Genomic DNA, 133,493 nt, shown 5'->3' on the forward strand with positions numbered 1-133,493 from the left:
CCTGGAATCAAATGTCACTTTGTTTTTTATATAAGGGGCAGGTGTGCCAATACTGAGGAAAATGGGTTAACATTTATCCTAGATGTGCATTTGCATGTAATACAGGGGTGATTCGTGCAACGTTGCAGTTTATTTTAGCTAATGTGTGACCAGACTGCATCACAACAGTCTGAGGTAATTCTTATTATTGGAGGTCTTTCTAATAAAGGAATACAATGCGTGAGCGCGTTTTACCGCTCTTCTTTAGAAGAGGGCGGGTCCTTGACCACATGATTCGACTGAACGTGTCCCCCGCTGCGCAAGGAGGTGATCAAGTCATTGCGTAGTGGCGGCAGGACCGTGTTCATGTGAATCAAGAGATCATGTCCACCACACTTGCTTGTTGGACTCTCCCCTCCAGGACCATTCAGAAACTAGGTGTGGATGAAATTGCGTTACTGCAATTCCATAAATAAAAAAAAAATATCAGCTGTTTAGCAGAACCAAGAACAACGATGGGCAACACTGCCTTCTTGGAGGGCTTCCAAAGAGATGCAACTGACGAAGGAAGGAGAACAGACTAAACTCCTTCCTCCATCACGAGGTCACATGACAGGGAAGTCAGCAGCCCCCCTGGTCTGCCTTATCTGTTATAGCAAAGAATAAGATTGGGCATAGCCAGCTGAGGGGGCCGTAAGGGAAGGCTCGGTGGGACGTCTGCTGCCCACCACTGACCGAGAATATATTTATGCACATAGCAGTCGCTATGTGGGCCTGTCCCTGTGTTGGGAAACTACGCTAATTGAAAGTCCTCACTTTAGCGGAATGTTAAAAGCACGTTCATTAACGGGTCTCAAAGCTCGCCTGCAGCGTAGTGTACTATCTACTACGCAAGCCTTCCCATAGAACTCCATTTACTTAAGAGTCTTAACATTAACTCGGCAGGCAAGATCAAGACAGATGTAAAGTGAAGAGAACTCTGGCCAGAAGCGATTGTACAGGTCTATTCGCTTTCATTATTTATTGGAATGTCCGTCTCAAAGAACGTTTAAGAAGTTGTAAGAACACGCATTAAGTGCTTAAAACGCAACGCCTGTGTGTAGGAGGCCCTAAAATGTCCTAATCTCTTAAATTTGTGAGGTCATAGGCACAGTGCAATGTTTCATATACACAAGTGCCTGAAGGGGAGGGCAAACTTTTTTTTTTTTTTTTTTTTTTTTAAGAACAATCATTGTTCTGCTGGATTTCCATTCCTACTGACAATGGTGCGATTGTGCCACTCTAAATATAACATGAAGGGTTAGTTGTATATACAGTAGTCCCTAGTTTTTGGTTTTTGTTCTTTTATGGTCACTTATCTTCAAACACAAAATAAGACCATTTACTTCTTTAAAACCTTGAAATGATAATCAAATGTCCTCCAAAATAACGTATAGCAGGGGCGACTTTATGTTTCCCCATCGTCAGCATTAAAAATGCTCATCTTTGGAGCTGCCAGTATAAAATGGTGCAAAAATAATAAATAAATAAAAGTGGCCGGGGCTTAACGTCAACACAAAGTAGCATGAAAAGTGCTGTAAACACTATGCCATGTAGATGGCTTATCAGAGCAAGTATGGGCAAACAACATAAAAGGCTTCAGAAAGAGAAAACCGCTTCTGGGGGTAAATGTATCAAGCTGCGGGTTTGAAGAGTGCAGATGTTGCCTATAGCAACCAATCAGATTCTAGCTATCATTTATTTAGTACATTCTACAATATTACAGCTAGAATCTGATTGGTTGCTATAGGCAACATCTCCACTTCTCAAACCCGCCAGAAACTCGCAGCTTGATACATTTACCCCTTGGTATTCCATGTCATATTGATAATGCACACCTTTCAGACACTACCCCTCCCCTTCCCTGGGGGACTGGTATGTATTTAAGTGCTTACTGTGTAATGCTAGTGCCTAAATTGCATTTGGAAAATATTTTATATTAATATATATAAAAAAAAACCAAACAAACTAGCCCCACCTCCCCTAATGAAAAGTGCTTTAAATTTTTATTTATTTTTTTGTTTTCTTTTTTCTTAACTAGCCCAATACTTCAGTTTACACTGTTTTTTTCCTAACATTTCGGGAGGCTTAAAAAAATAAATAAAAAATACAGGTTTAAAGTTTGATTACTTACAATAAGAAAAAGGTCATTAACAATCTAATAATCCATGTACGACAAAAAGTGCATACCGCTATTCATTGGTAAGTAAAAGATGTAGTGTTGCTTCAAAAGCTTTTATTATTTTTAAACTAAAAATAGAAATAAAAAATAATTGCATTATTCTAAATGAGACTAATCAGCACGACCTTACCTTGTGTATTACATCTCTATTTAAATCACTGTGAGTGGTTTAAGTTTTACATGTTTAACTATAGGCTTTATTTTGTCTTTGCTTGAAAATACCAGCCAGAGTGTGCAGCATTCACGATGATGCCTGCTAGATCTAAGAGCAGATTCGCAAGCAAAAAACACAAATGTTCAAGCATGCTATAACAGTAAACAATATAGGTGTTCAATTTTCACTGTACTAAAACCAAGTAACCTGATATGTATTGTCTTTCTGCAGCAAGATAAGAACTCTTGTTTGACGATTGACCTCACTGAGGCTATAATGCTGGTCCGATTGTTGGTCTCTCATTTTAAAAGATCACATCACTGTTATTAAAAAAAAATAAAAATAATTAAGCACTCAAAACAGGTCCACTTTCATATTATTGCACTATTCGCTAAACCTTCTATAATTTTCTAACTACATCCAATTGCCCACACTTTGAATATTTAAAACCTAGGAAATAAGTTATTTAAAAAAAAAAAAAAGTTGTTGATGGTTACAGGGTGACCAAGGGAAGCGAGAAGAGTAACTTTATTGTTTTGTTTTATTTTTGATTCCTTATTCACGGTATGCTCATTCCTCCTTTTGTTCTGTTGACAGCTCGTGAGCACATTCTCAAAACATCGGCTGTGGCATTGTCCAACATAACGTATATGAATGTATGTATGTATATATATAAAAAAAATAAAAAATACATACATAAAAACAATTTAATGGATGGATTGGATTGTTTTTTTTTTTTCTTTGCAAGTGTGAAATGAGAACTGGTTTTACATACAGACTTTTCACCCCCTCCCCCCAGACATTCGTCAACTCCTTTGCGGTCATACAAACAGTTCATAATTCATAGGCTATAGAAAGTCCTGTACAAAGTCTGATGAACTAAGTGCCCAAATATGAAGTCTGTGTGTTGCAATGAAAAAAGAAAAAAAAAAAAAAAAAGTTGAGACATCTAAGCGTTGCCGCTCGCGGAGTAAGAAAACTGGGGAAAGTGCGGCCTTCTTTCATTGTCAACAAATTCCAGATTTTCATCTGCAAAGGAAAATACAAAAATATGATCAAAATTTGACTGCAAACAATATAACAATATACATTTAAACATTTTATCCCACAGACTACAGTAAAAAACCAAGTTTCGTTCAACTGTAATCTTGACTCTCTTTTTGTAGCTGCAGCTCGTATAAAGTAAAAATTGCAGACACTTTTTATGGGAGTGTAGTACCACTTCCATCCTGATTTTAGGGAGGCGATGTTACAGCTTGTGAGATATTTCATCTGAAATATTAAAGCAGATTAACATTGATGAATACTAACAAGATCACATCATTGGATACGGTCTATGGCTTATTCCGTAAAATATTCAGGATACTCAGCCTCTCACTGCCGTGGATTCTCCCAGTATTTCTACTACTTTTTGAGATTTTCTAGCTGTAGGATACCAGGTTTATAGCGCACACATTTATTCCACAACAGCTATGTGGGTAAGCAAATCTTTTAACTATGGGTAAAACTTGTTCATTGTAAGTAAAATAAACAAACAAAAACAGTAAATGGGAACTCTACACAATTTATGTACTTATTTGGCTTTAATTCTGCTCAATAAGAGGATGATTTCTAAATAAAAAAAAATTGCTGCTTTTATGTGTGAATATTTTTTTTTATAATATCTACTTATCTGCTGGAGAAAGCAATCAATCTGTATCAAGTGAAGAGATGCTAGTCTAAGATTACACAATAATTTGCTATAGAGACAACAGAATTTGTTCAGCAGGGGTGACAGTTTATGGTTTGTAAAACGTATCTCTCTATTTTTAAATTTACAGGAGCAAAAACAAAATTTGGGTGGCGTTCCACTTTAAAAACTATGCAACTTAGAGGGACTTGTAACTACAAAACTCTTATTTAAAACACAACAATTATTCTTCGCACGATATTTGATCAGCAGAAATAGTGGCTCGTTAGATAGGCTGCAGTAGAAGACAGATGGATTTTGACCTATTCCTGAAGCTCTCTGTCTCCACATAAGAAAAGTTTAGGTTCTTTAAAAACGCCTTCAAACCCCCATACAAGTTTCTCAGCTTTCTTTTCAAGAACTTGTAGCTCTGAAGTTACACTGGGGGAGGCAGCTAAACATGTGTCCCGACAGGCTCGATCTGTTCTTTGGAGTGGGTGGCAGACGTAGGCAACATCTAACAAGTGGGTTTATCCTGTGAAACATTACGCCGCCTCTTGAAGTTTTGTATCTGGCATTTGGTCTTAAAGACTTTTGATCAGGGGCTGAATTTCCTGGATGCCTGAAGTATGTAAGAAGCAGGGCACGCGAGTCTTGGTGGCAAGATTTTAAAATAAGGCATTTGCCACCTACATAGATTGATTCATAAAAAGTCCGGACCAACTACTGCACAGCTCTCATACGGATTCTTGATTTTGAGTTGTAATGGAGCACAGATGAAAGCTCAAGTGCCTTTCAACACCTATGACTTTTCCACTTGTCCTGTGCACATGGACTAATGGGATTTTCAACTCCTGTTAGCCATGTAATGGAAAAGAGAGGCAGCTGTTGACTTGATCTGCAGAGTCCGACAGCTTTTTCACTACACTTAACAATTTGGTAATCTCCCAGAGACTAACTTTTGGAGTTTCCATTAAAAGGATAACAATCTTTAACAAAAATAAATATATACTGTACATGAAAAAAAAATGAGCATTGTGATTTACTTCATTAGCAGAAAAAAAAGTTGATTGGCCAGCTCCTACACCATCCAAATCAGAGAGCGTGGAGAAGTGTCGAGAGCACTGAAACTGAACATTGTTCTTCCACTTGTCGTAGGAGAATATACCCATTAACAAATATAGACCCTGGGACCTCACGGTTATGCTAGTTTGGGTAGGGAAGGTTATACAAATTTTTGTATGGCTAGAATTTGTGCTTTAACTTTTAACACATTTACTCCTCCTGTTTCAGCTGTGACCTCTCCCACTTAGAATGTAAGCTCTCTAATGATCAGGGTCCTTCATACCCTTTTCATGTCTGCATTTGTTTTATCTGCCTTGTATGTCCCCGTTTTATGTATGTACTGTTTTCTCTACTATACAGCGGAGCGCTGTTGCGCCTTACAAATCTACGATAACAATAACTTCTGGTTTAATAAATGTAGTTACCCATCAAACATATACATGCCAAAATCCGAGATCTCGTAAAATGTGGTCCCACTGGTGCACGGCATGAATACTGTGCATACAGGTACTGTACACCGAAAAACAGAGACCAAGCGGAAATGAGGGATCACAAGCATATTGAATGCAAGGACTTCCAGAAGCATTACTCATGCTTTAGTTACGCAAGTGACATCCCAGCATGATTGGAGTCATGTATAAAAACCCTGGATTACGCCGATTGCCTGCGATTTTGGCTAGCATGGCTGCAAGAGGAGACCCCACTAACTTTTAAAGAATTGTTATGGCACATTTGGCTGGAGCTGTAGTGACCAGAAAAAGTGCAGTTTTAGGAGTTTTACAATTTCTAAGGTGATATCAGCAACGAGCATACTTCCAAATCGTCATACCCGTGCATTAATTCTAAGTGCAAGGCAAAACAGATCAGTGACTGCATATTTCGAAAAAGTGGTCTAACAGCCACTTTAATCAAAAACTGAAGAGAACTCCGCAAAGCAGGATAGAGTCAGGTTAACATACACCGATAATCACATCGGGTGATCTCAGAGTTCAGTTCCTGCAAAGAGGACAGGCAATGCACTACCGAGCAGTGGAGAAAGGCAATATGGTCAGATTAATCATCCTTCACCATGTCATTAAAAACTGCTGTGTGCACACTTCGGACTGAGTTCTAGAGGTCACTTGTTTCCAACAGTGAAAGGCTCTGTGGTTCCGTAAGTTGGGCCCCATTTTCCTGCAAAGTTTTGGGTGCAGTCATTCCCTTCAAAGACAAGGTCAATGGTAAAACAGTACTTAATGGTACCGAGTGCTCATCGGAAGGGGTGTCTTTCAGGATGACAATGCCACCATCCAAAGTGGACATGGTGTTGCTCAATGGTTTGAGGAGGATGATCTTTCAGATCTGAAACCAACTGAGCATTTATAGAATATTCTGAAACACTTGAGCTAGTCTTCTCCACCACCACCAACCAGGCATCAGAAAAATGACTCTTGTAGAAGAATGGTACAGCATCGTTTCTGCATAATTCCAGACACTGGTAGACTCAATGCTACGGGCACGCGGGCCACCAACACCTTGTTAAGGGACTGTATATTGGTGTTATGAGTAGTAAGTATTACAAGTTATTTTGATGTTTGCTTTGGGGGTAAAGGTAGAGTCCTCGCATGTTTTAAATTTGTTACAGTTATTAGTTCTAGGGATGCACAAAATCCAGGGAAAAAAGTGTTTTTAGCAACAACTGGGTTTGGCCAAAATCATTAGGATCAGTCTAACCAGTTCCCTAACCGGATTTCCCTGTGGCTTCAGAAACTAAAATAATAAAATTACACATTTTAAAACTTGCGTTGCTCATGCTTAATTAGAATATACAGAAATGTAGATTTAGCTTGGAATCGTGAGTAATTTATTTTGTTTTTCTAACATTTGGTATTTAATGGGATTGCTAAGTTATTGATTCAACACATCCCTGCGTTTTTATTTTTAAGATTAGTTATACTGTAACTATACTTTTAACGTTTGTATCGATGCGGCAGGTTAGCGTTGCAGGTCGTGAATTTGTTGCATTCTGGATACTGCTCCTGTATCTGCTAGGAATCAATTATACAAATCACTGCTGAGTTTTAGTCCCACTCTATGCCAACATCCCCTCAGTGCCAGAGAGATGCAGTTCAATTGGGGTAAATTTCTCCATCTGCTGCATCAAAAATAGATTAAAAAAAAAAAGCAAAAACCTACACATTCTGTATATTGAAAAGAAATTGCAAAGCTATTTTACACAACAAATTAATTGTTTCTTGTAGATACTAATTATTGTGTCGCCATAAAAGAAAGCAAGCACACTCCAACAAAACAGAATATTTTTCTATTGTTCAATAAACAATAGATGGCCATTCTCCTGTGAAGAGAACGCCTATTAAAAGCTAATATATTGATATTTGTTTTCACATGTGAATCGCTACAGAATAGACCTTTCCATGTTGAGAATTACATGCTCAGAATCTGCTGGTGTCACTGTTGCTATATTTGAAGTGGTTCAGTCTTTTCATTAAATGTCTTCATTGCCTAATCAACACCAGCAGGTCATAAAAGGTTACTAAACAAAGCCAAATACCAAAGGCATCCTAAAAAGCAACAAATGTAACTGAAACCGCATTTCTCTTACCAGGGAAACAGAAATGTTCCTTGTGATACTTCAACTTGCAACCTAAGTTCTCATTAAAAAGCAGAGGCCTAGTCACACACAATATCCGTAGGTGTGCTTATTATGTAGACATGTACAGTATAATGGTACAAGTGATACCCATATAAGAGGACAATCCTGTATATTATTGCTATGCTGGTGTTTGAGTCACAATATGTATACAGTGCTCACCATTTTCACACCCTAAAACTGGATTATTCATTTAACGGTCAAGCCACCATTAAGACGGTTTCTGCTCCTTGTACAGCCGCATAATGGCGCGACTCATATTGGTGAGCGCCTGTACATCTGTGGAGGCACCAGATTGCATGCAGGCTTGTCTACTTCATGAATAAAACAACAGTGCAGGTGAAGCAGCATCCTGCCTCTTCTATGACATGAGGATCAATGATATGCATTTTACAAAGCCCATTTTAATTTTTGGGGATTTTTTTTATTTTTTTTGTTAAACACAAGTGATTAAAACATACCTTGGTCGGGTGGTGTTATAGTGATCATTTGCGCTGTAAATTCCTCATCAAAATATCTTGTGTCCGTCTCTGAAGTAACTTGTGGCTTAAAAGGGGGTACAAGCTGAAAACAGAAACCAAGTTATTTTAAATATAGCAACGAATAATAGAAAACTGGACACTTAGGGGCCGATTCAACTAGCGGCATAATCAGCGCATGATTATATATGTGAGGTTTTTATGTAACCTTGCGGCTAATTTAATCTCCCCCTTGACAGACAATGCACTGGGCATCAAGTCATAAGGATCGGGGTGGCAGCCATTTTGTATCATCACAAAATCTTAAGCAAAATGGCTACACAACAGAAATGTATTATACTTTTGTAAATGCTCATTCTAAATGTAAGTTAAACACATTCCAAATACTAATTGTTTTATTTGATACAGATGTAATATATCCAACCTAGATTATGGTACAGAGACTGCATCTGTGCTTCAGACTGTGGAAATCTACAATGCAGTCCCATAAGCTGGAAGACCAGGCCTAAGAGACAGGAAGTTATTAAGCAAATAAAATATTAATGGAAGGTCCTTAGGATTTTAAAAGGCATTTATTGTTGTACTACAGATATGATAGGAACAGCACAGCTATTTAGAAAGCAGTTATTTATAGTAGCGACAGCTTGTCCCACACTCTGGCAAAACCCAGGACTCTCCATGCTCACTGGCAGAACTGTGGTTTGTATTGTATGATAAATCAGAGACCTTCTGCACCATCTTGGTTTCTGGAACCCAGTGTGCACAAGCTGAGTGGTCTCTATAGATTGTGCCAGGAGACCCCGCCCCTTGCCAAGCAATTGTGTGCCAGCACAGCTGTCATCGGCAACAGCTGTGCTTTTCTTTACTCTGGAGTGGGGCAGCAATGGGGGAGGGGGATGGTTTTATTGCAGTAAGGTTGCTATGCATACTATCCCTGCTCCTACAGAATTTGTACTGAAACACCATACATATTGTGGCATTATGCCTACTATAAAGGACCATTTTATGGCTGAACGTGTATAAATGACATTTCCCGGCTTTACTTATTTGCATGCCATGTAAAAGACGTACAGGGCACATCGTGTGGACGATTAAAAGCAGTCATTACCTTTTTCTCATACACGTCTTGCCATACAATTCCAGAAAAAAATTTGTGTTGCATGATCTCTTTTGCATCGTCTGGTCCGCCACCTAACCTGTGTGCGTGAAGAGATCCGGGGAATCAGATGCACAAAAAATGCTATAAATTAGCTACATGACTAACGGAAACACATATCTGCAGTTCTGTCAAAATACCACAACTTTCTGAAAAAAAATAAATAATTGTACTTAAACTTGTATCTTAAGTTTAGAGGACCTTTATAATGTGCATGTATAGGGGTGTGTTACGGGCACCACTAGGAGTCAGCTTGACCTTTTCTTGATACTATACCTACCCTCTATCTCACCTCAAAGGTTAATGAATTCACACCATAACGTCATGAAGGCTGGGAGCACCTGCATTGGAGACGTTTTATAGCATAGGGGAACTGCAATCACACCATGCCAGTCTATTATTACTCTTATTGATTTGACGTTTTGCTGCCTTTATGCATACTAAGCATTGATTCACTAGACCTGCAAGGTTATATGCTGTGCGCGGCGTTAACCGTTTCAAAACTCATCCATTTGCTCCCACTGTTTTCAAATATCTCCATCTAGGCTGGTTACCCACTGATGTTACTTTGCAAAATGCAAGTGCAAACAAACCTGTGAAAATGCATATAAGCGTAAATCACTAAGTCGCTGCTAAGCGTTTACATGCAATCTACCCCAGGTTGATATGCGCTGGATGCATGCATTTGTGAATGCTTTCGGAACACAAGCAGCAGGGAGTTTTCCTGCATTCATCTTAATGAGGTCTCTACATATAGAAACTGCATTGGAATGAAAGGAGCCATTGAGATGAATAAATAAGTTATTGTATCAAAATATTTTTATTTATTTTTTCCAAAAAACAAAACCTTGTTCACTAATGTATCAAACAATAATTCTACCTTATTCGTATCCCAATGTAATCTGCGGGAAACAAAAAACAAAAACAAAACAAACAAACAACTCACAAAAGGACAGCACAAACTGCTCCACTTGAGTCACACCGCAAAACAACTGAACTAAGCCCCAGCCAATCACAAGCAAGCAGTTTCCCACACTAGCCGCGATGTGATTGGCTGGCAGTATGAATTGTTCTGGGGAAACCCTGCTTTGATTACACATCAATAAGCATTTTCTGAATCTCTATTGATGCAGGGAAACAAATTAACAACGCTCAGGAGCTCCATTTACGTCAGTGCCCATTCATTTAAATGGTCTATTCATTTTAATGGAGTTTCTACATTTAGTGCACATTTGAAATAAATTTTCGATTGTAATAAATGGGAAAAAGGACAGCACAATGCTGGTTAGGCTGCTCGCATTAACCTCAAGTGGGCATGTGCAGAAATGTACCGAAATGGAACTAGGTAGCGTTAAAAAACAAAAAACAAAACCCTGCGTCATAACGCAAATGCACGTACAACCAAATATAAAAGGTATGGACACATAGAACCGAGTGGTTAAAAACGTAAGTCAGATGCAGCGTTTAAACGCCAGTGGGTAGCCAGCCTTAGCAGAAGGTCAGAGGAGAACAATTTTTTAACTAAAAGTTGGGTCTTCAATCATATTAACCCAGCCACCGTCTCTCCTTAATTCTCCATTCAAGTCTAGCTGCCATGTGAACCTCTGCACCGTACAGATGGTATTGATGCTCCCCCCATCCTTACTTCATCGAGATTGGCTGTGCCCAGCACTTGTGCAGGAAGTACAAGCTGCCAATCAACATGCAGGAATGGGGCACCATCTGTACCATGCTCAATGCCAGGCCTGGCATTGTAGAAAGGATAGCTGTTGTATCGGCTGCTGTATCTTTAGCAGGGCATTTATTTAACAATGAATTTCAGTTAGAAAACGGTTTTCTCTTTTTCTTATCTAAAATATATCCACCTCTATTTCTATCTATATTTTGGATGGAGCATCTATTTTCAGGTTAGATTACACAGCTAGGTGAAATGCTGTATTAAATAAATAGAATATATTATAATAAAAAGGGTGTGGGTATTTATTTTTGTTCCATAAAAGTAAAATTACACAAAAATGATCCAGACACCCAAAAGGCACCTAGAAAGAAGAATCGGATCTTCAAAAGAACTGTCCTTCAGTTTCTTACCTTTGTTTTGGGTCTTTCTTTAGCAAACCTGAGAGCAGAGATTTTGCCTCAGGTAATAAGGTGCGAGGGAATCGAATTTCCTCCATAAGGATAAGTTCAAAGAGTTTCTCGTGGTCCTGGTTGTAAAAAGGGAGCCGGCCACACATCATCTCATACATGACTACACCCAGACCCCACCAGTCCACTGCCCGGCCGTAGTCATTATCTTCTAGTACCTAGGAAAGAGGGCACATGGCGTTAATATGGTGTACCATGTACTGATAGTACCAAGAAGAATAACTAGATGCTAGATTAACAACCAATCAGATTCTAGCCATCATTTATCTAGTGCATTCTACAAAATGACAGCTAGAATCTGATTGGTTGCTATAGGCAACATCTCCGCTTTTTCAAACCCGCAGTTTAGTAAATCTAGCTCTAAGTGTACAGGACAACAATCATTGTCCGCCAGGGGTACAACACGTCAAAACAACCGTAGGTCACCAGGGACCCAACATGACCGGACCACTGCAGGCAACCCGTTCTATAATACAACAAGCAGTGGTCAGCAGGTATTCAATAAAATAGAACTCCTAATAGCCAGAGATAAAATCATTTTATGTCTACAGTATGTGATGTTCCTATACCTGCTCCTCGAGTACAAGACCGTGGAGATGAAAGAGAAAGACAAGGTTCAGACAACTGAGAGATTTGCTTCATCCCACTGACTGGTTCCAGCCCCTCCTTCATAGCTGTAAATGTGTTTCATTTTCCTTTAACCCATATATGTGACTTCTGTGTAGAAAAGTGAAGTGTTTTTATGTAGATGGGCAAAGATTGTTTTATCAAAGTTATCGTGGCAAAAAAAAACCTCCAGCTCTTTATACCCCTCTCTGTCCATCCCCTTGGCAGTGTTTTCCTTGTTCATTTGAGAACTTTATATAATGCATATGGCTCTCGATATCTGCCCACATGTTCGTAGTGTACTGCCAGTCTCTACTGATAAGCCCTTAAAAAGCATTATGGCCCATTAATTCTATTACAAGATTGTTAATGGCTTCTAAATTCACATTACTGTACTAAATGCTGCTAATGATCACCAGTTCTGTTTCAGATTGTGCTTCCCAGTCACCAATATATCTCTTCAATGGATCCCTTGATAGAGTTAAACAGGAGCGAAATAAAAAAAAAAAAAAAAAAAAAAAAGAAAAATCTGGCTAAATTAGGGGAAAGTGATAAAAGGAAAAGGAAGAAATAAGTATTATTTTATGAGCTGAATTTAATTTTTGCCGTTTTTGTTTAGAGGGCAAATTGTATTAAATTAAACTGTTGGTGAAGGGGGGGGGGGGGGGAGGTGTAGAGAAGTGATCTAAAGTCCCGCTGTAAAGATGCAAAAGCTGGCAGGTATTAGATTACTCCAGTAAGGTCTATTTACAGCAGCTATCGCCGTATGATTCACAGCGAACGACAGCTGGCTCTGCAGCTGCCCCTTATATGTACAAGGCTAGCACAGCTGCCGGTCTGCCAGGAGCCAGCCTCATCCTTTACCAGAAAGCTCAGGAGTTCATGCTCTTCGGGAAACATTATTTCACCACGTTGGTTTACACTTCTGGTTTCTCCTTACTGATACAAAGTAACCTTTTCTTGTAAAAGGACGCCAGCGGAATCTTGCTGCATCCCAGCAGCCAGCTAACACCAGGGCAGGCAGCCAACAGCAGCATAGCTGGACATAAAGCAGCGATACAGAAAGCACACTTCCTCGCCTTTCATATAGGGTCGCTTGTGAAAACACTGTATAGTGATCCCTCCATGAAGAATTACTCAAGGTGTGTTCTGGGTTTTGTTAGGCAGTGAGCCATACAAGTTTAATCATTGTGGTGTATAATGACCTTAAAGAACCACAAAAACGAAAATAAAAGTTCTATAAAAAGAGCTAATAAACATTCTACAAGTATATATTATGCAAATGCTCCTACACATGGACAGAACCTGAGATGTTTGGCTTTTACTGAGCAGCACAACAATTGTAAATCGGATGCCAAAGTTCTATCTCACTCATTTCACTCCAGCTGTCGTTCGGCAGCACTCTGCAAAAAATAGCCCCACACAGGGGTCCGGTGTGATCACTGAACAACTGGGCCACGCACGCAATCATTCAGTGGGCAGGCCCGGTGAAAGGATCCTATGTTATCTGCATGTGTCTAGGTTAGCGTTCCTGTCCAATGTTAATCTATCCCACTAGTTGTGGAACCACATATGTCCATTTATATCCCATTTGGTCAAAACCGAAAAAGACAGACTCAGCACAAGTATAAATAGTGTAAGATACTTGAAACTTGCTGTGCATAGAATAAAATCTTCCCCTGTGATCATAAAACCTGCCAAGCGTTCCACTGGCAGGTGTGTATGGTGTGTGTGTGTGTGTGTGTGTGTGTGTGTATGGTGTGTGAGTGTGTGTGTGTGTATGGTGTGTGTGTGTGTGTGTGTGTGTGTTTTCGACCGTGCGCCACTGCGTTGACTGCCCCGATCGAAAAAAAATAAAGGTATATTTACTGTATTGTGTTTTTTTTTTTTGTTTTTTTTTTAATATCATAAACGTTACAGAATAATCAGCTACATCACAATGCTTCTCCTATTTAGATGAACTGACCCATATTGTATGTAGGACTTGCTTCTTACAACAACTGTGCACACAATACTCCAAGGTCCTGAGAAGTGACTTTTTTGTCCATTGCTACAATGCCAATAAAACGGTAATTTAAAAAAAGTCAGAATATCACGCCCCTTGGTGCTTTCCCAGGGAGAAAGAAGGGTGATATGCTGGAGGGCCCGTGTTTTACGTTCTGCCTTAGAAGAGGCAGAACAAAGAGGGTCTCAATTTCTGTTCATGTGCCTTGGTCAACTAAATTAACAACAGTATAGCAGCCTTCCCATACCGCCCAGCTGTTCCTGACCCTTTTCTGATTCGCTTACTTAGAGACATAACTTCACTGCTTCCAAAAGGTGTTTGTGTGCCCCCAAACCTCAGCATATACTGATCACTCTTTATATTGTTACAGTAAATGCTTTGTGGAACGTAGTTGGGCATTAAAAAAGTGTGTCACCCTACACCCCAAGATCTGTATATCGGACAGCCAGGCCACAAGCTAACGTCTGCTGCCTTTCAGGTCACTTACAACACTTATGTTCTATAGTCTATCTTCTTCTTGTTGTGGGGGAAGAGGGTCATGTATGACAACTGAAGCCCAGGAAAAAAAACAAAAAAAACAAACAAATCAAGTTTGACCGGTCATTTATAGCAGTTTAGACTGCGATTGTATGTACCCAATTGGTTTATATAAAAGTTTCAATGCCTATTCCTGCGCAACAGGTTTCATAAGTGTCCAAAGCTGTGTTCTACAAACTAGATAGCAGTTGAAAAACCTTTGCGGAACATCCAATGGGGTTTCTGGAATTATTGATACAGAGTTGACTGTGATAACTCACCTACTGTCCATTATGTATATTAATCTAGAAACCTGAGACGTTAAACCGGAGCCGCCTTAACACATGGGCATGCTGGGCAGTTGCCTGGGGGCCCCACGATCATAGGGGCCTCATAGGCTTGCCAACTTTTCAGTATATTATTCCGGGAGATTTATTCAGAACCGTCAAACCCTTTATATTAAAATGTTTAGGTGGACCAAATCACCTCGGTATTAGCCGTTATGTATTTGCAACAGCAAGATCGCATGTACACATACCTCGAAAGAAAACAACGTACACGTACTAATTATACATAAGCAAGACAAAAACAACACGCGTGGTTTTTTTGAAGCCGTAAAGCTATAATAAATGTCTTCTGAAATTTTAACATGTCAGCTTCCTCCCCCTGCTAGTAGTAAGACTATATTTATTGGTACCTCCAACAAAATCAAAGTTTAATTTTATTGAGAATTTACATTTTTATTCCTGTGAGTGGTTGTGTAGCTAGGGCCCAGCGCACTATAATGTTAAGACAGCCCTGCACTAAATTTAAGCCTTCAATGCGGAACAGTTAATGTGCTGGGGCCGTCCTGGAGTAGAGTGTTGACCGGAGCAGGAGACAAAGGCCTTTCTTGAGGGCTACTTGCAAATCCATTTCGTTTATGGAACCCAACTTTGCAGAGGTAAGAGCGAGGTGGGGGGAGGGGCGTAATTTTTTTTATTTTTTTTTACAAAATTGATGACTGAAGTAGTTAGGATTAGCTGGCTGAGCACACAGAATGTTTTAATTGAATAGCCAAAGTGCCACATGTTGCATAAACGGTCATTAAATAGATGCAAGACAATTAGAGTGTTGAAGTCTCTCTTACAAACCATACACAAGAAAATGCCATGTATATGTGCACCACTACAAATTGCATCAAAATACAGACCATGCCTTGTTAAACATATGTAAAGCAATAAGCAACACATCATTCTAATGTGTCAAGGCTGCAAAAACCTTTAGCATTGGAAACAAATGGCACAAGCAGTGCAGAACAGCATTATAATATAATACAATTGATGTGGAACTAGTATAACCTACAAGTCATATGATTTGATAACTGTGCTAAACCAGAATGGGATTTTAGAGGCTCTAGGACAGCAATCTTTATTATGTATCTAAGTATTAAAGTGCCACAGAAATATAAGTGTATTTAAAGCCCTCAATTAACCCCACTATATATATTGAGACAAAGCAGCATTCATCTAGCAGACATAGAATAAATCTGTGAGGTCCATCTTGTTACAATACTTCTCTATTAACAGCAGACAGTTTAATGCACCAAAGTCATATGCTAAACACGGCCGGCCATCAATCCACAAGGAACAGCTCCCGACAGCTGTACCAGGGAATTTACAAGAGACAGCACCAGCAGCTGTACCCACCATAATCACGGATATATCAAAGAGGACAGATCGCCAGCACTGCTGCTCATGCAACAGATTCCAAACAGAACAAACAAACATCCAGACAGCAACTGCATAAACAGGAGTGCAAGATTCTCAGTGCAAAAGCAGGGAACAAACAAACAAAACATAGATTCAACCAGCAAGAAAATAACATCACAATCGTACCTGGTCTCATCTTGCAGCAATAAATAGGCCACAATAGCCACTTCTGTATGGAAAAAGTTGTTTTTTAAATTTATTTTTGTTGCCAATAAAATGTTACAAATTTACTGAAAGTAGAATATTGGTATTAAAGGAGATTTCACCACTTTGTTTAATGTACACTCCCCACATTATAACTCTAGGATTCACAGAGTGTAAACCCTCAATGTTGCAGAGTAAAGCGGCTATGTTCAAGTTTTTCATCCTAAGGCAACAGGAATATGAATAAGGTTTTCAGATCAATGCATAATGAACTGATTGACATCATTAGAAATGAGTGGATAGCTCTCATTTCCAAAAGATAAATAAATATTATAACAATGGATAGTACATCTGCCAATGTATGTAGAGATTTATTCCATTTGCTAGGAATATTCACCTAAAATACCGAGCCAAATACTGGTCGGCTCTAGTAGCTCTTTGGTTATGGGGATGCCATAGAATTACGTCACATCTCTAGGACCAACCCCAATACCTTATCACATAGCTGCCAACTTTCTACTGGTAGGGGGGGGGTAGTGGGAGGATGGAAGGGGCGGGCACTGAAAATTGTGCAATTTTGGCCCCGACCCCGCAACAAAGTAGACATTCTGACGTGGTGGCCAAAATGACAATTCACCACAAATCGTTCCATTAAGGCTCCCTACGGGCAGGTTGCAAGAGAATTGCCTGCTCTCCCAAGAGTTTGAGAGACTTCCAAAATTCAGGTAGTTCTCCCAGACATTCCGGGAGCGCGGGCAAGTATACCTTAATCAGCATTCGGGAGCCCCACTTTATAGACAGAACATGGATTTTTTTGTTTTAATTTCACAAGGTAAAGAAGCCTTGTGGAAATTGTAGTGTGACCTTATGATACAATAATACTCGAAAAAGGGAAATTTTTATTTGAATATTTTGTATGTTTAAAAAAAAAAAAAAAAAAAGTACAAGTTATTAAACACAAAACAGACAGACAAAAACAAACATATAGACGTACTTCAGGAGCGAGGTATTCTGGGGTACCACAGAACGTCTTCATAGTCGCCCCGTCCTTTATTCCTTCTTTGCAGAGGCCAAAATCTGTTATTTTTATATGTCCATCTTTATCCAGCATAAGATTTTCCAACTAAAATTAAAATAATAAATAAAAAGAATTGTAACTGTGCTCTATTTAATGTTGAGCTGAAAATTGCCTGGTTCATTTGAAGTTTGAACACACAAATTACTACACACAGATGTTTCGCTCTCCCACCCTGTACCTCACATCTGTCCGGTTTGTTACCTCAGACGACCGGACCCCTCAGTGCAGGTGTTTCCAATGCACAACAAAAAAAAAACACTAATTCACTTCAAAGAGCTTCCAATCAGAGAGAGAGAAAAGAAGCAGCGTTTATTTATAGTACCAGACAGGTAAATGGAGCTTCCACCAAGTCTTTCATTCCAGACACACTTACTTCACACTGTTTTGTCAACATACAGGCAGCACGAGGACAGAAACATTGGCTTAATATTCTGCAGAGGATGCCAAATAAACATTGAATAGAGGTCAGACCAAAACACAGGGATTTACTGTAACAAGGTCTCCTGATTCCATTACTACCCAATGCAATCGTTGCATCTTGTTTAAGTGCAGTGTGGTGGTATATGAAAGTGTAATCAGGCAGGGTTACCTGGAACCGCTGAGCTGAGCGCTATTCCAGCCAATGAGACCCTGCATTCCAATATGGTGGCTCAGTGGTTAGCACTTCTACCTCATTGCTTTGGGGTTAAGAGTTCGATTCCCAATCTTGGCTTTATATGTGAGGAGTTTGTATGTTCTCCCCGTGTTTGCGTGGGTTTCCTCCGGGTGCTCTGGTTCCCTCCCACACTCCAAAAACATACTAGTAGGTTAATTGTCTGCTATCAAATTGATCCTAGTCTCTCTCTGTATGTTAGGGAATTTAGACTAAGCTCCAATGGGGCAGGGACTGATGTGAGCGAGTTCTCTGTATAGCGCTGCGGAATTAGTGGCGCTATATAAATAGGTGATGATGAAGATTCCTCTACAAAACAGTAGTCAACGTGAAACGCTTTAATTTTGGTTATACTGTCAGCGACAATGGCAAAACTACCATAGGAACAGTGGGGGCAGAAAGATGAGGGGGGGGGGGGAGGTGTTTTTCTATCTACAATATAGAGGAGAAAAGCTTCTGAAGCGTCTCCAAATACCACATCACAATGGTCAGCAAAAAGTGGCAGTAAAAAAAAAAATGCTTCTGTGACACCATACTATTAGAAGCATTACCCAGCACCCTAGACAAACTTCTACTGGTATGCTGGAAGACACAACCACTCAGCCCAAACTCCAATTGGCTGTATCCATGCCCAATTTGGCTATTAACAGGTGTCCCAAATCCAAGTGATTTGGCGATACGGCCAGCTGGTGGCTGTCTAAAAGCAAAAAAACACCAGCACACAACTTCTCACCGCCATAAAGACAATACAATTACCATACAACATAAATACGTTGCATTAGGTTATAATTTTGCCCCCATACCCCCAATGAGTTTCACAATTTCCTACATGTTGCTCCTTCACCCCTCTAGATTGAAGCAATTTGAATTTAACACTACTCCACTGATTAAAGAGGTACAGCTGCCAAAAGCGAAGCTCACTTAAACACATTGAAACATAATTTTATGAAATACTGACAGATTCATTTTATTCCTGTTGTAAATTTACTAGTGAAGGTTATATAATAAAGGCAATACTTGTCTACCCCCTCCTTTACTCGCTCTAGGATATAACACAACTATTGTTTATTGGAGAGATAGATAACAATTCAGACTATTTTTATTTTTAACCGTCTTCCAATAGTGTATCGGCTTGTATTTAAATCATTCTCAGTTCAATGATGTTTGAGTGTCCCCCACTTGTGAATTGCACAGGGATGGGTGTTCTTCATTCATTCAGCAGGATTCCATTTGTTTCAAAGATAGATTTTCATATGTATTCAAATGCAGTACGCAACATTTAGGAGGATTTTCTCACAGTGTACGGAACACTGTGTGCATTGGAAACCATCAGTAACACAGGAGAATGGTTTAAAGGTGTTTATTTTATGCGGTTTAAGATTTATTTTTTTATTTTGCTGGAGAGGTCAAGTTTACATTATACTTTATAGGATACGTGGATAACAATATCTTTCAAACTTATGCAAAAAATACACCCATTAAATTTAGATTAAATGCGATTTGTATTTAGACTAAGCAACTCATTTTAATTACATCTATACCTAGACTTACAGGAGAAACTTTTGTCAGCTTGTTTTCTTTCTTTGTTTAGTTGTTCAATTTGCATTGCAACTTAACACTTGCATGTGCCATCCTGAAATACGCTCTGAAAACACAGAAACACACAAAAGCAAGTGCCGCACACGCTCTGAGGACACACACATATGCAGGCACACACAAGCTGGTGCCCCACACACTCCCGACGTATACGCACACACACGCAAGCATGCATACTCTAGTCACACAGTGTTGCCCTGGGCGCACACACATGCATGTGTTACACGTAACCCAGGCACGCACGCACAGTCATCAAAAGACTGGAACATGTTTGATCTGTGAATTTTAAACATATGCTACAGTGTGTCAGAACGGTGGGTCACACACTAAGGCTCTTCCATCATAAGAGGGGGCATTGTTCACTTAACCAAGTTCCTATTTCACTATAAAATTAGTCCAAATCCTTGTGTACCCAATATAAGAGGAAAAAATAGAAGAAAAAAAAGTGCAAAACCAGCTATTAAATGAAGGAAATACCTTTAAATCTCTGTAAACTACATTTTTCTCAGAGTGAAGATAATCTAACGCAGAGACAATCTCGGCGCCATAAAACCGGGCTCGGTCTTCCGAAAATATACGTTCTCTTGATAGATGGAAAAATAACTGGAAGTAAAATAGATTTCATTGGCAATGAATGAGTTAATGAACTGAGTTAACCTTGCTATTAAGAGACTTGTTTGTCCCTAAAGGCAAGGGCAATATTGAACTTTGACAGTCCATACACTGAGAGAAATATATTTCAAGCACAGGCAAAAAAGTACACATATTGGGCCTAATTGATTAAGGAAAGTAAAGCAAAAAAAAAAAAAGTAACTTTGCACCTTGACAAAACCATGTTGCATTAGAGGGGGAGCTAAATTTAAAATGTAGGGACAGATTTTTTAGCTGGGATAGGGCATGTACTAGATCAATTTTAAATTTCATTATAAAAATAAAGCTATCAAGTATTTGTGCACTACATGAAAATACAGACAGTATTTATCTTATGTGCAAAATAATAAACTAATTTGCAACCCTTGCATTGTAACATGGTTTTGTTCGGGAGAAAAAAAAAACAAAAAACAACTTTTTTTTGCCTTCCTTTCCTTAATGACTCAGGCCCGATAACTTTAGAGTAAATGCAGTAATTTGTTTCTAGAATGAGTAACTGATGTTAAATGCATTTATATCTGTGCTGATTAAACCGTTCAAACTTTTTCAGTTTGTTTTCTTTGCATTTGTCTAGTTCTTCAGTTTGTGAAAATGCCAACGTTTCACTCATTCAATCAATTTTTTTTGTCTAAAGCTAAACGTTAAGAGATACAAGCATACTACTATATTTTGCAGGACTTGGGAGCGGCAAGGTGGCACTTCTGCATGACAACGCCGGGGTCATGAGTTCTATTCCCAACCAATCTGTGTGGAGTTTGTATGTTATCCCCATGTGTGCGTGGGTTTCCTCCGGGAACTCCGCATTCCCCCCACACTCCAAAATCATACTGATAAGGTTCAATTTTGTCAGCAGGCAATTAACCTGTGAGTGTCTGTTTCTGTGTTTGGTAATTTAGACTGTAAGATCCAGTGGGGCAGGGACTGATATGAATGACAATTATTCTCTATACAGCGCTGCAGAATTAGTGGCGCTATATAAATAAATGGTTACAATGACGAAATGTTCTTTCGGATAGAGTGTTAAAAAGACCATTAGCAGAGTGAACCATAACAAATGGTGTGTTTCACCTCCTTTTCCTTTCCTCATAGATTGTAAGCTTGCGAGCAGGGCCCTCTCACCTTTCTCTTTGTCTCTATTACCCACTATTGTTTTATTACTGTATTTGATTCCAATTGTAAAGCGCTACGGAATGTGCTGGCGCTATATAACTAAACGTTTATGATCTTAGAACACTTTCAAACAGTGCAGATTTTTGAAGGACGGTGTAGATTCCTGATCTCGTTCAAAATGGGAGTGGCATAGCAAAATTCGTTTGACCAAGTCTGTTCAGAGTTTGTTTAGATATGTCGGCAGGTAGGTTATTTCAAAAGTATCATCTCTTTGCTATATTTAAATTAAAATGACTAACATTGGTTGTAACATTAAACTGCTCTATCAGCAGCTTACACTATATACTACAGCTAACGGGATAGGCTTAAAGCATTAGAGTGGTCATGAACATTTTCTCTTCTTCACTGTTCTGAGAGGGGATAGATAGAGATAGATAGATAGATAGCAGTTCCTGGCAAATGTAGAACTAATCTGTTCTGGGGCCTGATTCATTAAGGATCTTAACTTAAGAAACTTCTTATTTCAGTCTCCTGAACAAAACCATGTTACAATGCAAGGGGTGCAAATTAGTATTTATGTTTTGCACATAAGTTAAATACTGACTGTTTTTTCATGTAGCACACAAATAGCCACTTTAAATTTCAGTGTACAAATAAGCGATCAAGTATTTGTGTGCTACATGAAAAAACAGTCAGTATTTAACTTATGTGCAAAACAGAATACTAATTTGCACCCCTTGCATTGTAACATGGTTTTGTTCAGGAGACTGAAATAAGAAGTTTCTTAAGTTAAGATCCTTAATGAATCAGGCCCCTAGTTTGTAAACAATATTAGCTACCACCAGCATGGAGTTTAATATACATTTTCTAGGTTTAGTTGTGAAGTTAGCTTTTAAGATTATACTAAAGATTTCAGTATTTACCTCTCCACCATTTGCATATTCCATAACAAAACATAAGCGATCATGGGTCTGAAAGGAATATTTTAATGCCTAAAAGAAAGAAAAAAGAACAGGTTTCAGCAACATGAAACAAGATGTATAAGTTGGATGTTTACTGTGTGTATGAGACTAAAAGATACAAAGCCTTACAGAGTACAGAAAATATAAAATACCAGGAATACTTGGGACCTGGAGTTTTTACCCGCTTCCTTTCTCACACCCCTCCTACCATTTACCTCCTTATTAGACTGTTATTTAGATCTTCTCATAGTAACTGGCATCATCACAAAGTGTATTTTCCTACAAAGTGTAGGACACAAATTGCCAAACAGCAGCATTAATTTCCTTTTAGTAAATAAACTACAAATAAAACTGTTACTGTAGTAACACTGACAGAAAGTGCTTACATTCTATTAAAAGTTTGCTTTGTATCCAAGTACAAGGTATTGGCAGTTACTTTACACACAAAGACTACCTACAGATTATTTCCTTGCAGTCAAGAAGTAATCTGTGCATAGGTTAAAAATATTTCCCCGCAGTCAACTTTGCCTAAAATATTTGCAAAAACTAATAATATTATATTTATTTTTAGGTCTAGAGGTCTTTAAAATGCAAGCTGATATATGAAGAGTCATCTTTAAACACACTTAAACGTAAAACATTTATAATCATTTTATTAAGGCTTATTTATATGGAACCACAAAAACCAGCATTGTCTTACAGTGGGGAAGTAGAGTATATTACACATGCGTAGAAGACAAACAGCAGACAAAAATAAAGGAGGAGGAGAGGGACAAGAGGGGCTTGTGTTAGAGGGGAGATAAATTGGGATAATGTGGGCAGATGTAGGCTGAACAGTGAAAGTGGAGTTGGGTGGGAGACTGGTAGGCTTTGTTGACAAGGCGGGCCTTTTAAAAGGAGCATTTAAAACTTTGGAAGCTAGTGGAGAGTCTGATTGGGTGTGGAGGTGCATTCCAGAGATGGGGAGCAGCACGGGAGAAGTCTTGTAGGCGTCAGTGGGATTTTGTTATTAGTGGGGACTTGAGGCAGCGCTTATTGGCCAAGCAAAGAAAGAGGGACTGTGGAGTGAGATGAGGTCGGAGATGTAGAGGGGGAGGAGGAGTGACTGAATGCTTATAGGTGAGAAAGGGCCGTATTCTGACAAAGTTCTTGAAGGTGGAATCGGAGAGGAGAGGAGAGGGACAAATGTGGGCAGATTTGGAGTCTCTTGGGAGAAGGAAGATGTTGCACTTTAGGCAGTGGTGGGAAATCCATGAGAAGGAGGCAGACAGACAGCTGGAAACATGAGAGAGAAGGGGAGAGGTCAGGAGAATTGAGGTAGATTTGGGTGTCAGTGTGTAGGAGGTGCTGGAGACTGAAAGAGTTTATGACTTCACCAAGAACTGTACAGAGTGAGCAGAGCCAAGGGCTGAAAACGGAGCCTTGTGGGACCCAATGGAGAGAATAAGGAAGGAAAAGCCGCAGGTAAAAAAACAGAGACGGAGCAGGTGGAGAGAACGTACATGAACCAGTAGAGAACAGTGTTATATGCACCATTATTTATCTTGAAAGTTAAAAAGGAGCTAGATGGGGTGGGGGTCTATTAGACTTGTCCAGATTGGTTTAGTGGAATACTGCAGTAGAAGGAACAATGTTTTGAAGTTAATAAAACGGTTTATTATAAACCTCAAACATGTACAGTACTTCATTTGTAGGACAACAATTATCCAAGATTCACTCTCAAAGTTTCAGTGGTTTATACGTTTATGGATAGCCCTCGAACCCCTTTCTCTTTAAGCGTCAATTACTGCAACAGTTTAGCTGAGGAAAAAGCTTTGTGGTGTCATATTTGTATAAAACATGAGTAAGCACTTACCGTTAGGAAAGGATGCCTAGAATTCTGTAAGACACGGTTTTCAGTCAGTGTGTGCGCTACTTCATCCTGTAGTTAAGAATATAATAAAAAATAAAGTTACACATAATAAAATTGCACAAAAATTGCAGAAAGTAAGCTGAACTATAATTGTGTTGCCTGTAGCAAAAGAGCGAATTACAAATTGTATAAAACGACATTATTTGATAACTTAACGCATGGATTTTCAACTATAACCAGACTTGACCATATAAAGCACAATACCACTTAAAAGGCCCAGAAACACCTACAAATTGACTCTCTTTTAGAAAGTCTAGTGCACTCATCAGCAGATCCGAGCACAACAGAGCCAAGTGTTGGCCCCCCCACGTGGTAGGTTACCCAATGGTGGCCCATTAAAGATGTCATTATCTACTAACTTTCCTTTAATAAGCTGTGGTGGATTAGAGTCAAAAGAAAAAGGGGAAATTATTACAGCAATAGGTATCCCTCGTAATGTAGTCCTGATCAAGCCCTGAAGTACAAAAGGGGCTAATCCTTATAACGCAGCGGCCAAAAACAGTGTTGGTAATATTAAGTTATGAACCGATGACAATCACAACTTTACAATTATAACTGATGACAATTACTAAGCAATTCTAATATAGTATTGCCGTGTTACATTTCTGGAATACAACAATAAAATTCAGTATACACATTAGAAGACCGTATTGCTATAGGACAAATATTCATACAAATCATAGAAGTGAATTTACAGAAGTGACCGGTTCACTTTTAATGCACACTAGGTGTTAAAGTTTTGCAAGGCCCACGGCCTTGGAGGTGTAGCCAACAAGACATAGAGAAGAATAATTAGCACATCTGGTCTGAGAAGGGGGAGGAAGTCTAGAAACTTCAAGAATATGTGAAATAGTTCATCCGCAGCACATCCAATAGACTATTGTATGCTTATGACGTAGGATTCACATATGTTCAGAATGCTATAGAAACTTGTAACTTTGAGATATTAAACAAGAGAATATTACTTGCATACAGAACCTTGGTCTGTGCCTATTCTCTCCAGCTGTTACTAAAGCGCTTCCAGATATACTTGACACCACTAGGCAAACTCTGAACAGATTTTAGATCTGACACTTGGAGGTTGACACTGAGATTCGCTGTCTAGCAGACTACAAGACAGACAACGGAGGTTTCCCTGGACATTGAACCCCAACAAATCCGCAGTGAGTAGAGATTTCTACTCGTTGGTCTTCCTATTCTGGGTCACCTCATGTCTGTCTGAGGGACCCGACATGCGAATTTGTGAGTCTCAAGTATCATCTGATTAATATAATACAATACTAACCCAATCTGTTTACTGTAATTGTATTGTTAATTAGATTTTTGAAAGATGAGTGGATTTTGAGTGCATGTGTTTGTGCCTATTGTATGATATATAAAGGATAAAAAGTCACTTAAGACGTTGATCAAAGACCACATTTCGTGACCGCAACAGAGGCTTGTCCTTCGAACTGTGATCACTGGGTTACGTCTTAAGACTTCCTAGCTCATACAAGGCTGAATTAAGTGACGGCTAATAAAACACAGTAGAAGTGTTGAGAAAGTCGCCCATTGTGTCTGATCAGGGTCCTTCACGGTTTCTCGTTGACACTCGTGAAACGGGCGCCAGAGGTCAAAGGGTTGTCTTTGTTTGAACAACAACTTGTTGACAATTAGTTCCCCCGATACTAACAAAGCAGATGGACATAGAATCTCTATTTTATGTAATAGTAATGGTTTTGGTTATTTTGGGTATAATATACATCTTTTGGAAAACATGTAATGGAATAGAGGGAATTAGAGAGTTACTGTTTTGAACATTGGGTGAAAACTTTAGATACTATCCCCAGAAAAACATATCAAAGGAGGGAGATTCTGTAATCTGCCCAAAGTTTAGAAAAATTCCAAAGAACTTCATCCCAGATACTGTCAAAGAAGCTATTTTGCACGGACACCCACTATAAGGAGTACACAGAACGGGACATCCATTACAAGGACAACCCATAGAAACTAGATAAGAGTCCCTATTTGGACTCAACAGAATACTATCAATATGGGAAATATAGATAGTAACAGGTAAATGACAGCATCTCCCCGATAGACAAAGAATTTAGGAAATGGGAGAGTAGAAGGTCTGCCGGAATTTTTCAAGAAAGTGGGGATAGCCAAAGAAGAATTGATATGTGTGGATGGAGGAACAAGGGCGTTGCAATGTGACAAGAACAATGGGGTATTGAGATCATACCCCATGAGATAGTTTGAGGTGGCACAGGAAAAGTTAAGAGAATTGGAAATATATGTGGATATGCTAAATGCATCAGAAGCTGAATGATGAATCAACTGTTCAAAAACTGATCCAAATGATATATGTGAGATGTAGAGAATTTGTGTAAAAGACTTTATTGTAAAAGAAATCTTGAAGGACTCTTTATTATGCTGATTGGTATTTAGTTCAACAGCAGTAGACTGGAAGATATTAGTTAATTTTTCTTCCTCTATAAGTGAGTTTTTGTCTCCGTCTTAGAGCGCGTGAAGGAGATCTGTGATAAGTTGGAAAAAAAAAATTACGCAGTTTTTTCTGTCTCAGCGCTCTGTAAGGGAGAGGTGTGATTTGGTTTAAATCACATTGTTTGTTTGTCTGTCTTGTCTGTATTACGAGAGTCATGTTTTAAGGTCGAAAAAGTTGTACATTTGTAAATGTAATGCTTGCATTGCTTAATTGTAAGCTTTTGAAGAAAAAAAAGTTTTAAAATCTTTGGTCCGTCGCTGCCTGAATTTGTGGACTGACAAAACCGTAAATAATGTACAGATAGTGTCAGGAGAAAACACTGACTTCCAGCTGGCTGGAGTCCAACAGGCACAACTCGAGGTGACTAACGAGAGTACTCTGATTTATGAGAGGAGCAATGTTGGTTTCAAAAATGGCTGAATGCCTGGAACCTTTTGAGAGCTGTGTGATGAAATGATTGAAAAACAGAAAGACACATCAGAGTCATTCAAGGGAACTGTACTAGGTAATGATGAGAAAGGAGTGGCTTTGAATACTCGCCCAGGTCGTGTCACTTTGATATTCCCTGTTTGTGAGATTAGGGACTGCCCCTTTGAGGTATTTATATTTTCATAGCATGGAACGCATTGTCACAGTTAAGCTACACAGAGAAACACATAAACAAGTTTCTTATTAGCAGCTGTTCACTGCACAAAAATGTTCACTGGTTACCTGATAATGGAGTACTGATACCGACAAGCATGTTACATACAGCAACACACACTGATTGGGAAATGTGAATTAATGACAGTTACTGTAATCCTTAATAAATAAATATTAATCTCTATGCAAAAGTTTTTTTTCTCTCCACAGAAGGTCTCCAGCTACAGAGAAAGACCCTTTAGGTAATCCAGATTGAATTTATCCAACTCCCAATGAATAGTAGTTTGCAATATGTTTTGGTGGTCCACAGCCACAACAAACGTAAGCAGACATAAATGAAGAATTTAAATAATGTAGACCTAGCTGTGTAATGACTACTGTGTTTTGGAAAGAGATAGACTTTATTGACTATTAGCATAGTAAATGCATGCACTAGGTGTTTTTTTTGTATGTCTTAGAAGGTATATTTTTGAAGAGAGAAGTAGAAATGGTCTAACATAGTTGAATATGAAATGGTGTTTTGGTTTTATTTTTTTTTTAACCAAATTTTATATTAGATGATTTGAAAGAAAGTAAAAGAATGTAATGTTAAATTATGGTAGATAGAACTAGTATAAGGGTTAGAAATAAAAACTTTTTGAGTCAATCAGTGTTATAAACACATTCACTGCCCTTAGTTACTGTACTGTAATCATCATATATTGTAAATACTTCTTTGTATCTTGGGTATAGTAATGTATTGTTGGGAATTCAATGTCTGTACATAAATGAAAGAGACTTAAGACTTTATGAGCTAATTTCTGTGCTCCTGCATTAGCACTTCTGGACGATTGCAAGCCGTTCACACTCTCCTCCGAGTTGAACCAAAATGTTTAACCAATTTTAAGTTGAAGTAACTTCAGCGCCAGCATTGGCTTTGCCAGATTAGGACAAGCCTTTCACATTATTTTATCATGACAACAGCGCACATGCACAAGGGGTACGGACACAGATACATGGTCACAAACAGAGGCCACTTACATACTACTTTGTACAATTAGACCCAATCATACGAGCGGCACCCACCTATGTAAAAGCAGTAGATGCAGCTGCTCTAGTGCTTGAAAAAGAGTATAGATATTGTACTAAGACACCCAGTTACCTTATTGGTACCATATGCAGTAACAGAAATTCTCAACCAAGTACAGTCAAAACATTTGTCACCAGCCAGACTTACTAAATATGAAGTAGCACTACTAACTCCCAGTAATGTTACACTTAAATGGTGCACAATGTTGAATCAACATACATTATTTTGCATGTTTAAAAAAAAAGGGAGGACATATCAGGGTTCCCCTAGGGATCTGGGGGAATCCCAGTTTGAACAAGAAGAAAAAATACACACACAAAATTATTCTGAACATTTTCCGAACATGATTGTGTACAACTAATGAGATGAGAATCTCTAGTTTTGTCTGACATTAAAGATACACCATTACCAGATGCAGACATCACCCTTTTTGTAGATGGTTGACGCTATTACATGGATGGTGTTACTCATACAGGATGTGCTATAGCCACATATACAAAAATAGTAATTCTCTACAGAGTCACATGCAGGGCCGGATTAAGGGAATGGAGGCCCCTAGGCTAAGGAAGCCTCCATTCCCCCGTTAGGGCCTCCCCCCCCGTGATCTGAGCTGCCCCCAAGGCACTTACCTCCTTCCCCGGCGCGCTGTATGCTCTTTACTGAGGAGATCTCGTGAGAGCGAGACTCACGAGATCTCCTCAGTAAGGAGACTACAGCGCGTCGGGGAAGGACGGCACTGAAAGTGCTCAGCAGCACTGATCGGGCCGGGGGCGCCTCCGCCCCATCAATAATGCTGCTGAGCACTTTCAAGGGCCCCCTGGATGCCCAAGGCCCCTGGGCTGTAGCCCAGTTAGCCCTATGGTTAATCCGGCCCTGGTCACATGTCAGCACAAGAAGCTGAACATATCAGGGCACTGTTCATCGCATTCCAGCTGCCCTCCAAACTGTCAGTGATGAAGGTGAAGGCCCACACAAGAGGCACTAGACACGAAGATAAGGGAAGTGGACTGGTAGACCAGGCCGTACGAGAATCCGCCACAGCACCAGTACCCCAAGCGGAGTCTATTTGCATCGTGACCCCTGACCCAAAGTCTGACCGTACCACACACCAAATTATCCAGAAACAAGCAACAGACAATGAGAAAAAGGCTTGGGCAAAACATGGAGCACTGGAAGTGCAAGGAGAGTGATGTAAAGGAATGCGTTTGTGTCTGCCAAAAGCACTTTATCCCAATATAGCACACGGGAAAGTGCATCTGGGGAAAGATGCTATGGTTGTACTCACTAACAGGTTATGGATAGCACTAGGGTTTGCCCAAGCAGCACAGGCATTAGTGGCAGGATGCCTAATCTGTGCACAGAATAAACTGGGCAAGTCTGTCCAAACTCCATTGAAAAGCACACCCCAGACACAGTATCCTTGTCAGAGGATTCAGATAGATTTTATACAACTTCCAAATGCTCAGGCTTTGAGAATGTGCTCGTCTATGTGGACCTTTATAGTCACTGGCTGGAGGCGTGGTCGTGTAGGTAAGCAAATGCGAAAGTAGTAGCCAAGAAAATTTATGAGCGAGGTAATCTGCAGATATGGGGTACCAGAAGTCATTGAAAATCACAAAGGGACACACTTTATAGGGAAAAGGATTGCAGGAACCGTTAAAAGACATGGGAATTATATCTGCGCTTCCCAGCACCTACAAACCCCAAAGTTCAGGATGTGTGGAGCGCCTTAATGGTACTCTGAAATTGAAAATGCAGAAAATAATGGCTGAAACAGGCCTGCCATGGATCTCATGTCTGCCTATGGCCCTGCACTCAGTAAGAAACACTCATAGGAAAGACACAGGTTTAACACCATATGAGATTCTGCTTGGCACAGCAAACAGAACAGGCTGTTATTTTCCACAGCAACTACAGCCTGTATATGGTGATTTGTTGAACTATGTTGCCTTATTACAGAAACAACTAACTGAAATACATGGTCAAGTGTTCTCTTAAATGCTAGACCTTAATTTTGATACAGGTACCCACAGACTGCAAACCAGGGGACTGGGATGTCGTGAGAAAGCACGTCAAGAGAAGTCTTGAACCCAGATACGAGGATCCTTGTCATGTTCTGTTGACGACTCCCATGGCAGTGAAAGTACAGGGAAAAGACATCTGGATTCACACATCACACTGAAAAATCTTCAAAATCAGGGGAGTCTTGTTCTGACAAATAGATATGTACTGTCTTATGGTATTGATATGTCTTGTCAGAATAGCTGTGACTGAAGTAGGAATCAATGCCTCCCTAACCCAGTGTGAAACAGACAATGAAGTGACAAACTGCTTATGCCACTGTGAGAATCGAATCAGAAGGGGAAGGAGTGCTCAACAATTTGCACTCATAGGGGAGTAAACTCTGAAAATGCCTTTGTGCAGATGCATAACCTCATTGCCAAAGTGGCCAGTAATGATTCATGTTGGATACCAGGAATATTGGCATTAGTAGCAAGGGGTTTGGCACTCCTGTTGATTGTATATGTTATAATAAAACTAATGATATGGCTGATTAAGAACTTATTGACACTTGACTGTTGTCTCTCCAAAAAGGGAACCACTGAACCTCTGATGATCACAGAAATTACCGCCGAATCCAGACCAGACGATGAGCGTCATGAATCATTCCCACTAGCAAATCCAAAGAACAATTTGCGACCAGAAAAGACTGAACGAATAACATGCAAAGCTTGCAGAACTACCATAAAGTTATTGACTACATATTAAGAGACTTTCCTAGATAAATGTTCACTGAAACTGCAGCGCCCCGCAACTCAAGTTAGGACAAGGAGGATCACAGGCTTATTACAAGTGGGGGAATGGGTTGACAACTCCCTAAGAGGAACAATCCTACACATGTGGCCTGCAGCAGGATACATGTGTATAAGCACCTGCAGGATAGACAATAAGAATGTGGTTCTGGAGATAGGCAGGATAGATAGGAGGAGATAGGGCAGAAAAGTGAATAAAAGATGGGAAATGTTAAATTTGTTTTTTTTGTTAAGGCCTCATAAAGCCTTTGTTCAGCAATTTTTGTAACTCGCATAGATATTTTAGTAGCTTTAAAGAGGTTATTCATTTTCTGCTGAAATACAGTTTTGCAAAATGTGAGCCCACGGCCTTGAGGTGTCGCTAACAAGACATAGGTAAGAATAATTGGCACATCTGGCCTGAGAAGGGGGAGGAAGCTAGAAACTTCAAGAATACGTGAGATAGTTAATCCACAGCGCATCCTATAGACTATTGTATGCTTATGACGTAGGATTCACATATACTCAGAATGCTATAAAAACTTGTAACTTTGAGATATTAAACAAGAGAATATTCCTTGCATACAGAACCTTGGACTGTGCCTATTCTCTCCAGCTGTCAATGAAGCGCTTCCAGATATACTTGACACCACTAAGCAAACTCTGAACAGATTTTAGATCTGACACTAGTCATCACAAAAGGATTGATTTCATTACTATAGTACTCAAAATAAGGCTCTCAAAAAATTAAATGAGTGGACAAAAGGTGCTTCTGGAAAAAGGCCTTTTCGTGGCAGCCAGCGACTCAATGCCCTACCCACTGGGTATTTACAGAATAACACAGGCTGCTGCAGTAGCAGAATAGTCACATTAAGACCAAATACAGATCTGTCCGCAGGTGAGTGTTACCATGCTCGAAAAAAGGATCTAGGGTCTGACTCACAGGCTAAATAAAGTAACAATAATTATTGAAAAGAATGTAAAATGTCACCTGTAGCTCAGATATTGAAAACCAATTTTACATTTGAAAAGTTAAGAGTTAAATTTAATTAATTATACTTTTCATTTACTTCAAAGAAAAATTATTCTTTTAAATATCATGGTAAAATTCTTTTTCAGGACATAAAAGAAAGTATAGTGTTAAATAGGTAATATCTCAGTGCCGATCTGCTCAACTCACCTTCGCAACAATTACTTCTTTTTTTAAAATTTTCATAGCATAATATCTTCCTGTTGCTTTCTCTTTGACTAAAATGACTTTTCCAAAGGTACCTTTCCCCAAAAGCTTCAGATATTCAAATTCATTCATTGTCTGCGGATATCAAAAAAAACAAACCACACAATTAGGTCCCTTGAGTTGGCATTTTTGTACAAACTCGCCAACGAACACGTCCGCCACCGAGGATTAAACAGTTCAAACACCACAAGAACAAAGTGAAGAAGAAGTATTTTCAAAAGACCCAGAGGCATCTTAGAAGCCAATCTGACTTTGTGGATAAACTTTAAACTAAAAGAAAAAAAAAAAAACTCAAATACTTATATTTTTATATATGAAGCATAAAAGAAAAAAATTGACTGTTTCAGACAATGTGCAAACATAAATAAAAAATATATATCTCTATCTATCTCGGAATATTTAGGAATTTAGGATACTGTCCTTCGTGAATCTGCTACAGGACAAAAAGCTAAAATTGCAATGCACAGCATCGATCTGTTAAGTGTGTTGCTACAGTACTGTATATACAGGGCCTCTGTGTACTTGGAGACTTGTAAACCAATCTCAAAAGCTCTAACTTTACAGTGCTACAGGAGAGTGAAGCATCAACATCCTTTGCAATCGTTGCTTCCTCTTGGTGGTAGTACAGGCAGCATGCTACACTGATTCAGTGGAGCATAAACACACCAGTTATTTGAAGTTCATTATCTAGGTCAGTAATATACAGGTTTATATTATGGAAAAAGTAGCAATAACAAGAGAATACATGCAACAAAGTTAACTTACTACTTTGTGTTTTGGCTTTGATAGAGAGACTTCCATTTCCTCTGCACCGGAATTATCGCTCGGAGAGCCAGACCTAATTTCCATCATTTCTTCCTCCTGTTTTTTAAGGCTGTCGGCTACTATCTGGATGGCTTTTATCCATTCTTCTCTGGGAAAAGAAAAAACCAAAACATAAAAAAAAAAAAACATGAAAATTTAAACATCCAGGTCACAAAATAATCTATCAATCAAAGAAGCAACAAAATGATGAACAGTCAGACCATCTTATTTGGTACTTTAAGGATCTATGTAAAAAAAAAAAAAAATATAACATAAAAAAAACAAAAAAAAAAAAAAAACAGACTCATGAGCAAACACTGATACATCTCAAATCAAAACTTTTGTTTCGGATATTTTTTTAGCCAAAAAGTGTTACGATGTGCAGCACAGAGTAAACTGACTTCCTTTGAATGAATTGTATTATAAGCGGTTGTACGCTCTCCTAATAGTTTAAGCAAAATGCTGTTTTTGATGGTGATCAATCAGAAGTATAAAGAGTTTGGGCAGTGCCCCAAGAATAGGCGTCAGAAAAGTTAATGTTTGAAAAAACAATTCACCACCACAACATAATTTGTCTTATAGATACTAATAAATTGTAACAGTTTCAGGAGCTTGTCAGAACTGAAGCTACTTAAGATAAAGGTGCAAATGTATATGGAAAAAAGAGCATTTTTTTTTTTACCTATGCACAACAAAACTTCCTGTCTTAAGTCTACTGAAGACTGCTATTGATGATTCCGGACTACCATGGCAACCACAGTCACATGATGTAGTGAGCAGAGAGGCTTTGTAACGCCTCTATGTCTGGACTGTGACATCCTCCTTCTCCCCTCATCATATGACATGCTTAGAGCCTGTGCAGCAAACTGACTGTGTGTGTGTGTGTGTGTGTGTGTGTGTGTCAGCCATTTGTTTGTCAGAGAGCTTTTGAAAAGGAGATAATGATTGACAGTATGATCGCTATGAAAAATGCACTTAACTCGCTATATAAAAACAAGAAAAAAAAAAATCTTCTGTGTGCGATTGCTACTTTAAAATGAGAAAATGGCTCTCCACATTCATTTGTATAGAAAGCCAGTGGTATTCCAGCACATTTGCTTGTAAAGAAGGAGAGTTAGAGTCAAAAGCTATAAAATTAGACATTTCTGGCACAAACAACCAATATGTGATGTACTACTGAATCAGAAAATTTTAATTCATAGTGACAGTTCCAAATGTGGTCCACCAATATCTGCAGCTGTTTGTATAGCTCTCCCTCAGCATAAACAGATGAATTTTGCTATTTTTTTATTTTTTTTTATGAGGTTCGTTTTCAGTATCCAGAAAGGTTTTTTGTTTTTTTGGGTTTTCTTTAAATCAACAGCTGGACATGCTGGATACGGTACGTGTGCCCGATTTTAGTTTCAGAATCCTTAGGGAGCTTGCATGATTTTCAGGACATTCTCACCTCATTCTTCACGGTCAGGTTTAAGCAGGCTGTTTAAAATCATGTGGATGTTAATTTAATGCTGCTGGACCAAAGAAATTAGACCCCTCAGGTCTGCATAATCCCACATCCAGTTTACACACATAAATAGGGGTACAGCCATTGCACACGGTTAGCCAAAGGGAGCTGTACACCGGATGAAAATGGGAGATGGTGTTTCCTAGTAATGAAAAAGTAGTGTAAGCAACCCGCTGAAATTCTACACATGGCTTAGAGGCGTGCCGGCGTGAACATAGCTTGTTGTGTCAACAAGATATTAAAAAAAAATAAAAAATTCTTCAAATAAAGCCTAAGGGGCCAATTCAATTAGGCACAAGGTATCGGTCGCATCACGCATTTTGTTTCCATATGCGGTTTTGTCAACGATTGCAACATCAGAGGTGTGAGCAAACAATGAGTTTATTACATCATTGCGAATTGCCTGCTTTTCGCACAAACACTGAGTCTACTATGGAACCTCGTGGCTAATTGAATGGGCCCCTTAAGTTTTAATTTATAAAACATGCTTGAACCTACATATATATGATATCTCTCGACAGCTCTCTCGCTCGACAGCTCTCTCTCTCTCTCTCGCTCGACAGCTCTCTCTCTCTCTCTCGCTCGACAGCTCTCTCTCTCTCTCTCGCTCGACAGCTCTCTCTCTCTCTCTCGCTCGACAGCTCTCTCTCTCTCTCTCGCTCGACAGCTCTCTCTCTCTCTCTCGCTCGACAGCTCTCTCTCTCTCTCTCGCTCGACAGCTCTCTCTCTCTCTCTCGCTCGACAGCTCTCTCTCTCTCTCGCTCGACAGCTCTCTCCCTCTCGCTCGACAGCTCTCTCCCTCTCGCTCGACAGCTCTCTCCCTCTCGCTCGACAGCTCTCTCCCTCTCGCTCGACAGCTCTCCCCCTCTCGCTCGACAGCTCTCCCCCTCTCGCTCGACAGCTCTCCCCCTCTCGCTCGACAGCTCTCCCCCTCTCGCTCGACAGCTCTCCCCCTCTCGCTCGACAGCTCTCCCCCATTCGCTCGACAGCTCTCCCCCTCTCGCTCGACAGCTCTCCCCCTCTCGCTCGACAGCTCTCCCCCTCTCGCTCGACAGCTCTCCCCCTCTCGCTCGACAGCTCTCCCCCTCTCGCTCGACAGCTCTCCCTCTTGCTCGACAGCTCTCTCTCTCGCTCGACAGCTCTCTTTTTCACATTAATCCATTCTTTCCCATGATATAGTGCTCATTTTATCTTTCTATATATACTAGATCATGTACAGAGTTACTCTAAGGGGTCGTTTCCATTCCTAGCAGCGATGTCCGAGTGCGCACATTTACGCGTACGCCAGCATCACCATACCCGCTGGATGGCTGTGAACAGATAAGTATCACAGTAGCCCAACTCTGTGGATTGGGAGGAAAAATCTGCAATGTTGCTTAGCCACGGTCTACCTGTCCAAGTGTTCTGGAGGCACATTGCTGATAACTGAATCAGCCCCTAAAACGTAACATTTTCTATTTTTTCACCAGAGTTTACAATATTTTCACTATCCTCCTATTCTTTACACTTCTGATATAAAAGCCCTGCTGACAATATGAAGGGTTTTTTGTGTTTTTGTTAATGAAGAATTAGTGTCTCCCCAGCACACAGTAAGAGGAGATTCATTTCGGATGGCACAATATTCCAATACAGGTTTCTCTTAGCAATCACATCATGGGAAGGAGACTGTGGGCTAGATTTACTAAGCTGCGGGTTTGAAAAAGTGGGGATGTTGCCTATAGCAACCAATCAGATTCTAGCTTTCATTTTGAAGAAGGTACTAAATAAATGAAAGCTAGAATCTGATTGGTTGCTATAGGCAACATCCCCACTTTTTCAAACCTGCAGCTTAGTAAATCTAGTCCTTTGTCTTGTGAGTAAAGCGAACACAAGTGAAGAGAGAGAAGAGTTGCCTTAAGAAGGAGCAAAAATATTTAATATTTAAGATTAACCCAACCATTCTCCGAATCTTTACCACCCAACTTGTAAAACTCCACGTCAGAAAGCACAAGTCACCGAGGCTAGATTTACTAAACTGCGGGTTTGAAAAAGTGGAGATGTTGCCTATAACAACCAATCAGATTCTAGCTATCATTTATTTAGTGCACTCTACAAAATGACAGCTAGAATCTGATTGGTTGCTATAGGCAACATCTCCACTCTTTCAAACCTGCAGTTTAGAGTAAATATACCCCCAGGTCTTCTTAATCCGCCGCTATACTTATCTAGACTAAGGGACGAGCAGAAACTGCTGGATGTTTAAGGTGGTTTCCAGAAATAAAAAGGAGACTCTTTTGCATCGGCCATTCAATGCTTCGTGATTAGCTGGCATCATTCTGCCTAATTTACATCAGCCAGTGAAACTTCAGAGCTGCAGCAAACACGCTCCCAAACAGGTCTTCAAAAGGAGCAGTATGAGATCATGGTTTTGTCTGTCTCGTCTCTCACCCCCCCCCCCACCACCTCCCGAACGTCTTTGGTGGAGCCTCACGCAGAGCTGAGATCTCGTCTGTTGTTCAGAGATTACTCCCAACGTTTGACATCTGAACAGCTGGATTAAGGGACGTCAACGCTAAAGATGCACAGTCGTGTTTTTAAAAAAGGCAACTGCTAAATATGAATAAAAAAACAAACCTCTCCTCGGGAGAATCCACGTGAAACGTTCTTTCTATGACTGTGGTCCACTGGAGGCATCGGATGATAAATGTGTTTGGTTTTGGTCGTTCTGTCTTCATCAGTTGACATTCTATCACATGAGAGAAGAGAGAGAAAAAAAAAATGGTTTGTGAGGTTCTTCAAACAACCGTTTGTCTTTATTATACCTTGAAAACACACAGGAGTAATCAGCTGCAAAAGCACACACTTAAAGACAGACTATTTACTTTGTGTGTAATCAAACATTAGGAAAACTAAATATCCTTTATAGTGAAAAAATTAAATATATACACACACATACATTTCATACACGCACACTGGTTTTTTAAACATGTAGAAAATTATGATGGCGATCACGGTGGCTTAGTGGTTAGCACTTCTGCCTCACAGCACTGGGGTCATAAGTTCGATTCCCGACCATGGCATTATATGTGTGGCGTTTGTATGTTCTCCCTGTGTTTTCGTGGGTTTCCTCCGGGTGCTCCGGTTTCCTCCCACACTCCAAAAACATACTGGTAGGTTAATTGGCTGTTATTAAATTGCCCTTAGTCTCTCTCGGTCTATGTGTATATATTAGGGAATTTAGACTGTAAACTTCAATGGGGCAGGGACTGATGTTAATGAGTTCTCTGTGCAGCGCTGCAGAATCAGTGGCGTTATATAAATAAGGCTATGAATATGGTGGCGATGATTGAGGACTTAAGATATTCTTTTTCATACTGCACATGTGCACCAAAAACGCATGCACGTACGTCCATACATAGTTATACAGCTTCATTGCTTCAAAATGAAGGCATTCACATCTGACCTTGTACCGACAGCTTTGGACTGCATTATTAAGGAGTGGTTACCGGTTTCAAAATTAATACAAGTTAGATAGACATGCTAAACCTGGCCATAGATGCAACAAATTATTACTTAACATAGGATTAAATACATTTTTAATTACAAGTCACATCACATTTTTTAAAAAAAACAAAAAAATAAAATTATTTGTTAAGATTTTTGAAAAACGATCAGCTCAAGAACGATAGTTCAGTTATCACATTGTTTGACTTGTTGCATGATTAGTAAACACATGATCCAAAGAACTTCAATTCGAGCACTTCTATTTTGTTTTTTTAATCAGTCCTCATTCTTAGATCAATTCAGACATCTGCATCTGATTGTATTTAACCTATCACCACCCACACAATTTGTGGTTCAAATAATAAAAACGATGACATTTTAACATGAACGGCAAGATCTGATTTACAGTGCTGTAGACACGAATAAGCAAATACAATAAAAATGCAATTCGGAATAAATGCAGCTTTTACTGAAAATTAAGAACAGGACATGCATACAAAAGACACAATTTAAAGTTATCCATTGTATTTTAAATTGAGCCCTGCTGCCACACATGGGGTAACGTGACCCTCAGCTGAAAGTTCTGTAAGTTTGTTTAAAAAAAAATAAAAAAAAAAATAGATTTCAATTTTGCTGAATATTTTCAAATCTAAAAGGAAGGACAAATGCTTCTCTGCTGAGGTAATAGGTCGCCCAGATACTTGTTAAATGGTGAAATGGCTGAACCATCAGAGAAAAGACTGAATTTTTGGTATTAATAAGCTAAAGTGGTTTAGAAATCACTTCCATCCTGCTGGTATCGGTTATTAGATAAAGATAATTTTGCTTCTTTAAGCCCCTTTCACACCGAGGCATGGACCCGGTTATAATCCTCGTAGTGTGTCAGTATGTATGGGTTGCCCCAGGTCCTCATCCTGAGTTATTCCCGTGTTGCAGTTGGATACACTGTGGTATGAAAAGCGTTCCCAGGTTATTCTTCCTGGGTTCTGTAAAAAGCAGCTCATTGGCCTCTGCTACGTCATCAATAGGAGCCTCTGCTGTCCCCTTTTAATGACTCAACTTGATAATGCAAAAAACGGGTCCAGTGTGAAAGGCGGTGTCCCGGGATATACCGGAGACCAAAGTGCCGTGTGAATAGATGCAACATGGGTTGAAACAGTGTTCATTATCCAGTGTCTGACCCCGGATTTTGGTGAGAAAGGGGTATTTAGACTTCTCCAGTGTTTCCTGGCTTCTGGAAGTCACCACAATTTCAGAGCCTGCTTTGCTTTGGCTTTTAGCTGGATTCCACTGTTCGGATGACCTTTCATTTCTATTCTGAAACTACATTCCTATGGATCTCCCATATATGGAATTGGGCCCAAGGTAGTTGACTCAGGTTCTTATAGACAGCCACCTTTGTTTGACTACCTCCTTTACTACTGTCCTTCTATTCACTATTCAGAGAGACTTTACATTACTTTGAGCCTAACCACTCCTAAGAACTATCTTGTGGTAGATGGGATTAAAGTATTTCATCCCAATTGATAACCCACCCATGATTTTAGAGGGTTGCATTAATTTGTGCTGTTGGACCTACAACGATGACCTGCCTTTCACTAGAATGTTGTCTGGGCAAGGGTATCCGTTGGATCCCCTGCAGCCTCAGATGAGCTAGGACTACTAAAACCTTGGCAACAGTGTGTGGAACTGTGGACATTCGAACAGGACAACTTGTCAACCGAAAGTGACAATATAAGACATGCTATCTGAAAAATCTCTGATAGTTTTTTTTATACCTACGCTTTAAATCTATGGAGGTCATGAAGTCCCTTGGTTCTATGGACACCAGGACAAGCCTCAGAGATGCCACCAGACACTTATTTGCTCTGATGAAGCTGATGATAGATCAGAGATCCAAGATGGAAATAAACACCTGCATCTCCTTCCATTCGGAGGAACCTCCAAAAGTACTTTGTTGTTTAGGAGCACCTCAAAGTTCTCCAACAGAGCTGCCTTTTTCCACTCTTTTGTGGTCTAGAGGCTAATAGTTTTTCTAGTATTAATACAGATATACTGTCCTCTTTACCCCCTTATATAATTGTAAGCAATATTTAGGTTGTGCTTAGAGTCTCTTGCTCTGTAGGCACAACACTTGTCTAGTATAACCTCCATTGTTTTTCTGCCATAACTCCTGCCTAGCCTGTATGCTCTGGCTTCCCTAAAACTGGGTCTAATGGGCTGCTGAAATCTCCTCCTGCTTTGCGATACTGTAGTGATCTCCTCTCTGTTATCCTATGAATCATGGCATCGAACTTCTACCCAAAAATAATATCTCCTCAAAGAGAGAGAGTGTAGCTAGGAGATTAGTAGATTGGGAATCTTACTACCCAGGTCATAAACCATAAAGCTCTCTTTAGCACTACAATCTGAGTTATGGTTCTGCCTGACAGATGGATGGATTCTAGAAAATGTATCGGAGGAAATCTATAGCAATCTGCATCTTTTCCATTGTTCTTAACTTAAAAAAAATGACTAACACCTTCCAGGATGTGGATGGGAAATCTGAAGATTAAGGCCATGTATACTGCTGGAGGCAGTACCGCTCTTGTATAATTTCTACAATATTCAGCATTTTCCTCATATCTTTGGGTACATATCTCTACTTTTAATGCCGTTATTGTTACCAACCTCAAACATCTTCTGATGGAAGAGGAGAAGTTCTGGAAAAAAAATCCCCAGAGTCCTTAAGATCTAGAACATTTTAACGATTAGAGATTCTTTAAACTCCTTAGTAATAAGTATGTCCTACACTGTATTTTTCATCCATTGTAAGAGTCCCGTGTTCCGTTCTCTTTTTGTTTACAATTGACACAACGGACTTGTGAATAGTCCACGGACAGTGCGGTATCTCTGAGCAAATCTGGAGTCAATTCCGGCTTTAAGGGAGTGGGCAAATCTACTTGAAGCATATTGGGTGGGAGATATCATCTAGGGGGGGTGACGCCCTGGAACCACAAGGACAGGGTAGGAGAATACCGTCATTGAGGGCTGATTCACAGTGCCAAATTAAAAAGGGAAAGAGAAAAAAATAAATATATAAAAATAATAAATAATATTTATTTATTATTTCTTAATAATAATAGTGCTCTCTCTCTCTGGGAAGAATTCAGGAAGTTAATATTTGTGATTGTGCCCATAAAATAAAAACAAACATACTGTATAATATAATAGAACATGCTGACCATATATCACACAATATAAAAATGGACTTATTTATATTTAGAAATATCTACACTCAATAAAAAGGCAAAAATTGCTTCTGTCAGGTACAGACTATGCAATTTTCAAACTATATTCCTCATTAAAATGTGGCATCTGGAAGAGAAAATGCTAAATGTCTTCAATTCACTCTCGCTTTGTATTTTGTAAAATTCACCAAATAATAATCAAATACAGTAAAATTTAGCAGAGAAAACAAAGATTTTTTTTTTTTAATGAAAACAAAATTTGCGTAATAAATGTACTCTAGAAACATATTAACAATCTATTAGACACATGTTTTTCAAGTGAATTGAAAACAAACACAATTTCCTAGACTGTTAACATTGCAGCCAAAAAACATCAGTGTGAAGAAGTGTTCAGACCATAAACAAAAGTAGGAAACTAAACTGTGGATGCAGAGAGAGAAGAATAGGAGGAAAGCCAGAGGAAGGAGGTGATATAAGCACCAAAAAATATTAACCCTCTGGACAACTTGCAGTATTTATTATAACCTATTTCATGTTCTGTCCACATTTCAACATCCTCCTATCTGGGATAATTTATTTTTGCACCCAAAAAAGAATCCCAACTAAACATGTACTTGTATGGTAGGGCTCCTCAACTTGCTCACCTTAATATCAGTCCAGGGGATATATTTACTAAACTGCGTGTTTTAAAAAGTGGAGATGTTGTCTATAGCAACCAATCAGATTCTAGCTCTCATTTTGTAGAATATACTAAACTAGAATCTGATTGGTTGCTATAGGCAACATCTCCACTTTTTCAGACCCGCAGCTTGATAAATGTACCCCAAGGAGAGACTAAAATGCATTATTCTGGTCTATGGTCTGGGGCATCAAAGTCAACAGAAAGAACTACAAACTCATTAAAGGGCTCTCCAATTTGTCACGACCAGCACTCACCTGAGTATGCGTGACATGGGTGTGTCTAAAATTATTAAATCCTTCCCAATCTATGCCTTAAGCTGGGTACACACTACAGAAATTTCGACCAACTTTTTATGCCGATTAATTTTACATGCGATCGATGGTCCGATCGCTCGGTCCATGGACTGCATACACACTAACGTTGTTTAGGACGATAAAGGGAAGAGTGGACGTCCCTTTAGCGACTTTTTACAGCCATGTTGTCGTGAGCAATGACTGTAATTTCGTACTCACTGTTGTGGATCGGTCGGAAGTTTATACACACTACACAGCGGAAATGAGATTGGAACGAAAATATTTAACGGTACGACCAACCAAATGAGGCGACAATCGTCCATTTGGGCAGACTTTCGACCATCGTGTCACTGCACACACTGACCCGACTTTTGAACGAGCGGTCGTGTGTCGGCTGTTTGAGCCGATTATTGGACGAAAACAGTGACCAGGCGAAGCTAGTGTATAGCTGGGTACACACTACAATTATGCCACCACCAAGGCTTTTTGTGAAGAGTTGAAGTTCTTATTTAGGAAGTCTTAGTTTTTCCCTTAAAACTAATCCATCACAATTTACTTAAACAACATAACCCACAATGTTCTCCCCTGTTTCAACTATGTCCCACTGATGGTTTTTGGCTGCAATGTTACCAGTCTAGGAAATCGTGTTTTCAATTCACTTGGAAAACACATGTCCAATAGATTGTTAATTTGTTTCTAAAGTACATTTATTATGCAAATTTTGTTTTCATTAGGAAAAAACAAAAACTTTTTCTAAATGCTAGGAGAAAGCTAAATAAATAATTATACGTGGAGAAGGAAAGAAAAGGTGAATACACCTCAGAGATAGGAGTACCCTTGTTTGGCCTGACAAGCTAGAAGAGCGGGACTGTTCTGTTTATTTTAGGAACTTTCACCTCAGGAGTGGCAATTGATAACAGGAGCCCATGCAGACATATATGCATCACTAGAGATCATGAATCACAAAGGCAATAACAAATAACATACATGCAAAAAAATTAGTGATTTTTATTATTTTTTTATTCACCATTTATGCAGAACTAGAAGTATTCTTTTTTTCACTAAATACAATTTGTAAACAGAACACAGTACATATGGACAGAGACTTGGTAAGAGAAATAGGAGGTTTTTTGCCTTTGGCAAAATGCATCTAAAAAAAAAAACATAAAGTGGATTGTTTTGTTAAAAAAACAAAACAAACAAAAACAAAACAGAAACACACAAAGAAAACAAACACCTCTCAGTGACAACATTGATACGATATTAATGCTTAAATTGCCACTGACCGTACCTTTCCAAAGAATATCTGTTAAATATTACAAACAGTCCTAGAAATAGACATTACAGTACCCAACCTATGAGTATTACAAACAAGGCTTGCTTATAGGGCACCAACAGGGCCGTCTCGCACATAATAATCTGGTCTCAAGGCGACAGTCACCAATTTAGTATATCAAGGAGTTAAAACATCAGAGAATCTGGTATTATATACAGCTTGTTCCCATCCACCGTATTAGAAAAAGGAAGCAGCATGACAAGGATCCTACCCTGTTCTTTGGCTTCAGCCCGGCTAGTGTTGAGCCACCCATGGATGCAACATGTCATTTCTGACCCATATCATTGACTGCTTGGGCTTGAGACACTGCGTCTTGTCCCTTTAAAATAAATCAATCATCAATAGGGCCGACTATTGTACTGCACAACATGAACACAATTTATAAATGATTTCTATGTATATTTATCATGTTAGAGCGCAAAGCTTCTAGAACAGAGAGAAAAGCGAGAGTGGGAGGGCATAAATCAGTGAATCGCATCATTTTGGCCCCTCCCCATAATGACGATACAGCACTGTTTTACTACGGGGCCAAAACGACGCAATTCACTGCGAATCGCATCATCGAGGCTCCCATCCTGCCACTAGAAAGCGAGCACGATGTGGAAGAATGGCCTGGTCTCCCGGAAGACCCAACCAGAATTCGGGAGTCTCCCGGACATTCCAGGAGAGTGGGTTTGTATGATTACAGCACATTCAAAGGAGTTATGTTAAACTCATGTGATAAGTAGACAGGGTCTCTGTTTATAGAGTACACAAACACAGACAGGCAAGACTAGAGCAACAGATGCTTACTTGCCAGTTATAAACAATAAACAGCAAAAAAACAAAACAAACAATCAACACTACCAGTGAGTGTATCTAAAAATGCAAAAAGGGAGAGTTAGGAATTTTGATTAGGTAAATAACTATAGTTTAAATAGTCTACCTGTTCTATACAGATATCATTGAACAATCGCAGAGAGAATTGAGTGAATGGCTAGTAAAAACTACAAAAGAAACAACAAAAATAAATACAATCAGGTCTGGTTGATGTCTGGCCTGTACTGCCTTTGGCCTAAATATCTAGACTTTAAAATTAAGCCACGGTGGGAGATTCAATCACTGGCAAAGTGTTTTGAATAAGAACTTTGTGGGGGTGGGGGGGGGGGGGGGTTATGATTGGTGCCAAGATTCGGTGCAAGGTCAGCCGAGATTTTTTACCATATTGTCTGGAGGGGCTATTTGCCGGCCATCGAAGCTATGCTAAAAAAAGTTACATTTGCACCTGGTTCTATATATTTACAAATCCTTATATTGAAGGGGATCATATTTATACAATTTACCTTTGCTCACTAATGCATTGTGCAACACAAAACACAGTCACATATGACCAGGGATTGTTCTGTGTTTGGAGAGAATAGTGTAAAAAAAAAAATATATAGATTTACTCCCTATATTGCTCCTCAATCCATTTTACACAAAGACCGAAGACCAATGGGCATACTTACTGGCTACGGAGAAATTGTTCAAAGGGGTTTCTAACTGGTCAACATCTTGCGGACGTTCCTTGTAACCAATAAACGTACCGTCAGTCTTGAGGAGAAAGTAACGGGGTCGCCAAGTCTTTATGTACTCACCTGAAAAGAAGAAAGAATGTTTTGTTTTTAGAGTGCGGTCATTTTAGAATGTTACCAATAAATCGTGAACAAAATTATACATAAAGAACAGTCTTTAAATTAAAATAAAATAAGATTAAAAAAACTCTCCAACTATTTTCTGTACATTCTCTCAGCCAAGCAAAACCATTATAATTATTAGGATACTACTTATAAGTCAGGCAGAACGGTCACCCTTTGGAGCAATGTTTATAGGCTTTTGCATATATGGATGAATGGAGACAGTGTAAACATATAACTGGGAACAAGATGCCTCCTCTACAGTAGGAGTTGGATGAGACATCAGAGATAATCACTACAGCATTCTAGTAGAACACGAGTCCACCAGAGAACTCCAGCTGTGCTAAAGCAAAATAGTGTGCGACATGCTACATGCATCTATTCCACTTGAAATTTTTAAAGGGGTCATGAAGGGTTTGAGAAATAATAATTTAATATATTATTATATATATCATCATCAGAAGCTATTTATATAACGCCACTAATTCCGCAGCGCTGTACAGAGAACTCACTCACATCAGTCCCTGCCCCATTGGGGCTTACAGTCTAAATTCCCTAACATACACACACACACACACACACAGACACGGGTCAATTTTGTTAGCAGCCAATTAACCTACCAGTATGTTTTTGGAGTGTGGGAGGAAACCGGAGCACCCGGAGGAAACACACGCAAACACGGGGAGAACATACATACTCCATACAGATAAGGCCATGGTCAGGAATCGAACTCATGACCCCAGTGCTGCTAGGCAGAAGTGCTAACCACTGAGTCATATATTCAGATCCCTAACAATATAATTCATTATGCAGGTAGAGTTCACCAGTCAATTGGTTATCTATTGACGTGGGACCAGCATGTACAGAATTAAAAATTCACACCAAGGCGCTGTCAGTACAGACATTTAAAAGGCCACTTTATCTTGGCTTAGCTATAAGTAGACATTTTTTTCATACGCCGACATCCATTACAATTTTACGGGTCCTTAGGAGAACATCTAAGCATATGGGCAAAGAGATGACTTAATTAAAAGCCCCTTAAACTATACAAGCTTAATAATTGCAATCACATAACCATGGAAGTCCTGTACACTGGACCTTACAGTTAAGCAGTTACTTATCCCTGCCCTTGCTGCAAATAACACTTCTCCCTGGGTGACTTTGGGAACTAACTTGAAAGTTGACTCTGGGCAAATAATCGTCGTCAATGGAGCAGATTGGTCATCCTGTAACAGGCTTCCAATTGGCTGCACTGAGAAATAATAAAGTATGTTGAATTTAGCTGGGTAACCATGCTGCTCGGGGTATTTTTACCCCCTTGGTACTAGCACTGGATACACATCTATGCAACTATTGCGCAGATCACACAATGAACGACTGTTTAGTCAGATATTGCAAGAGTGTGTGTGCTCCCAACCATCATGTTTTATTGTATCAAAACACACTGCATCTGTTGATTTGGTTTTATAAACTTCCTAAAAATCATGATAAACGATGGAACGATGTTGGGCTAATGTGGAAGTGTGTAGGCACTCACCACCAGCAGTGTAGGCAGATATCTGTAGAGTGTGCAGAGCCATGATCTATCAGCAGATGCAGTGATCTCCCCAGCACCTATTTCCCGGGTGCTCCATCCGACTGGTTTTACTAACCACCCGGCACTTGGAGCCCAACAGAGTGATATTATAATAAAATAAACCACTGTTTCTCCTATTAGAACAGGCTCTACGTGAGCACTACAGCCCGAAGTGTGTTAGATCACTGACCACAAGTCTGACCAGGTGTGGGCAATAACCTACCAACAGTTTTCAATATTATTGCAAAGTATTACGACCGCCCCCACCCGGCTATTTCTTAATGTCACTCAGCTGGCAAAATTTTCTGGGGCGAACACTGAGATGGTTATGAGATGAAGAGCACAGATCTGATGGTACATGGTGTAGGTGTGTACACATGGATTGGCACGCTCATCGGGACTTTAGATTGTACCCAGCACATGGTTGTAGGAGGGTTTATTGTGCAAATATTACGTTAAGATTGGATTCCTGTTTAGGTCAAGAAGACAAGCTAATACAACTACAAAGTAAACACGATGCCATTTGCATACCCTACTAACCACATAAAAAAATTCACCACACAGCTCATGCTATTCACCCAAGACATTAATATACACATACATGTATATAAAACAGGTTAATTTTCTCGCTAAAGCTAGTATGCTCTTATCAGTCATTTAAGCACCACAAAAAATTCCTGCACTGTTCTATTAAAGGTTGAATGGTGTGGTGGGCATAAGGATAAAGGCATATCCCACAATTTCAGAACAATTTTATTGGCAGGGGGGTCATTGTGGGTCTCCCCTCCATCCCCAGCTGGAAAAAGTTGACTGAGATAATTCCCATACAGCCATTAACTAGCACAATATACAGAAATTCAGACAGTGGTTCTTAGGGGCAGATTAAATGACCAGTATTTCTGCCATATCATTGACACCATGCATATCAGTGGGCGTTCTGAAGACACTTTGCATCAAATTGAATCTCCTCCTTAAAAGAGGAGTTTCTGTCATGTTTTGCCATAAACAGATTTATTCTTAACCAGAACAGCTGCACTATGTGATCTGTATACCCACCCACCTGAATTAAACTGCTATGTATTCACCAAGATTAAAAAAAAAATGCTTTGTGAACGTTGGTGAAAATAGTGGTTTATTGATCACTATTTATACTACGCCCATTCTAGTTTATGCTGTCTTGTTGCATCTATGACCGTTCCAGCGATTAATCTGCTGTGAGTATAGAAGCGCTCGTCATAGTAGATCAGACCTGGCCAACCTGTGATTATCTAGGTGCTGTGAAACTACAAGGCCCAGCATGGCCTGCCAGCTGTCAACTGGCTATCTGCTGGCAAAGCATGCTGGGGCTTGTAGTTTCACAACATCTGGAGATCCACAGGTTGGCCAGGCCCTTCAGTAGGTCATGATATTCACAAGCACAGACTCCCTGCTGACGCCACACAAGCAGAAGTTTAGATGCAGGTATCTGCACTTAACTGTGCCAAATAACAGGACAAATTGGGGGGGAGCAAAAGAAATGAAAAAAATGAAGCAAAAAGAAACAAAAAAAACCCACTAATTTAATAAATAAATATATATATATATATATATATATATATAGCTATTTAAACACATTTTTAGTTATACATTTTTTTATTTTTTTTTTACTTCAAAAGTGTAGCCATTGTCCACATAACGCGGCAGCAGTCAACCCCTGGGATCACTGAAGAAGCCATTACAACCGTATCTTAAATATCTAACAAAGCTCTGAAACTTGCTCACAAATAGGTGAACGTCTGTATTTTAGGATTAGAGATCCTTCTGAAAACAAAAAAATATTTTGGATCTGTATCCATCCAAAATCTATCTTCACATGGCGGGTGCTTTGTGATGTCAAGCAGGTTTGCTCGGTTGGTGATTTACAGCACACAGAGATGAGAGGAAGGGAACACAATGAGGGAAGTCAAACTTCTCCATACACAGAGATAAATAATGCACTGTGTATGTTTTGCAACATCTGATCCTTAAACGCACAGCAAATGTACGATACCGAGCAGATGTCCAATGTATTATAGTTGCCATTGTAATTTTTCACTGTGACACATGGAGAACTTTTTTCCATTTACATTTTGCAATGCAAGTACTTTATAAGACTATAGGCAATTTACTAATCGGTAGAACAGATTTAATAAGCAAGAGAGTTTTCCGTCAGAAGATTTTTCAAAAGGAAGAAAAATTAAAATCATTAAAACGTGTCAGTTTCAAAGTAACTTTACAAAATCAACAAAAATGTATCCATGCGTGCAAGAGATGGAACATTAGCATGAAGTTTTGGGAAGCTTGGGACTCAAAAAACTTCCATTCAATGAAATGTGTGTGGTTATATAGGAATTTAAAACATCAAATAACGTACCGAAATTTAGAGCACTGTTAACATGCAACATAAATAAAACCAAAAGCAAATAAAAACAAAAACAGAAAAACAAAAACAAAAAAACAGCAGATAAAAATAAAATAAAATATATTTTAATGAGTTATTGAATATAACAAAATCAAATAAATTGATTGATCTCGTGGTACTTTGGAGCTTTTCATTTCCTCACTCACTTGAGGGTCCTATTCATAAAAATGGAAAAAAAAAAAAATGATAAAGGCTTAGGCCAGAAAGTCTTTCACAATAGACACAACGCAGATTACAGAGATGAAAACGACCAAGAACAATCCAGCCTTTGTTGCTGCTGATTCTTTTTATCTTCAGTTATCTTTAAGTATCCTTCCTGTCGGAGTATCAAGTTTATACTTTGCTTTTTACCAATATTGCATTTTTTTACAGGTCAAAGATTGGCACAAGCAGGTTACACACTAAGAGAGAGCTAGAAAAAAGAAAATAAATTAAAATTCAGTTTCTAAAAATACGCCAAAATGAAATACCTACAGCTGATGGACATCAACAGTTCAGATTTCTTAGAAATGAATGAAAGTCGTCAACAAAAGACCCACTGAACAAGCAGAATTCATTGATTAATGGTTTATTCTCAGAATCAAAAACTATTTATAGCCAACATGTTTAAAATTCCTAAACGGTTTTACAACGAATCTGCTTGAAGATTGTACCACAAGATATTGAATGCTCTTTGGAGAAAATATTATTTATATTTTTATGTATTTTATAAGACACGGAAATGCAATAGGAACATATCAGCAATTTATCAGTAGGGTGTAGATTTGTTCTCAATAAACAGCACAGGGGCAATTAAACTCAGGACAGCGTGTGCAGGAATATTTGCTGTATACAAAACACACCTTTTATGACTGGATATCACGTGCAAGGGCTGAACGAATGTATCTTTGTTGTTACGTGGTGTGAGTCTTGAGAGACGGCTGCCCTTGTGGCATATGAAATGTTAATCCTACTGAGAATTTAACAAGAATGCATTTTTTTCCCCCCAACAATGCTTTTTCCTGAATCGGAGCTGTCTGGCCCTGATAGAGTGCCTAACATAAGAAACAGCTGCCACTCCCTGGGAATCTCGCTGGGTAAGTGAAGTATAACGAGCAACGAGCACCAGCCAAACAAAAGAATATCCATCTTTATTTACCAACTGCTACTTGCTTGTTGCTGCCCCCCCACACCATTTAGGATCGTCACCACACCCTTGAAAAAGTGAAACCGTTATTAAAAAATAATAATAAAAAATAAATAAAAAAAAAAAGTGTGTGTTTGCACACCTATTATTCTTTATGCTCAAAGCAAAACCACCAGATACAATAGAGGGGTTAGTGCAACTAGTAAGTGAAAGGCCATGATAATTCAAAGTATTAATACAGTTCGTTCAGATAGAGAGGCTTTTGCATCTTGCAAAAAAAAATAATAAAAAAAAATAAAAAAAAAAAAAATAATAATAATAATAATAATAATAATAATAATAATAATAATAATAATAATAATAATAAATAATAAATTATATTACAGCCCAAAACAACTTTTATTTTTAATAGTGGATGCAATCCATTCCTGATCTCTCCTAATCTGTTAGGCGATGGCACCTTATCAAGCCAATAGCAGTGCAGGTACTGCAGACCTGTTTCAGGGGGATTTCTCTAAAATCATGTGACTTGCAAACAAGGGAGTACCACTGTCTTGCGGAATGATTAGAGCTTTTGTAAAGAGGATTATTGGATTTAAAATTATACAGTATTTAACACAATATATATGGCATGTGTAATGAATACATTGGACGGGAGTTGTACTTGTACCCCTCAACCAATCTCAAACAGTTATCGGAGAGTTGCAGAAAGGTGATTGACGCTCCATGTGACTTGTGGTGCGCCGTGTGTACACCTATGCATCCATCTAACCAATCATCTCCATCCATCAGAAGACTGAAAAAGCTTTATAATAATGAGGACCATTATAAACATACCCCAGAAGTGAGGGAAACACAAACACAGATCCTATTGTACAGTTTATGCCAATAACTACAAAATGTTCTTGTTTTACCACATGGTCAGTGTGTGTCTAATATAAATAAAAGAGGGACATGACAAATAAATGTAGATCTCATCGTTTCCCAGAAATGAAAACGTTTACTAGATCTACAATATATAAAAAAAAAAAAAAAAAAATGGGATCTCTCTCTATGCATACAGTAAAATTCTGTAGGGTTTGTTTTCTTCTTAAAACTTTACTGAAGTAGAAATTTGTGAAGTCTGCAGGACTTGTGCATATAGTGTCTTAATTAAAAAAAAAAAAAAAAAAAAATACACTTTGCAATAGTAACGTGACCAAAAATAAAAGTAGTTGGAAGAATCCATATTGCAATTAGCACTTAAAAATAATGCTGAATGCATCAGTAGATGGATATGCAGAGTCACTTAGATACTTGTATCTCTTATTTCACTAAAGAAGTTGCTGCACTTTCTTTAGTCCGAAGAAAAATGGAAAATCCAGTTGCCAGTTGTATTATGGGATTTAGACAGCTTGGGAAAAATAAATTATGCAAATGCAATTCCCAATATGCACACCAAGAGACAAGGACCTCTGCTTGTCTGTCTATTCACAGTGGTGCAGAAGGGGCCAGTTCTTTGTGATGATTTTTTTTTATTTTTTATCCTGGACACTCTCTGGATGTGTTCAGCCTTTGCCTCCAGCATACAGCTGCGGACGCTCTGGCTGTGCCCTGAATCTCAATGAGACGGCTTAGACTGCAGTCAAGGGTGCTTCCCAATGGGGAGGTCAAGCCTGAGTCAGCAGACTGTCTGCACCAGACTGGCGCTCCACAGCTTATCCCTTTTCACGGACCATATAAGGCAGCCCACTGTCACAACAGGCTAATTCAGGGCTAGGCAAATCCGTTCCCTGCTTTATTCTTACTCATTTTCCATGCAGCTGGATAGTAATACATTACAAAGTCCAGCCAGGCTGCAGCAGCATGCATGACAATGATTGACACTGCTGGCAACAGGTTAAGAAGAAATGCTTCTGCCTGAAGTACTGCCCCGGCTATTCTGCACTTGCACCGTTTCTCACGCTCAGACAAAGCTACGATATCCGGCACCTGCTTAATTATCATAAATTCTGAACAGGTTCCCTCTGCTCCCCTTTTCTTAATGAGACTGATGTGAAACGTACAGAGTCCAATTTGTCAAGGGAGGGAAGAGGGGGGAAAAGAAAAAATAAATTAAAAAAAAAAAAAAAATGTATTAAAGTAAATAAATATTATACATATATTAAAAATAAAAAATAAAAAAAAATTAGTAAATAAAATTAAATACTTTTCAAAATGTTAGATAATTTGCTCTTTAATGTTCCAAGATCAAAACCCATCCAGCACTTCAATTTATATGTTTTTTTATGAATATTTATATTTAATATTAATATGTTACAGCTGAAAATTAGAAGCCAGTATAGGTTTATGTTTATAAGTACAGTTATTTTCCAATGACTACACACAAATTGTTTATTACATTTATGAGACATGTACTATAGATAAAATGCAGGTATTATCCTTTTTGTGCCCAGCTTCCGGCTACGTTATAAAGGCTACTTCAATTTTAAATATACGATAATATCTGTATCGATCTATCTATCTATATTGAGATCTGAAGTAGGAAATATAAAATAAAAAATATATAGATATCGTTTTAACAGGTGTTTTGTTTTTTTTTGGTTTTTTTTTTAAACAGGTGTCCTACAGTTAACATTTGGCAAGTGAAATATCTGAGTCACGCAGGTGGAGTAATACAAGTTGGCAAGTAATAACATTATACCTTGCAATGGCCAGCCAATGACTAATCGAAAAAAATGATATAAGAAAGCCCAAATGGCCTGTTCCCAAAGCATAGCCAGTCTGTCCTGCAGATGATAACATCAGTCTGTGACTCTACAAAGATCATTACAACAGCCTACGCAACACAGGTAAACAACCATCACGCTGTAAAAGAAATACAAAAACGATAGAAAATGAGCACAGCGCAACCATTACCATTATTACTGAGGCCAGTAGGAAGCTAGGTTATTACACTACTGGACTTTCTGGTGCAAGAATATCTAGCTACAGACGTAGTGCTGAATGTTATATCTGTAATGCAGTCTCTGGTGCAGAAGCAGGGAGACTTTCTCCAGTTACCATCAATACTGGGACCTGTCCTGTCCAGGTGTATAAAATAAAAATATTTGTACGTGTATAAAATATAAATATATATATATATATATAAGCTTAGTCTGTGTGTGGAAAAAACTACCGGGTGACAGTGCACAAGCTGCAGCGCCACCTGCTGGGCGGAGTTATATACTACACTGATCTACTAAATTCTTAGCATTATCTAATACAGGCCTGTCCAACCTGCGGCCCTCCAGATGTTGTGAAACTACAAGTCCCAGCATGCCCTTCCAGCTATCAACAGGTTGTCTACTGGCAAAGCATGCTGGGGCTTGTAGTTTCACAACACCTGGAGGGCCGCAGGTTGGACAGGCCTGATCTAATATATAAAAGTAAAAGCCTAGCGGCGTGTGTGTGTGTGTAAAAAACTATTTTCTCAGAAAGGGCTCATCCAATTGACCTGAAATTTGGTATACTGACAGGATTTGACAAAAAAATTAGAATAGTGAAGTCAGTTAACTTCCATCATCCCCCCCTTTTCCCCATGGGAGGGGTAGTAAAGGCTAAATTTACGAGTTGAGGGCTCAAACTAATTTTCGTGAGGTAATTTTACCTCATGAACACACATTAAAAAGGGCGCTTGCGTCGGGAAGTAACGCTCTTCCCCTGAGGAGGCCTGGGCTAGGCCCAAATGCATGACAAGAACCTTTTTAAGACCTTAAGTAGCTTGATTTGACTAGAATGCATGAGTATCATGCACGGGTAAACACATATACATATACATATACACACACACACGCAAAAGATCCTTCAAAAAGACAAAAAAAAAAAAAAAGAAGCACCAACTAAGAGAAACAATGAATTGGGGCTCGGTCGAGTGAACGAATCATGTTTACACTGGGTATATGAAAATATAAAAAAAAACAATAACATATTTGACTGTAGGCAATATAGCATCCAACTGCTGCTGTCTTCCATCAGCAGTGACAGGGAACTAGATCTGGCTTAATGAAATGCAGACAGCATGAGAAACACAAAATCAGAAGACCACTATGACAAAGGAGTGCTTCCTGAATCGTTCATTTTTCATGGTTCCCCCTCCACCACCTCATTAGGTTAAATAGATTCAGACCTTTCTTGACTCTTCCCAGGTTCTTTGTTCACTGTCTGCAGTCTAACTCTGCACCAGAGGTTACGTTTTGGGGGAAGTAGCTCCCAGTTCAAAAAAAAATAAAATAAATTGTGTGTAACGATTTATTGTGCATGAGCCAAATAGCAGCTCACAGCTTATAGAAATTACCAGGGAGTTTAACAATAAGTACAATAGCCAATGAGATCAGCAGAGAGCGGTGCCCATAATGGTGGCCACCAGGAGCTGCTGGGAGGTCCTGCTATTTAGCTGTGACAGACTGAAGTCAGCACTCATCCCTTTAACGTAAAAATAGGAACTGTCCTATCTCTAGGTTATCAATAAACCGCAGTTGGTTGTGTGCGCACAGGAGATACAGATGCTTAGGGTGAGAGTATTAAACGGTGGTGCAAAGTGAAGAGGTACACTTTCCTTATTGCATATTTGTATGCTCAAAAGTAACAAGTGTACTTGTCACCTACAGACAGTGAATGTTTTTTTGGCTGAATCAATATTCAGCCATTTAATTCACTGGTAACATTGATGAGACATTAGCCACCAAGTGCCTCAAGTCAAGCCATGTCGCGGTTTCCTGGTGAATGGATCGGCTGCTGTCCCATCAATGGCTGAATCCACGGTAGAGGCTACGGAAACACGTTAAACCAAGGGTGGACAAAATAATGTAGCATTCCATCCGTTAACTATAGGAGTCAGCAGGATTATTTAATGCATTTGCATCAATACTGCCAAAGAAACAGTACCTCTGTAGGAGCATTGATCAGCTGGTTCCTACGATCTGTCCGGCCTTATGAATGACCACAAACTAATATTCTGTTGGTTTTTTAAATCAATCTCTTGTTACTGCTATTACTGACAACACATTTGCCTTCTGTAGGTTCTCACTTAGGTAACGATATTGTTTAGAACATAAGGTCACAAGCTTGGAACTTACAATGGTGGTGGAAGAGGTTAGGGTTGTATCTCAGAGTACATCAGTAATGGTGCTACCATACTGCGCTTTTCTTTTTAATCAAAGAGATCTAAGCAGCCAGCAAGAAAGACCTATCAATTGTACATAGACAAAAAAAAAGAAAAAAAGAAAAAAAGAAAGAAAGACCCGGCTATGGGGTAGGTCACTGCATTTTTTTAGGTCCGCACAATTCTTATTTCACAATCTGGATCAGAGCACTTTTAAAAAAGGCCTTCAATATTTAGAGAAATTCATAGATTTGTATTATTTGAATTTAAGAAAAAGTAAAAATACCGGTCTGCCTATTAGAAATAAATGCTACTCAAGTACATCTGTTGATCTACTATTATATATATATATATATATATATATATATATATATATATATAGCAGAGGTAAGCAAACGCACTATGTAGGATATCTGCACGGCAATCATCATCTGTGTGCTCATTGGCCGACCACACTACCTGGAGGACATGGGACCTAGTTAATTGTCTGACCTCCGAAACAAACAAGTCTTCCAATATGGCCACCTGTATAGGTGACCAGATTATCACAGACATGGTGTTTCAGTGTTCAGGCCACATAACCAGATCTCCCCGTGTGTAGGAACATTTATATCATCCATACATACTCCATAACATGGTACAAGAGCAAGGCACAGTTTCCCTTGGATTACTGGCCAGTATAACGAGAAGCTAAAATACAGACTAATCCTACCTGCTGGATGTATGAACTTGGTTTCATATACAATTACGTTTTTGACAAGTTCCTCACATCACTCAATTGTTTTTTTGTTTTTTTTTACTACTTTAACATGAAAATGGCAGCCACTAGTTACAACCCAACGCCCATGCAGGGTTATCTGTACTTGGACACGTTGCACTTGGCAGACGCTGCCTGCTCCATTCACTCACGTTTACCAAGTGATTGCATTGGGGAACCCTAGTAAAATGCTATTAAAAAGCAGATGTCAAGTGCGTTGGTTGATGCACTGGGTTTTCGATTTTCTTAAATCGCAAAACAAACGTCAGTGGGTATAAGGCTTAAAAAGGTTAAAAAATGTCCATGGGCAGCAAACCAAACGATAAACCACGAATTCTTCAAAAATATAAAAGTAACCTATTAGGTTATGGAACATGGTGGTGTTAATCGTCTCAGAACAGATTTCTTCCAAATGGATACTTCCATTTCTACAGGTCTAGACCGGCGGCGGTCATAATTGCGACACTGGAAATGTCGACACTTTAGCCGACAGGTTGACAATGTCTACAGTGTGATTGTGCATGTTGCCAATCACAACGCAGACATTAAAAGACCAATTCCGGCACTACCGCCAGCCATACGCTGGACCCCATGGCATTGCTCTTTTAATGTCGGTATTCTGATTGTCGCCAATCACAATGTAGACTTTGTCAACCTGTCAGCATAATGGCTGGACAACATTTTTATGTTGGCAGGTTAAGTGCACACATTTCCAGTTTCGCAATTATGTATCCTGCCCGTCTAGAGTATGGGCCGAGATAATATTCCAAGTAAATATAATAAAAAAATTAAATAGTGACATTAAGACATTCTCTATTGATATTTCCTCAAGGTGGCTTTCATACAATATAATCCATACAAAAAAAAAAAAAAGGAGAGTAATAAAGTATGGTTCTTAATCTCCAGTCCTCATCTGTATTATGTACCAGAGCAGAATTCCAATATTTCTCTGCCACTTTCATATAAACAGGACTAAGAAGCAGAACAGCGGCCACTTTCTTGTAGCCAGAATCTTCTCCAGAAAAGACAATAGGAAACTCAGAATTTCACAGTTCAGTCTCCAACTTTATCCCTTTATTTCTCTGAATAAATAATAAAAAAAAAATGGAGAATCTTCTATAAACCAGAACTCCAGACATATTTCTGTCAACTTCATATAAACATTAGTTAGAAAAAGAGCGGTGGCCATTTTCCTGTGGTTTATTGCTGTTAATCTATGAACTGTTCTCCTAAATTCCATGATTAGATACTTTGCTACAACTCCCATAATGCCTCACTCCATACTATATTTTTCGTTATAGGTCAGATGTGCAGGAACTATGTTAGAGCTGTTTACTGGAAGAGGCAATAACACTTATATGGTCATACTTGCCAAATTTGTGACTCTCCTCTCCGGGAGACCCAAATCGTGTCATGGGGCCAAAATGATGAGTTTTGCAGCAAAACAAGTCAATGAGGTCCCCACGGAGTCTTATGGTCAATCTGGGAGAGTGGGCAAGTGTGTTTCAAACAATATGCTGTGATCTGAAAGTGACCCCATGTTTATCCACAAAAGGCGATGTTCAGCCTCCTTGTGAGACCAAGGGCCACTTATGAAGCCCTAATAAATTATTACGTTGCCCGACACTGGTTTAGATACTGAATGGATAGAAAGAGGAGGCAGAAGCTAGTATGGAGGCTTATTCTGCTAAACCCAATAATGGTTGTAGTAGTTTCTGCAAAGTCGATCCCATAGACCAGGGTTTCCCAAACCCAGTCCTCAGGGCTCCCCAACAGTGCAGGTTTTCCAGATCACATGTGACATAAATTAGGACCACCTGTGGATCTGTTACAATGTGTCAGTCAGTAATGACTACACCTGTGCTCCAGCAAGGAGATATGGAAAACCTGCACTGTCGGGGAGCCCTGAGGACTGGGTTTGAGAAAACCTTCAAAAGACCAATGCAGGATTCCAGATAACTCCACTCTAACTCCATCTCTTGCAAGGACACACCTGCACCATTAGATATGTCTGAATCTGCACTGGGCCCTGTGGAGTAGCTGCTCACTATGGATATTGTCCCATATATAACAACAAACAGGCTGGGTCCTCCAGCGGCACAGAGCAGAGATGCAAGGCTAATATCAATCTGAAGAATGAAGAGTGTGCCAAGCTTGCACGGTTTATACATTCAACTTGTTCTGCTACAATTGGGCATCTTCGACTTAGTTGTGCGTTTGTCTCCAGTAGGAAGGAAGCCATGACCCAGGCTCTGGCTGTACAGATGTTGGGTTGACATCTTCTAACCTACAAAATACTAAACCTACAAATAATTAAAACTTCATTTTAGCTAAAGCCACAAATCTACACAAAAAAAAATAATTAATATTAACAAGTTTTATACCAGATTATGAGTCCACCAATAATGTAAAGAAGAAAAAGAGAAAAAAAATCAGAAGCCCCACTTGCGTCTCTCGCATCAACAGCTGGAACTCCCGTATGAAGTGGTCCAATTAAAAAGCCAATGCAGACTATTCCAAGGTCAACATGGCTGCTGAATAAATAGCCCAAGCACCAAACAAAGCAAACAAAAAAACAGCTCAACACCTGTTCTGGCTTCACTGGCCTGGTTCAGTGGCTGTAACAGATACTCCGCACTTTTCAAAGCTGCGCTGCACAAAGGAAGGCACTCTGCCACCAGGGTATGCAATGTTCTCTTCCATAAAACAGAAAAACTGGCATATAAGTAATAAGCCACTACAAAATTACACAATAAAAAAATAGCATAAAAAAAATAAAAAATAACAAAAAAGCAATAACTTCACCAATAATAAAAGAGGACAAGAGGATTATATTTTAAAAAAAACACACTTCAACAAATAGTTTTGTTTGCTATTTGCCTCCAAGACAGGGAGAGGTGCATTAGCCTGTTAACATTATTCTATATATTCAGGTAGCACAGTGGTTCGTATTGCTTTCCCGAGGCCACGGGTTCCATTCTAATCAGGCCACTGATGGCTTCTTCCTGGTGTGTGTGTGTGTATTAGACCTAAATGCTCCACTTTGGCAGTGATGGATATGAATGATTAAAACATTCCCTCTAAGTGCTGTGTACCAATTTAATAATACATTTCCTGAGACATGATTTGTGTTTAGTGACCAATACTGCTTTGGTATTGGGTTAGTGAGGATGCCCTTATGATGTAAGGCATGAATCAACTGCATGGAGGAAGTTTTGAGCTTCCATTCAATTATTCCCTTGACATTGCTTTGATTACACATCTACTGTGCAGCATTGTGTGACGAGCAGAATATCTACGTAGGTCAATATTAAAGGAGTTTAGATTTAACTTAACATTTATTAATAGACTTGTACTCCCCATCGAATATTCATGTTCAGATGAGGATTCCTTCTGTTGTTCTGTGACTTTTCCACAGACAATGAAAGAGTCTGGGTGGGACCAATAGAATGGTCATGAATGCATGGGAAACCCACAGTGAGATCATCCCACTGGATACTCCCAGAGCATTGAAATCAAAGTTCATAGGGGTTAAACAATGCACAGCGTCTGCTGTAAGTAAAACGCAGTGCGACAACAAAGATTTCAAAAAAGAAAAAAAAAAAAAAAAAAAGTTAATAGCTCAAAACAGACAGAGTTTATCAATTTTGTTTGTTCTTTATTTTAGCAAGCAAAAGTAAACCAAAATGCCTAGTAACAAGTTCACCTCCTATATAATCTGAATTTTGTTGAATACAGTTTATTGAAACATATTAGTATAAATATAAAAAATAATACACTGAAGTTACGAGGCCACACAGACAGGCCTATTTTACAAAGATTGCAAGCACAAAACAACAATATATAATAATTTGCAAATAATAAAAAAATAAAATAAAAAAGTTGATTTAAAAGTGCAGTGTTTTGGTTTCTGAAGATCATTCGAGGACAAGGCGGGTGTTCAGTCTACCCCATGTTAAATCAGGCAAACCATTGAGTCGAGGGTCTGCTCCCTTTAAAAGAGCCCCCAAAAAAAGTCCTTTCTTCCAAAAGCTCGATAAAAGCTTCAGTGTTAAACTGCTGGCACAATGCCAAGAGCTATGCCAAATTTCCCAGTTGCAAAACAAGCTGTTTTTACACACCAAAGTAACCACACAGCAGGCCTGCAGAGACCGAAGACAGCTGACAGAGATGGCTGTTTCTGTCCCTCTATTGTACCCTCATCCATCCAAATACCAACATCTGCTCCACTACAATTTACTTTTTACACAACATTTAGCAAAACTGTGCCTCTGAAAGCAACATCATTAAGGAACCATCAACAAATAAATCGCAAAAAAAAAAAAAAGTCCCAAACGACAATTGTAAAACTGAAGCGTAGTTTGTCTTGCATATGCTGAGTCTTACTTGAGATGTATGTGACACAGACAACAATAAGACATTGAAAGCGCTTTCCTCTTAATAGCGGAAAAGCTGGGACACCATCAAACTTGCTACTTGAAAACATGGCCATAACAGTTAAAATGACGATTGTGATGACATTGAAGTTTACTTGGGAGAGAAAGCAGATGTTTTAGATGTGCTGCGTATATTATGAGAATCTATATCCAAGCCTACTAAAAATTATAATATTCATTCGGGGGGGGGGGGTGGATCTTGGGTATGAAGATTTTGGCTGATTTTGTGCATTGTAATGTAAATCTAGTTAGTGTTATTGCAGTATGGATGGCACACTTAAAGGGGTCCTGCCACACAAACTCGCATTGTGCCAGCTGTATACCATAAAAGCTCTGTCATTTTATGTCTACTAATAAAAATATATATATCTATATATATATCTATTTTAGATCGTAAGCTTGCGAGCAGGGCCCTCTTAACTCGGATGATAATTTATCATACACAGTCTCTCTCATACTATATACACACACTTGAATATTAAGACATTATGTTCCTCTATGAGAAACATATTGTACACATAGGCTACTAGCATGAACGATCTGACAACTCATAGTATCACAACTGCTATTACCATTTACACATATAGATATTGTTCACAGATCTGTATGAGCACTCGATAGACCTATAAAGACAAAATAAAAAACACTCAAATTCCCTAAGAGGCTTATCCAATAAAATGGAGATATGTGCACAAAATGTACTGTAACCCATAACATTCAAACATTTGTTCCAATTTACAAAACTGGCGTTTAAAAACCAGAGCGACAGTCCGATTGGTTGCTATACATGTGTATTTTAATTAAAAATGTGATCTCCACGTATTTTTTTTTGTGTTTTTTTTTATTTTTTATAATATATCACTATGGCAGGCTAAAAAAAAAGATGTTGGCATTTACCAATGTCCCTTGATTTTTTTTCCCTTCAGACTGCCATGGCAACCACAGTCACATAGCACATGAAGCAAGCAGAGAATTTGGAACATCTCTGCTTGCTCTCTCTGAGCTCTCTCTGCACTGTGACATCCTCCTTCTTCTCCACACTCTACCATCACATGACATGCTGGATAACTTGCCATCAATGTGTCCTGGAGGACCATACACAAATTTACCAAAATGCCAGATAATCTATTGAAAGTGATGGGATGATCAACAGGTATCACATTAATTTTAATTTCACAGATGCTGTAAAACCACAACAATTGCCCAAAGGACTGCAGCCAGTACTATTGTATAAACTCTATTTTGGATGGAGTTCTTTAAAGACAGACCTTGGACCTGATCATACCCTGTGTCACTGCATCGGTGGCGTTTACCTAAAAAAACCTACATGCACTACATCCAGTTATAGAACATACACATCGATTTATAGTCGCTCGCATGTAACAGAGGTACTCGCAGGGCTAGGAAAGGCATTATTTACATATGGTTTCAGAAGGGCAAAGCTGCCAATTATGTGTAATTTCTGTATCCTCCTACTCCATCTGTAGCCATGGCCAAAATAAAAAAAAATACAATATAAAATGTAACACTCTGAATTTCAGTCATCTAAAAGCTCCATTACCACCTAAATTAGTGAACATCTCGTTTCACCACTTAAAATTGGTTGCTGAAAGGGAGCGTGAAGAGGACCAATCGAAAGTCCCAATCTCCATGACTGTAGCTTCTCATTGGGTTGAAGGACTAACCATAGAGATCTTGGAAAGCCATTTGCAAGTGGTAGCGCAGTTTTACAATGGCACATGAATGCAAAATAAAAACACAAAATAAAAACCTTTATTATATTTTAGACCATGTGCAATCTCTCCTCCCACTTAGCAAGTTTCTGTCTGGAAGGGACCAGCCTGCAAACTTTCCTTTCACTATTCCAGCGTGACCAATTTCACATGGCTCTATAGAGTGTTCCTACTCGGAGCTTTGACAGCCCATCTATCGCTAGCTTTAGAATATAATGTGTAGACTGGCTTTGGTGGTATGATTGATGCATGATTTGCAATGAAAGCCTCATTGACCATACTCTTCCCAGCTACTACGGAGCAGGAAAGGCTGTTGTGGACGCAAGTTCAAGGGGACGGTTTAGGTTCGTGTTGTTCATCAAGCATGTAACTTAGATCATATTAACCAGGGAATGCCACATTATCCCCCCTTCATATTCCCAACAATAAAGACAATTCAAAAATTATTTCTTTATTAACTATTCCGCTATTTTATGTAAAAAATAAGAATATAATAAAGTGTTATTATTCAGATTTCAGCCAAAATGTATCAAGCGAGTCTGAAACTATGGTGGTTCTGACCTCACACATTCTCCTCCTATTGTCAAGAAAAGATCTTGGCAGTCAAAAAAAACCAATACTGTAAAATTTTGTTATTTTACTTTGCTGCAACAATGTTGCTACAAAGGAGCAACATTTAACTAAAAACCCTTAGTGAATTATGTTTAAGCGCCTCACACTAAGCCAAGTACTTTTATATTAGCTTCTGTCTGGTAGACCTTTTTGACTGCCTATATTTTTTTATTATTATTTTTTTTTTTGCGCACTTTAAATAAATCTCACCATCTTGATGTACAGAATAAAATCACTTCTTGTAATATTTTGCACGGCCTGATAGAAAAGAAAAAAATCCTCCCCCTTGCCCAGAAACCATGCCAAGACTGATTTCCTGCATGGACTGTGGAATAGAGAACATTGGCCACAGTAACTGAATCACCAAAAGGAAGTTCTGTTGATTTAACAGCAGTTTCAGATTGAATCAAACAATCAGTATCACAGTAATGACTGAGCATCGATACAAGGCGGCAATCTGCAAGAGTTCACCCTATGCCTGCCAAAATTATTCTGCTCCATAGGAAAACACTTGTCACTGTCCGGTCAGCATAGCGTTTATGATATATATATATATATATATATACACATATACACACACACATATACACACACACACACACGTATGTATACACATACATGTTATATAGATATATAAATGATATAGATCACCTTTAAGCAGCGGTGAATGGATGCAGTGAGCACCTGATGTGCTTGGCTTTGAAGGGGGGCTTTTAGAGGAGGGGGGGTGGGTAGGGGTTTGGTGGCGCTCCAACACATCTGAAGCACTGGGCACACGTTTGCCTTCCTGCTTCATATCTGAAAATTTCAATCATGGGATTAAGTTGCCCTTTAAGTCTAACCAGTATACATTACCTAAAACGCTACCTCCAAAGCAACAGAATTACTTCTGTATTAAGGGCATTAACTAACCTATACAGACTATTATTAAACAGGTTTAGCGCGGTGCAAATCTAGGATGAACATTATCACTCAAACAAGTACACCAAAACTGTTGTCATATTTTAGGATTAGATTTTTGGATATGTGTTCATGAAATTTTAGGCAATTTCCAGATTTTGTGCTCCAGTAAAGTTGAGCAAATTTTTATTGTTTGTTGTGTAAGTGGTTTGTGTCTTAGGTAAACAAATGACACTTTATTAAAATAACTTAAGAGGTTAAATTAACAGTGCTAAGGACTGGCATAATGATTTCTCAGTACACAACAACTGGCCCATAAAACTAGGTCTTTGGTGGCTCTTGGCGTCCTGTGGGGCGACTGCCTCTAAACTTGAATCACTTTGCTAGAAAACACAACAGAAGAGGAGTTAATAGAGGGTGGGATACCAATGTGTAAGAGGTGGGTGGTCCAAACAATTGGTGTGGTGTTGAAGAATGTACAATCTAAATATCCGCTTTCCGAAGTCATCCATCAGTCATTTCACTAACCGTTATCTAAATTGAAGTAGTGTCTTTACTTTTATTTTGTTTTTAGTATGAATCATCCCAAAAAACTCAACAGTAATAACGAAAAAGAAAAAAAAAAATAAAAAAAAAAATTGACCATTTACCATCACAAATGGACTATACTATATATTTTCAATCTTCGCTATATACTTCAGAATTCAAAGTACATTATGCTGCACATGCAGAGTGTAGATTAGGCTATTCGCGCCTTCACATTTAAACAAAAGTAGTATCAAAAAGCCAAACAATTTAAAATCTAAACCAATTGTGCTCTATCTGGGTTGTACACGAACCAACCGGCTCACACCTGTTCAAATTCTATATTTTTTCTCTCTTTAATTTTTAATGGTTCTAAAATTTGGTTCCACCTGGTTTTAGCCCTCATCATGGACGTACCTTTCCGCTGTCTTATCACTCCACCTCTTTCTGCAGTTGTCGTTGCCCCTCCCCCCATTAAAGTCCAGTTCACATGGGTAAAAGGATAGAGAGGCGTGCAGCACGGGCTCATTAAAGTCATTGTAGACAATAGATACGACAAATAGCTCCTCCACAGAGAATACAAATTCATTTTCTCTATATTAACTCACCCCAAAATCATATTTTTAATGTAATGCGTGCAGCCAGTTTACATTGCAATCCAATCAGATGTGTGTAACTTATCTCTCCACACGGGTGGTTAGATTGCAGTAATAAAAGCCAACTGCAGCTTTTTAATCACACTGTACTTAATAAAAACAGTTGTGCGCTGCTGACAAGTGACCATATTCATTTTCCTTGGTGGAAAAAGTGCTCCCAAAAAAGGACAGCAATTACAGGCGTCAGACATACTTAATCAGTCGGGAAAGACTTAAACAGAGGGCGCACCACTTAAATTAATTTCATCTCAGGCTCTTCCATTTCTCATACTCTACATCAAATCATATGTGAAGTATATTTTTCACCTCTGATGACTGATCAGACGTCTTTAAAAAAAAAAAAAAAAATCTAATAGTTTTGTGTGTTCTTATGACTGTCCAGCAATTAACAACTTTGTAAGAAGCCTACATTAGTACAACACATATATATATATATATATATATATATATATATATATATATATATATATATATATATATATATATATATATATATATAGTGTGAATTTCAGTTTTAAAATGTCATGCCCTGAATAAGACCATTTGTACGATTAAAAAGTTTTCAGTGAGTAAAGACACGTCCATTCATTCAATCATGAGAGGCGGGGCGGAGAGACTACGTGCTTCAAGAGCTGTAGATGCAAAAGGGAAGTGTGTTGTGATAAAATCCATTTTCTGAGAAGTGGTTTATGGAACGTTCCTGGTTTTTAAAACACATTTGCTGCCCACAACTTAGTGAGATAACAAAAAGCTGTTGTGTCACTGATAAATGGCAACACGTTGGGGGGGGGTGGGGGGGAGGGCTTGTAAAATTCGTTAGCACTAATCTTTGTTAGGTTAGTGTAAAAACTGGCTTATGATGGAACAGTGCACTCCTCAAAGTAAAATGTCTGTAAACACACATACATAATATGTGTGTGGTTGAATAATATAAACTAATATATATATATATATATATATATATATATATATATATATATATATATATATATATATATATATATATATATATACACACACACACACACATACATACATACACACACATACATACATACACACACACACAGTACTGCTTAGATGGATGGTGCACTGCAAGAGAATCTCATTTAACAACGGAACGACGTCCTTCCAATCCTGAAGTGTGTACGCACTCAGGATCAGGATCTCCATAGAGTTTAGAGAGTCACAATCTGTTCAGCCGATGGTTAGGACAGATGAAGAGCACAAATCTGAGGGTAAATCTTTTAAACCATGTATATAGTGTATGCACATGAATCAGCATGCTGAGCGGGACTTTTTATTTTGCCCAGTTTTCCGTACAATCAGTGTAGATAACACATTGGTCGAAAATTTATGCAGTGTGCCCCCCAAGCCTTCGGCTAAGTACACACTGAAGAATTTTCAGACCGACGTATTATTTACAACGATTTTACCAACGACTAAAGGTCCGACCGGTCGGGCGATTCATGCGCACACACAGACAGGATTTACCTTCAGATCTGTGCTCTAGTTGTTTAGAGAATGACAGCACAATAGTCACTCATTCATTCCACACTGATTAAAACCGCCTTGTTCTAGCTATGCACGTCATTACGAACTAGTTCGTTTCTGCGACTGTTCGTTCAGAGACTGAATATTTTGTTTCAAACTATTCCATCTACAGAACTCTCTACATTAAGTCACCATGATATGTTCATTGCCGGCATCTGCTGAAAAGACCACGACTCTGTAAACTCTATGGAGATCGTGAGCAAGAGTGTATACACACTACATTATCGGGTGATTGGAACAAGATTATTAAACAGTACGATAGACCAAATGAAACGACAATGGGCACTTTGGAACGACTGCCGTTCTTCGTGTAATTGTTCACACTAACACGATATGTGGCCGAGCGGTCGTTTATCGGATGATTGCCCCGATAATCAGCTGGAGAACCTCCAGTGTGTACCCAGCTTTAGTGCTGATATCTGTGGACACCAGGCATGCCCAAGCACAAAGTGATCCTAAGAGGCACAATTACTGGATGGTAATAAAACCAGTAAACAATAAAACAGAGTGTGACCCGATTCATTTAACGTGCAATAAGTATCATTATAAGACTTTCTGGCTAAAAATAATCTGAAACTGGCGAGCCGTGCTTCTATATAATCTGGTACTCTGAATAGTTAATTTCCCCATCAACCCAAATTAACAGGATAGGTTATCACAACGTTTTTTAGTTTATCTGAAAAGGAAGTGCGGTGTGGATTTAACTGGACAAAAAAATAAATAAATGAATGACTGAGTGTATGAAGCAGCAGAATGTCAGATTCATAGTTTTTGTCTTGGCAATAAAAAAAATAAATAAAAAAAAAATGGATCACTATGTCAAATACCACCCAAACCATTGTGCATCATGTTGAATAAAATGAGTCAGCCTACACCAAAAACCGTTCTTCCCCCATAAATTTTCTTCCCTCGCTTCATAATTTCTGGAAATATGTTGGTCTCGGGGCTTCCTCCACATGTTAGGCTATAAACAGTTCAACAAAAAAACAGGATATGGTGTCATGCATAGTTTTAGGAGAGGAGTGTGTAAAACTGCACTCTAGTAAGGAATGGCTATCTGCTGTTCAACTAGAATTGTCATCACAATAACTCGCTAAGAAACTTTACAGGAATTGTGAGCAGACCGCCCGCAGCTGGAGATCTAGAGGTTCAACTGTGATGAAGCACAAGGTAACAAAACCTGCGGATCTTCAGCTGCCGTGGGACTAGAAATCTAAGGTTAACGTGAGTGGGTAAAAGTGAAAGGAAGCTATAATGCTATATATTTATGGAATGTATGAATATTTAGACTGAGCAGCAGCGTACACAAGTATACTAAAAAAAAAAAAAAAAAAAAAAAAAATAGATGACCCACCAAACCCATTTCCCACATCCTTGCCTAGAACTTCTTGTTCTAACAAGTTTCTGACACTTTCACATATATATTAGTGAATATTAAACAGGTCTTTCTATGTAGAGCAAATTGCATTTTAGGTTTATAAGTTAAAAAAAAACAAAAAAAACACAACAACAACATTATAATTTTTAATTCAATAAATGCCTACAATAATTAGATTATGGTGTCGATAACGTGCGGTGAGTTTTTCTTTGCTCAACAATGTGACCAAACAGAGCAACCACCCCACTTCTTGTTGGCTTTTCCATGCCCAATGAATTTAACAGAGTTTAGTAGAAACACGGGTGGAACGAGTCCATCGTCATGGCATGAGTGGAATAATCATCATTCAACACTCACTGCCCGTGTTGTGATCTTGTGGTTTGGTGTGGCATCTAATTTGTCGATTATTCGGTAATAGGGCCTGAAGCATCCCACCCAACTATCCTGGTTTAATCAGATAGATTCTGTTTAAGGAGACTGTCCCACTGGTCGGCAAGTTTATCCCAACTTGTTGGAGGTATGTCCCCCTTCACCATGCTTACCAATTCAAAGCTATTTTAAGGGGAGGGGGAAGGGAAAAAGTGGCCTGATCATGCTTAATTTGTCCCAGGACAATGTTGGGTGGAATGCTTCCAGGGTAATGGGCAAGATGTAAATGAAAGCAGAATGTAGGGTTTGGAGAAGGAAAAAACTTAAATGTGGTGAAACAGAAAGAACAGTTTGTGATTAACAAAGACCGGCCCCAGAAAGTAAATATCATGGGTTGGAAATTCCAATTACAACAGGAAATACTGTCAGGTCATTTCCTCATTTCCTGCGATTCTTGGGAAAAGAGAAGCTGACTATTGAGTACATGTAGTTCATAATCAGTTATTTATATAGCGCCACTAATTCCGCAGCGCTCTACAGAGAACTCATTCACATCAGTCCCTGCCCTATTGGACCTTGGGGGGAAGATAGGGAGACTAAGGTCAACCTACGCAACCATGGTGAGAAAATACAAACTCCACACAGACAAGGTCATGGTCGAGAATTGAACTCATGACCCCAGTGCTGTGAGGCAGAAGTGCTAACCACTAGGCCACTGTGCTGCCATGGTAGTTAAAGCAGAATATTATTTACCCTACACCAAATGAACGGGCATGCATGGGAGCTTTTGTCTGGATAATAATTAGAGGTAAATGTGAATAAATAAATTGGAAGACTGTAGGTAGATGGATGTAAAAGTGTATTGAAGCACATGGACGAGGACACGTATAGTTAAATGTGAAAGCAACAATTACAGGGAGGATTGTGGGGGGAGGGGATGTATTAAAGGCTGTGTGGTTGTTATGAGAGAGTATAAATTAATAAATCAGTTCTCTATCCCGAGTGGGTGTGTTTTGGGTGTCAGTGTCTTCAGTGGATGTGCTGCATGCTCTCAGTTCGTACTCCCTGGGGTTGTGCGTTTAAAATTGTGCTAGTGGCGTGATCCGTTTTATTGTTTGTGTTTATGAGAACATCTGATCTCCTTTTAGTGCAGACCACCAAAAATAGCCCTCCATAAAAAGGTTCGGCCAGCTCCACTCTACACTTCACAGATTCCCCTGTATTCTGGAGGAGGAGGGGGGGGGGGGGGGGGGAGAAGTGGAAGGAGGGTCACTAACTACATGGTACCAGAGACACAGAACCGTATGACATTAAACTGCAGCATCTGTCACTTCTATGGTATACAGACATCACCAGTGGCTCACAGAGTGCGATTCTCGATTTATCAGAACATCTCTAGGCTGTACTGTACATCAAGCAGCATCGCAGTTATCACACAGGGTGTGAAGACAAATTAAAAGTGCTATAACATTAAGTGCTTGCAGTCATTTATAAGCATTAATGGTTAATAAAGGAAAAAAAAAATAAAGTTATTTAGCGGCACTATTTTGTCAGTAATATAATAAAGAAAAATGAATATACATTGTGCCAGTAGTTGAAATGGAATTTTAGAAGTGGCGGCATGAAAAGTATACTGGGAATTTAAGTGAATGGAGTTTGATAGCTTTACAATGAAGCTCCAATGGGGCAGAGACTGACGTGAGCGAGTTCTCTGTACAGCGCTGCGGAATTAGTGGCGCTATATAAATAGCTGATAATGATGGCAGACCACCGTATACACGCCCACTTCCACCAATGCATTGTGCTTTATGTTTTATATTCATTGACAAGAATGAAATAATAATGTACAGCCAAAACATACAACCATATTACACAGTGTAAACAATGTAATAACAGATAATTGATCTGCGTATATAACTGCATTAGGAGGTTTTCCTCTTTAGCCACAATTTACAGGAGTAGCCACAGAGAACAGCACACACCAACCCATCTACTGGAAAGAGCAGGAAAGCACTTTGGACCCCCATCCTACATCAGGCCTCACTGGGGTCTTTAAAAACAGAAATGAAAATTTACTTGTGGGAAAACAAATGAATGGTTGTAATGATCATTTAGTTTCTCTCAAAGTAACAAGGAAAGGGGCCATATTTATAAAAAGAATGAGCGGCTTTCCTCCAATGTGAGCAGAATGTCACCGGCATTAGGGAGGGGCTGACAGCAAAAGAAAATGGAGGATACAGATTAAAAAAGTCACATAAAAATATTTATTTTTTAAAAAAAAATAAATAAAATAAAATTAAATTAAAAAAAATAAAATACACATTTTATAATACATAAACCATATTTGGGTCCTCTCGCAGAATGTCCAAGAAACTCCAGAATTTCTAGGGGTTCTATCAGGAGAGCAGTGCATTCTCCCAGTCCCGTCCACTTCCTAGTGAAGTGAGCGGGATGGGGCCACAGCCCCCTTCCTAGTGAAGTGAGCGGGATGGGGCCACAGCCCCCTTCCTAGTGAAGTGAGTGGGATGGGGCCACAGCCCCCTTCCTAGTGAAGTGAGCGGGATGGGGCCACAGCCCGCCTTCCCCATCACACATTGCTGCACTTTCTATAGATATATATTACTCTACAATGAGAGGAGCCAATTTAGAATCAATGCAACAATTGAACACTATCACTTATTATATTTAAGGTAACATTCAAGTTAAGACTGATTTATAGATCTTTATTGAATAAACAGTATCCCACCCCCCACCATGCAGAAGTCCCAGTATGTCCTGCCCACCAGGAGCTCCACAAGAGCCACTTTGCCGACCTCTGCTCTATATTCATAAAGCGCACTACTAGTTAGCAAGGTATTAAATGAGAAATAGATGCAAAGAAACTTTTGCAAAACATATCCCAGGAATGGAAGGGAACACTACAATCTCCAACAGAGCTACTCATTCCTACACAACTGCCAATAAATAAAGAGCTTGGTTTCCAGTGGCATATATGTAATGTCACAATCTTGTGAATGAGAGGCACAACTAAAGTGTACAGCCTGAGTAAAAGCCCATTTGCAATATATTATTATTGATACACATACGATTGCAGAGCTATGCTCCTCTGACTGTGTCAAATGTCTCGGGCTTGATTTAAATGAACTGTTGCGGAGGGCAGGGCTCACAGCAACACTAAGATCATGTGATCATTCTGAGCCAATGTACTGAAAGCTGGCAGTTTGATGATGTCACCGGTCATGTCTCAGGTGCACACTACTGGTAGTACATGGTATGTTCAGGCATAACTGCCCAGAAGATGGGCCATTTCATGCAGACATAGCTGTCAACAAGGAAATCATATTTACAGCGTTTATAAATTATAAAGCCTTCATGTGTACAGACTATACACGTTTTACTGTCAGATCTGTGCTCTTCATCCGTTATAACCATTGGCTGAAGATGGTGACTCTAAACTCTATAGATCTGCCTACACTGCTGGTCGGTAGTACATACACACTGCAGAATTTGCCCAACATCATTCCATCGTTTATATAGATATTTAGTTCGGCTATAGAATCAAATGACACAATGTGCTTTGGTATGAGAATACACGATCGTAGGAGCGTACACACCAATGCAATATCATGCGATTGGCGCGATAAACGGGTGAAAAACCTGTAGTGTGTACCCAGCTTAACCACACAATACAAGCTCAAAAAAAAACAAACAAAAAAAAAAAACCACACAAAGTCAACAAAGCAATAAAACATTTTTAAAGTCATTAATAATCCATTTTGCATAGATTGGTTTCAGCATTATAGAACTAACCTTCTCTTGTTTCAGAGGACAGTGTTTTGTATTTTTTTTTAAAGCATATATATGGTTTGCTGGGGTAAAAATCCCTGGTCACTGTAGACAGTCCGTGCAGGGGGAGGGCAAACTCTCATAGTAATTCTATACAAATGGAAAGTACCTACAAATTGTCATCCACCTTCTCTTGAAATATAAAACTGCATGTGAAAATAGTAATCAGTTACAAGGATAAAGACAGAAGTAACAATATATGTAGTATAATCTCAAACTCCAGCAGCAAGTTCTGATCCCATCATTTCAGTATTTGTTAAGAAAAACATATAATAAAGAAATAACATGGCCCCATTAAGAATTCATGGATAGTATAAGTCAGCTTACAGATCTATGATCCCTGCAAAAAACAATCAACAGCTCATGCGCTTAGTTAGTTACACAGTTTCTTTGTGACTTCAGATACTCTTAGAATTTACAGTACATTGTCCAATGTACTAAAATAATACGAAATCTTAGTCAGAGGGGAGCTCTAGAATACAGGGTCCAGAACTCTCTGGTGATTCAGACATTGGTATTATTTAGAGATATGCCATTATTTATAAAAACATAGAAGTGTTTAATAAACAGGACAAGTACATACTGGTTTATTATAAACAACTTTCTCACTACATAGCGTTTAAACACATTCACCATTTCACCCACAATGGCAGCAAAAGTGGTCAGATGTTTCTAGACCAGTGACAAAAAATAATAGAAGTATTTAATTATTAGAAACTCGCATAAGAATTCACCAAGTACAGGGGGGGGTCAATTAATATAAAGGAAATATCAATGAGAACAACCCCCCTAATAGTTTTCTAGAACATAATAAAGTGAGGGGGGATATTTGGTTATTTGTGAGGGTGGTGGTGGAAAGTAGTTGCGTATTATGGTAAATGATTTTCAGGAAAAACCAACAACATCTTCAGCAAACTGCAGATTCTTGTGAATGAATCGCTTATCTGGCATGAACATAGTTAAAGCTGAACTTCCTCATATCAGTTCTCTGAAGATTCTGCGAAAGTCCCTTAGAAAAAATGCAAATGCAGAAAAACAAACTGGGTGCCACAGGGCTGGCGTCATTGCAGGAAGAAGAAAATACACTAATAAAAACATCACAGAAGCAACTGTTGCAGAGAATTCAAGCCCATTCTCATTTTCGCCAAATAATTTGCAGAGAGCAGATAAAAATATCTCAAAACACAAAAAAAAACAAACAAAAAAACCAAACTTGCCACTCTGCTAAAAAGGAAAAGCGGAGATGTTCCCCATAGCAACCAACCACATTCTAGAATGTACTAGATAAATTATAGTTAGAATGTGACTGGTTGCTATGGGCAACACCTCCACTTTTCCTTTCTAGGTTTGATACATTTAACCCCGTGGTTTTCTTTTAACTGGTCTGCTAGAATCGGCAATTAACAGCCAAAAGAGCCAAGAGGGCACTTTGTAACAAACAAACAAACAAAGAGATAGGTTAGTGGACCAGTTCTGTTTCAGTGCAAGCTCCAGTTTTCTGCACATCTGTTTGAGTCGCACACTGTTCTAGTATGAGGTCTGCACCGAGTGGTTAAAAAAAAAAAACTCACTAAAAGGTCACAATTGTACATTTCAAATGTTAAGTTTGACACATGTCAGAGCCAATTCCAAATAAAACCTCTAAAAAAACACTAACAAAAAAACCCCTAGGCCACCTGTTAAGTAATGCAAGAATTCTTGCAACATAAAGACAGGTTAAAAAGCACGAGAACTCCATTTAGTTTTAATACTTAAGTGTTTGAGACTAAACAGGAGGCCCTGGTCACAATGATCATAAACTGTAACATTCTAAAAATCTGTGGACCTGTTGATTTATCACAGTCACTAGAAGTTGGTAAATAAAGCAGCTTGTACTGCAGGTAACAGTCATCTACGTACATTTCTTGAACTAAACCGATACGCGTTATAATTCAACCTATCCATTCACCAAAAACCACTGTCGTTACTGTACATGATGCACTTCATCCAAGAGCAGAGGCTGTACACAACCCTGCTCTGAGGATATAAAAGGCCTCCATGAAAAAGTACATGTACAAACCAATACATTAAAGCTTTCTAAAACTCCTTTCATCACATAAAAGGGTCTAAAACGTCACAAATGCTTCATAAAAAGAAAGGCCAGGACGGCAACACTTAATATGGATTTCGATGAATGAGAGAGTATTCAAAATGTATTTGCATAGTGAAAATGGTTGTGCGTCCTTTCTGCAAAGTGAAGAATGACCTTGCTTCATCTAAATCCTTCCATCAGATGGTGCATCTACTTCTTCACAAACGCTTCCTCTTGCTCTGCAGACCCCCACGCACTTTGGCAGCAACGTGCGCCTAGATTTCCACCAAAGAGAATTTTTGGCCGCATCTCGTCCGTTTTGCACATTGTAAGTGACTTCCAGTGACTGTGGGATCACGGACTATGCTTCAATCTACCATCCTGCAGTCTGTAAAATAATTTTGCTATGGAGTACTGATAGCCAATCGCAAACTCTGGCTTTGCACTACGAAGAGAGAGAGAATCATCACCATCGCATAGATAAGCGGTGGACAACGTGCACTTCTCGAGCTATATGAGGCTCATAAGAGAGAGACTTACGAGACTCCTTAAAACGTTGGCTCAGTGCCCGGGGCACCATTAAGGGCAGACTGGACACAGGTCAGCTGACTCCTGGTCATGTGACCTCATCTGCACAACTCAGGTTGGTCACAGACGATCCAATCAGGGAAGGAGGGGGAGAGAGTGGAGTATCCTCTCCCTCTTTCCTCTGTGCAGTAAGAAAGGGGTCTGTGGGGAGGTCTGATGGCATATGAGGGACATGTAGGGTGGTATGATGGCATATAAGAGGCATGTGGGGAAGGCCGATGGGCATAGATAGAAGTCTGAGGAGCATGTTGGCCATTTCTAAAAATATTGTAAATTATGTTATATTTTCGATGTTTGTGTGTATGATATGCATGTGTGTGTATGTGTATAGATACACACACTTATAAAAAGGTAAAGTTGGCTCTTTGTGGTATCCATAGATAGTTTTTGGCTCATCGTCTCTGACTGGTTGGTCACCCCCTGCCATAATTCTAAAAAGACAGGACACACATCATTCTAGACAGATCTGGTCAAACATAAACAGATACGTTATTTCACTTGCTAAAAACACAGACGTTCACATATGGGCAGGTTAAAATGTGCCTTTATTTGTGTTATAAACAATTATATGCAATCAGCTACCCCGAGGCAAGACCTAGTGGGAAATATTTTAGAAGAAAGAGGGTCAAGATCACGGTCCACCACCCACGTGGTAAATCCCACTCCAGTCACAGGCAGGGGGCAAGCTGTGAGTCAATGTACTGAATACGGCAACTACTGGGATAGAGCGGGTGACTCACAGCTATGTCATACTACAGAGTATTTACTCTGAATGCAAAAATGGAAAAGGTTCACCCATACTGTGAAAAATAATATTGTATTGTATACAGAATGGAGGATTATGTAAGCGCTTTGCAGCTGTTTCTGTATTTAGTTAGAGCGTCCCTAGGTTTGAAACTGAAAACTGGGACACCCAAACAATACGAAGCTTAACTAGACATAAGAAGAATCCTATGCACGCTATTGGATGCCAAAGGAACTTATTACAACTAATTACCAGTACTGTAAGTGCATCAGAACACTGAATACCAAGGTAAAGATTTGCAGTGGAAATAAAAGTATGTCACAAGGAAATTTGGGCAAAAATTAACAAGACCACGTCAGCAAAAAAAGCTAATTCTACATGTGTTATAGCTCCAGCTTGGATGACAAAGGCTTTGTAGGCAATCCCACCAGTACAGTGCTGTCAGAATGAATGGCGGGGGAGGGGGAGGGGTCAAGACTTCTAGCTCCATCGATATGTATGGTTTTCATTAGCTGAATGGGTGGGAGCCATGGCCAGTCCAAAAAGCCTCAGTCCACCTGAATGGGTGGAAGCCATGGCCAGCCCAAAAGGCCTCAGTCCATCTGAATGGGTGGGAGCGATGGCCAGTCCAAAAAGCCTCAGTCCACCTGAATGGGTGGGAGCCATGGCCAGTCCAAAAAGCCTCAGTCCACCTGAATGGGTGGGAGCCATGGCCAGTCCAAAAAGCCTCAGTCCACCTGAATGGGTGGGAGCCATGGCCAGTCCAAAAAGCCTCAGTCCACCTGAATGGGTGGGAGCCATGGCCAGTCCAAAAAGCCTCAGTGAAACACCAACTATATGCCTTATAAATAAGCATTGGCTTTAAATAAAAATAAAAGTGGATGTTGGCCCTTCATCATTACACAACCACCAATTTGCAGATCTTATTTCTAAAACAAGAAAATCAGTAGAGTTCGCTCATCACGGGAAGGATTTGTATTCATTATCCAATTGTTGCTCTGTCACCTCGGGCACAGAATTTTTATGGCATCTCTTTCTCAAACTGGGAGAACTGAGAATTGATGTACGTCCCAACACTATAGCTCATACAAGGCGTAAATGCACACTTTAAGGGGGTCTTCACTTTCAGAGGTCTCTAATGGGCTTAAACAGTTCGCCCAGTGACACTTATGAAATATATTGGTTTATCTTTCCCTGTTCTTTTAGCCATGTACTTCTATAACCAGGCAGAGTTATCTTGGCTGCCCCAAGAGACACAGTACTGGGGGGAAATTTATCAAACTGCGGGTTTGAAAAAGTGTAAATGTTGCCTATAGCAACCAATCAGATTCTAGCTGTCATTTATTTAGTACATTCTACAAAATGACAGCTAGAATCTGATTGGTTGCTATAGGCAACATATCCACATTTTCAAACCTGCAGCCCGATATGCTTTTTAATGATCTATCTATAGTGCTCCCCCTCTACACCACCAACTGGTGTTATTAGTTAGGTGGTATTATAAAGAGGGCAAATTTAAATAGTTATATGCAGAGACTACACCTAAGCAGGAGGGGGGGGGGGGTATTTATGTAAACTATCTTCATGTAAGGGGCAGAAAAGAGAAACCAAATCAGATGTTTTCTAAACTGTACCAGGAAAAAAAAAATAACAGGCAAAACCATTTCTACACATCAACCTGAAATAAAAACATCCCCCAATGTATTTAGTGAAAGTTGCAATAGCCAATAAAATAAAGTAATCTGAAGTTATCAAACCTCTTTAATACAGAGTCAATTTTTCTCTGCAGTTCTTATTTACGTTTGTAATTTTAGTAAACCAACACCACGGGTAACAGAAGAGCCACTAGAAAACGGAATTTTTAGAACACTCACCTCGTTTGTGAAGCCAACCTTCTTTCACAATCGCTACTTCACTCATAATTACGGCAATGTAACGCGGTTGATGGCTCTCACCAACACGTCGATTTAAAAACTATAGCAGCACAAGTGTTTTACATCTGAAACACACAAAAAATTAAAAAAAAAAAAAGTGTCAAGATTTTTTTTTATAATTAATATACATTACATGTAATGTAACAGCAACATATGGCCCTGCTAATAACAGGCTGTCAGAAGCCAAACATTATGTCACAACATTTTTAACACCTAACATTAGGTACCCTAGGGCTAGTGACACCATACAGTTTACAGGCAGATCTTACGTTACATTAGTTGAAATGACTGAATAAGACAGATGACAAAAAGGGGACAGTTATTTTCTTGTCGCCAGTTATTGCATATATACATTACCCCAACGCAGTTCTATACAGAACAGATTCTGTAGAATCGGTTATAGAATTTAACTATATAGAACTGTTCTATATAAATTCTCTCACTCATGCTTCGCGAAAACACAAACCAAAATAAATGAAGACAAAAACCACACACACACCAACAACTTAAAACAAATAAGGCTAGTCATTGCATATTTGTATGTGAATCAGTAGCCGGTTTTGGGTAGTGCAAGATACAATAGGGTCTAATATTAAATAAATGTATTACGTCTTCCCCTTCAAGTTCAATAAATTGATCAAAATAGTAATACAATTGAAAAAGGCTTATGTTAAGACACACCTGAGCTACACTATAGAGGAAGAAAGAACTCAACGGTCAACAAATAAACCATTTGACACAATTAGTAGAATCATTGCAGTCCAATGGCCCTACAGGTAGTCCATCTGCCGCACTAACCGCCATTCAGTGCAAACTAGTTACATTTAAACTTTTCCAGGCTCTCTCACCTGGAGTTGGAAAAGTTATCAACACTGACGGGTGATTCAGAACTACAGGGGGTTATTCTGCTAGTGGGAGGACAGAGGTGTTGATTGCTAATATGTTTATTTTCCTGAAGTTTCTTTCAAAAGGAGAACTTTTCACACTTATTTGTTTAAGCGAGTGTCTAATCTAATGCACTATGAAAGTGTACAAAAAAAAACAACCCAAAAAAACCCATATATTTTTTATTTTTTTTTTAATTTTCCTTTCACTGAGGCCATACCAACTTTAAAAATCCGAGATCTTCCAGAAAGGAGGTCAAGACAAAGTGCATAGGGGTGTGGTGCCACAAATCACGTCATTTTGGCCCATGTTCCTAGTGAAACGGGCAGGATGCGGAAGATTGCCCTGCTCTCCTGTGGGTTCGGGAGAACTCCCCTGAAAGTCTTCTGCACATTCCAAAAGCGTGCACTTGATATAAAAGAGTGACTATAGGTAGCATAGTAAAAATATTTTTTGGACACTTACATAGTGTACTAAGCACGATGTGAAGTATTATCAAAAGGTTCTCTTTAAGGCGAGAGTTTCCACATGCAGGGGAACATTCAAATTCATTTCCTATAGAGATGGATTTGACACCACACTCTTCCTGCATCACTTTGCTGGGAGCATCACATCATAACTCTGTGCTGTTGGAGGACCTTGCACCTTCCACAACATAATTCTCAGACTGTGGTTTCAGACTTTCCTCCATTCCAGGTCACTGCCACCTACAAGAACATGTCAATGATAGGTGTGGCTAGAGCTTGGGTTTATCCACACCTACTTCAAAACTGGATTTAAAGATTAAATACAACAAGGTGCTCAGACAATATAGTAAGATGTACCATGAAAAAAGAAAACAGCATTTATATTAATGCCTACTAAATCCATCTATACACCTTCTTAAAAGTACTCCCAGGTTAGAGGCTGCCATTGTAGGTACTGAACCAGTCTTTGAGAAGGTGGCCTATCACTTCACTCAGAACAGACGACAATAACGTGCCTCAAAATGGCTGCCCTTAACCATAAAACGCCATTCCCTGCAGCAATTTGGAGGGAGGAGACAGAAAATGGGAAAATGACTGGAAATATAGCAGTTTTAATTCACGGCTCTATGCTACAACAATTTTGGCATCACTGCCAATGTTCCAGCCAGTCAAGTTACGTCTATTATATTTTCATCAACATGAAACAAAACGACCACACACACACACACACACACACACCACTTCTGACACATGTTTGTGTGTGTGCTGACTAAAAAATAAACTTTTATTTAGTAAATATATCCTGAGTTTTCACCTCAGATAAACATATGCCATGTAAATATTTTTTTCCCTCTCATAAACATCATTGTATTTTAACTGCTTGGCAGAACATTCAATAAATGAGTAGTAGTGAAATTATACAGTCTTTCTTTTGCATCAATAGCCCTCGCGCATATCTGCCTCATCCTGCAGCTGGTGTCTGACATTGAGCACTGCTGCTTAATCCATTTTCCACAAGCCCTTAACCATGCTAATTGCGCTACTGAAATGCATAATATAGCACAAAAAAGAGAGGGCTTGGGGTTTTGTTTTGTTTTTAGTTTTAGTTATAAACAATTTATATCAAGAGTGCAACTGATCCAACAACATCCACTTGCAAGAATATATTATCAATTTACTGAGAAACTCTCTTTAAAAAGGGGATGTCCACTGAAATCTATAAATATCCAACATTATCTTGCTCACCACATGATTAGCAGAACAGTAATACTAATCTCAAACAGGCCAATCTCTGCAGATTTAATCAGTTATGTACCATCATGTTTTTACCCAAATATAAAAGGATCAGGCTCAATGGTTGCAACCAAAAAAGAACTATCAGCGCAGTCCGTTGAATGCAGTTACTGGATTTACATCCCAATCAACATCTGATGTCTGCCAATCATCAGAAACGGTGGTTAAATTAGGTCTTTAACAGACATTGCTGTAAAAGAAAAAAAAATACAAAAAAAAACAAAAAAACTTGTTAAGGGCTCCATCCTTTGGACATGCTAACACTCACTGAAGAGGAGATTAACGCCACACTGCCTACAAAATTAAAATAGACCATGTTTGGGCTTTGAGAGCTATGTAATCAGTATAGACCATTGATGGGCAACAAGCAGCCCTAGGCCACATACACCCCTGCAACCCTTCATCAGCGGTCCCCAGCTCCTTGTCAGATGTTTGTTATAGCTTGTAACACTTGTTTAACACTCCTGCTGATACGTTATTACAGATAGGTGTCGCTTCCTTTGATTAAATGTATTGTTTTAACTTGTCACAGAGATTAAAAAGGTCATGTGTGGCCCTTTTGAGGGTTAGAGGGGGGGCCCATGCAGCCTCTTAAGTGTTAATGGATGCCTATAACCGCTATCAAGGGTACAACATTTGAGTACAACCCAACTTCTACCTTCAAAGTCTTTTATATCTAAGCCGGTGGTGGTAAATAAGTGGCCCCCCGGAGCCTTCACTTGTGGCCCCCCCCATCCAATAAAGCAGATAATAAGACTGAATGGGAACAGCTGGCTTCCGTGTCACGTGACCTCCTCTGCACGGAGGTCACCCAGCACAACCAATCAGAGGAGAAGGAGGAGGAGTTAACAGCGCAACCAGCACCTTTTGCTCTCCTTCCTTCGTCTGCGGTGCCCCAGGTGCGCCGGTAAGCGTGAGTGGCGTGCAGGAAGATCTGAGTGGCATGTGGGGCAGTGTCTGAAGACATGTGGGATCTGGGGTCATGTAAGGTTATTTTGTGCGAAGTGGGGGTCTGAGGGGCAGGTGGTGGAATTTTGCATTAGGTAGGCATGTATGTGCATTTTAGAATGAATTATGTGGGTGCACCAAAGTCGTTTTGGGGCTTTTCTTATTCTTGAAATTAAGGGTAATGTGTGTGGCCCTTTAGGAGGGGCTCACAAGTGGGCTTTGAAGTATATGGGGGTTGCCCATCATCTAAACAGAAATGTTTATTTTCATTTTCTTTGGTTGTGACACAAAAGTGATCTGTGTATACAACTGTATCCAATGCAGTTGTGCCACACGTCAGGACAACAAAACTCTACTTAAATTATATAAAAGGTTTAGATAAAAAAATACAGAAGGAAAGCAGAAAGAAAATAATGTAGAGTCACAAGGCTTATGTAATAGCAGGTCTAAGTTGTGCTATTTGGGGGGGTTGTTAGTCTTAAAGTTTAAATAATTGGAACACAATTATTTTGACATTAACTTCAGCAGCTCTTATTTTGCAGTTGTTCTATGTTTCAATTCATATGGACTTTCTTATGCTTATTTGTGGTCATCAAGACTAGGGGCAGGCTGGGTAGGGGGTATAGGGTAGGGGGGCATACATCTAGCAATTAAGAGTCCCCATTATTTAAGCCTTGTATTGGGAGTGCTCCCTCCAATAAATATATTAGAATATATCCATCTCCAGAACACAATTGGGTTGTCTTCAGCCATGTTTATTAAACATACAATATTTCTTTGTAGTTTATCCATGGTCAACTAAGCATGTTTATTTGTGTTGCCTTGGATACAACAGAGCTCACTCTATGCATTAGATTAGTTAATCCACAGAGCTGTTATGTGTTGTATCCAAGGTCATCAACATTAAACAACTATGTGGGACAGGAAGTGGCACTCCAAATTCTGCGTTTAGGGTCCTCAGAATTGTCAGGCAGGGTACAGAACACTGACACAGGCATTTTTGATCCTAGGTCCCCCAAAAAAATATTATGAGCTTCACTACTTAAATTATATAGACTTAATAAGTATAAGGAAGGCAAGACTATAAAATAAAGCAATGCACTCAGTAAAAATAACAGAAGGATGTACAAAGCAATTAGTTAAAATGGTTGGATATATTATACAAGCTCTACAAATATCAAAATGATAATGGAATTTGAAAGTGCATTTCATCATTAAGATTATAAGGTAGTTAGTTTGTAGTATATATATATACATACACACACACTTTTTTTTTTTTTTTTTTTAAGAGTTATCAGTTTTAGGTGTGTATGGATACATTCAAGAGTTTTGCCAGATCTTCTATTTTTAGCTCTAATATATGTAATATCCAGTAAACACAAATTACTGGGTAATCAAATATACATTATGTGTATACCTGATCGAGAGTCCTTCCCATTGCAAACACAGCTCAAACACACGTTATCTTTGTGGCTTATCTGACAATTGAAACCACAGCATCAACTCTGATGCATTTTAAAGTTCATCTCACTCTACTTAATTTCCATTTGCTTCAGAAATTGCAAACGTCGGTTACACAGTGTCCCAAACGTTTGTATGCCTCAGGTAATGATTATTTCATACCTTAGCGGGATCCCATTTTCTGGGTGAAGGAATTTCTAGAGGCAATTCATATACACAAGTCTGTATCACGCTTGGGCAACCTGTGGCACTCCAACTGCTTTGGAGCCAACAGCCTAAGCAGGCAGATATGCTGAGCCTTGTAGTTCCACAATAGTCTGCGAGCCGCAGGTTGCCTACAACTAATCTAGAGGTATAAATGTTTCTGTGAGCCAACAAAAGGGACAAAATAAATAAATAAAAAGATTTTATAAGGGTATGCTTGAAAATAAACCCAATATACATCCATATAGCACCAACTGCCAATCAGAACTTAATGCCTGTATTAGGTGGGGTCTGTATTGTGATATGATATATATATATATATATATATATATATAAAAAAATTTACTGCATGAAAATCACTGCTTACAATACACCCAGGACACTGAAAAGAAAGTATTCAGGTCACAAGCTCCTGGAATTACACAATGAAAACTAATGCACTGCATCTCATCTTTGTGTCTCAGATACAAAAAGCAAAGAATATGTCTAATAAATAAGAGTCTGAAGCCTCATGTAGTGTTATAAATACTTCTGTTTACATTTTGGAACTGTTTCTTTTTAACACACACAGTCAAACTGGTCATTCGCCTTTCTAATTTAAAAGTAAAGTACTTCGAAACTTAGTCACCACTCACTTGACTATCGGTTTTCCACAAAAACACCAATGTGAAAGTACTACCCAAAGATTGTAAAATTGCTACTTGGCAGGCAATGAAAGTTTCAAATAATAGAACAAAGATCTTACATATAGGGTTTCTGATTAAAATAAAAAACAACATAGCCAAACTTCATAACACTGCCTATAAAAGTTAAAAAGCATATAACCATTGTTTATCAATTCAGTCAAGACTTGCATTAAAGCATTTCATTATTGCAATAAATTATTTTAACAATAGAAAGTGTATAGAAAATACTCAACTTTCAAACTAAACTGCAAGAGGTGTCTTAACCTGCCTAATTATAACAAACTATTGCATTAAGATATCCTGTGGGGTAACTTATTAAAATAAAAGACATAACACCAACAATACATACTTATCCATTAGAAAGCATCTTCTCCTAGTACTGTAAAAGTCAATAGCTATAAGTGCCTATGCATACTCACATTTAATGGCACAGCCTGTAATTGCAATATGTCATTGTCCACAGGCAATGTTTAGGGTAAATGTGGGCCTGGTTACTATGGTAACATGCCAAATATCAACCACACACTTTTTCCTCTCTCTGTGGCTGAATATACATCTATTTTCCAAGTAAACATGTTCTCTTTCGATTCCTAGAAGGCTGGGTACCAGGAGCAAATGAATGTGCTCCACATTGCAAGCTGGTTACAGAGGTCAGAGTGGGATGTGTTATGGTGACCAACACTGCCATAGATATTACAGTATGAACGCAGGAAGTGGGCATAATTGGGAGGGGTGCATTCAGCTGGTAGCGTTAAACTGTTTGCAGAACACCAGAAACGTACAATAGAAAGCAAACACCTCTCCCACTGCTAAGACAACAGTTACTTTGTAGCTGATGCACAATGAAAAACATTACAAAAAAATAAATAAAAATACACATACGTAATGTGTTTTGGCAGAACTGGAAACAACTACAACGACCTATGTTTGTTTCAATGGGTGACTGGTATGTAGTAAAAATGCAAGACAGCCGATTCCCTGCAGACCGGCCAAGCCATCAGCCACAGCCCTTCCCTGGAAATAAGCACTGTTTCAGCAAAAACAAGAGTGAATACATCCTAAATCACACCACACACACACAGCTGCAATGCAATTACGCAAAAATCACAATGCATGGTGCCCCCATCCTCTGCCAGTCTCTGTGACAGGGGCACAAAATGCAATGTGCTTTTATTAGATGTACCCATTCCCATATGCATGAGATGCTATTCCTTGCACAGGCCCGTGGCTGGGCTGCAGCATAAAGAAACCTATGCATATACTACAGGGGGTGGGGCACTTGGAAGATGGGGCATTAAGAGGTGTGTATAATAAAGGGGGTCTGCAAGCAAGGCCCATACATAGAATAAAACAGGGTGTTGGTGCCAGTATAGGGTGTGTGCCCCATAAGGGTGATGAAGATAGAGAAGGGAGGGGGGAGGGTTGACTTACATGGATGCAAGAGGTATATAGGAGCTGTGCCTGGAGGAGGAGAGGAGCCACCGGGGCTTGGGGCCTAGTGGTGGATTGCAGCCAGATGAAGCCTCACCATCACCGAGGGGAGCATAGGAGGGAAGGGAGAGGAAAGAAGGAAGGAGGGGTTAGGAGAGGAGAGCAGACAGAGAGGGGGAGAGGGTGGTGGGAGGAGGAGGAAGGATAGGGCTGCTGGTTGTAGTGTTGCTGCTGCAGATTCAGCCCATTGATTGTATGGAGGGATGGGAGGATCCAGTTGCTGCTATATGCTGGAGGGTGCTGCTGATACAGGGATTGCTGGATCAGCTTCTGCAGTCTTCCCTCTACTGTCAGTCCTGGATCATCCTCCTTGAGGAGGATCAGCGTTGGCTGTCCCCTGATGTGCCCGTCTGTCTCTTCCTCCCCTGCACACACAGTGATCCTCTTCCTTTCTCCAGCCTCTCTCTCTCTGTCTATGTGTCTCCCTCTCTGCCTCTTACACCCTGCTGCCTCTAGATGACCACTGGGTCCTACCGCCCGCAGCTTCCCAGCTACAGACCTGCTAGAAAATCCATCACAGCACTCAGGGAGGAGTCTCCTCTGTGTGTACCCAACAGACAGGTGAGCCTTAACCTCTAAGCTGCTGGAGGGGAAGAACACACTGAACTGCTCTATGATAATGACACGTGTATGTTGTTATTTATTTTTTTTAGCAATATTTATAAGATCATACAAATATTTACAAACCACTGTCCCAAAGACGTTACGATTGAAGCAGCACTCTGTCTAGTGATTGTGCAACACCATTGTACTATAGATCAAAAACAAGGTCACCCACTTCCTGCACACTGCTATGCTTGTAACTGTTGCAAGATGTTGTCACACAGACGTCCACTCTGGTGTCTACTAACAGTAACTACTCTAAAAATGAAGAACACTTAAAAAAGGAGTAAGTTTTCTCCTGTACAAAACCATGTTACAATGTAAGTGGTGCATATTAGTTTATTATTTTGCACAAAGATAAATACTGGCTGCTTATTCGTGTAGCACACACATATTTGATAGCTATTTGTACAGAAGGAGACCAGGGGCACAGTGTGATACAGAAGGGGCACAGTGTGATAAAGAAAGGGCACAGTGAGATACAGAAGGGGACCTGAGGCACAGTGTGATACAGAAGGGGCACAGTGAGATACAGAAGGGAACCAGGGGCACAGTGTGATACAGAAGGGGCCCAGTGAGATACAGAAGGGTACCAGGAGCAGAGTGAGATGCAGAAGGGGACCAGGAGCACAGTGTTATATAGAAGGGGTCCAGGGGCACAGTGTGATACAGAAGGGGCACAGTGTGATATAGAAGGGGACCAGGGGCACAGTGTGATACAGAAGGGGCACAGTGTGATATAGAAGGGGTCCAGGGGCACAGTGTGATACAGAAGGGGCACAGTGTGATATAGAAGGGGACCAGGGGCACAGTGTGATACAGAAGGGGCACAGTGTGATATAGAAGGGGACCAGGGGCACAGTGTGATACAGAAGGGGCACAGTGTGATATAGAAGGGGACCAGGGGCACAGTGTGATACAGAAGGGGCACAGTGTGATATAGAAGGGGACCAGAGGCACAGTGTGATACAGAAGGGGCACAGTGTGATATAGAAGGGGACCAGGGGCACAGTGTGATACAGAAGGGGCACAGTGAGATACAGAAGGGGACCAGTAGAACAGTGAGATACAGAAGGGAACCAGGGGCACAGTGTGATACAGAAGGGGCACAGTGAGATACAGAAGGGGACCAGGAGCACAGTGAGATACAGAAGAGGACCAGGAGCACAGTGTGATATAGAAGGGGACCAGGGGCACAGTGTGATACAGAAGGGGCACAGTGTGATATAGAAGGGAACCAGGGGCACAGAGAGATACAGAAGGGGACCAAGAGCACAGTGAGATACAGAAGGGGACCAGAAGCACAGTGTGATACAGAAGGGGACCAGGAGCACAGTGAGATACAGAAGGGGACCAGGAGCACAGTGAGATACAGAAGGGGACCAGGAGCACATTAAGATACAGAAGGGGACCAGGAGCACAGTGAGATACAGAAGGGGACCAGGAGCACAGTAAGATACAGAAGGGGACCAGGAGCACAGTAAGATACAAAAGGGGACCATGAGCACAGTGTGATACAGAAGGGGACCAGGAGCACAGTGAGATACAGAAGGGAACCAGGGGCACAGTGTGATACAGAAGGGGACCAGGAGCACAGTGAGATACAGAAGGGGACCAGGGGCACAGTGTGATACAGAAGGGGCACAGTGAGATACAGAAGGGGACCAGTAGAACAGTGAGATACAGAAGGGAACCAGGGGCACAGTGTGATACAGAAGGGGCACAGTGAGATACAGAAGGGGACCAGGAGCACAGTGAGATACAGAAGAGGACCAGGAGCACAGTGTGATATAGAAGGGGACCAGGGGCACAGTGTGATACAGAAGGGGCACAGTGTGATATAGAAGGGAACCAGGGGCACAGAGAGATACAGAAGGGGACCAAGAGCACAGTGAGATACAGAAGGGGACCAGAAGCACAGTGTGATACAGAAGGGGACCAGGAGCACAGTGAGATACAGAAGGGGACCAGGAGCACAGTGAGATACAGAAGGGGACCAGGAGCACATTAAGATACAGAAGGGGACCAGGAGCACAGTGAGATACAGAAGGGGACCAGGAGCACAGTAAGATACAGAAGGGGACCAGGAGCACAGTAAGATACAAAAGGGGACCATGAGCACAGTGTGATACAGAAGGGGACCAGGAGCACAGTGAGATACAGAAGGGAACCAGGGGCACAGTGTGATACAGAAGGGGACCAGGAGCACAGTGAGATACAGAAGGGGACCAGGGGTACAGTGTGATACAAAGGAGCACAGTGAGATATAGAAGGGAACCAGGGACACAGTGTGATACAGAAGGGGCCATGGGCACAATTATTTAATTAGCAATATACCACTTGCAGATCAAAATTTAAATAAACTTCAATACTAATATACTAACATTAATTCCCAGAATGATTATCAATAGTCCTTCCTTACCGTGATCACATAGATAACATCATAGTTTAACACTGAAATGTCACACTGAATGATTTCTTCTATGCCTAAGACCAATTATAACCCAGAATAATTGTAGATCAGCATCTGCATAATACAAAATCACCCCCTTAAAAGTTTAAGTCTGCAGGAGGGAATATAAAAATGGTATAAATTTTGTGTCAAAACCATGGCACTGTCTTACTAGACAATTGAATCAAGTTTTCATGCAGCTTAAAATTATAAATATACCTGAAGAAATGAGAATATCAAATATAAGCAGCATTGCCTATTAGTTTATGCAAATATAATGATATAATAACATCAGGGATATATGTTTGTCCCATCGTAGCCATTCTATAAGCTCATTACCATCTGTACAAGAATGGGGGGGCTGTTTTTTTGCTCATGAGTATATGTGTTTCATCTAAAAATCAAATATGGTGTCTTAATGATGGTTTCTATATATAGACTACATAATGCGTACAATTAAAATGTGTACAGTAGATAAATGACAAACTATAAAATAACAATTTTATAGAAACCATTTGATTTCAAACTCTAAATTTAATCTTAAAAGAAGCAATGACTGTCATTTTTAAATCTATTACATTTCAAAACATGTTGACTATTGTTACATATCCAGTTATTTTCGATTTTATTTATTCCCCAAAAATTATTTAAAGATGTAACAGAGTAATTGTGTATCTTACTAAAATGAGAGGATACAGAATGTTTATCCACCCCCTTCCTTATATTGTTCAGATGTTCAATTAAATGAATTTTATGTGGTTGCGAAGTGTGGCCTACATAAAATAAGCCAGATTCACATTCTAGAATGTACATTACGTTCTGACTGTGGCATGTTATAAAATGTTTGATGGTGTATTTTTTATTATTGGCTGTGAATTCAAAAATCTTACTGGATACATTGCTGCATTTTTTTTGCAGGCCAGACAAATGCCACACCTATGAAACCCTTTAGTCAGAATGTTTCCTCCCTGGCTGGATTCTAATAATTCACTATTGACCAATTTATCTTTAAACTTAGGAGTTTTGTTTTATAGATGAACATTGGTTGTTTTGGAATAGAATGACAAAGAACAGGGTCCTTGCTTAACAGTGCCCAATATTTGCATAAATTAATAGGTAATGCTGCTTATATTTGATATTCTTGTTTCTCATTCCTTCATCATCATCATCAGTTATTTATATAGCGCAACTAATTATGCAGCACTGTACAGAGAACTCATTCACACTAGTCCCTGCCCCATTGGAGCTTACAGTCTAAATTCCCTAACATACACACACACAGAGACTAGGGTCAATTTTGATAGCAGCCAATTAACCTACTAGTATGTTTTTGGAGTGTGGGAGGAAACCAGAGCACCCAGAGGAAACCCACGCAAACATGGGGAGAACATACAAACTCCACACAGACAAGGCCATGGTTGGGAATCAAACTCATGACCCCAGTGCTGTGAGGCAGAAGTGCTAACCACTAGGCCACTGTGCTGCCCAAGGTCTATTCATAACTAGCTAAAGTACATGGCGTTGCCCGGATTTAATTCTTCAAGTTATTAAGTTATCAATGAGTTGGATGTAACTGTCAACCTTTTAAAAATAATGGTCAGCTTAGCAGCTCTTCCAACACACCCATGAGGTGGCTGCCCAGTGTCGATTTTGTTTTTATATTAAATGTCATCCAAATCCATCAAGTGGAAGGTCTAGAACCAGGCACCCCGGGTCATAGAAAATATCAATGAGTCACCACACCAAACCTAGCATACAACCCTATTTAAAAGGAGTTATAGTCACCGTCCTTTGGTAGATGAGACACAATCTGCTGTTCCACTAACCGTGAGATAGGGACTAAGTCCAATATCTTCCCACTTTTAGGAGGCTCACAAAGTTTCAAAAACCACAGAGGCTTCCCCGTAACAAACATGACCCCACCCTCCCCATCAGCTGAACTAAACCATAACCCCTCATCAGAGCTGTCTAGACTAGAAAGAGAGGGCTGCTGGGTCAATGCCTTCTTTTATGCCCACCCTGGTTCCAACGGTGGTGTGGCTTTAGCATGCCACCTTCTGCTGGGATTTGTTGAGAAAGTTGGGGGGCATGCTGCCCAATTATAATGAATTATTTAATGTACAGATCTTATTCCATTCAATTAAAAAACTATTTGTTCAAAGCCTGGCAACTTCAATGAAGTTAATGCATTCTGGATGAATCCACAAGCAAGTACAGTCAGTGCATATCAATGTTTATTATATGTGCTTTCACATGTGGTTTGCAGTTGCAATTTTTTTATGCAAACACAACGCCAGTGGCAATTAGCCAAAGGGAATAAGCTTAACTAAATACATTAAATTAGGTGTAGAAAATAGAGATTATGCTTCATTATTAAAGATGATTAGGTTTCGACTACTGATATTCGAGACTTATGATTGCCTAGAAGAAAGAAATGTTTATATATAATCTACATTTTCCGCAAAATAAAAAAATGTTTTGTTTTCTTTTCATTGTTGCAAGCTGTACAGAAGAGGAAACCTGCCCTGTAACTTGTAGTAGATGTATCTGATTTATAAATAAACATGACTCTGGTCATTATCACTTTAAAGAAGCATCTGGATCTTGATTCTTTCATAATTTATAATGTGTCAGTAGGAAAATGTTGCTCATCAATACATTAAGATAAAATTGTCAGTAATGAATATTATCAACGTTTGGAATCCCTGACTTCGAAATTTAACCACAAACCATAGACTACTGTATCAGTTTTAACTGATAGTAAAATAAAATTTGACACTATACTGAAACATGCTCTTTTTATGTAATGTTCCGTATAAAGAAAGGTATACAATATTCTTGTCATCAGTATGGTTTGATCTTTACGATACAGGTTTTTAGAAGTGAATCTTGTTTCTTGGCATTGTTAAAAATAGTGCTTGATTCTCGTGTGTCTGGAAAGGGTTAGACAACAATTGCTTAAAAAAATAAGCCTCTGTCAATAGTCAGACTGACAGTTAACAAATTAAATTCGGCACTATCGTTACCCAGCTCAGAAGTGCGCTTCCAACAAACATCACTGGATGAGCAAGGTGTACTGTATATAGGAGGATGTAGATAAACCCTAGGTGACAATGTATCACCTAATGTCAGTGTCCTTATTAGTCTGCTATAAGGATAATAGTGGACATGAGGGGTGTGCATTGGAGGATACCAAGGAAAACAAACATCGTCAGAAAGGACATTATTGTACATCTAAAGTTTGCATTGTTTGTCCTGCTCCACAGTTTGGCCAATGCAATCTGACCTGATCTGGATCTATGTTTGGAATCCTTGGAAGACGCATGAAAGTATAAGGATGCTGCTCCTTTTAGATGTACAGGGTACAAGTGACAGTCAGGAGGCTCCAGTGGGAGATTGGAGGTCAGGTCTGCTGAATAATAGACAGAGTGGAAGTGCCTGTAACCACACCCAGGGATACATATGTAAACAGGAACTAGGAAGGAGTACTAGTCATGCTAGTGTGAGTAAGGACCTCAATGAAGCATCAAATTTCCCCAAATAGTTATCGTGTCATATATTAAAAGAATTTCCAACTTTTCTTTTCCCTATCCCTTCCTCTTGTTACATTGTTTTAATATCAGCGACCAGCTAGACTAAGCTAAAGGCTAAGTGCGAAGACACAGTATCACTGTCCAATCCGGTCACTCACATGGGTGGTAACATAGGATGAGATATGGCTGTACCCTCCCTTAGGATGTAAGCTCTTAGGAGCAGGGCCCTCTTCCCTCCTGTCTCTATACATATTCTTCTGCTCCAACTTCATTGCAATAGCCATGCGTGGAGTCCCAAGTGTTGGTATTATTTGTATATTGTTCTGTACTATTTCATCCTGTATAGTCTACTGTTTGTATTGTGTACAACGCTGCAGAATCCTTGTGGTGCCTAATAAATAAATTATAATTATAATAATTCAATGCTTGGGACAGTTGGCTGGATCACTTTTGGCATTTCTGGAACCTATTAGCGCAGTTGGACGTTGACCACATACACAGACCAATAACGGCTTTCTTGCTAAGCCAATTACCAACATGATTGCATCTGCAGACCATAGTAACAGGCCCATGTGATGCCAGATCTGGCAGATAAGCCTGAGTGATCAATGGATGAATCTCATCTAATTTATCTTTATATGTGTGGCCTAATTGGACCCGGATCCTCTGGTAGAGACGAAAATTAATATCATGTGCGAATCGATTTAACACCTAAAAATAAAATTGCAGTGGAATACCCTTAACCCCGTCATTTGTGGAATACTCGTCATTCCATCAATTCCAGAGAAGGCGGGATAAGATAAAAATTCAAGTGCAGTTCACAGTTTTCTTATGTCAATTGTAGTTGGTGCTGAGTTGATGGATGGGCAGTCCTTCAATCAGCACCGTTAGCAGGATATTCTGTTAGTTGGGAGGAAGGGGGTATTCCACTAAAATGTTACTTCTGGGTAGAGTTCTTCTTTAGTAATATTATTTTGCCTCATAAGGGTTAACTTTTGCAGAAAAAGTTAAATTTTTATATTGTTCCACTTGACCCAAGTGGTGGAGCTTGACCCAAGTGGTGGAGAGGCCAGGTCTTGCTCAATTTGGCCACCTATGTTTGTAGTCAAGTAGGACATTAATCCTACCACTCGTCTTGCACTTCTTCTCTCTACAGATGCCAAAAGGGTAGATATGGTAGATCGGCAATTTATGATAGCACGTGGGATTGGATCCTACCTGCTTCCTCTCACTAAATAATTCCCCTCAGTCAAAATAAGGATAAATGGCATGCACTCTGAACCAGTCATCATTTCCAATGATTCGTGTCAGAGGTGCCCCCTACCCCCCGCCCCCCCCCTCCCTAATTTTTATATTATTCAAAAAGGCCTTTTTATAGGGCAGCTAGCCAAACCCGGATATCAGCATCGCTCAGCTAGAATATAGTGAATATAGCTATGATTGCACACAACTTCCTGGCCATAATAATAATAAATCCAGTCACTTTGCAGAGATTTGAAGACATGGATTACACTTAAGTTTTCATGGCCGAAGGGGATCTCTATTATAAAAATTTATTTTCTCCCAAAGAATTTATTTATTCTCTAAACTCTTCCAGTCCATGTACCTGCAAAATTATTTGGAGACTTGCAAAAGGCGATTAGCAACTTCATCAGGGGATGGAGCAGGGGGGGGGGGGGAACAGAAGGCCAATATTTAAACATAAAACCCTTTACAGATACAAACATCAAGGTGGCCTACAGCTTACACTGTTCTTGAGCTACTACCAGGTGATATTGCTTTACATAGTCGTAGAGTGGACCAGAAGGGGTGTTGAGAAACAATGACAAGACATGGAAATCTCTAATCTAGAAGCCCCAATATACTTACTACCATGGCCTCCAAACGTGGTTCATCCTACGAGTGTTGGAAGAGTCTCAGGACATGCATCTCTTAATTCTTTTCTCCTCTGATCCCCATTAACACATTCCTCCTGAACTACAACTGGGTTCACTTCAGAAGTGGACCAAGGCGGGTGTATGGAGACTCAGGCAGCTGGTGAACAATTTAGACTTACTCTCTTTTTTGAAGATTCAGGAGAGGATTTCTTTACCAGCTCATGAGATCTGGGGATATATTCAAGTAAGGAATTTTTTTAAGAAATTGAGAAGGGTGGATGCGTTTGAAAGAGAATTCTCTCCCTTTGAGATGCTTTGCACTCTCACTTCTGCCCCAAAACACACTATTTCAGTTACATAAAAATTGGTTTTGGAGGACATGTTCAAGCACAAAACCTGCTTCATAGAGGCCTAGGAGGGGGACCTGGTGTAGGTCTCAAAACCAATCCTGCGGACAAAAGTGGTTAAAGCTACACTTCCCCTGCTTGCTGAACTGCTCAATGGTTGAGTTTAAGATATTAAATATGGTATGGATGCCCACATATAGAACTTCTTGCCTTTATGTTGGAGATGTAACTCAGTCTTCTGTAATCTATTACACATCTGGTGGAAATGTCCCAACATTATTAAAAAATGATTTGATTATCTAAGGATATAACGGGTAGGGAGGTGTCGGGCCAGAAACATTTAAATAGCACCACCAAAGCATCGCGGTTCATCAGAGATTTCTCACATCCTCTTTGGTTGAAGAATAGTTTAGGTACATCGACGATGGTTGATATTACCATATTGGCAACTGACAGATACCTTGAACTTACTTCCATATGGGTAAGATAGTTATAATTTAATTAAAAACATACTGGGTTCAGATTTTGCTACAAGTTCCAAAAGCCTAAATCCTTAAAGGAAGTACAGTTGTAGTTATCCATTGTTCTATTCATCTCTGGGTTCTGGTCTTAAAGGTTTCCTCTCCCTATTCACTTCTCCTCCAAAGTTCACCGCTTCCATTTATTCCCCATAGGATGAATATAAAGCAATAAGGTTCAGATATATTTGTTCTATATTGTAATATTTTATCTTTTTATAGTTTTGTTCCTTGTTTATTACTGGTTCTGTTATACCAATCATTTCTCCAGCTCTGAATAAAACTGCACACTGAAAAACACTGCAAGAGATTAGACTCCAACAATATATTTTATATTTGCTCTAGTGCAAGTACTGTTTTATATATATATATATATATATATATATATATATATATATATATATATATATACACACATATATATATATATATATATATATATATACATACACACTATACATATATACGATATATAGATATATATATATATATATATATATATATATATATATATATATATACATACAGAATTGGCCACACATACTGATTGGAATTTGTATTTTGTTCTAACTATGTGGCACTATAAAAGGATCCTCGTCTCAGTGCCCAACATAATCCTTTTGGTAAAGTCATAATGACGAAACGCGTGAAGGGAGCACTTACCTGGAACGTCTATCTACATTAGTCTGCCTTTAGGACTGCTTTGAGGCCTGAAAGCTGTTTCCTGTTGTCCTCCTTGGCACACTATTGTGGTTTCCAGATAAGCTTGCATTTCCTTTTATTAATATACGGACATTTGTATGACTCGTTATTGTTTTTAATTTTTTATAACTTGTGTTCAATTTTTTATACTGAAAGCCTGAGATGTTTGTTACTCTATAAAGAGTATACAACACTATGGTACTTCTCTTTTGAGTTATAGCCATTCATTTTTTTTATCATAGAACTCACCGTAACTGAGTTTCGGCACCTTTTTTCGATGGATTTTCCAAGTTTTAAAAGTAACTTTTGAACATTTGATGTTTGGTCCACCTGTCGAGTGGAGCAGGTGAGCGGCATTATCATTTAAAACGGTGCATGCGGGCTGCTTGTGTGTCGAGTCTGATGCATGCGTACATCGTCCGCGCTGGTTGTGATGGCGCTGCTCGGCTTGTGGGGCTGCTCGGCTTGTGATTGGACGTGTGGTTGCGCACTGAGAGCTTACTGCGGGCAGCTACCGTTATGTTTCGTTATACAACTGACGTGCGTCGGTGTGCGTACAGTGATTGACTACGTGATGTGAGTTCCGACACCTTTTTTCTTACAAACTGGTTATAGCTCTACTATGGAACTATCGGTTTACTGTTGAATGTATTGAAGAACATCTCTTTCTCCAACAATATTCATATCAGATAAGCCTCACACTTATTTTCTTTTGGTAAGCGGATGTTCTCCGCTTATAATATTGTATTATTAAAAGTTTTATCTGTGTGGCGCTTCTGTTATATATATATATATATATATATATATATATATATATATATATATATATATATATATATATATATACACACACACATACAGAATCCTGCCACTCATGTGTTTGAGTAACGCCTGAAAAAAATTACCTGATTTACTTCTTAAAATCAATCCAGTGGATTTGCCTTATAAGGAGTGTAACACTCATTGCTCATTTTAAGGCTGTATATAAATTTGCAGTGAGACTTCAAAAAAAAAAAAAAAAGAATCTGGGTCACCACTAACCAACTTCATTCTTTTTATAGCAAATTAGTCAAAAGTTTATCAAGAAGTCTCAACCTCAATATATTTTGTGAAAATCTGGTACAGAGGGGGAAAAACAATGAAATCAGGGGTTTCCTATAAGGGAAACATTCTTGTCATTTATTGAATCCTTCTTTGTTTGCAAGTGCTGGAAAAATAAATATTCCCTATTAATCAGTATAATGCTACTATTTATAAATATAAAGTGACACGCGTGTCATTCTGCACAGACAACCTAATTCTCCTGCATCTTCTTTGTAATTATAGGTGTGAAATGAAGCTGTCATACTGCTTATGCATCCGAATTGTAGGCTGAAATGGAGCAGCACTCACAAGTGGCCAAACTAGCAAAACAAAGAAAGTCAGTTCTGATTCCCACTTGAGTATATAATAATGTAATGCAATGTGCAAACATACATACCCGTACGCAAGTAAAAAGTTACTGTAACCCATAGCAGCCATATATATGTTTTTAATTACTAAACTGTACTCAGGAAAAAAAACACGTTATTAGTTGCTATGGGTTACAGCACAGTTTTGCATAGCTACCAGAGCACCACTTTTCATAAATGCTCCCCTTATAAACCAACTTGTCACAGAGCACAGTTAAGATACATGATACATAAATGACATTCAGGGATAAGATATACTTGGCAACATAAGCAGTGTAATCCACTTGAAGTATTTAATTATAGAAGGAAAGAAACAGGTCTCCCTGGTCAAAAAATAAAAACGACAATCACAGTCGAGTTCCTATAAATCTACAACAGTCGATATAAACTGGCCCATTTTTCGAACGTACCGCCTCCCCCCCCTCTGCCGCTGAATGAGCACGGGACTACCTGGCACAGTGTCAGCTGGCTAAATTAATGGCAGGCATACTGGAGGTGCCAAGTGCGGAGATTACAGAGAAAGAGGTATCAGATATCATCAAAAATATCATCATCATCAGCTCAAATCATCATCAGCTATTTATATAGCGCCACTGATTCCGCAGCGCTGTACAGAGAACTCATTCACATCAGTCCCTGCCCCATTGGAGCTTACAGTCTAAATCCCCTAACACACACCGAGAGAGACTAGGGTCAATTTGAGGGCAGCCAATTAACTTACTAGTATGTTTTTGGAGTGTGGGAGAAAACCTGAGCACCTGGAGGAAACCCACACAAACACGGGGTGTCACTAATTTAAGGCAAGCCACCTCCAACAGAGGAAGAGGCATCCAAGACACTCGTCTATACTTCCTGTGATCCCACCTAAGCCAGTCTTTGGCCAGGTTGCGACTATCCAAGTCCCTAGTTCAGAGGTGCTCAAACGCAGTCCTCAAGAGCTGCCAACAGTTCATTGTACAGGTGAGTTAATCTATTTTTCTGGCTCAGTAATTACCCCACCTGTAGTAGGGACTAGCTCTGGCTGGCAAGTCCCATTGAATAACTACAAGTCAGGCATTTTGTCTCTACCCTTCCAAAGACTCACATTCCCAGACCCCTGATGCACCTTGAGTTTTGGCTGCTATCACAGCCCCCTCTCAAAAGGTATGATATCATCGCCTTATAATATGCTGATAAATTTAAAGCAGTCTGCTAACCCTTAACACAAAATTAACTGGGAGACCGATTTGGGCACCCCACACGATGAGGACACATGGGTGTCAAAGTCCTCAATCTCAATTCTCATAAAGGAACATTGACTATAGATAGTATTTAGTTCCTAGTAGACTTCAAAGGATATTCGGCACCATGTTCCCATTATGCTGGAGAGGATGTGGTGAACTGGGTTCCTTTTACTACATTTGGTGGACTTGCCCTAAGATCGATACATTTTGGGATAAGATAATCACCCTTGTATCCAAAATAATTCTTACACCTATTACAAAAGATCCATAGTACTTTCTTCTGGATTTACCAATACAGGACTTCAGATAATGTGGCCACACAAACTCTTAATGCTGCTAGGTGCCTGGTCACATCATTACAAAAAACTAGATCCCCCCTCTTTGCAAAAGTTGCGTAATAAAATATGGCACTTAGCTTCTATGGGGAAAATATCTGCCTACTTGGGCAATAAGACTCATAAATTCACTCAGATTCGAAACCTATTTTAATATTACTCCTCAAGTCCCCAAAAATCTCCCTCGGTAACTGTTACTTGTTTGCCCTGACAATTACTGGATAAATTGTGATGATAATTTATCATCCACCCTGGGCTCGTTGTGGTTCCTGGAGTCAGCCTCAGTGTTCACCCCTTTCCCTTCTTAACACTCACTAAGGGCTAGATTTACTAAGCTGCGGGTTTGAAAAAGTGGGGATGTTGACTATAGCAACCAATCAGATTCTAGCTATCATTTATTTAGTACATTCTACAAAATGACAGCTAGAATCTGATTGGTTGCTATAGGCAACATCCCCACTTTTTCAAACCTGCAGCTTAGTAAACCTAGCCCTAAGTCTTTCTAACACGAACAGGCATGTACATAAGTTACTCATGCACACAAATACTACCTGCTGCAATTTTTCAGGCATATTGTAAATATTGGACACTCTTTAACAACATATGTAACTATAGAATCAGTCATTGCAGTCTACAGTTTGTTTGATCTACAGTCTACAGTTTCATACTCCCCAAAACGAAATTTCCAATTTACATTTGACCTCCTTCAATCTTCCCCTCTGAAAATCTTATCACTCGCACCTTCAGGACTTCTCCCATGCTGCACTTATTCTCTGGACAGCTCTCTCTTATGCCAGCAGACACTCAGAGTCTCTAAGCTTTAAAACGGTCCCTCAAAAGTAATTTTTTTCAAACATGTACATAACCTGAACAGAGCCGCAACTCGAACTTTTAGCATCTTTGACATGAAAGAAAACTGACACCTATGTTGCCCTCCTATTTAACCAAATGAATGTAGAATATTAATTTCCCAGCTCCCTGGGTGGTTGCCTCCTGGCATTGCCCTGGTTACAGCTCTGGACCCATTATAACTCACCGCTCTCACCTGATCTATCAGAACGTATCATACTCAGGGTCATAACAGGCATGGTAGCAGGAGGTGCGGCTGCTATGGCGCTGGCAGCTGTGAGAGGGGGGTATCTTCCCTGATAAAGCACCATGCAGCAGAGGGGCTACAGACAATTTCTTAACTCTTGACTGATGCTCCCTTCGGCGATCAGGACGTGGGTGCTGTCATAGTAACCAAAAGTACACGTGTGATTGGTTAACAGTGTAGGCTGCGGAACAGTTATGCCATTTGTTTTCACGTCCCAGCTGCATCATGTCTACATAATAGACATGAAAGGAGCATGAGCAAGTGCACTAAGTTAGTTAATGCCATTGCCAGCGGCATGTTGCAGTCATATGCTATTTCCTGTGAAATGATAATGGTTTCTGTATCGCTTCTCGGCCTTTTGGCTAAGATCAAGTGCAGTTTTGGAAAGCTGTACTTGGTCCTCTGGCCAGGGGGCTGGAAGGCAGCATTGAAAGCCCGGGGGGTATATTTACTATACTGCGGGTTTGAAAAAGTGGAGATATTGGCTATAGCAACCAATCAGATTCTAGGGCATATATTCATTAAGGATCTTAACTTAAGAAACTTCTTATTTCAGTCTCCTGGACAAAACCATGTTACAATGCAAGGGGTGAAAATTAGTTTTCTGTTTTGCACATAAGTTAAATACTGACTGTTTTTTCATGTAGTTGCATTAAGTAAAAATGGTTTCGTTTACATGTCAAAACCCGCGCGGATCTTTTCAATTTTTTAAATGTAGCGATAAAAAAAAACTACCGCTGAGAATTGAATCTGCCCCTTGTATTGCATTATGTTGGCTTTGAGGGATTATTTAGGGTCTTGTATAATGCTCCCAGAATTATTACGTTATAAAAGATTTGTGATCCCAAAATGATAATAGTGCCGTGGCTGACGATTTAGCTTTAATTATAAAGAACCCACTTATGTTCCTCCCTAATCTACTGAAGACAGTAGACACATTTGTGATGATCCTGGCCCTAAACATGGATTTGTTCAAAACAGAGGTGCTCAGGGTGAAGAGACCAAAACTCCTTTTTCTTATAATTATCACCTATTGTTTAAACCATTGGCCCACAATTTGATGGATAAAATGACAAAACATTTTACAACATTTATTGCACTTTTTTCATATACTGCCAGTCTTGGGTACCAAACAGCAGTTGTCTACTTTGAGACCACCCTAAATGCCTGAAGATAACTAATAATATTTTAAATAGGTGGCACAGATGGCATAAGTAATTCTATGGCATTGTGCCATAAAAAAGCTGTGTGCATCCCATGTAAATGCCCCCTCTCCTACCCTTTATTTCATTTAAATAAAGCCATCCCACAAAATAAAACCTTGCTTTGGCACTTCAGTAAACACAAAAGACTGCTTTAGTGCAACAGAAGGCAACTAATGTGCACTTGTGCGGGGGACGTCCTTAATCAAATGAACTCCTCCCATCAGACAGTACCAACTATTTCCCCCAAGCATGAGCCACCATCAGTGGCAGATCTGGGCAAAGCAAAGCTCCATAGCAAAGTTTGCATATGGGGACCGGTGTACCCCCACTGTATCACCCCCCCTTCCCCCCTTCCCACCCCTCAGCTCTGTTCTGAAGAGAAAACAGAGGGGCTCTTTTGAGCATGCATGGACGGCAGAGTGGTGGCTTGGGAGTTGATGTAGAGGTCATGGGGGGGGGGGGCTTGTGTTTGTGTGTGCGTGTGTGGGACAGCACAGTTCATTGCCTCAGTGCTCCATAGCAGCCGCATCCGCTGCACTCACAGTAGTTCCACCACTGGCCGCCATCTTGGTCTGGATAATCCACACACTTCTCTGTAAAATGAGATGCACTAGCAGGCACTTGACGTGACAAAGAGATTTTGTGACACATTTTTACACTTTTGGTTTTCATAAATGACCAATTATTATGTATGTTGTTTACTGGTAAAGATAAAAAACTAAAGAGATAATAAAAAAAAAAATAAAAGGCAAAAATGTCATGAATACAGAGAGTATCTAACAAGGCCACAGACGTTTCCTCTACAAACCATTCTGAACACGCACATTTCATTTCCACTCCAGACGTAATACCTGAGCAGCTCTCAGATAAGCTGGGGACTCGTCACGTCACTGTGGACAGATGGGAGAGTAGAGAACCAATTAAACAGCTGGAAAGGGAGCAGAGACATTAACATAAAATTAAACATCCATCTGATCTTAACAATGAAAGTTTTACGATTGGGACTTTTATAAGAAGCTGCATAAGGTTATCATTGTATGAATTAAGTGTTATAAATGTGATATCGTTAACCACATAGGACGCAGACCACATAAAGCTTTTTTCGCCGGCATTATTAACTTTCAGAAGTTTAAGCAAGCGTTTCAAAACAGAACTAGACATAGTCATGTATACAGTCACACTGCGAGATTTAAAAGACAATGCCACTTTCATAATATTTCTTTCGTTTAGAAGATACAGCACTACCTGGCTGACTGTAATCCTGGTTAGTTTGATTACCAAGGTAACATACACCAGCTATGCAGCCTTTGGGTTGTCTGACCTACCACATCTCACTTCAAACTTATTATGGAGGATTTGTCTCTGTTCCAGATACTATTTAATGGAATGAATGCACTTTACTGAGCTGTGTGTCTATAAACCTGATTGGACAGCACCCATTGCTCATTCAGCCAACTTTAAACACACATTGCATTAAGCAGTGTTTTTCTTCAAACCTCTACAAGGTGCAGCACGGTGGATTAGTGATGAGCACTTCTGCCTCACAGCGCTGGGGTCATGAGTTCGATTCCTAACTATGGCCTTATCTGTGTGGAGTTTGTATGTTCTCCCCGTGTTTGCGTGGGTTTCCTCCAGGTGCTCCAGTCTCCTCCCACACTCCAAAAATATACCAGTAGGTTAAGTGGCTGCTATCAAAATTGACCTTAGTGTGTGTGTGTGTGTGTGTGTGTGTGTGTGTGTGTGTGTTAGGGAATTTAGACTGTAAGCTCCAATGGGGCAGGGACTAATGTGAGTGAGTTCTCTGTACAGCGCTGCAGAGTTAGTGGCGCTATATAAATAACATGATGATGATGCTATCAAAATTGACCTTAGTGTCTGTGTGTGTTAGGGAATTTAGATTGTAAGCTCCTATGGGGCAGGGACTGATGTGAGCGAGTTCTCTGTACAGCGCTGCAGGGTTAGTGGTGCTATATAAATTCCCCAGCGCTGGGGAAGTAGCCTCCATCAGTGAAAGCAGGGTTTTCTCCAGAACTTGCTAGTTGGGGGTGACAAAAGTTCACTTTAAAAAAGAAAAAAATGAAGTGGACATCATTAAAAAAAATAAAAATACAAAAGGGGATATTTGGAGAACATGGGTATAATCTTGATGTTGAAATCCACAATACGTTATCAATTTCCTGTTTTAAAGATATAAATAAAATAAATAAAATACATCAGCTTGTTGTTGTGTGTTGGTATTCTCGTTCTTCTCTTCAACTAGTGTATACAGTTGCGCTGTGGCTCATCCAAATGGATTTGGCAAGTTAGAACGGTCTCTGTGCTTGTTGGGCTGCTCAGTAGTGTTTTACTGTCCTTTATTGTTTATTTGCTAAATATCTAAGTAGATACCGGCAACAAGGCGAGAGAACAAAGCCTTGCCCTTTTTGCAATTTTTGGTTACATCCAAAGGGTGTATCCCTTTTAACAGAAGGCTCAGAGGATGAGACTGCACGTTGATTTCTTATTTAAGCACTGTCATTGCTATGGTGCAGATCCCCTCGCTGCCTTACTGCAAAGGGAAATAATTCTAGCTGTGTGCAAAGATGTAGCTTGGACTGTGTAGCAAAGGATAGAAGTTTGTTATAAATTGCTAGGTCAACATAATATTGAAAGGGATCTGTCTTGGGGGATTACTTCCCAGCCTCACCACAGCTGACCAGCAGTGGATCCCAGGGGAAAGATGAACAGGCAGCAGCTTGACTGCACAGACCATAGATGGATGTGGAGCAGTTGCAGTCACAGATGCCTGGAGACTAGTGTTTGAGGAAATTGGACCTCACTAACAGTGGGAGTCACTGGAGTCATCAGTGCCTTAGTTTGCAATGATCCATCCATTATTTAAAGGTTCCTGTCCATCTAGTACCCTATATCTAGCATAGAGGTCTCCATACACCAGTGCCTAGAGCTGCTGAGAGCCGTACTAGAGGCAGCACAGTGGCCTAGTGGTTAGCACTTCTGCCTCACAGCACTGGGGTAATGAGTTCAATTCCCGACCATGGCCTTATCTGTGTGGAGTTTGTATGTTCTTCCCATGTTTGTGTGGGTTTCCTCTGGGTGCTCCGGTTTCCTCCCACTCTCCAAAAACATACTAGTAGGTTAATTGGCTGCTATCAAAATTGAACCTAGTCTCTCTGCCTGTGTGTGTATATGTGTATGTTAGGGAATTTAGACTGTAGACTTTCTCTGTCTGTCTGTATGTGTATGTTAGGGACTGTAGACTGTCTGTGTGTATGTTAGGGCATTTAGACTGTTCTCTCTTTCTATCTGTGTGTGTGTGTGTGCATGTTAGGGAATTTAGACTGTAGACTTTCTCTGTCTGTCTGTGTGTATGTTAGGGACTGTAGACTGTCTGTCTGTGTGTATGTTAGGGCATTTAGACTGTTCTCTCTGTCTGTCTGTGTGTGTGTGTGTGCATGTTAGGGAATTTAGACTGTAAGCCTCAACGGGGCACGGACTGATGTGAATGTGTTCTCTGTACAGCGCTGCAGAATTGGTGGCGCTATATAAATAACTGATAATAATACTAGAGATCCAACCATAGTTTACAGCAGTGATAGACAACCGGAAACACTTCAGGGGTGCACATTGTGTATAGACTTATAATCATCAATTACTAAACAGATTTTAAAAATTCATAGACACAGTCAATGACAATTTTTTCATCATTTACTATATGTAAAATACACAATTACTAGGGATAAATTGTGCTTCTAGCTTTACCTCTTGTCAGTAGTGCACTGGTCAGTGTCATAAAAATAATTTATTTGATGATGAAAGAAATCTGGCAAAATCTACGGGAAATAGTTTAGACAATACTGAAAAGGAGCCATTATTTCCTGTTCAACCAACTGGAAGTATAAAACAATCTGCAACTTCAGAATGCGATGAGGTAAAAACATGGTGAAAAGTGAAAATGTAATCTATATACTATGGGGTCAGCTACTGTATTTTCTGAGCCAATGCGGCCTATCGGTGCACTAGGAACCAGTTACATCACTGAGGAGATACAATACAATGGATTCCCCAGGCTATAGGGGGGGGGGGGGTCATGCCAGGCTGGGGTCTTGCGCTTCAGAGCGCTAGGTTGTCCCCATACCCCCATGGCACACCTCCAAATCACTATCAGAGCAATCCCCTAAAATTTGGATGGTCCCATCTAAGTCAAGACAGATGGGGGGCATGCTTAAAAGATAACTTTACTCAATACTGAATATTCTGAGTGGAGTTCATCATGGTAAAAAGTTATGTTGAGCCTTTATTACTTTTTTGGGATCCCGATCTGACAGGTCCCCTGATGTCTGTAATGTTCCTCGCCTCTTCCGTTGTCCATTTAAAACAGGCAACAATCTCATCAAATGATAAAATGTACATTGTACTATATATTAAAGGCACCATTGTCCTTTAAAGTTACTTAAAATGTGACAGGTTCTCTTTAAGCGAGAAGTAGTAAAAACACTATAAAAGTAGTCAAACTACTAAAGATAAGAATGTAAAACAAACAGACAAAAAAAAGGTAAAAATGCAGGTGCGACAGATGTTATTGAGCTTGCTGGCTATTTCTATGTCAACATATTGAGCCCAGAATTAACAATTCAATACGTGTCTGCAATAAGAGGGTAGGGCTAACCTATCCACCCAGTGCAGGACACCAGCAGGCACAATAAATACCTGTAGGACACAGTTCAATGGCTTTGGAAGTTTCTAACAGAATATCAAGTAACGTGAAATAGAGACCAGGTAATCACATTCAAGACACACAATTCATTATGTGTCTGATGAAAGTGCTTTATTAGTACAAATCAATACGTTTTGCAGCGTAAAAAGGCAAAATGCCATAAAACAACATAAACAGTGTAATAAAAAAAATGTTGTTTTTACTGTTATTTGAATTTTTGAAACAACTAAACTTAACCCTGGAGTAACTTGTGGCAGTATAGTTCAAATATTCAGGGACAATGCATTTTCAAGGAACCTAGTGAGGTGGTTTCCCCAAGCTAATAGTTATGCTATACTTCCTGCTGTATAGCTGATAGACAGCTTACAGCAGATGGTGTGGAAGGCTTGTACTGGTCAATACACACAAGGAAGATTACCAGTATTATTATTTCTTATTGTGATAACCACCCATCACTGTTTTTAGTCGGGTTGAGTCCCTTGGTTCATCCATATCCCCTATACTCCTTTTAATATACTGCCGAGTATATAGATTCTTGTTGAATTCACATTTTTATAGGTCCATAGAGCTTGGCGATTGGTTAACATGCCCTAACATGCCCTGAAGGACATTTATAAACACCATTGTAAAAGTAAATACGTAACTGTCCCCATTTGTTCCTTTCTTCTACCACATCTGACCTGTGTAAAGAAGTTTAGTGGTCAATTATTTAGTGTAACTGGGTCTGCCTTCTTCCAAAAAATCTTCCATGGTTACATTTGCCGCAATTGTCAGGTACTAAGGTTTCAACAATAAAAAATGTTTATAGACAGGCAGTGGATCAGTGATTTTAAAAGTTCTCAGGTAAAGTCACAAAATGTCACTCTCTTGGCGACACATTTATAAAAACTGTTAACTGATAGTTGTTTTTTTTATAAACGCCCCCCTTTTGGGCCTACCATGCTCTTGGTGCCAAGCTCTGCCCAAAATGAGGTCACAGTTCCTTCTAAAGTGCCAGAAGAGCAGAGAATGAAAATGCCGCAGCATGTTGAAGTGCCTGGTCTGTGAATAATGTTTATTGCAGACTGGGTTCGTGAATGTCGTCCACAGACTTCCGCATATGCAGGGTTGCAGGTAAATCCATCTTCCATGGATTATGCCTGCACTAAGTGGATAGAAGTAGAGGGAAGACACATTAAAACACAATCAAGGAAGACATGGTGTACCCTGGTAGCTCATACCAATCCACAGAGCAAACACAGAAAAAGAATCAGCCAGGTTGTCGACAGAACCACCACAAAAGATCATAGAAGTTGTGCTGTAAACTGAAAATCACTTACCTGCATTATCTGATGCCTTTGAGAGCTCAAGTGTTCCACTACATCCTGTAAACAAAATCGTAATCCCAGCTGACTAAAAACCATGAAAAAAAATCTGTTTAACATTGGACTACAATAATCTTCACCGTCTGCCATGTGAAATTTCACATTGCAGGCAGTTGAGCAGACATGTCTCTCCATACCTGGTAGAAGTACGTCCCAGCATTCCCTGTCGGTCAGAGCCTGGAGAACCACTGTTGCCCAACACTTTCCGCACTTGGACAGAACCAATATTGTTTTTGTCTCTTTGCTCATGTAACATTTAGGGGTATATTAACTAAACTGCGGGTTTGAAAAAGTGGAGATGTTGCCTATAGCAACCAATTCGATTCTAGCTGTCATTTTGTAGAATGCACTAAATAAATGAAAGTTAGAATCTGATTGGTTGCTATAGGTAACATCTCCACTTTGCCAAACCCGCAAATAGATAAATCCAGCTCTTAGTGTGTGGGCAATAAAGGACCAATAACATCTAACATGTTTAATCGCTGGTACAGCCCTTTAAATATTATAGTGTCTGAAAAAGTCACATTGATGTTTGCAGTTTAATATTGGTCATTCTAGAAACATTTGTTACTACTGCTCATGCTTGGAATCTTGACAGGAGAGAAATTTAGGTCTGGTCTGATCTTCTGGATTTATATTGTGCTATGTGTGGGTTCACAAATCATCAATTTAAATGGAAAATTTCTTTGAATCCAGTCATTAGGGGCCAATGTTAAGGACAAATGTTCACTTTTGGCATAGGAAAACTGTTGGATCCGAACTATTGTGGCAACTTAAGCCTGCAGTAGAGTATTCACCTTTAGGGGGATGTTTACTAAACTGCGGATATGAAAACAATAGAGCTGTTGCCTATAGCAACCAATATGATTCTAGCTGTCATTTTGTAGAATGCACTAAATAAATGAAAGTTAGAATCTGATTGGTTGCTATAGGTAACATCTCCACTTTGCCAAACCCGCAAATAGATAAATCCAGCTCTTAGTGTGTGGGCAATAAAGGACCAATAACATCTAACATGTTTAATCGCTGGTACAGCCCTTTAAATATTATAGTGTCTGAAAAAGTCACATTGATGTTTGCAGTTTAATATTGGTCATTCTAGAAACATTTGTTACTACTGCTCATGCTTGGAATCTTGACAGGAGAGAAATTTAGGTCTGGTCTGATCTTCTGGATTTATATTGTGCTATGTGTGGGTTCACAAATCATCAATTTAAATGGAAAATTTCTTTGAATCCAGTCATTAGGGGCCAATGTTAAGGACAAATGTTCACTTTTGGCATAGGAAAACTGTTGGATCCGAACTATTGTGGCAACTTAAGCCTGCAGTAGAGTATTCACCTTTAGGGGGATGTTTACTAAACTGCGGATATGAAAACAATAGAGCTGTTGCCTATAGCAACCAATATGATTCTAGCTGTCATTTTGTAGAATGTACTAAATAAATGAAAGTTAGAATCTGATTGGTTGCTATAGGCAACATCTCCACTTTTTCAAACCTGCAGTTTAGTAAATATACCCCTTAGTATTGATGATGTGTACCTGTCACTTAGTCATGCTGGAGGCAGCTGTTTTATGGTCTGAACCAGCATTTAGCCTATTAATCCTCTAGGAGCCAGTGATGTTATTACTGCCCAGTAAATTGATGGACATCTCATAAATATTTCACATTTAAGGAGGGGGAGGGTTATTCCAATGCATATGGATCCTTAAGACTGCAGTGTGAAACAGAAATAATAGAAAGGAATACGATACCATACATTGTGTGATAAGCAATTTCTTTTGGATGGTGAGAAAAATACTTGCCTTGCATTGGCAATAGAAAAACTTTGGACAATGTTACACCGATGACCACCAGGGGTGCACGCAGGATTGTCGGGGGGGACGCGCATGTGCAGCAGCTCTGTATCGGCAGCGCTGTCCTATACAGCAGCCGCGGCGCTGTCAAAGAAGCGTCCGCAGCGGTGCTGTATACAATACAGCACCGCCGAGGACGCTTCTTTGACAGCGCCGCGGCTGCTGTATAGGATAGTGCCGCTATGGCGGCCACTTAGTTAGCGCAGGGGGGGTTTCTGGAGACTCAGAACCCCCCCCCCCCCCTGCGTGCGCCACTGGTCCACCCATGCTTATTGAGTACAACAAATGTTAATATGATGTGTGGTTCGATTTTTGATTTCGAGCCTGCTGTGTCCTGTGGTCTTTTAAATTTTCCCGAGTTGTGTGTGTCCCAGAAAACACAACAAACACACCAGTAGTGTACACTGCATGATGAAGATAGCAATATAAAAATACATTTATTGCATATTGATAACTTTTTGAAGAGTGTTCTTCAATATATTCCCTTCATTTTAATAAAGAGTAGTTTATATTTAAATGAAGGGATTTCAGATAAAACATTTCTTTGTATATATATATATATATATATATATATATATATATATATATATTTCTTTATATTAAAAAAAGACAAAACTCAGAGAAACTTTTTTTTTATATAAAAAAAAAAAGGATTTATTGTTGTCTAAAAATGTGTCAGAAAATATATACAATGTGGGATGGTTAAAACCGACATGTAAGATGAGGTTATGTAAAAAAAATAAAAATATATTTTCTACTCCATGGATGCAACGCGTTTCTCAGACCTCTATCTGCTTCCTCAGGAAAGGGAGTTAGAGGTGCTTGGTATATATATCGGAGATGTTTGATCTCATTCATGACATGAGATTCATATGCTTCCTTTTTCCTGACCCTACAAATCTATCCATTGGCGATAGTCATCATCTTTGTTTCACACTTTAAGGAGGACTTAAACCAGTGTTTCTCAACTTCAGGACCCCCTAGTAGTACATGTTTTCCATATCTCCTTGCTGGAGCACAGGTGTATTCATTACTGACTGACACAATGTAGCAGGTGGTATAATTATTTCATTGGTCACCTGGCAATCCTGCGCTGTTAGTGGGTCCTGAGGACTGGAGTTGAGAAACACTGAATTAAACCATCAAAGGCACAAATTTACCAACAATCAATGTCTTTTTACTGCATCTAACAGGAAGCATCACATAGCAATATAATAAACGTATGCAATTATAAACTAAATGTTATGTTTAGTTATGCTTTATAAAGTTCATTTTCACAATCATCAAAATAGTTTCCACCATTCCCAAATTTTTAAAAACGAATGTCAACATGTGTTGCAACATTTCACATAAACATATGCAAACCTGTTTGTAGATATGTATATGATAGATAGATATGTAGTCACAAATCAACCATAAAACACTACAACTACATTACAAAGGCATAAATATCACTAAAAGTGGAACGAAAACAATAAAAAAAAAAAAACACATTTTCTGATATATTGAGAAAAACACTGTTCACATGTCACTAACTTCTTAAGAGTAGAAATATGTGTTATATCAGACTATTACATACTTTACCTGTTTATATATCACTATTTAAAAAAGCGAGAAAACGATTTCCTGAAACAGTGAGTTGGAGCTGCCATATTTTTCTATATTTTGTCATGGAGAGTATTTATACCAGCACATATGCACCATATTTATGGCATGAAACAATTAAAAGGAAAAACAAGTTAACATATTATTCATGCTCAATACACAAGAATATTATTGCTGAGTGTCAGGCGCTGTCTCGCTGTCTCTTCGGGCCGGCCGGCTGCATCTCCCCCTCAAGCGTCTGGTTGCCAGGCTGTCCTCAGCTGCCCTCTGCTGTCTCATTGGCTCCTCAGCCTTTATAAGGAGCTTCCTGTGTGCTCACCTGTGCCAGAGTATCAGGTCTAACCTGCCTCCAGCGTTTCCTATGTTTTTTACAGTACCTAGCCTTGTTCCTGACTTCTCTTGATTGCCTGTGACCCTTCTGACCCAGACCGTTTTGACCACCCCTTTTGGATCTCCCTATTGTACTGCGCTTCCAGACGTTACCGACCTGGCTTTTCTCACCATCCCTCCTGATATTCCTGGTGTACTTCTATTGCCAACATAGTTACCGACCCGGCCAGTCTGACACTCTTCTCACGTACCTCGCTACCTGATTCGTGAAAGGACCGCGACCTGCGTGGCCCTGTAGCGGAGTCCATACATTCTTGCGGAGGTCCCTGGTGAATACCAGGGGCACGTTAGATTCCGCACCTTCCTCTGAGTAGTGCCAACAATAGCAGGTAAGCAACACATAGTCGTGACACTGAGTAAGCAGCTACTTTTATCAGAACAGAACACATTCCCTTCTTGGTAATTAAACATGGAATCAATACTGAATTTTTCTAGCATGAATATCAAGGACTTGTCTCGTGGTTTTCTTCAGATAACATTGCATATCTAATGAAGTACAATCTCTTATATCCTGGTCACACTGCCTCAAATACCTGGGTTATTGTCGGGTCGAGGTTGAGGCTGCATCTACCCGGGTCGGATGACCTGGGAATTAGATCTGGGTCTTTTGCAGGCTTATTCCTGGGTCCGACCTGGGTAGATGTCAGTCTGAACGGTGAGACTCTGGTTTTTCAACCCGGGTCTCACCGAAAACTACTGAAAGTTAATAATAAAGAAAAAATATAATAATAATAATAATAATATCACAAGAGGAGCCAATCAAAGCTCCTCTTGTAATGTTGCCAGGGAGACCCGGGCAGACCTGGGTTCAGTGTGATCCTGGTTGATCCGGAAATTTGCCGGGGTGGGAGACTCTGTCACCCGGCAATATGAAAGCAGCACTAGGCATCTACATAACTTTTACAGAAGCAAGTACAGATGTTATCATCACACTTACACAATGAGTTTCTTCTCCCTATTATCCTTTTAGGACACTTTGCAATTCATTTACAATGAAAGGAATTTGTGTTATGAAGCTCTGACTATTAAGATCTTCTTCCACACTCCTATCTTTTGAGCCTCTTCAGCTCAACTGCATCATTATCTTAATACCTATGAGGTATTTCACACATTTTCAGTTTCCTATTTTCCACATTCCTTAAATTTAAAATATGTAGTTTGAACTTGCCTGACCTGAAATTAAGTGATTCAGAATCTTTAGTCATTTTTGCCTCACAGCACTAGGGTCATGAGTTCGATTCCTGGCCATGGCCTCATCTGTGTTCTCCCCATGATTGCGTGGGTTACTCTGGGTGCTCCGGTTTCCTCCCACACTTCAAAAACTTACTATTAGGTTAATTGGCTGCTAGTAAATTAACCATAGTCTCTCTCTCCGTGTGTGTGTGTGTGTGTGTGTGTGTGTGTGTTAGCAAATTTAGACTTAAGAGAACAACATATGGCAGTGGCTCTATAGGTGCCACTAAAAGCCCATCAGGACAGTGCCACAAGTGATGAGACTAATATACAACCATAAGACCTCCATATAGCCTTTTCAGTCTCAGGGACTTTATCTTGGAGCAATAGGAGAGAATAGTTATATCAGTAAAGTCAACCCTAGTTTACCTGCCTTGGTACAAGAGTGCTGCAGTTTTGGTGATGGGGTCACCCAAGGCATTACCTTTGGAGACATCATGTGTGCGGCAGAAGATAATAGTAACGCATATAGCTGTTGAACAAAATGAAGGCCATGTTTGACCTGTAGCCCAGCTGGAGTGAGGAACTCACTTGTAGCTAAAGTTGCCCATAATCATGTCCTGCGCCAAATGCATACTGAGAATCAGTATGACTATGTGAAGTTTTTTTCTTAACAAGTATGCATTATGTTCTGGGGGCCACTAACTCAGCATTTGTGATGAGTAGCTAGTAGGTAAATGGCTTATCATTATGCAGCACTTTCTGCAACTAGTGTACCCGAGTCATTTCTAAGACTATTCAAATCTACATGAGATCAGGTTTGTGTACAGATGTGTCTTGAAAATTCTAATTTGTATTGTTTGCATGCAGTCATGTGGCTCCCCCTCTGTGGATAGAGGTGAAAGGGAAGCAGGATTCAACACTGGATAACTGGTGAGAGTCTTGTGTGCAGAAGACTGTAAACTTATGTTATATCTTGTCAGTCTTGCATGGGACACGTGTTGCATCTTTCTTTTGAACAGAAATGCAGCTACCGCGTGTAGAAACGTTACAGCAAGTGATGAATACGGAACAAAGGGTTCAGAGAATTCTACAACAAATACAGTAGCTGCAACAGCTGTAAGACAAGGAGAGAAACCAGAGTGTATGGAAGCAAGAGGTGTACAGTAATATGCAATAGGGTGGTGTTTTTCTCCATGCAAGTAACTTTAAAGCAATACCCTCCTTTTCATGACAACAAAGAGTGCAAAGTATAGAGTAGTCTGGAAGACCCACAGCTGGGACAGAAGAAAGGGCCTGTTTGATGGATGTGAAAGCTGCTTCTGCTTTTGTGTCCCAGAAGAGAGGCTCTGGAGTGTCCATGACACATATGCACTTGTGGATCCTCTTGTTCTCTGGGAAACTGTCTGGTGGATCGATCAATTGTCTACCTGATGTCTGTCTTTGCTCCAGAGTTTGTAGTGGAATGAAAGAATGCGCACTCCCTGAATGAGAGAGGGTCCTGATGCTTCAGTTTCTCTCGGATCTCTGGTGGAGTCTGGAGGGGGAGCTGAGGGTCTTGAGTAAGAGGGATTACAGGGACCAGAGCCATTGCCCCCTGCACTACTGGGGTCCATCGTACCACTGTGAATTTCGGTTGTAGGGCGGAGTTGTAGGGTCTCTATGTGTTGTGGCGTTGTCAAAAGTATTAATAGTAGGATAGATCTGTGACAAGAGAAGTGATTTTGCACTTGGCACTTCTTAAAATTCTTTAGTTTCTTCTTAAAGCTGCATTACCATCTGAAGTGGAGAAGGTTCTTGAATACAGTGGCCTATGCTCACCGTTTACTGCACATAAGATCACATATCTAATTAAGCACAATCCCTTAGGCATCTAAATAATTGCTAAAGAAGCAAGTTCAGATGTTACTGTAACGCTTAGATCTTCATTTTCTTCTCCCTTTTGCCCTGCTAGGGCACTGCGTAAGTCACGTAAAATAAAATGCAATGTACAAAGAGCAGCGATGTGTTGTAACCTATAGCAACCAATCAGATATCATAAAAATGACCTTGGTCTCGCTCGGTCTGTGTGTGTAAGTTCCAACGAGGCAGGAACTGATGTGAGTGAGATCTCTGTGCAGGGCTGCGGAACAAGTAAATATTCTCATAGGACATATAGGTAGAGTTGGGCAGGAGGATATGGGCGTAATTGAAGCAGCAGTACGAGGAAGTAACCAATAGGAAGAGAGGCATGACATTGCCAGATGTCTAGCAAGGTGATGGATTGCCGTGCCCAAGAATGGATGTTGATTTACTTCATGGGATGGAGGCGTGTCTATTCTTAGGCCCCTCCCTTTCGCCGGCTATACTTTGGCAGTCCCAATGAAAATATCCAATTTTAGGATTTTATTAATCAAGATGTGGATGGTTATTATATTTTTTAAAATTAAGAGTGACATGAGCTACAATACACAGGGGCTTGTAATGTGTCAAGAGGAATGATCAAATCGCAACTATGGACCATTTAGCATAAACTATGGGCCATTTTTACATAAAATATGAAATGGTCACAGAAACACTTAAAGCTTTTTTAAAAACCCAAATACAAATTAGATGTAATCTTTAGTTTATATTTCGTAAAAGGAAATGGTGGTTGACTTTATTTTCTAATGATGATCTATGATTCAGACATAGTTGACACAGGGAACCTGTGGCTCTCCAAATGTTCTTAAAGTGTATGTCTTAACTAGCCCTGAAGGGACTAAGTCAACAACAGCTGGAGAGGCACATGTTGTCTAAGCCAGGTTTAAATACATGACATGTGTAATGCAGAAGTCTGTGTTTGACATGAGGCTACGTCTTCTGTGAAGTAAAAAAAGAAAAACTCCACAGCTGTCTTCACTGTTTAGGTGTTTGCAGAATAAAGTCTTGTAATATATTGTCCTGGCCAATATTACATTGATTAAATTATTATATTAACCCCGAAATAGATTAACCTCTATCACCAGTAGTTTTCCAATTGAGTTTGCTATTTTATATTATTATTGCTATTGTCTTTTTATCTTTTCTGGTTATTAGAGGGGGTGCTCTTTAGCAGTACTTTAGCTCTTTTAGGTGTTTGCACAATAGGTCTCGCAATTTTGTTTTGCTTAAAGAACAATCTTGGTTATTTATTTTTTCTACTTAAATAATTAACACTCAAGTAAAAACAATGGCTGGATAAACAGCAACATCCCCTGAGCCCTTTAATCAACACAGCAAAATAAAAATGTTTCGGCCCAAACAGGACATTTGTGAAGTCATGTGTGCACCAAACTTCCCTCTATATAACCCAAAACAGCCACAATAGTATCAGTCAATCAACATTAATTAACATAGTGAACCAAAATAATTATACAGCATAAAATGATCACCCGGTGCAATGACATAGGTATAAACTAACAACACTTTGCAATATTACATTGAAAAAAAAAATGTTGCATTTGATCGGACTACTGAATACTAGATAAACAAACAAAAATTATACACAGCAATATAATGACGATCAAAACATCGGGAGGCAAGAGCCAGAAGACATACATGCTGTTAAATGATAGCTTATGTGGAAATATTCACAGCATCCAAAAAAACTGAGCGATGTGCGGAATTAAATAAAGATCTGAGCCTTTAGTCCTCATCCAAATAGTTGACCTGTAAACATAGTTCATAGCTCCTACATATAAAAAAAAAAAACCTATACATGCATAATTATTATATAACTATGTAACGTGGCAAATCTTGTGCTCCAAAGAAAAAATAATGTTCTGTTTATATTAGTGACAGTCTTGTGACAGATATCACATGACCTTACCTGTGATTAGCTATTTAAATTCACCGCACTAAAGACTACTCCATCTGCATGTGAAGTTGTAAAGTGTTGTTTAAATTTAATTGTATTGCTTCACTGACACATTTTATAAGAAATCAACTATTAAAAAAAAAAATGCAATCACAGGATATTCACCTGTTTGTTTGTTCGTTGCAGTAAAAATATGCAAAGGAAGATTATCCTGGATTCCCCTGCAGCTTACCTCGTTTATATTTAACCCATGGAGAAATTAGCTTTCTTTTGTGACTACCACATGATCCAATCCCGGCCACATGTGACGGATTACACAGCTCTGATGTCTGCTTTAACAGGCCAAGGCACCGGTTTACAGCACGATTCTCGATACCTGTCTTATGACTGCCATCGTTTCAAACCAGATGGATAATCTGGACATCATTAAAAAATAAGCAATAAAAATTAGCATGGCTGCACCTGAATTATTTCTATTGCTTGCTGCATCTCTACATAGTAATATGTGTATGCATGCACCTTAACTAATGCTGCAGTTTCTTGTTCTGTATAGGAGTTTAGAAATTGTCCTGGTTTAACCCTAGCAGGGGCAAGAGCATGATCTTGGAGGCAAGGATTACACATATACATAGTATAGGAGAGAGGGATTAATCACAGGGTCAAACAAAGGATTTTCAAAGGCAATGTCCCAATCTTGCTTTTAATGGAATGCAACATCACATATTAAACAAATACATAAGCCCTTCCTGTACTCTATGATAATTGGTCCTGTCCTACTATAGTTAACAAACTATAATTTCCAACAATACATAATTTCTAAGTGAGGGCTCTGCAGCTCCACCATGATGCCATTAGTGGTAATGCACATTTTCCAAAAAATTGTCCTAGCATATCTTGCACAATAATATCTTGACTGACATTGGATAGGAACTCCGATACATGATGATACATATCGAAATTGCCATGGAAGCCAAGCAGCAGTGTGGTGTGTATATATATATATATATATATATATATATATTTATATATATACACCTACCCACAGTATTCCAAATGGGCTGGTATGCCATACCGCCACTTCTCCTACTACTTTGCTTGTAAATCCAAATTGCACCACTTCAACCACTATAAACAGATATATAAAACAGAAACACAATGAGTTTTATAAAAATTTTACTTTCATTTTAACTATTAATTACAAGTGTCGTGATGTATGTAGCCTAAAAGATACTTTTATGTGATAATTGATTGGACCAGTGTTACTCAGTTATCTTAGTGGGATCGACGATAGATGCAGAGGATGTTATCTAAGTACAAAGGGCAGGTGGGGCAGGGGCGGACTGGGCCGGGGGGCAGGGGGGAATCGCCCCCCCGGGCCACTCACAGTGACCACTGAACGGCCGCATTGCGTGTCATGTGATTCGGCCACCTGTGCGCCCCCCGGGCTGAAATTTGCCAGCCCGCGCCTGATGTGGGGTACAGAAAGTACATTAGGGTACGGCACAAACACATTCCTTAGCCACAAACACCCTATTGTACAATTCTTCATCTGTTTACACAGTAAAAATAAAACAGCAAATTGTGGGTACACACCTATGCAATTATCGTGCAGATCACACAATTCACAACCGTTTGGTCAGATATCGCATTAGTGTGTACACTGCCACTATCATGTTTTATTGTGCCAAAACACATCGCATCTGTTGATTTGGTTTTATAAACGTCCTAAAAATCACGTTCAACGATGGAACGATGTCGGGTAAATGTGGAAGTGTGTACGCACTTACCACCAGCAGCATAGGCAGATATCTGTAGATTGTTCAGAGTCACCATCTTTTAAGCAGATGGTTATGAGAGATGAAGATCACAGATCTGACAGTAAATCGTTACATCTGAAGTAAGATTGCATAGGTGTGTACACAGCTTTATTCTAGTGATATGGGGCAATCTGCAGGGGTTACTTATACACGTTTCAAAAATGACTGCTTTCCACAAGGCAGACACTCTTGGACGGCAATTACTTTTAGGCCCAACGCCTAATTTAACCTGTCTGCTGTCCTCTTTGATCTCATACCACAAAAAAGCCACCTGTAGCTCTCCCTCTATTGTGGAACTACAAGTCCCACCAAGCCCTAACAATGTCTAGCAGGGCTTGGCAGAATTTGCAGTTCCCGAACAGCAGAAGGCTCTTCTTGCAGCATTAAAGGCCTCTCTTCTGTAACACCATATGCTGTCCAGCGCCATTATATATTGTTTATTGATAATATGCCCTATCACTTGTCATTGGGCCTCTTGCCATCTTTATGTATTAGAATAGCTAGAAACCAAATTAATGATTGATTCCCTCTGAGATTCTGCACTAGTTAGATCATTTAAACAAATTAATAAATACTTCCTCTTCTTATTTCAGTATCCACTTGAGTCACAACACGTCACTCCTGAGACAAGTAAATATGTATTGACAGCCTGCCAAACTGCGACTGCCTTTCTGCTATGTGAAATCATGTAAAAAGTACAAGTGACAGTTTGCTGTCTTCCAAGAGGTTCTGCAACAGCTGAGTTCAGAATTAACATTTCTCACTACTAGACCAGTAGATTATTTTTTTTTTGACCTGTACCTGAAATTTTTTAATACCAAAGTGTAAGGTTTGGGTACAGTGGGCCAGTACACCCCCCCCCCCCTCTCTCTCCCCTTAGTCAAAAAAAACTGCCAGCCTGCCCTTGCTAGCTGAGCAGTGTATTATAACAGGAGCAGCCTGTTTATCTGAGAAGGGCACAGCTGCAGCAGTCGCCTTTCCCATTGGTTCCCAGCAGCGGTGGTAACACTTCCCATTGCTGGCTTGGGGTGGGGAGGGGGGGAGCAGGGGACGGTGTCCAGTGCCAGGCGCTGCGCACAGAATCCACCACGGGAGAGCTCCATACACCGAGCCTGAGCCCAGGAGCAGAGAAGAGAGAGGGGGGGGGGAGAGGCTGGGAGGCAGCCCCGGAGTATTGCAACTATTGTGTGCAAAGAGAGAGACAGAGAGAGAGAGAGAGAGAGAAAAGAAGGAGAGACTGGTTATCGCGAGAGTGTCCTCTTACCAACCTGCTCCAACAACACGGCGCTGCTAGGCTGCCACTAACACAGCCAGAGAGAGGGAGGTGACACCAGCTCGAACATCTGGGGATCTCCATGAAGCCGCAGGATCCCCACAAACTCTGGGCTTTAAACCACACACCAGCCCCTGGAACCCCCAAACCCTCCTGTAAGTAAACCATCCTCTTACCAGCATCTTATAATTAGGGAGGGGAAGAGGGGTCTCTCTTTTTTTTTTTTCCAACTGGATGAGACAAGTTTGCAGACCCCATCTGGACTACGGCTTGCCCAACACCCCAGGGACGTTCCAAAGACCAGAGTGGTCTAAATTGAGTTTTTATTCTATTTATCTGACATCATCAGAGCAAATAACTCCAGTCTTGTTTTAAGGGATTGTAGATTTGCCTAAAGACGTCTAAAAAGAGCAACAACTTTTATTCTTTTTTTTTTTTTGTGGGTGATTCACATAGAGGAACCGTGGGAAACAATGATGCAGGCTTGAATTGGCAGCTAGAGGGTGAAGGCAGAAGGGAAAAGGGGGGGGGGGTGTTTGCGGATACAATGAGGTCTGTCTGCACTTCCTTAAACTCCGTGCAACCTGCTACAGTTGGAAATTACAGGCCGGGGACTAGCTGCAAAGGTCACAGACAGTGCTCCCCACGGGTCACTGGATTCCGGGGAGCTGGAGGAGTGCAGGCAGGAATTTCTAAGAGGGGGGTTTAAGGGGCTTTTAAAACCCTGAGACTCTTTTACCCTTCCCCATAAACTCCGCATATAGTTACAATGTTTATTTATATTTACAATGTTTATTTATATTTGCAATGTTTATTTATGCACATTACTAATATATATTATGGATAGTATCAACACATACAAGTTTGCATTTTTTAAACAATATTAGTAAAGTTTATTGCACACAAAGCTGATAATCATTAATATAGGCAAAGCAGCGAATTGCAGTGTTTTGCATGAGAGCAATAAACGCTTTGATGAAAAACAAAAAAAAAAAAGAATAATCCGTTTTGGATAGGCCTGTGTAATAAGTTACCAGCCCCATTGCTATTAACCGCTGTCCTGAGCATGCACCTGTACCTCTCTAACAGAAAGCCAGCCCTGGTAAAGTTACAAGACTTACGTCCTTCCCCAATCTGACCAGCAGTTGCACCCATGTTATAGATGGCTATAAATGGGGAAGTTGAAACTTTAAAAGGCAGCAAGCAGCGTGGTTGGCTGGTAGCTAGATTTGCAGTAACATATGGCATTAAGAGGAGCACAGCTGGAGATAGCATTTCTATCGTAGTGAAGTCAGAGCAGCTGACTTTCCAGCTTGCTGTGTAATTAGCAAAGCAGCAGCCTCCTCCTCCCTCACACACACTGACACAGGGACAACACTGCTGCTGCTGCTCTCTGCCTGTCTGCTGGAGACCTTGTAATACCACAAGTCATGGCAGAGAAGAAAGCTGGCTCACCCTAAGGTCCCTGGGGCATATCCCATGAACTGTTACATCCTTTTGTTGCAGAGGGGGAAGGTAAGACAGGGGTCAGTTTATTTATTTATTTATTTTTTGTGACACTATCTGGGCACTTTAACTGCACTTTTTATTTTCTTCTTTGTTTTAAAACTATATCTAAAAGTTGTTTAGTGGAAGTGTTTTTAGTTTAAGATAAAACTACTAGTTTAAATGGCGCTGGCATGGTTGAGTATATTGTGATCTTGTATCATTTCTCTGCACAGCAGTTTAGGTCTGTGTATATACCGTATATATTTTGTGTACAACTCCCTGTTGCTGTGCTGTGCCATGTAAATATGTATCGCTTGTTAGACTGTCTTATTAGCACATACAAGTTTTAAGTTGTAGAGAGCAGCCTTGTGTTTAAAAGGCAGCGGTTACCATAACTACTTACTGCCAGGGATCTGCTGCACTGACCAGGAGGGACAAAGCTTTGAAAAACTGCCTCCTGGAAGCCATTGTTTATTTAAAATCAAGTTTTTCCTGTTCCTGGCAGGTGCAGTTAGATGAGGCTTTGCCTCGAAATGCAACATGCCGTAGAGTACAGAACAGTGGACGTTATGTGTTTGGCTTTTAGCGATGTGTTGCCAGCTAGCTCTCTGTGTATTGCAGCTGCTAAGAGGATTTAGTTTACTGTAACATTCAAGTTTTTCCTGTTTTGAACAGGTTATGAAGGAAGAATGGAGTTTCCAGACCATAGCCGCCAGTTGCTGCAATGTCTGAGTCAGCAGCGTCACCAGGGTTTCCTGTGTGACTGTACTGTTTTAGTTGGAGAAGCTCGATTCCAAGCTCACAGGGCTGTGTTGGCGTCTTGCAGCATGTACTTCCATCTTTTCTACAGGGACCAACTAGACAAAAGGGACATTGTGCATCTGAACAGTGACATTGTCACGGCCCCGGCATTCAGCCTGCTGCTTCAATTCATGTACGAGGGGAAGCTGGAATTCAACAATCTTCCAGTAGAAGATGTTCTGGCCGCTGCAAGCTATCTGCACATGTATGACATTGTAAAAGTCTGCAAGGGCAAGCTGAAAGATAAAGAAGTGAATTCTGGAGAGAAAAACGGTGAGGACGGTTCTGACTTGGAGAAAGAGGACGGCTTCTCTGACGCCGACGGGCAACGAGGGCATCTCTTAAGTGCAGAAAATAAAGAAAAGATCTCCACTCCAGAATGTGAGAAGCCTATCTGGAAGGAAAAGGTCTGCGGGCTTCCCGGCTGGACCCCTGATTTGAAAGGTGTCAGTTCGGTTTCGACTGAGGCTGTAACGTGCAAGACAACAGCTGGAAAAACAAAAGCCAGTGTCAATAGTTCCTCATGCCCTTTGTCCCAGAGATCTGCTAACCATACACAGCCTCCAAGTGATGGCGATTGTGCTCTAGATTTGTCTTTCAAGCCAATTTCTGGGAGAGATTCCTTATACCCCTCCTACATCTTTGGACAGCTGGCTTCCGACAGCCAGCAGCAGGGCACTGTGCCACTTGTTAAGGATGAACAAGACTTGCTGTCAGAACAGGAGGACAGTGAAGGAAAGAGTCCAAAGAGTCAACATGTTGGGAATTCAGCCAAAAGCCTAATGACAGGGTTAGGACACATGTTCACAGGAAATGGAAATTCTCACGTTAGGGAAGATGACTTGTATCACGATCGAGACGAGAGTGAAGATGACATGGATTCCTCAGATATTTCCACGTCAGGTGTCCTTGTGTCCCCGGGACAAATTTGCATATGCCCTCTATGTAGCAAAGTTTTTCCAAGTCCGCACGTTTTGCAACTTCATCTCAGCTCTCACTTCCGAGACAGGGACGGTTCCCGCATCAAAATGTCCCCGGATGGTTCTGTCCCCACCTGCACTATCTGCGGTAAAACTTTCTCCTGTATGTACACGCTAAAAAGACACGAACGCACGCACTCGGGCGAAAAGCCCTACACCTGCGGCCAGTGTGGAAAAAGTTTCCAATATTCCCATAATCTCAGCCGCCACGCCGTGGTCCACACTAGGGAAAAGCCACACGCGTGCAAATGGTGCGAGAGACGTTTTACCCAGTCAGGTGACTTGTACAGACACATTCGTAAGTTTCACTGTGGCCTAGTAAAGTCATTGGTTGTTTAGCGACAGACGATGTTCATTTTGATGATTAGGCAAAGTTGAGCTCTCTACTAATCTCGATGATGGCACTTTTACCACCTATCAAGTCACGGAAGTGCATCTACCCATGTTTCTCACTTTTCTGCAGTTAAATCGTTAATATTTTTCTTTTTTTTAATATATATTATTTGTAGAATTACTTTTCGGGCTGTTAAGATCACACCAATGTGGCAGTTTACTGCATATGAAAATTGGGAAGGAAAAATAGTGCAAATTACAATGTGAAAAATGATGTTATCCTTATTTGGTGTATTGCCAAACTTCTCTACAACCTCCCTGTAACTTCTTTTTCCAAGTGTTAATAATTCAAAATATTTAATGTAGAGTATATGCAAATCTGAATGGGATATGAAATATGTAGCCTACTAATGTTGGTTACATTCAATGAAGAGTAAATGCAAAAAAAAAGTATGAAAAACTACCTATATAAAGTTATAAATTACAAAAGTTGTAGTATACACTGGCCCATTGGCAAACATAAGAACTATTGCCTTGCACCCTTTTCCTATATCAGTTTTACTGCGCTAATTTGTCTTTGCATGATTCCTAAAGTCATATATCAACATTTCAACCAACAGTATTTAGAACGTGGTACAAAATATCCTGTGCTGATAACCTATTAAGAGAAAGTTAGAATCTCCTGAATTAAGGTATTGAACAATTAATTCAATGTTCTGTTGCTACAAGTATTGACTATTGTCGTCTTAATGAAATTTCGGTATTATAATAGTGTTTTCTACCCCTCAAAAAAGTGCTGTTCAATTGGCAAGACTATTTTTTAAGACTGATGAATTCTCTCATTTTGGCACAAATTAATTTTTGGTGTAGAGAGCACAGAGTACCATTTTCTTCTCCCCCATCATCTAATACAGATGAAGTGTTTAGTATTCTTTTGATACAAATAGTTCTGAAATTAAATATAGAATTCCCATTTCGAACTTTTCACAGGGTACATATCAACTGACATTATTGCATGAAGACTGTTATCTTATGCAATCCAATTTCAATGTTTATCTGTTATGTCAAACGTCTTAAATATTCCTGGACTGAGCTAAGCTATTGTATTCAAAGAGTTACCCGTTTGGCCCCTGTCATACTCCCAGAATCCTCTGAAAAGTCTTAAAATATGCAATTAAAATGACATTAAACAGATTATATCACTGTGCAATGATAACCCCTTAGCAGCCAATCCGGTCTCACCTTTGATCTGTTTAGCCAGCATAAAATTAAGAGAGCTTGTATATGATTGCTTGCTAGAAGTTACAGAACATTTGTCCTAATGGCACTGGTTTTTAATAAGCCTGTAAGGTTTTTCATATTCTACAAAAGTGGAGAAGGTACATGAATCAAAAAAAGCCTCAATCATAGGAAACACTACTTTTTATACACTAATGTGCTTTTCATTTGAAGTGCCAAAATTTTGCCTTTAGTGCAAATTTGTTAAGTCCTTTTTGGCATTGAAAAGATGAAGGCATTTATATGATATAATACACATAATTATATAAAATAGAACCAAACAACCTTAGTTGCAAAATTTGATTCACAAATTGTTTGTGTAATGTGAAAAACTATATTTATATAACGACCGTCTAATCTCTTTACCAGATTGTACTTGTTTTTTTTGTTTTTTTTTTAATTTTCTTAGAGCTGTTACATTCACATTGAAGGTATGATACTATGAACGTTTGATTTTCGTTTTGTTAATTTGTAGTATGTGTGAACATTATTGTTTGGTAGTATACACCAAGGTACATTAGTTCTACTTACTTGTTAGCTATATTATTTTGCTGTGATTGGAAATAGCACTGACAAAACTACTAAAATTAAGTTATTTTGTTCCTGATGGTACTTGATATAATATTTATTAGTTTTTATTTGAAGTGAAATGATTTATAATTATAGATTTTATTTTAGCATTGTGTTTCTTTTGACCCTTTTCAAGTGAACATCCCCAAAAGGGGAGAAATTGCTGTATGTTTTTTTGATTTTTTTTTTTTTTTCTTTTATATTTTGTCTCTAAAATATTTAATTTATGTAAACTTTAATAAAACATGGTAAAGTAATGTTTGACAACACAATTAAACAACGAGGAGAACTTGCATCCACATGCCTGATCAGCATGGACAAAACAAAAAAAATTGCTCGTGCAATGTCCAATTACCTTGTTGTTTATTTTTCTGTTGGTTTGAAAGCAATGACATTTGCACTTATTTTTTTTGTTGAAGTCAATAACACTGATATCTTGGTTGGGGGGGGGGGGGGGTGGAATAATGGAAAAGTATTTGTGTTTATTTTGTACACATTGCACAGTTGCAGTTTTGGGTATAAAAAAATAAATAAATAAATCTGTAATTATTTTTTTAATCTGTACCAGTAGAGCTGCTCTTGGGTTTTAACACTGGATGTGAAATTTATTCACACCAATTCTGTGAAAATCACTGAAAATTATTAGTTCCTAGTTCTTGAGGTGGCAAAAAAACGTATATATGTTGAAAAACAAAAAAACAAAAAAACAGTAATTATTTCTGTATAAAGTTTTATACTATATAATATGTAGACAGACCTGTTGGCTTGGAATATATTTTATAAAAAAAAAAAAAATATTTTGCTGTTCTACAGAAAAAATGTTTTTGTTTTTTTTTTCTTTTTGTAATTCTTTAGTTTGTGTGGTGTTTTAATTTGTACAACTTTCAGTGTGTGTAAAACTGACAATCGTGGATAGGATTGATGTCTTTTTCTTTTAAATTTTTTTTTCTTGTCAAAAATAAAGTCTAAATCTGTTAGAAATGACCTATTTCTCGATGCGTGGCTTCGAATTACTTTGTTTTTTAAAAAAAATCAAAAAAAATCAAACAGTTGTATGTTCACAAAAGCAGATGTTTCCGCCAAGACAGCGAAGCTCACTAATTTTAAACCTGCCCAATACTCGTTTTCTAATGGAACTAATAATTTTCTTTTAATCAGGGCATTTACAGGCACTTGATTTGATGCCAGCAAGACGGAAGGCTTATCTATAAACAAAAGATACTGTCCACTGAGATTATTAAGACATGGTCTGAAGTAATTATTGACAACAGTAACTGCCCATTCTAAGTTTTGATGTTCTATACTTGTGATACAACAAAAGTGTATTTGTAATTGTTTCTCAAACCCTTACTTTTTTTTTTTGCATCCAAAACATGTAACAAACAGATTCAAAGTGGTTCAAGTCTCACTTGTTCCTTGTGAATTGATAGGTTGATTATTAGATCAGCTCACTAAATAGCTGTTGTCATTCTGCATAGATGACGGGTCAACTTCAATGACTTGAAAAAAGCCAAAAACAACTTGTGTACCAACATCCTATCTACCCCCCACATCTGGAATTGGCAGCAGTTGCAATCTTCACAGCCAAACTTTGAGTTCAAAAGTTTTGTTTTGCTCAGTATTGCTGGACTAGTAATGATTAAACTGTAAGGCTGGTAAGGAGAGTGTTCAGCAGTCGCTTACATCTAGGGAAAGCGCTTAAGATTTAAAGAGTTCAATACAATTTGTGTTTGGGATGGAGGTCAATTTTAGATGCAAACAAAGATGTAAATTGTGGGTTAATAGCTTGCCAGTGACTTGAATATTTTAAGTTGCTTAACTTTTGAAATGAGTAAGTGCTCGTGCAGATCGGTGTCACTTGGATATTTTCGTTCTGGATATATTAGTTCCTCTTATAGTGTATCAATAGGGATAAAGGACTATGCAATTTAGACCATCCATTAATGATCTTTTACCATATGGCAAACCAGTCCTACACGGCAAAGTCCCGTGTTCCGTTAAACTTGCATTAACATTACTCAGAATTAGTGGTCATCACAAGGGTCATCTGAGGACTTCCTACAAAAAAAAATAAATAAAAAAAAAATAACTTCCCAATTGTAAGTGTCGATATAAGCCTACATTATGGTCGCTTTGTCTGATTGCAACCGAATGAAGCCAATATCGTAGCGTACACAACCAACTGGGAGACCATCCTGTCCAATTAAAGCCTAATCCATAAAGATGAAATACAAACGTACAGGATTAAAAGTCTGGTCAGTGCCTAATTGGTAGATGGCAAAAAGAATTAAAGAAGTGGAGCTAAAAAATGATGACACTGGCTGTCTGGGTGTTTGTGGATAAATTTGCCACGCACTGTTATTACGTAGAATCGCCAGGTCTAACAGTGTGTCTGTAAGCCTTTAGCTGTTTATAATGACTCTCGCTTGTTATCCATAATAACTAAACGGAGATGATTTATTACTAAGGGACGAACCTATCCTGTATTAATCTACTGTTTAAAGCACCAGTAGCTGGCAGACATAAAACACACGTTACTTTAAGAAGTCTTTCCATCGCTCACGCTCTCGCTTTCAGGACCTTGTCAGAACTAAAGATATTTGAAATAAGTTTTAACCACAGGATACTGTCACATGAGACCTTTTGTACACTTGTGTATTTTAGACTTCTTTTAGATGACATCTATTCACGTTATGTTTCTGCACAGAGCTGGCAAAGTGGGTGTCAAGCTCCGATCACAAGATACTCTACAAACTTCCTGCAGTATTTGTAAAGCATAGACATGCTCATGTGACAGGAACGCAAAGCTTACCCTGTCTGTTATGTGTTGACAAATAGAGTGGATAAAGCTTTGAGATGATAAGACAAATAAAAAAAAAAAAACACGCCAGCGCACAAAGCACTAGTATCCACAGGGGAGCATTGTTCTGATGAATATCAAATGTCATGTGAATAAGCCTATTGAAGGACACTGAATGGAATTTTGTTAGACACTAATATGGCTGTGATATTGGAAAATAACACTGTTAGGTAGATAACAGGTTATATACGATGTCAGGCAACTTAGGGGTATATTTACTAAACTGCGGGTTTGAAAAAGTGGAGATGTTGCCTATAGCAACCAATCAGATTCTAGCTGTCATTTATTTAGTACATTCTACAAAATGACAGCTAGAATCCGATTGGTTGCTATAGGCAACATCTCCACTCTTTCAAATCCGCAGTTTAGTAAATCTGATGTCATCGCTGATAATCGCCGAGTTCTGATGTCATCACTTCAGTGCTCAGTAAAATGTTTGTACTATAATGATATAACTTCCCTCCTATTGCTAATGATTATAGATCTAAGAAGTCACCCGGTAGATATATGCCCTGTATAAAACCTTTGACCTTGTTCTTTTATATGGTCGTGAATCTTCTCAGTGACTTATAATATCCTTATCATTTACAGCAGGGGTTGCTTTATCTCCTATATCAGGCTTGGCTAACCTGTGGCACTTCAGGTGTTGTGAAACTACAAGTCCCAGCATACCTTTCCGGCAATAAGCTGCTATATATTGGCAAAGCATGCTGGGGCTTGTAGTTTCCCAACACCTGGAGTGTCACAGGTTAGCCAAGCCTGATATATATATATATATATATATATATATATATATATATATATATATATATATATATATATAATTAGTCAATGGTCTAGAGCTATTTGTGTTTTGGTATTTGTGGCCCCTTATGTATGAACAACCCAAATTAATATGTAACATCTTTGAAGAACCAGGAAAAACAATATAATGTGTGCCTCTGGTTTAGACAAAGTATACATGAAAGACTATGCCCGTATTTCCATAGTTTTTAACTTGGATGACGGATGACTCTACATATTTAATTTTTTTTAATCACAGCCATACAGAAATAGTAGGGACAAGACAGGTTTGAGATGAGTCCTTACGGACTATATTTGATAGGTTATTTGTGGTTGGGCTTTCTTCCCTAAAACCTACTTTTCTCCTAAAAACATTAATATTGGGCCATTCACTTGTCGCAGCCGCTGTTGTCTGTGTCATTAAAAGTACACATTGTTTTTTTAAAAAAAAATGAAAAAACACTGCCAGCCTGAATCCATATTTTATGATAAGGTCTAATACTGCAAATTTGTATGAAACATTCTGTAACACATACTAAACTTAATGTTAATCCTAGTTTCCATAACAAATTAAGCCAGGGGGCTTAGTGACTGGATACTTTTGCTTCTGGAAGCAATAACCCGTTTCTCCAACATCGCACTCGGTTGGCTAAATCTTTCCAGAACCTCTTAGGATTTGGCTAATTCCTGGCGCATCCCTAATTTTCATGCTTACATAATGCCAAAAGTAAGTTACCGGGTTTTAAGGCTGCAATCCCACATAGAAGAATTTTAGTTGAGTACATTTTAAGCATGCATCATGTTTCTTAGCTATCCTCCTACAAATCCTTGTCTCCTTTTCAAAAGCTCTCTGCTTGGCAAACCGAAATGGCTGCCAGACACAGTCGCTGTGCTACACAGACACAGGTTCACAGCTCTCAGCATGTCATGTGATGGCAGAGGGGTGTTACAAAATGCCTCTGCTCACTACATAATATGCCATGTGACTGTGGTTGCCATGGCAGTCCTGAATAACACCTGATTTATTTATTTTTTCACTGCTGCTTTAAAATTCACTCCTTACCAAGAGTTTGTTTATAGAATGAAGTTATGACAATATAATATAATACAGGAGATAATTGTATAAACGCCTGTAAATATCTGGACAAATGGTCAGCTCTGATGTCGTCATTTCACCATTTCTTTAGGGAAAACTTGTAGATTGTAAGAACAATGCATCCTCTACTATATATTATTGTGGATTTTAGACGTCATCTTGGCTTTCTAGGAACGCAGCGTCTGGCATTATGTTCTTATATGGTCCCGGAATTTACAGTAGAGCAATGTATTTTCTGATATACAATTACAAATGTCCTTATTATGTTGAACGACTAAGGGCAATTTGGCCTGGGGGAAAAAATTCAAAGAGTGTTGGACTGCCAGGAGCCAGGCAGGCAATGCACCCAAAAATGTACTTGCATATAGCATTCACATCTTTCCTAGCTCTATGAAAGAGCAGGGGGTAAATGTATCAAGCTGTGAGTTTCCGGCGGGTTTAAAAAGTGGAGATGTTGCCTACGGCAACCAATTAGGTTCTAGTTATCATTTTGTAGAATGTACCAAATAAATGACAGCTAGAATCTGATTCATTGCTATTGGCAACATCTCCACTTTCCAAAGCTGCTAGAAACTCGCAGCTTGATACATTTACACCGTAGAATTGACTGGCTGGATCATGATCGCTGTGTCAATCTGTTCATCACTGGTTTAGGCTGAAAATATATATTATATATACACACACATTTAGGTTATTGGTGTATGGCCATGTTTTTGTGAATGGTAGCAATCTTCTAAAACCTCCTTTATAATAGTTCTTAAATTGTAAATGTCCTATTTTTCATGTGCACACAAGTATTATATACATGAAGGGGACTGAATTTGTAAAAAAAAAGTGCTCGTGGGCCAAATAATATCAAAAAATAAAGCTATACGATAGATGAGGACCACGTAAAAGCCACCGGGGGGCGCTTTTGGCCCACAGGTCACCAGTTGGACAGTCCTGTGGGGTCACATAGTACTAAATGATTTAGTTCATTGGTACTCTACACGCTACATCATTTCTTCCAGATCCTTGTGCAAAATTCTAGGCAATATAGGCTTACTCACCGAGCTCCCTGAAGAGTTCTGCATAGCGGATAGGTGGCACCTTTGGTTAAAGATATATGTATAATCGGGGCTGGTGCTAGGGTCCTCAGTGCCCTAGGTACAATTTTAAAATCCGCCCCCCCCATGTCTTTCCTTACCTTAACTTGGCTCCATAAAGCTGCTCCTCACGGCCGGGTCCTGTCCCTCACTGACACTGTTGGGCCGTGATGATGATGTCACGACTGACAGTGAGTGGAGCGGAGGAAACGGAGCGCTCCATCAGCTGTGGGAGGGGAGGGCGGCGGTGGTGATCCATAGCCCCTCCCCTCTCCCCGTGGATCTATCTCAAGCTGTGCGACGGCCATGGAAGGTATGCTCAGCGGTCACCGCACAGTTTTAAAGTACAACAATAAATTGTTTTAATTCTGTGGCGCCCAATAGAGCCCGGCGCCCTAGGCAACTGCCTAACCTTGCCTAACGGGGGCACCGGGCCTGTGTATATAATGAGGGTGTAAGCCAGTGTTGGCTAACCTGTGACACTCCAGGTGTTGTGAAACTACAAGCCCCAGTCATGCTTTGCCAGTAGATAACTAGCTCATAGCTGGCAAAGCATGCTGGGGCTTGTAGTTTCACAACACCTGGAGTGTCACAGGTTAGCCATCACTGGTGTAAGCTATGTATTTATTGTATCAACTATTTTAAATATGTTGCCAATAGCATTATGGGATTTTTAAGATGAAGTTCCAATCAATTGGATAGTTGAGAGGATCCTTGTTTTTTTGTAATGTACAAAACTGTAACCTTTTATCTATAGAATTTCCTTACCATATAAAGGTTTGATATAGGATCCCGAAAAATCATTATTATTTCTAATACTCAAATTTTACAAACTAACATGAGGATGAGAACTCGGAGATTATGATCAGTCACATCAGAACTTATCCTCTAGTTCATACAGTGTTATTAGCATCGCCTTCACATCATACTTCAAAACAAACCTCCGCACAAGTCTGTGAAATACATTTTATGACGGAACATGAAACGTTGCCGGTAGATCATCTGTTATGTGGCAAATCAGAGAAATGCTGGGACTTCCCTGCAGCTTGCTCTATCATGTCGTCTCTGTCCTGGGTATTTTAGCTGTGAAGAGAAAAGTTGGCAAGCCTAGAAATGATTAGATAACACACAACTAAAATAGAGTTTTACGAAGGGTCAGTGCAATGTCATCGTCGTCTCAAATTCGTCTCAGGACTACCCAGCGGAACTCGTTCTTCCTGCTGTTCTGTTTAGTCTACAGCACCTAAGCAGCCCTAAGAACTCGAATATGACATCAAAACAATTCTCCACAGCCCGTTCCATGTAGTAATCGTAGGCTATTGCTTGAGGCCTGTGAGCGACAACAAGAACTGTTTGAAAAGCACAACAGTCTGTTCTGTTCTAGACACTATTCAGACACTAAAGCAGCTGTTACTCTCTTTTAGTCTCAAAAAACCTCAAGTAGGTTGATAAATGCTTCATAAATGCTGCGGTGCACTGTGGTGCCTTATAAATCCTACGATAATACTAGTACTAATATAAAGAAATCAGATTTAAGACATATTACGAGTATAAAGGAGGACACAAATTCAATTCTAAAGACAAACCTTTAGTTTATATACTCAGAATACGTTTTTACCTAGAATAAGGTATATGCCGACCATGGCCTTATCTGTGTGGAGTTTATATGTTCTCCCAGTGTTTGCGTGGGTTTCCTCCGGGTGCTCCAGTTTCCTCCCACACTCCAAAAACATACTGGTAGGTTAATTGGCTGCTATTAAAATTGACCCTAGTCTCTCTCTGTCTGTGTGTGTATGTTAGGAAATTTAGACTGTAAGCTCCAATGGGGGCAGGGACTGATGTGAGTGAGTTCTCTGTACAGCGCTGCGGAATTAGTGGTGCTATATAAATAAATGGTGATGATGATGATGCACAATACTGAACAATGTAGTTGTTTATTTGCAGACGTTGGGGAGGTAATTTGCTAACAAAGGCAGATCTGTCATAACATTTAGCAATCGATCTTCTTTATTTATGAGTGAAATGTCCTCTGCCCAGATCAAAGTCAATCCAAGTGCCTTAATGCGGGCAAGTGCGTCTAGATTATTGTCAAGATGGTAGCAGTTGTGGAGAAGCGGAAGTTTGCACAAGCTGAAGGAAGAAGTTGGTTGGCGTCAGGGCAAAGTATATAATAGGCGCACCTGTGTCCCCAGCTGTGTAGAGCTAGAGGCCACCTATATAGAGGTGTCATTGTTCCTATATTTACAATACTTAATGTGAGTGCAGGTATATGTCCCTACTTTATACTCTGTACATGAGATTTATTAATGGTTACCATTACAGACCCATCTGATTGCAAGTAAATGGTTGCGGGGACAAAGCAATCACCCCCAGCCCATTGTTAGTATATATTGTAAACTACATGAAGAACATTTATCTTTAACTCATTAAATGCCACCCACAGCTGAATTATGAGTTTTGAGTGGAGTTTACCAAGAAATACTGATATTTAAACTGCAGAGCAAGGTTGCTTTTATTACACCACTGTAGAAAGCAGCCAGGATAAATAGGATTCATTGTGTTGCACAGACTAATATGTCACCCTGAATTTTGCGGAAATCCAAAGTTTCGTTTTTCTAAATATAGACCTCACTTCATATTCATCGATAAGCTGAAATATAGGATTTGTATTTCAAAGTCAGAGCTCCATCTAGTGGTCCTTTGCAAAACTGCAGCTTGATTCCTGTTTTTAAGTAGGCATGGCAACCTGTACAACGTGTTAATGAAATAACTGCCACTTGCAGTGGTTTTATTTGTAGTACAGACACTGAATTAGAACATTGTGAATATATACATAGAGGGGTGTGAACTTCCACCAAAAAAATTCAGCAGTGACTTACACGGATTGTTTAAGGGTAGGTCAACTACTTGGGCAATGGTTATCATAATATATTCTGTACCTGCTATGTTATAGATAGTTGCAGTTCCACAATAGCTAGAGAACCGAGGGCTGGCGAACATGAATAAAGAACAGAGACACCGTAAGGGATAAAATATTCCCATGATAAATCAGGGACAGTTGGGAACTATGTTTACTTGGAATTAGTGTCTTTACAGTGGTTCTATCATTATAATATTTAAATAAAAAAAATTGATTATTGGCTTTAATGATTTAGCCTAGGTTGATCCAGTGTACAAATTCTACAAGACTTTTTGGTAGTAGGTTAAACATTTTTGGATTCCTAGTGATATTAGACTTCCAGGGTAACAACCAGGGAACTAGGCTAATACATTCGTAGCGTCCTCTCAGCTTTCACATCAGTCTAAGTAAAAACACACTCATCCGTCATTTAAAATCCATCTTTCTTC

General features: G+C 39.5%; 2 protein-coding genes across 5 annotated transcripts; one reads left to right on the forward strand and one right to left on the reverse strand.

Annotated features, from left to right (window-relative positions):
• Positions 1 to 2,847: 2,847 nt before the first annotated feature.
• AKT1 (AKT serine/threonine kinase 1) lies at positions 2,848 to 85,721 on the reverse strand. Of its 3 annotated transcripts, none has more exons than XM_075192248.1 (14): positions 85,460 to 85,721; positions 78,025 to 78,149; positions 45,549 to 45,677; positions 37,651 to 37,762; positions 33,495 to 33,642; positions 32,673 to 32,804; positions 24,445 to 24,510; positions 22,551 to 22,619; positions 20,344 to 20,469; positions 17,535 to 17,663; positions 11,462 to 11,676; positions 9,326 to 9,413; positions 8,200 to 8,302; positions 2,848 to 3,383 (listed from the first exon to the last, which is right to left on the reverse strand). In XM_075192248.1, exons 2-14 carry the CDS (start codon positions 78,068 to 78,070, stop codon positions 3,304 to 3,306), a joined length of 1,443 nt encoding a protein of 480 aa, XP_075048349.1. In that variant the 5' UTR covers positions 78,071 to 78,149; positions 85,460 to 85,721; the 3' UTR covers positions 2,848 to 3,303. The 3 variants fall into 3 exon arrangements, with proteins under 3 accessions (XP_075048349.1, XP_075048350.1, XP_075048351.1); XM_075192249.1 differs by lacking the exon at positions 85,460 to 85,721 and adding an exon at positions 84,448 to 84,679; XM_075192250.1 differs by lacking the exons at positions 78,025 to 78,149; positions 85,460 to 85,721 and adding an exon at positions 44,273 to 44,380 and having other exon boundaries at positions 45,549 to 45,675.
• Positions 85,722 to 118,666: 32,945 nt separating this feature from the next.
• On the forward strand, positions 118,667 to 124,867 carry ZBTB42 (zinc finger and BTB domain containing 42). 2 transcript variants are annotated; one of them, XM_075193588.1, is made up of 2 exons: positions 118,667 to 119,026; positions 121,035 to 124,867. In XM_075193588.1, the coding sequence occupies exons 1-2, from the start codon at positions 118,954 to 118,956 to the stop codon at positions 122,477 to 122,479; spliced, it is 1,518 nt and encodes a 505-aa protein (XP_075049689.1). In that variant the 5' UTR covers positions 118,667 to 118,953; the 3' UTR covers positions 122,480 to 124,867. The 2 variants fall into 2 exon arrangements, with proteins under 2 accessions (XP_075049689.1, XP_075049690.1); XM_075193589.1 differs by lacking the exon at positions 118,667 to 119,026 and adding an exon at positions 120,118 to 120,386.
• Positions 124,868 to 133,493: the final 8,626 nt, after the last annotated feature.

This window comes from Mixophyes fleayi, chromosome 12 (assembly GCF_038048845.1).
Source record: "Mixophyes fleayi isolate aMixFle1 chromosome 12, aMixFle1.hap1, whole genome shotgun sequence".
Classification (NCBI taxonomy): domain Eukaryota; kingdom Metazoa; phylum Chordata; class Amphibia; order Anura; family Limnodynastidae; genus Mixophyes; species Mixophyes fleayi.

Bases quoted from the DNA above. Each gene is read 5' to 3' on its own strand.
- AKT1 (XM_075192248.1), bottom strand. From the start codon at position 78,070: ATGAGTGAAGTAGCGATTGTGAAAGAAGGTTGGCTTCACAAACGAG. The intron at 32,805-33,494 runs GTAAGTTAACTT...TGATATCCGCAG, and splicing joins CAAAGCCAAAACACAAAGTA to ACAATGAATGAATTTGAATA. The intron at 11,677-17,534 runs GTACGTCTATAT...CCTCTTTCCTAG, and splicing joins CAGAATACCTCGCTCCTGAA to GTACTAGAAGATAATGACTA.
- ZBTB42 (XM_075193588.1), top strand. From the start codon at position 118,954: ATGAAGCCGCAGGATCCCCACAAACTCTGGGCTTTAAACCACACACCA. The intron at 119,027-121,034 runs GTAAGTAAACCA...TGTTTTGAACAG, and splicing joins TGGAACCCCCAAACCCTCCT to GTTATGAAGGAAGAATGGAG.